This window comes from Tasmannia lanceolata, unplaced genomic scaffold (genome assembly GCF_043159265.1).
Source record: "Tasmannia lanceolata isolate RefF3 unplaced genomic scaffold, GAP_Taslan_0.1 ptg000012l, whole genome shotgun sequence".
Taxonomy (NCBI): domain Eukaryota; kingdom Viridiplantae; phylum Streptophyta; class Magnoliopsida; order Canellales; family Winteraceae; genus Tasmannia; species Tasmannia lanceolata.
The window spans coordinates 53427189-53571367 of NW_027518689.1; the positions used below are offsets into that span (position 1 = coordinate 53427189).

A 144179-nucleotide genomic window follows, 5' to 3' on the forward strand; every position below is an offset into this window, starting at 1 on the left:
TTGTTGTTTATACCCTACTGGGCTATTTGAGCTCACCCCTTTTTCCTTGTTTTATTGTTCCAACCCCCAGGTGAAGTATAGATGAAAGATGAGGAATGCTAGAGTTGAATCCAGAACTGTTCTAAAGGACAAATATGTTTTAAATATGTATCAACTATGTCTTGAATTAAGATGTAATAAGTTAGACCTAATTTCTGTAAACCCTCTAAACGTAGTTGTTGTATTTGAGATCTTGGGAATAATGAACGTTTTTTAGAAAGATGATGTAATATTCTTCTACGCACCGAGTTGGTATTTCTAAAAAAATCCGGGGCGTTACAGTGGGTGTTGACATCATATTTGTTTTGGAAAAAAATAATAAAGAGAAAAAGAAAGGAATAGTTGTAATTAGAAAGGGCTAATATGGTCAGGTTACTAAAATGGCCATAACTTTTTACCTACTTATCCAGAAACTTTGTAATTATACTTGTTTTGAACGGCTCAAAAAGATCTACAACTTTCTACTTTATGACTTTTCTTAATTCTGCCCCTAAATAGTTCAAAAATGAGCTCCAACGTTGGATAATCTTTTTTGGACTGGAATCTTTCATATATATGCTATTTCACTGTGTGAGAGCTTCTAGAAGAGTCTTGAAAGATCTACCTTATGCAAAATAGTATGCCTTGGCTTGCAAGGAATCACAATTAGAATTTAAATTAATTTGAAAACTAAGAGAAAATGAAGCTTAGTGTGTAAATAAGGAAACTAACTAAAAGAATGACTCTACACAATGGAAACAACCTATCATTTGCGAACCCTAATCATTTTCTATATAAACAATATCACCCAAACTCAAAATCTCTCTTGAAATTCGTACAACACTCCCCCATTTCAAAAAAAATCTGTCCTCACACTATTTGGGCCATAATTCATCACTTTCAAGTGGGCTCCATTAAAGCATACTTGGATATCTTCTTCTCCTCTTCAACATGCTTCAATTTGGGGTTATAATTCTTCGACCTTCGATTTTTCTAAGGTTTATTAAGGGCTGGTCAAAGTGTATATCTTGGAGTACCAGCCATAGAGACAAGGAAAAGCGATCAACGGTTAGTATTCGTCTCTCTTGAAAACTAGGAACTAGAAAAAACATGTTAGGTTAGGTTTTTAGGTTTTCTTTCATATATGATGCATATGGATGTATTTTTGGATGAAATTTTAACATGATCTAATATTAATCATATTCATTTTAAATTCAGATTTTTGCTGAAAAATTAATTTTCTATGATTTAAAAATCAATTTTCTTTCAAAGCTCTTTCGATATAGGTTTAAATCCGATTTTTAAAGCAAGTGGTTTGAATCAATAGTTTTTTTCAAATCAGATTCTTTCTGAGATTAAAACATAATTAAAAATTTCTGAAAATCTAAATTTCCAGCCAAGATTTGCTCATTTTGATGCCTACATCGTTCTTCGAGCAATTGCTGAGAAAAGAGTAATTTTTTGATGAAAATATCAAATCTATAGCAAAACATGTCGGAATTGGCTGAAATTTTAACTCCAGTAGTTTTTTACTATTTCCAGATCACTCAAAAATTTGCACAATTTTTTAAATATATTTTATAATTTTTAATTGATTTAAGGTCTGTTTTAATTCGAATAAATATTAAATTTCGAATAAATATTAAATGAGTTTGAAAAATCACGAAACTTTCCAGAATAATATCTTATAAATATTTAAGAGTTTTTGTAGAAGAAAATTTTGAAAAATTAATTTTCTTCATTGTTTTAAAATCACAACTTCGTTTTGCGCATAGAGTGGCTATGTTTCCAATAAAATTTGATTTTTTTGATTAAATTCTAATCTTATGAAGTTAAAATTTGGAAAAAAATAATAATAAGATCCATATTTGATCTTTTGTGAATTTTTCATGATTTTAGGATTAGAATTGATGTGTTTTTGGTTTTTCTTTCAGCATTTTCAGATTTTTTCTGATTTTTAATTGGTGGTAAATCATAATACAAATTGATGGAATTTTTACAGTAGGCTCATAATATTAATATATAATTTCTGTAAAATATTTGATCAAATTAGAATAGGATTTATATATGTTGCTTTGTAAATTTACCACGTGCTCAAATTTAGAAAAAACCTTATAAAAGATTTATTTTAATTCCCAAAATCCTGAAAATTTCCTGAATATCATATTTTATCATTATTGAATTTCTATAAAAATTTGCGTCAAATTGGAATAGAATTGGTATATGTTGCTTTGTAAAATCACAATCTGGTCTGAAATTGATAAATCTATTAAAAATCCAATTTAAATTCAAAAGTCACAAAAGTTTTGAACATCTTAATTTCTCAATATGCATCTAATCCTTAAGGAACTTAAACATAAACCTTAAAAGTCTACAACTTCCTTTGAAAACTTTCTTTTCTAGGTCTTTTAGGTGGGTGGGTTGTACTCATAATCGTTTAGCAATTGCGATCTATCTTGTACGGTTTAAGTATCTAAGTTATAATATGTTATTGGCTCTGAGGTCGTTGTCCACGAAAATCCTGAGAATATGCTAGGCAATAAGATATTATAACTTATATGCCAAATTGTATAAGTGTAGAAAGCACGATTTCCTTCCATGAGTGGAGCCTAAGCAAGAAACTTGTTAACCCTTAGAGCCTTAGATTTTTCTTAAATTTTACACATTAGGAACTCTTAAGAGAACCGAAAATCAGTAACTTAATAAATTGAGTTGGATTAATCAATGTTTAAGTCATTTTGGAACCGTTGGATTATGGTATCATTTCGTAGGAACCTTTAGAGCTCTCTTTAGGAATCCTTACATCACGATCTAGGTTTTAGGGTGTTCTAGAGTTAGGAGTCCAGCCTCATCAAGGCCGATTGTTATTGATAGCAATTGGGCCATAGATTTAGTTACATTAGTTAACCATTTTCCCATAGGACAAGCCTAGTTAACCTAGGATGTAGGTTCACCTGCATTAGTCTAAGGGGATGTCTTGCACTTAGATAGGACCATATAGCATCTTAGACGAAGTCCTAGGATAATATAAGTTACTCACTTGAATTAAATAATCTCTCATAAACTGTTGAAACAGTCCTTCTAGTTTAGATCGGTGTCCTAGATGTCTTAGGCATATAGCTTAGTTTAGGTCACCGAACTACGTCGACTCTGATCCTGTGGACCCCGATCCGAGAGAGGCGGGGGACGAGCCCACACGAGTCTCAGGATCATCCACGTGAATGGAGAGCTCTACCAAGGAACTCTCGAAAGAAGAATGCCTCTCACAGCATGAGTGGCGATATAAGGTGAGATACCTCTCGATTCGAGGACTAGTCCGGATTCGAGGCGTACCTTAAACAAAGAAGAGTCGACATCCAAGGAAGTGGGCCCTGGATCCCATACTATGCTCTGTTGCAATGGATAACCAGAGATATAGAAAAGAAGGTTCATGCGTGGTTACGAATTTGGAAGGTTCGAAGAGCACCTTATCCGCCCAAGTGCAAACACCTGGTCTCTTATGCCATTTACTTATTGATTTTGAAGAGTTTTGGACGAAAGTCATATGAAATGGGATCGAATATCTCCGAGAAGACGTCTATCTAATCATGCATGTCTCGGAGATGAATAATAAGCACACATAAAAGAAATGAAAGAAGTGTCGCCTAAGAATATCTAAGTTATGAGTGTCATACTGTAGACACCCCATTTTGACCGTACCCTAAACCTTCCAAGTTTGAGCAAAATCCTATCAAATGAATGAATTAGGGTCCCAAAATTCACCCTAAGCTAGCTTAGGATCCCATCTAGGTCCCTACAAAATTTCGTCGAATTCCGAGCGCGTTTGCCTAGCGAACGAGATGGGAGAGTGTCCGTAGTGTAAACCAGAAAGGGGGGTGAATTATCCTGGAAGGGTCACGGCCTGGAGCAGAACGGGACACGATTCGGTGGCGCGCTTATCAATTTTTGCGCAAAAGGTGCGCCCATCATTTTTTGTAGTGCCTATATTGAACCCAAAAATCACCTATAAATACCAACTTAAGCTTCATCTGTAAAAAAAAGAGAGGAGGGTTTTCATTGTAATCTTAGAGAAAGAGAGAGGAAAGGAGAGAGAAAGGGGATCTTGGATTTTTTTTACAAACCCTAGCCTTCTTCTCCGGCAAGATCTTGCCGGAGATCCGACCGCCGAAGTGCCACACATCACCACTACCTTCTTTGCTTTGGTTAATTCCCTCATCCTTTGATCCTTATTGGCTGGATTTGTGATTGTAAAACCATTTTCCTTGAACTTTAAACTCTAGATCCAGCTCAAACCTCCATGGATTCCGGTGACCTTGCTGGAATCCAACTGTTTTCAATCATTTCTCCGATTTAAACTTCAAGCTCCGATTACCCCAACCTCTCTTACATCTCTGCCATTATCCTCTTTAAGTCATCATCTTGCTGTCAATAGAGAGCTTTTATCAGGGAGGAGATAGATCTAGAGAGGAAAGAGAGATCTAAAAAGAGAATGGAGAGGTAGAATCAGAGAGAGAGCAGCAGGGAGCTAGGAGAGGGATTTGCAGAGTAGATCGGCTGAGATCTAATGGAGTTTTTGTTTATTCTTTGTCGGTATTTGATCGGAGGTTACTGTATTCTGAGAATTGAAGGAATGAATTAAGTATAGAAAAGCTTTTTGTGGATTGTCATAAGTTTTCCTGGCAAGAGATCATTGAGAATAGTTTTTCCACTGGGAATAGCCTGAGAAAGTGAAATAGCGATCTTCATTTTCCTTAACCTGTTTCTATTTTGGCATTAAGTCAAATAATCTTCAAACCTGCTTCGGTCGCATGCCATCCGTCCAGTGATGTGTAAGAGTTTGGTGAACCGTCATACTAAATCGATATCACTTGATCCTCCGACGATGTCCATTAGATTTGGTTGCGATTCCCTCGATTGTTTTGCCTAATCCAATGGTGGTCATTTTCTGTTGAAGGAGTATATGACGGTCTCTATTGAAAGCCTAGCCTTCTAGAACACCATTACTTTTCCAGGTAAGAGTTCCTTCTTAATTTCTTCTGGTTTTTCTTTTTACAATTTTTATAGAGTGGAATGCTATTGTGATTTCTAGTAGAATATTTGAGAGTAAAGGCCTGTTACTTTGATTTAATAGTCAAGGCTTGTTTTGAGTAGATCTGCAATTGACTCAACAGGTTGAGACCGTTCTAAAAATCACATAGGGTATTATTAAACACATGCATTTCAAAATACAGTCAGACATGTCGTTTGAGTGATCTAAGTTGTTCATTTTTTTGGCCATAGAGTAGGATTGAGTATACCTAGCTTATCCTTCATGAGATGATTTTGACCTTAACTTGGGATTTGAATCACATAGCCTGGTAATGAAACGCCAATAAATCTCATGGTTATGATCATGTTAAAAAAATGACCTTAGGTTGGGCAGTTAGGATCATCTCATAGGGAAGGTTTTTCATGGCTTGCATCAAGGCATCCCAAATAAGGTGAACGGTTTGGATCACCTTATAAGGTGGTTTTATATTGTTTAGATTATTAAATAGTGAAGACTTGATGTGCTTGAATAGTGTAGGTCTGCCCTGAAATGAACATGCAATTTTTATGGTGTTTAGGTCCTTGCTCTTAATTCTGTTAATCTAAATAATTATTTTTATTCCCATTTTTAGAACTGCTTTTATTCAATCTGCTTCTCTTATTTCAAGTTCTTGGTCTCATTGAAATTTAGATTCACTACATTCGAGAACCCAAATTGAGCTAGCTTTGCAGCCTTCACACTCCTCACATAGTTGATAATGGCAGCCCCCACAGCATTTTGTTAATGGCAGCCCTAACCTTTTTAATAATGGCAGCCCCACACTATTTTGCTAATGGTAGCCCATACCTCTTTGATAATGGCAACCCTTAAATGTTGTGATGGGAGTGTGGCTGCTGTCCTTACCCATACCCTTGCATTAGGCGAGTCCATTACTTTAGAGCACAAGTTAATGATATTATTTACTGTTGAACATGATTGTTGTTGGCTTTATTAACATGCTCAGTGTGTGACATATCCGCATAGTGCAATCTTTGTTTGTCCTTTGATTTTGTTTCTCTATTGATAAAAATTTAGGAGCATATGCTTTAGAAATTCTCATGTGCAGGTCCTAGTAAGAAAAGTGACCTCCTTATGTTATTCCATGCTCCAATTTATTAGTGAGACTCTGCCCGTTTAGAAAAATATATTGGGTTTGTTTCTCAAATGATCTTTTTCCCCTTATGACTTCTTTATGGTGCAATCGAGTAGGTTTTGAGCTCATCAAATGATTTCTATCAGCAACCTTAGGCTTGTTCTTTTAGAAATTTTCATTTTTGTCACCCATATGGCAATTTTCATCAAAGTTCTCAGGAGAGTAATTAGAGGTTTTGCACTGTTTACTAAGGATTCTCGTTTCAGCTCGTATCGTTCTCGTTGTGGGAGTCACTTCATTATTCAATGTCTATTTTATTTTTATTTTTATTTTTTACAGATAGAATTGACATAGCCATGGCGATGAAGGCGATAGCCCAAGCCCATCCTTAGGGGATTTGCTCAGTCCAAGTAGCACTCCCCTCTTCTATTCAAAAGACTTGCCCAAGTCTTTTAGATGTATATCCCTTAAGACATTAGGAGCCTTATCATTGCAAGGGCAATGAAAGAGTCATCTAGAGCCCCCATTTAGGGAGACAAGCTATGTCTCGTATAAATAAAGTCACACCCTTTTAGAGAGACATGCTTTGTTTCGTAGAAAAATTTACTCTCAAGGAGACAGGCTATGTCTCATGCAGAGAAAGTTGTATCTTTTAGAGACAAGCTTTGTCTCATTAGTGAGTCCATCCCTAGGAGACATGCCATGTCTCGTTAGCACCTAAAATAGGAGTTTGTCCTTAGCCAGAAAGTCTTTTCCATTAGCATAGGAATCTCTCCTTAGCTAGAGAGTCAGTCCTTCAGTTTCAGGAGTCAGTCCTATCATCATAAGGATTAGATTTCTGTCCAACCTCTTTTCAAGTCATGTGATTTTTATCCGCTCCTGCAAGGTATAGGATGCTGTCCAACCCTTGCAGAGTTGTTATTCTGTTCATTCCCCCGCAAAGCATAGGATGCTGTCCAACCTTTGCGATATATCAGGAGTTTGTCCTACCCTTATGATGATATGATTCTGTCCTCTTGTGTCAAAATTTCCAAAAACATCAAAAAAATCTGAAAAACCAAAAGTCTCAAAAGTCTCGAGTCTTAGAGAGTAGTTAGGAAAGTCTGTTCCGAACTACGTTGGCTTGATCCTCTTCCATGAGGTACGTAGTGCAGCTTGGGATCTTTATCCCAAGTCCAGCCAAACTTTTTTAAAAATAAACATTTCAAATCTTCCAAAAATACAAAAATTCTTCAAAATCTTTTCAAAAAGATCTTTCGCTAGAGTTAGGAATCTGTCCTAGATATTTGAGGTGTCCTAGAGTTAGGAGTCTGTCCTGATTGGTATTGATACGGTATGTCATGTTATGTGAGTGTCCCTAGAGTTAGGAGGCCTCGAGTCGATCGGTTAGACATTTAGTCGAACCGATGGCTAGACTAGGAATCATATAGTCAGCCCATGGTTTTCATTAGGTTGCACAGCCTAGTTACACATAGGATGTAGGACCCACCTGCATTAGCTTAAGGCTAATCAACTTGCATTAGTTAGGGCATATAGAGAGTCCTAAAAATTACAATTCACTTGAATTCAAGCAATCGTACAAAAAGCTTTAAAAATCAGTCGAGTCTAGTGGATTGAGTCTAGGATAGCGGTTCTAGATGGTTAGGCATTGTAGTTTAGGATAGCGGTTCTAGATGGTTAGGCATTGTAGTTTAGAATAGGTCATCGAACTACGTTAACTCCGATTCTTCCCGAGGCCGGGATACGTAGAGCAGCTGGGATGGACGACCATCTTGGTCCGAGTCAAGTCCTGCATTAGAGTTTTAGGATTCATCTTGTCCAGTCATGTATAGAGTTGATTTGTGTTTGTGTATTTTGCTGTGTTTTCTTACTTTCATGTACAGATCCTATACCTTTAGCTGTAGCATGCTTGTGTTTGCACACTAGAATTTAGACATCAATTAGGTATGACATTTATAACCTAGTTATTTTCAGGTGACACTTATTTCATTTCTTTTAGGTGTGCTTATTAAGCATCACCGAGACATGCATGATTAGATAGACGTCTTCTCGGAGATATTCGTTCCCATTTCATATGACTTTCGCCCAAAACTCTTCAAAATCAATAAGTAAATGGCATAAGAGACCAGGTGTTTGCACTTGGGTGGATGAGGTGCTCTTCAGACCTTCCAAATTCGTAACCAGGCACGAACCTTATTTTATATCTCTGGTTATCCGTTGCAACAGAGCATAGTATGGGATCCTGGGCCCCCTTCCTTGGATGACGACTCTTCTTTGTTTAAGGTACGCCTCGAATCTGGGCTAGTCCCCGAATCGAGAGGTATCTCACCCTTTGTATCACCACTTATGATGTGAGGGGCACTTCTTTCGAGAGTTCCTTGGTAGAGCTCTCCATTCACGTGGATGATCCAGAGACTCGTGTGGGGCCCGTCCCCCCGTCTCTCTCGGATCGGGGGTCCACACATACCTAATTGGTGTCTGAGTTCTGGTGTGCAAACATACGCATGCTACAGCTAAAGGTATATAATCTGTACATGAAAGTAAGAAAACACAGCAAAACACCCAACACAAATCAATTCTATACATAACTGGACAAGACAAATCCTAAAACTCTAATGCAATACTTGACTCGGACCAAGATGGCCGTCCATCCTAGCTGCTCTACTTATCCCGGCCTCGGGAAGAATCAGAGTCAACGTAGTTCAATGACCTATTCTAAACTACAATGCCTAACCATCTAGAACCGCTATCTTAGACTCGATCCACTAGACTCGACTGTTTTTTAAAGCTTTTTTGTACGATTGCTTAAATTCAAGTGAATTGTAATTTTTAGGACTCTCTATATGTCCTAACTAATACAAGTTTGTTAGCCTTAAGCTAATGCAGGTGGGCTCTATACCCTATGTGTATCTAGGCTGTGCATTCTAAGGAAAACCATGGGCTGATTATATGCTTTCTAGTCTAGCCATCGGTTCGACTAAATGTCTAACCGATCAACTCCAGGCCTCCTAACTGTAGGGACACTCACACGACATGACACACCATATCAATACAAATCAGGACAGACTCCTAACTCTAAAACACCCCGAATATCTAGGACAGACTCCTAACTCTAGGGGAAGATTTTTTTTAAAAAAAGGTTTTCAAGAAGTTTTGTATTTTTGGAAGATTTGAAATGCTTATTTTTAAAGGTTTGGCTGGACTTGGGATGTGGATCCCAGGCTGCACTACGTACCTCATGGAAGAGGATCAAGCCAACGTAGTTCGGAAAGAAATTCCTAACTACTCCTAATGACTCAAGATTTTTGAGATTTTTAGTTTTTCAGATGTTTTTTTATGTTTTTGACACAAGAGGACAGAATCCTATCATCATAAGGGTAGTACAGACTCCTGATATCCTGCAAAGGTTGGACATCATCCTATGCTTTGAGGGGAATTAGACAGAATCACGACTCTGCAAGGGTTGGACAGCATCCTATACCTTGCAAGATTGGATAAAATCACATGACTGGATGAGAGATTGGATAGAATCTTAAACCCCTACGATGATAGGACCGACTCTCTAGCTAAGGACAGACTCCTATCCTAATGGATTGACTCCTAAACTGGTAACTCTAGAGGGGGTGCTAATGAGACAAGGCATGTCTCCTAAAAGAAGAAGAGATGAAGAAGGATACTAGTGAGACCAGGCAAATCTCCTAGACACAGAGGTGGGCTCCAAGTATCCTTATCATTGCCCCTGCAATGATGAAAGGATTAGGGTAACTATTAGATCAAATTGATCCTCAACTAAATGAGGGTGTTTTATAGATGAGGCTAAGCAAGCTTCCTATGGATGACTCACTAATGAGACAAAGCCAGTCTCCAAAAGATGGATGACTTTTCTATCGAGACATAGCTTGTCTCCTAAAAGGGTGGGCTCTAGATAACTCTTTCATTGCCCTTGCAACGAGAGAGCTAATGGTTTCAAAGTACATGTCGACAAGCTTTCTAAATGAGAGGGAGATTATTACTAAGACTAGGTAAGTCTTCTAAAAGAAATAAAAGAATGCAATCAAGACTAGGTAAGTCCCCTAAGGATGGGCTTGGGCTAGCGCCTTCATCGCCCCTGTCACAATGAAGTAAACTTATTCTACAAAGCAATGAAGAAAAGAAATGACATGATAGAATTCTACAATTATAAAAGAGTGATTGGGGTCTAATATTATTTCGTATTAAAACGATGATCAATATGATTCTACAACTAATTTATATGAAATATGATGAAGATCAAAGGTTCGATGCTACAAATTGAACTTGTAACTCATTCCAACCACCATAAACTATCCAATCCAATTGCCAGCACTCAGTGATTTTTAACACCATTACCCTCTAGACACAAATACATAAAGGATGTAAAGTGAAATAACAAATAGATTCAGAACATCTATATAGATTAAATAATGCCAATGAACACTTAAAGAATTACATCGGTATTGGTTAGGCATAAAAATCTCAAAAAGCCTATTACCATCTAATTATAAGTGAAATAGATATGGCTAATTGCTTGTCATGGTAAACCACCTGACAAGAGTCTGATTAAGATAAAAATGTGACTTTTCATATTCTAACAGACACAACATTCAATTGGGCATTAAAAACAGAATTGATCAAATTCAGGTTAGATCAAAGTACTAATAAAAAAGGATATCCCCTATTAAACTCAAATATCAACACAAAATCGAGAGAAGGCAAAAGATAAAAAGGAAAGAAAACTTTTGATACCAAATAATGTTTTCCTTAAACATTATGGTTTAACCTTATCATGAACATGCTATTGAACTCATCAATTCTATTTATGTTCTCCTAAAGCATTCTTTTTCAACTTCAGTTAAATAAAGAGAATTTAGTTGTTATAAAATAGGGTTGGACTTGATTCAAATGCACACACAGATTATGCTAAGCTAGTTTAGTCACAACATAATGGGATCTGGAATAGATGGAACTTGACTTTATCCTATTAAAAATTATTTTGTCATTTTCTGAAGTCATGAAACATCACTGTTATTTCCAATTAGTTTTAAAGAGGACCTCACAACAGGATATACAAATTGATCATGCTTATGTCAAAACCTGATTGTGTTGAGTGTAAAATAATATTAACCTCCCAGATTTATATTTTAAATACTAATATGAGACGAACAATAAAAAGAAATTGCCACCTAGGCTATTTGATAAAGAAGAAATAATGAAGTAATTGGATTGAAACACTTAACAAGAAACATCTCAAGACAAATAAAAAGCCATAGTCAAGGAGTGTAGAAATGATAGCTGCAATCTGTAAAAGCAAAATGACAATGGATACAACTGCGGATTGGAGCATTACAAGCTTCCTAAACCGATGAAAATGAGACTTATCATAGAACCACTTGTTTAGTTAGCACCATCCTCACATAATAGATATGGCACTTACGAACTCTTAATTAATAAAATGCGTATATTTTCTAGCCCAAAACAAATAAAATAAACCAAAGGGATGTCATCATAAAATATGGTGGTATCACTATCTATCAATCTACTTCTAAATACCTAAGAAAATAATAAAGACATTACAATACTAGCATCAACCAACCTTGCTCTCTACTACAACCATACATCTCAATTGAATACCAAGGACATATTACAAAACTGAAAAAGACTTACCATGACCCTTAGTTTAAGAAACAGAAGAGGAATTAAGCTACACAGTAACTATTATTTAGTCACGCACAATTGAATTGACCCCCAAATATGTTTGACTAAATCAATAATTATACATGAACAGACAAATATTAAAAAAAAAACTTTCCATATTGACATGAATGATATTGGAGGGGAAAAACCGGGGAGTCATATTCCATCATGACACAAGGATTCTTTGATTAAAGATAATGCCTCTAGATTTACTCACAGATACAAGCATGCGAAACAAACTGTATAGAAATGAAAAGCTAACCTTTACAGATAATGAAATCCCAAGATACAAAGCACAAAAAGAACAAAAAATAAATAAATATATACATATATATATATATATATATATATATATATATATATATATATATATTTGAACTCGAACAAAGACAATGCATAGACATTTATAAAACCTCTATACTGTGTCATATAAATTAAATGAACATATACATATATGCTTCCTATTACCTCAAAAACTGAACATAACTGAACCAATGTAAGAATAATTCATAAATTTTCTTCCATTATCATAAAGCCCACAGCTGATCCAATAAGATATAGAATACTGAATTTTGTGAAATCTCTCAACAATGTAATATATGATCAAGATTGACATATAAGTATTTCATTACATTAAAAATCTTCTTCTCTCTTTTTTTATATCAAAATCTCTATGACAATTATCTCAATAACTCAAAGCACTCAAAAGGCCATAAACTAACTTTTGTAACCTTATTGAAATAATTTTTAATTTATGCTGCTAAATGATTTTTACACTATAAATTCCAATCTTGTTTGGGATAAAAAAAAAAATTAAAAACATAAACACATGCTACCACGGGAATGAACATATGACAGGCAAAATTCAGAATTATCAATTCAATGAAGAAAAGATAGAGAAAATTCATCTAGAATTATAACTTTAGCATAATCATGCCGCAAGATTGAAACACTTATCATAAATTCCAAGATCAATACTATAAACCTGAATAAATTTCAAGCTATTATTCCAAAAGAACAAAAATCCAATATAGTACATTACCTCTCTGTGATCCCAACCAAAATTGATGGCAAAGGCCTATGAATTTTCTTTTCTTTTCTCTCAGATTCGCATAGCTTCAAGAACGGACAATGGCAGCAATAGAGTTTTATGCTATTTCTACTTCTGATCCTTTCTTCCTCAACCTATTTTCCTCAATTTTTTTCTTTTCTGCTCTTCACTTCACCTTCTTTCAACATCAAATGGACAGATCTATAAACAGATGAGCTAAAATAGAATGGATCTAAAGCTTCATGACCAGGAACCATAGATCTAAGGTTTCAAGAGATGTAGAAGAAGTAAATCTTGAATTTTTAGGGTTAAAGACAGATCAAATGAAATAAGGTTGAGATCAGAGCTTTTATGGTGCAGATTTAGGTTTTTTACAAGGTTGTGAAAATAAGGAAAAATGAATATAAGTCTCAAGAAAAGAAGATTATAAAAGAAGAGAATGATGATCTAAGACCTGCCGGAGTATTGCCAGAGATTGATCGGAGAAGAGGAAGCTTGGATCGGAAAAAAAAATGGGTTCGGGTTTTTGTGAGACTCGAAAAAAACGTGAAGAAAGAAAAGAAAAGCTAGTGAGACGATGAAATAAGGTGCTTGAAGTGAGGATCTAGCCGAAGCTCCGGTGATCTTGCCGGAAGGACGATCGGAGAAGAAAAGAAATCAAGTTAGGGTATGGCTCAGATCTGCTTTCTCTCTCTAAAAGGAAAAACGAAAGATTTTTTTTTCAAATGAGATTAAATGGCTATTTATAAAGGAAAGTGTGTTGATATTGGCACTCCACTTTGATGAAGCGCGCGGAAATTTGATGAGCGCGCGAAATTACATGTCTTATTCGGAATCTGCTCGGTACCGTTCCAGGATAATTCACCCCCCTTCTAGGCATTTGCACTACGACCTTGCTTTGGTTCGTTCGTCAAGCAAATGCACTCGGATTTCGTCGAAATTTTGTAGGAACCTTGCTGGGACCCTAACCTACCTTGGGGCGAAATTTGGGGTCCTAAAGCATTAGTTTGATAGGGTTTTGCTCAAACTTGGAAGGTTTAGGGGTTCGGTTAAAATGGGGTGTCTACAAATCCCAGTGAGGCTTGGGTACGTAGGCAGCTTGGATGTTTGGATGACATTTCTCGCACGAGTTGGCCCCAGACACAATCAGTGAGGTTTTTAGGGTAGTTTTTTTTATTTCTTCTCTCATTTAAAAGCCTAAATTAAATTGATTAAATCACTTAAGATTTTTTCCCAAATTAGAATTTTAGGAGAACTTTCACATAGATTGAATCTCAATAAATTAAGAAAATCAAGATACACATTTAGGAATTATATTGAAATTAGATTTTAGGATGCATGTCACATAGTTCGGACATCAAAAGAGTTTAAATGAGCCATTTAAAAGAAATTCAAGAGAGTTAACTTTTGAAATTGAAGATCGGGGTAAGAATGGTGCATGTGGTGGTAATTTTTTATACCTTCCATTCTCGTAATCAGGTAACGAATCTAGACTTATGGGACCGCAAATCATTGCAGTGTCACTTATGAGTCCTAGGTCCCTTACCTAAGTGGCGACTCTGGTCATTCTCTTTTGCGTGAAATATGGATTGCTTTAGTGATCCCAAGTTCACAGAAAAGATGATTTATAATAATAATAAAAAGCACACGCCATTCGCGTGGTTACGAGAGACCAAGAGAGGGAGGCGGATCGCGCCCCTCTCGTGGGATCGGGTCCCACACTAGGGAAGAAAGAAAATCATCCAGATAGGGGATAGTGGAACATGCATTTGCTATAATCTTTGGCTCAATCAACTTAATTTTTTGGCATTTCTTTTCAAATGAAAATAATTTTCCAACCGGTGTATCGCACGGTTGGTCCCACTAGTATAAGACAAAATAAGTATATGCGGGGACCACTTTTTTCAGTGATCCAAATAGTCTAGGTGGCAACTCTATTCATTCCCCGAGGATCCCGTTTCCACCCGTTTCCACCCGTTTCCAAGTAGAATGCCCCCAAATTACATCAAATCACCTTAGCAAGCGAGGAATCATAGTTCACAAAACGTGATTCAGTAAAAAAAGGGGACGGCACAAATTTGAGTTTAATACGGTATTAGTTCAAAAAAACGTAGTAAAAAAAATGAAAACACAAGAAGATGAGTTCAAAATTTTGTCATTTACAAAATATGGAGGGGGTAAAATTGGAAAGTTGGCCAAAAAACCATGATTAGAACGTTTAAAATATTTGCCTAAAAAGGGAGTTTTATTCGTTGTAAAAGTTCTAAACGGAGTAATAAACAGCACACTAATAAATGAGTTTTTTCAAACAAAAAAAAATCGTTTAAAACCGAGTTTTGCTAACTAGCGAGGGATTCACACGGACATCGATCCACCGATCCGAGAACATAAGCAAGCACACCCCAAAAGAGAGCAGCCCAAAGAGAAGCAATCGCGAGGACGGGCGACCACACATCTGAGAGGTAAGCACAGAGAAAGCTCACTTCTGGCATGTCAAAGGGACTCCAGATCATCGCTACTGCTCAAGGAGGAGGCGGATCTTACAAATGGAGAGGATAAGAGGTACGAAAACCTTGTCAACAATCCACTTCTAGGCAGATATGGATAAAGATGAAGATGGAGGCCGAGGGCTCAATTCATAATCAAAGGACGGATGGGAATTGACCTAGCAAGAAGGGTAAGTATAATAGACACCTGCTCGACGGGCTCCCGTTGAGCGCAATTATCGGAACCGCCTTCGCCTCCCAACCCCAGATCATACTTTCCCCTTGCTTTCTTCCATGAACACATACATTAGATTGTGAACGGAAGCTACGTGCAAAACTGAAACGGAAACCAAACGGCCAATGGATTGTGACTGAAACTCGCATTTTCTAGAGAGAGAGAGAGAGAGAGAGTACATCAAAAGAAGCAGAAATAAAACATGAAAATTAGGGTGTTACATGGGCTGACAAGGGTCAACAAGGGATTTTGTTTCAACAAGGCTTTTTGTTTTTTTCAAAAAACAAGTACTTCTTTGGTAAGCCAAATGCACAATCAACGGCATTTGACGGGAAAAGGCGATATTCCTTCTATATTTATGCTTTTATAGTATCGAAATGGAGCATGACATTACTGAAATCCAGCTGAGCGTACGAATGATCCTGATTGCCCCAGGTCCCACCTTTTGCCTAGTTCTGACGACGGGGAGGAAGAGATCACCTCGACAAGTTTAAAGACCATCGAGAGTTAGAACTATAGGGAAACCCTTCAACACTCAAGTGAGACAGAGGCATCACAATTAGGGACAATGGAGAGGATGAATCTTCAAAGTGAGGCAAGTAATGATCAATCGGGTCAAAGGGTGCACGGGGAGGTCGATTACACCGAACACTTTTGATCAATTCAGCCCGGCCGGTGCCTCACAAGGAGGATGTAAATTCAAGAATCGACTCACCCAGGTTGGAGGCTTGGAGGGAGGATAAGTATTCAAAGTGAAGCGTGTAATACTCAACCGGGCAAAAGGGCACGCGGAGTCATTGATTACACCGAACACTTTTAATCTCTAAAATCAACTCACTCGGGAGAGGATGTATCTTCAAAGTTAGGCGTGTAACGCTCGACCAGGCCGAAGGCCACATGGGGAGGTTGATTACACCGAACACTTTTGATCACCTCACCTGGATGGAGGCTCGCAGAAAGGATGTAAATTTTCGAAATCAACTAAACTAGTTTGTAAGCCCAAGGGTTGAACCTTGGCAATTCTCTAAGTTTTCTTTTGATGATTCCAAACACAAGTTGATTATGTATGTAATTTAGTAGTACTAATGATCTTGTGTTTAGTTGATGATTTTATCTAATCATAAAAGTCGAGGAGCATGGATCAACGTCATGAAGCAAGTTGAAAATCAATGGTCCAAAGAGGAGAAAATCCATGAAGACGAAGAGGAGAATACTTGAAGAAGAAGATTGAATTTGAAGATCAAAAGTCAAGTCTCTTTGAATTAGATTGTATAAATCTAATCCCTCATGAAAACCACTTAGAGGCTCTCAAATGACACTAAAATAAGTTAAATATGTCTAGGAAAGAAAGTGGAGCAAAAGCCTATGTTTGAAAGAGAGATTAAACATTGGAAAAGTTCAAATTGACGCTTGGTATGTTGACTAATGGACAATATCTTATAGATAGTGACTCTAGGTAATTTTTAAAATATTTTTAATAGAAATTAGACTCCCTTATCATTCCAGAGAGCACAAGATCATCGAAATGTGATAAGAAACGAGGAAGATGAATTTTCGAATATAGCTGTGCAAAATTGGAAAATGCACAAGACAGACAACCGACCCCTCTCCGGACGACTATTATAGCCGACCGAGCAGTAGACAATTGTTCGACTAGTTCTTTCGGGGTTTTTTTTAATAAAATCCTTTAGCTGATCGAATAGTCAGTCGAGGGGTTGTCCGAGTGAGCCACTAAAGGCTATAACGGCTAGTTTTGCTCCCTTTGCTCTAGATAAAGGGGTCTACCTCCCTTAAACCTTTGAGAGACACTCCTAAACATCATTTGAACATATTATTGAGTGGTTAAACCCCTCTTGCCTCTAATTAGTGATCTTTAAAGGGATTATAATACATTTTCACTTGTATATTTTTTAAAGTTGTTTGTAGTGAGCTCATTGTGTAATTTGCCTCTGAAGAAGGTCTTGTTTTTCATCTTTGTTGTAAACGGTGGAGGGCATTCGGAAAACCCTTGATTGTATAATGGTGGAGGGCACTCATAAGACCCTTTTTGTTTTTAAATGCATTTTAAACGTGTTTAAAATGTTTGCCTAACGGAGTTTTATTCGTTGTATAAGTTTTAAACGGAGTATTAAATGGCACACCAATAAAATGCATTTAAAAAAAAACCCGTTTAAAGCGGAGTTTTACTAACTGAGCGAGGGATTCACACGGACACCGATCCACCGATCTGAGGACATAAGCAAGCACACCCCAAAAGAGAACGGCGCAAAGAGAAGCAATCACGGGGACGGGCATCCACACATCTGAGTGGCAAGCACATAGAAAGCTCACTTCTGGCATGTCAAAGGGACTCGAGATCATCGCCACTGCTCAAGGAGGAGGCATGTCTTACAAATGGAGACGATAAGAGGCACAGAAACCTTATCAACAATCCACCTCTAGGCGTATATGGATAAAGATGAAGATGGAGGCCTAGGGGTCAATTCATAATCAGAGGACAGAAGGGAATTGACCTGGCAAGAAGGGTAAGTACAATACAGCCCTCCTCGGCGGGCTCCCATAGAGCGTGATGATCGGAACTGCCATCACCTCACATCCCCAGATCTTACTTTCCCCTTGTTTTCTTCCATGGACAAATACGTCAGATTGTGGACGGAAGCTACGTGCAAAACTGAAACGGAAACCCAAGGGCCAATGGATTGGGGGACCGAAACCCATGTTTTCTAGAAATAGAGAGAGAGAGAGAGAGAGAGAGAGAGAGAGAGAGAGAGAGAGAGAGTACATCAAAATAAGCAGAAATAAAACATGAAAATGAAGGTTTTACATGGGCTGACAGGGGTCAACAAGGCATTTTGTTTCGATAAGGCTTTTTTTTTTTGGAAAAAAATACTTCTTTGCCAAACCAAACGCACAATCAACGACATTTGACGGAAAAAGGCCGATATTCCTTCTACATATCTGCTTTTATAGTATCTAAATGGAGCGTGATGCTGCTGAAAGCCGGCTGAGCGTACGAATGATTCTTATTGCGTTAGGTCCCGTCTTTTGCCTAGTTCCGACAACAGGGAGGGAGAGATCACCTCGACCCAACCTACACCCATAGAAAAAAGTTTAAGGACCATTGAGAGTTGGAACTATAGGGAAACCCTTCAACACGCAAGTCAGATGGAGGCACCACAATGAGGGCCCATGGAGAGGATGAATCTTCAAAGTGAGGCATGTAACACTCAATCGGGTCAAAGGGCGCACGGGGAGGTCTATTACACCAAACACTTTTGATCAAATCACCCCCGGCCAGAGGATCACAGGGAGGATGTAAATTCCAGAATCGACTCAGCCCGGTTGGAGGCTTGCAGGGAGGATAAGTCTTCAAAGTGAAGCTTGTAATACTCAACCGGGCGGAAGGACACGTGGGGAGGTTGATTACACTGAACAATTTTAATCTCTAAAATCAACTCACTCGAGTCAGAGGCCTGCAGAGAGGATGTATCTTCAAAGTTAGGCATGTAACGCTTGACCAGGCCGAAGGCCGCGTGGGGAGGTTGATTACGCCGAACACTTTTGATCAACTCCCCTGGATGGAGGTTCACAGGGAGGATGTAAATTTCCGAAATCAACTAAACTGGGTTGTAAGCCCAAGGGTTGAACCTTGGCAATTCTCTTAGTCTTTTTTTGATGATTCTAAACACAAGTTAATTATGTATGTAATTTAGTAGTAATAATGATCTTGTGTTTAGTTGAAGATTTTATCTAACCATCAAAGTCAAGGAGCATGGATCAAAGGACCAAAGAGGGGGAAAATCCATGAAGACGAAGAGGAGAAGACTTGAAAAAGATGATTGAATTTGAAGAACAAAAGTGAAGTCTCTTTGAATTAGATTGTATAAATTGTATCCCTCATGAAATCCACGTAGAGGCTCTCAAATGACACTAAAATAAGTTAAATATTTGTAGGAAAGAAAGTGGACCAAAAGCCTATGTTTGAAAGAGAGATTACACATTGGAAAAGTCCAAATTGACACATGCTATGTTGACTAATGGACAATACCTTATAGATAGTGACTGTAGGTTTTTTTAAAATAATTTTTAAAATATTTTTAATAGAAATTAGACTCCCTTATCATTCCAGAGAGCACAAGATCATCGAAATGTGATAAGAAACGAGGAAGATGAATTTTCGAATATAGTTGTGCAAACTTGAAAAAACCAAAAGACAGACAACCGACCCCTCTCCGGACGACTCTTATATCCGACCGAGCAATAGACAACTGTTCGAACAGTTCTTTTGGGGTTTTTTAATAAAACTCCTTAGTCAATCGAATAGTCGGCAGAGGGGTTGTCCGAGTGAGCCACTAAAGGCTATAACGGCTAGTTTTGCTCCCTTTGCTCTATATAAAGGGGTCTAGGTCTACCCCCCTTAAACCTTCGAGAGACACTCTTAAACATCATTTAAACATATTATTGAGTGATTAAACCCCTCTTGGCTCTAGTTGGTGATCTTTAAAGGGATTAGAATAGGTTTTCACTTGTATATTGTTTAGAGTTGTTTGTAGTGAGCTCCTTGTGTAATTTTCCTTTGAAGAAGGCTTTGTTTTCCGTCTTTCTTGTAAACGGTGGAGGGCACTCGAAAAACCCTTGATTGTATTATGGTGGAGGACACTTGAAAAACCCTTTTTTTAAGACGCGTTTTAAACGTGTTCAAAAAGTTTACCTTAAAAACGGAGTTTTATTCATTGTAAAAGTTTTAAAAGGAGTATGCAACGGCACACCAAAATGCATTATTAAAAAAAAAGCCGTTTAAAACAGAGTTTTACTAACTGAGCGAGGAATTCACACGGACACCGATCCACCGATCCGAGGATATAAGCAAGCACACCCCCAAAGAGAGCGGTGCAAAGAGAAGCAATCGCAGGGACAGGCATCCACACATTTGAGAGGCAAGCATAGAGAAAGCTCACTTCTGGCATTTCAAAGATACTCGAGATCATCGCCACTGCTCAAGGAGGCGTGTCTTACAAGTGGAGAGGATAAGAGGCACGAAAACCTTGTCAACAATCTGCTTCTAGGCAGATATGGATAAATATGAAGATGGAGGCCGAGGGGTCACTTCGTAATTAAAGGACGGATGGGAATTGACTTGTCAAGAAGGGTAAGTACAATACACACCTGCTCGACGGGTTCACGTAGAGTGCTATCATCGGAACCGCCATCGCCTCCCAACATGACGCAGAGAAATTGACGTCGCGTTGATAGTAGAGAGTGAGCTTTTAAGTGGCCAACAAATGATGCTCTAATGCCAAAAATGATGTGGTGCAATCGGTGGAAGGGCGATCGACGAAAGCAACTTTTAAATTTCTTGTCAAACTATTTTCAACTCACCTTCCAAATGAATAATAGCTATACAGTAACTGTTAAGCCATGTAACATATTAAGTATTCTGCTATTAAAATTGTAACGTGTTTGTTTTAAATTCCAATGAAGCTATAAGGTTTACAGATTAGAGAACTAGCTTCAATCAGGTCACGTGACTCAATCTTGTAATTCAAATTTCAATCAATCACGCTAGAATTGGATGTCTTCATAAGGAATTTATGTAGGATTTTAAGCAAACATATGGTGTTCATTTAAACAACAGCTAAAAACATCTTGTACTCACTGCCTTGTAATAAGCTGTTGATAAATGGTGGATAATTCAAATGATTCTTTTTGAATGCCTATAAGAATATCAAATTTTAAATGAAGTTTATAGGGTATCTCCAGCCATTTAGAACCATTCACACTCCTCAATGGGGAATTTGTCTCCTACTGGAATGAATAGTATATGATCTGATGCTTAGATATTAAAATTACTCAGATCTAGGTCAAGTTTCGGCTCAAAGCATATAAGATCCAAAAGTTATGAAATCCGATGTGAGTCCCGGTTTGGCAACCTAGAGGGGGGAATGAATAGGTTGTTTATAAAACTTTTGCCTTTTAAAAACTTTTACCAAAATCACCCTAGTTTTATTCCTTCTTAATTGAGTTCAATTAGTTGAGCTAAAGACAAATACCAATTTTCCAAGCTCAAAACACAAGTTGTTTAACAAACTTAACTAACAAGATTGATGGCTTAATTAGCAAAGTGAAGATATTAAGTTAATTGCTTATGCTAACTACTCACTCAAGTAAAGATGAGAAAATGCAAGCACGCATACAAGCGAGAGAGAGAGAGAGAGAGAGAGAGAGAGAGAGAGAGAGAGAGAGTGAGAGGAGTGAGAGATTTGTACCAACACAAGTGACAAAGATTTTTAAGTGGTTCGGTCTATTAACCAAGACCTACTCCACTCTTTTCAAGGTCGTACTTGAGGATATCCACTATTCGAAGTCCACACAATGCCCGGCTTCAAGGCTCCTTACAAGGAATCCGAGGATGGCTCCACGTCCTCCACACTCGCCTACAATCTCTCCAACACGACCAAGATTAAAGCCCTCACAATCTCCCAAGGGATTTAAGAATGGTGCCCTTTCCACCTTTATAATGTTGCTCTCAAATAAAGAAGAAGAATAACTTAGCCTCTAGATAGGCTTGATTACAAATGTGAAGCTCACCAAGAATCTCTAAAAAATAATGACAAGTAAAGCCTAATCCAACCTCTAATGGTTTTCTCAAAATCAAGGCACAAGAAGAGTTGGAGAGAGTTTTAACCCAAAATCATAAGCAAGTTGAAATCTAGGGTTTTTTAGACTTGGAATATGTTCATCATAAAGTTCTAGGTCCATACAATGTATATATATAGAGTTCCAACTCAATATGATCGTTTTGGGGGTATTTCGGTCATTTTCGGGTAAAAAAACTACTCATTTTTTAGTCCAGGTTGTTTCTTGGAGTTTTGAGAGAAATTCTCGGAATTCCGAGTAGGCTATTTTCAGCAGGATTTTCTATTTTGTAAAATTCATAAATAACTCGTTTCTTATCGGATTTTGATGCTCTTATACTTGATTTGAATGGAAACGATGAAATATTTATGTTAAAAATATATTAAAAAATCCGATGAAATATATTTACGGAAACGATGAAATATTTGAATGGAAAGGATGATGCCACTATTTGGTTCAAGCTCCTTTGCTAGTTGTTGATCCGCAAGCTTTGGCCTTCATTGATCTTCCTTTGTTTGTTCAATGGTTTGAGATGACTAATTTTGAGCTTCTCCTTGGTTGATCCTCCAAGGTATGATTAATCCAAGTATGCTTTAGCTCTTTTGCATTGTGTTTGGTCCATCTTCAAGCATAGGCCATCAATGGTGTGTGCTAGCATGTATTGATCTGTGAATTACCTGTCTATAGCACAACACTCAAGGCAAACTATCAGTCCATAAAAGACTAATCAATTTGAGTTTGTTAATCATCAAAACAAGGTGATTGAATGAACCCATGAGAACCCTTGGGCTTACAGGTTCTGAGAGGTTCTTGGATCGGGCTCATGAAATTGTATCCACTGCAGCCAGATCTGGAGTACTTTCAACAATCAACGGTTCAACACTTCTTTTAGGAATTGAAAGAAAATAAATGAAGTGCTCTTTTATTTGATTGCTTTGAGGAATTGGAAAGGCAAGGAAAATTTTCAGAAGCTTCAATTGAATATGAGCAACATTGATAAATTGGCACCGTATTCAACAACATTCATAGATAGGATTGAAATTCAGCAAGATTATTTCCAGTCGTGGGGACAAATGGAACTCACCGAATTTCTTCAAAGACAATTAATTCCTTTCTTGTAGAAATGATCAATCGAAAATTCTCAGACGAGAAGAGAAGGTGGCTTCAATTTCCTTTCCTCAAGCTGCAATTTCCTGAAATAAGAGACTCCTTCCTTCGCTGGAATTTGGAGCTCCAAACAGAAACCAGATAAAATTGGCTATTTTAAACATTTTTAGCTCAAGAATTCACTTGAGATAAGAGGACGAGAGCTTGACTTGCATTAGAGTGCAAATACTTCTCCATAACGGTCAAGTTCCATAGCATACATTCAGCTAGTCAGAGCTTTTCCATTCAAAATCTTCAGCCACATTTAGCTTAAGGTTTTTTCTTCCATCGAATGCATCTTAGAGTGATAGTAGATGGAAAACACAAAGGGACTGTTGATAATTGGCTTGCCAGTCATGATGCACCAACAGTCCTAGTTGGTTAGCTATCGAGCACAACTAGGGACAAACAGTAAGAAGACAAGTTCAGCAGGTTAATCTGTCCATTGTATGGTTTCTTGTTTGTGACTTTGGACATTATATTTGCTTTGGGACTACATGAGATCATATTCTGTGTTGTTGTTGGCTGCTGTAGTTCGTTTTGATCTGACTTTCCGTTGTAGCTACTAATATTTGATTGGTGATTGATTATTGGATCCATTCATTGCTTCCACTACATATCCACTTCATTTTCATATTGATTGCTGACTTTTCATGTTTGCATTTTGCTTAACATGTCTAAGATGAATTACAATCAGCTACTAGACCTATTGTTAGAGTATAGGAAGGGACAAGATCGATTATCGAAGTGTGCAAAGAAACAAGATGCATTGTTTGAAGAAGTATGTGGCCTTAGCCGAAAACGGGATCAAATTAAAGCTCAACAATACCAATCTCCTTCAATGGAGAAGAACACTTTTCAAGAAGAGGAGAGGGTTAGCAAGGGGTTGAAAGAGGAGCCAAAGGATCATCCTAAATTGAAAACAAGGCCAAGAGTGAATCAGCCTTCTTCTCCACCATCGCAGTCAACCAAGGTGAATTTCAAGCCTTCTCCTAGTGTTTTCTTTACTTTTCCTTGCTTTGCACATTGTGAGGACAACCAAGGCCACAAGTATATACAATACCTATGCATGAAAAGAAATCCAAAGTAGATGAAACTGTTGAGGAAGGCACACATGACAGTCCTACACTAGTAGAATGCCAAAAAGAGGCTGAAATTTTCATTGTTTTGGATTTGGTCGAGCATGTCATCAAACTTGATGACCCTAGTGACAATAAAGTGGATTCCACTCATGAACAAGGTACAACTGAGAAACAGGACATCAAGGGTTGTTCTAAGCCCAAGGAAATATTGCACATGCTAGAAGAGTTTGAAGAGACTCTTATTCTAGGGGAAGATGAAAGTTATGTAAATGAAGGGTTTGTCATATTAGTGCATGGGGAATACCAAGGAGTCAAAGACCAATATAGTTTGGAGGCGGATGAAAACAATGTTGGTCTTGATGACCTTGATGACTTGGAGATGGATCCTAGTCATGACAAAGGCGAAATAGTAGAACCATTTGTTTTGGGAAGCAAGAACTCTTGGGACATGAAGATGGAAATGAACCTAAAGAGGAAGTTGACACGTTTGATGACTGTGCATGTGAATTTAGTAACTATGACAGCATGGTGGAAGTTCTATCATTGGAGGATTACCATGAAGATGAGAGTGACATCGAAGAGTTAGGAATGTTTCCAAGGGATGGTAGAGTTGATGGACAAGAGGCCTCTACATGTGATATTTCCCAAATTAGTGAGCTTGAAGACTTTGAGGATGCTTATGCTTATGATTATGTAGATGAAATTGAAAGAGGATACTTTCAAGAAGAGGTGATCAACCATGAAATTTGGGTAAGGGAGGTCAAGGCAGCTGCAATTCCAAACCTCGTGGTGTTTCACAATAAAGAAGAGACACTTCATACTGAGTTCTATATAGGTGTACCCGAAAAAGTTGTTTCATGGGCTGGCTTATGAACATTTGCTTCTCTTGGGTGCGACATTCCTTTACCACTATTGCAAGAGAAGTTTTCAAAAGTAAAGTAGATTGAAGACGGATATCTACAACGGAAGAAGCGCCAAGAATCGGGAATGGCTCATCTTTATTTTTGATCCGGGTAGGGATACTTTCTTGGCGAAGCCGATGGGAACTTGAGGACGAGTTCTTCCAAGAAGGGGAGTTTGATGCAAGAGCACCCCTTAGAAAGCGATTGGCCTTACTTGGATCCTTAGGGTAGTAGTACTTTTCAGCTATTGATAGTTGCACAAGTGATTTTACTTAATCATTTTCCAAGCATTTGTGTCCTTACATGTCATTTACAGTTGGTAAATGTTTGTTTTTTTAGTCTTTCTTAAACTTAACTAGGGGCAGTTTCGGAAAAAATTAAATTTGTAATTGGCTATAAAAGCCAACTCACATCTCATTTTCATTCAAAGCTTGATATTGTAAACTTTTGAATTTGGGAAGAAGAAGATCGTGTCTTTGTTTGGAGCTCCAAATTCCAGCAAAGGAAAGAGTCTTTTATTTTAGAAAATTGCAGCTTGAGGAAAGGAAATTGAAGCCACCTTCTCTTCTCGTCTGAGAATTTCCGATTGATCCTTTCTGCAAGAAAGGAATTAACTGTCTTTCAAGAAATTCTGTGAGTTCCATTTGTCCCCACGACTGGAAATAATCTAGCTGAATTTCAATCTGATTTATGAATGTTGTTGAATTCGGTGCCAATTTTATCAATGTTGCTAGTATTCGATTGAAGCTTCTAAAAATTTTCCTTACCTTTCTAATTCCTCAATGCAATCAAATAAAAGAGCACTTCATTTATTTTCTTTCAATTCCTAAAAGAAGTGTTGAACTGTTGATTGTTGAAAGTACTCCAGTAGATATTATATGCTTCAATTTCATGAGCCCGATCCAAGAACCTCTCATAACATTTGGATCTTTTATGCTTTGAGCTGAGACTTGACCTAGACCTGAGTAATATTAATATATGAGCATCAGATTAGATACTCTTCATTCCAGTAGGAGACAAATTCCCCATTGAGGAGTGTGAATGGTTCTAAATGGCTGGAGTTACCAAAAACCTGTTCCTATAAACTTCGGTTAAAAGTTGATATTCTTGTAGGCATTCAAACAGAATCATTAGAATTATCCACCATTTATCAACAGCTTAATACAAGGCAGTGAGTATAAGATGTTTTTCAGCTGTTGTTTAAATGAACACCATCTGTTTGCTTAAAAGCCTACTTGAATTCCTTGTAAAGACATCCAATTCTTGCATGATGGATCGAAATTTGAATTACAAGATTAAGTCACGTGACCTGATTGCTTCATCAGAATTTAAGCCAAACACGTTACAATTTTAATAGCAGAATACTTCATAGGTTACACGGCTTAACAATTACTGTACAAATATTATTCATTTGGAAGGTGAGTTGGAAAGAGTTTGACAAGAAATTTAAAAGTCTCTTTGTAGACCGCACTTCCACTGATTGCACCACATAATTTTTGGTATTAAAGCATCATTTACTGGCCACTTAAAGCTCACTCTCTTTTATCAACGCGACATCAATTTGCTCTACGTCACAACACCAGATCTTACTTTCCACTTGCTTTCTTCCAAGGACACAACGTCAGATTGTGGAGGGAAGCTACGAGCAAAACTGAAACGGAAACCGAAGGGCCAATGGATTGAGGACTGAAACCCATGTTTTCTAGAAAGAGAGAGAAAGAGAGAGTACATCAAAATAAGTACAAATAAAACACAAAAATCAGGGCGTTACATGGGCTGACAGGGGTCAACAAGGGATTTTGTTTTGACAAGGGTTTTGCTTTTTTGAAAAAAATACTTCTTTGGTAAACCAAATGCACAATCAACGACATTTGACAGGAAAAGGCTGATATTCCTTCTACATTTCTACTTTTAAAGTATCCAAATGGAGTGTGATGCTGCTGAAATCATGCTGAGGGTACAAATGATCCTGATTGCGCTAGGTCCCGCCTTTTGCCTATTCCGACGATGGGGAGGGAGAGATCACCTCGACCCACAACCTACACCCATAGAAAAAAGTTTAAGGACCATTGAGAGTTAGAACTATAGGGAAACCCTTCAACTCTCAAGTCATACAGAGGCACCATAATGAGGGCCCATGGAGAGGATGAATCTTCAAAGTGAGGCGTGTAACGCTCAATCGGGTAAAAGGGCGCATGGGGAGGTTGATTACACCTAACACTTTTGATCAACTCACCCAGGCCAGAGGCTCATAGGGAGGATGTAAATTCCAGAATTGACTCACCCCGGATAGATGCTTGCAGGGAGGAAAAGTCTTCAAAGTGAAGCGTGTAATACTCAACGGGGCAGAAGCGCATGCGGGGAGGTTGATTACACCGAACACTTTTAATCTTTAAAATCGACTCACTCGAGCCGGATGCTGGCGGAGAGGATGTATCTTCAAAGTTAGGTGTGTAATGCTCGATCAGGCCGAAGGCCGTGTGAGGTTGATTACACCGAACACTTTTGATCAACTCACCCAGGTAGAGGCTCGCAGGGAGGATGCAAATTTTCGAAATCAACTAAACTGGGTTGTAAGCCCAAGTGTTGAACCTTGGCAATTCTCTAAGTCTTCTTTTGATGATTCCAAACACAAGTTGATTATGTTTGTAATTTAGTAGTACTAATGCTCGTGTTTAGTTGAAGATTTTGTCTAATCATCAATGTCAAGGAGCATTGATCAACGCCATGAAGCAAGTTGAAGATCAGTGGACCAAAGAGGAGAAAATCCATGAAGACAAAGAGGAGAAGACTTGAAGAAGATTGAGTTTGAAGAATAAAAGTCAAGTCTCTTTGAATTAGATTCTATGAATCTAATCCCTCATTGAAACCCACTTAGAGGCTCTCAAATGATACTAAGATTAGTTAAATATGTCTAGGAAAGAAAGTGGATCAAAAGCCTATGTGTCAAAGAGAGATTAAACATTGGAAAACTCCAAATTGATACTTGCTCTGTTGACTAATGGACAATATCTTATAGATAGTGACTGGCTAATTTTTAAAATATTTTTAATTGAAATTAGACTCCCTTATCATTCCAGAGAGCAAAAGATCATCGAAATCCGATAAGAAACGAGGAAGATGAATTTTTGAATATAGCTGTGCAAAATTGAAAAATGCATAAGACAGACAACTGATCCCTCGCCGGACGACTCTTATAGCTGACCGAGCAGTTGACAACTGTTCGACCAGTTCTTTTGATTTTTTAATAAAACCCCTTAGCCGATCGAATAGTCGACTGAGGCGTTGTCCAAATGAGCCACTAAAGGCTATAACTGCTAGTTTTGCTCCCTTTGCTCTATATAAAGGGGTCTACCCCCCTTAAACCTTCGGGAGACACTCCTAAACATCATTTGAACAGATTATTGAGTGATTAAACCCCTCTTGCCTCTAGTTGGTGATCTTTAAAGGGATTATAATAGGTTTTCACTTGTATATTTTTTAGAGTTGTTTGTAGTGATCTCATTGTGTAATTTGCCTTTGAAGAATGTTTTGTTTTTCATCTTTCTTGGAAACGGTGGACGGAACTCGAAAAACCCACCTCTAAGCTCCAAGTCTTTGTTAGATTGGTTATAAAATCTTGAGCAAAATCGCTACACGTTGTGGAAGAATAAACCGTGTATAACAAAAATTTTGCTCTAACCTAGGATTCCTAGGGTCTAATTGATTTTATGATGATTTAATAAACACAAATATAAATACCTTTATGTAGAAAGGAACTCGTCTGTTTGATCTACTTCTTAAAAATTCACCGGCGATCTAATCGACGCAAAACCTCAAGTTGAATCGATGGATTACTTTTGTTGCATATAGGATCTTACGTACAACTCTTTGTTTACTTTATAATCTGATATAAATCAGATTATAAAATGGGAATATGTATTTAGCTCAATGGAGCCTGGTTGGATGTTTGTCTTTGATCTAGAAAAAAGAAAACTAGTTGATAGAATTGAAGGAGAAGAAGAAGAGAAAGACTTTGGGGTGTCTCTACCAATTTTCAACACATGGAATTATGGAAGAGCTCATGACCATCAATATGAATTATATTTATAGAGTTCTCAATTTCCATATGCACAATCCAAAGTTTCTAGAGAAATCTAAAAAAACATGGAAACTAGCCACAATTGGAATCTCCAATTGGGCAAAGCAAGCAACCCCCAATATGGAAACCCTCATGGGACGTCCAAGGGAGCTTGGCTAACTGCCCAAGAAACCCTTGGTTGCCCCATGTGGTTCCAAGTTTCCAATTTTATTTATTTCTTCTTTTCTCTCTCTCTCTCTCTTTCTAATTTCATCACATGTGTTGCTTTAATTTGAGAATTAAAATCAAGCAATAATATTCTAAATATTATTTGAATTCTAAATTGATAATGGCATACCACATGGGGCGTGTGGCAATGGGTCCCACCCAAATTCGTCCCATGTGGGTCCACTTATCCAATTCAAATTCCCATTGTATTTCACATTTAATTCCCAATTAAACTAATGCAATCCTATCCTATCCAATAGGATTTAAGCTCCAATATATTTTATGATATTACCAAAATACCCTTATGGTTATTACTTAACCATTTTGGTATTCCTACTATGTCCCACAGTGCATATATACTATATACATTGTGTATATCCTTTCAATGCATCCAATGCCATGAAACTAGTTTGTGTAAGCAACCAAATAGGTCAATCGAGTAGTGAGTGAGATCGTAGCAGGGATTTAACGGAAGATCCTGAAGAACCCACAAGTGGGTCCCACTGCGATTATTGCTCTGTAGCTAATGCTACAATCGCATTGAGCCAGTGGCCTTCATCGAGAGGTAACCCTGAAGATAACCGTCAAATCATCATACCCCTAATCACATTAAATATGCAAGTCCTTTCTCCAAGTCCACATCTACCGAATTGAGTCCTACGGGGGGTGGACATCAACTACCCCCTGGACTCACTCACGGTATACCTTTCAGTCAAGCACTGTTGGCCCGCAAATGCATTTGCTAAAAATATTTCAAACTTATTTTGTGAAATCCTTTTGATAAACACTTTATCAAATCCACCTGTCTAGGTATTCTTTCTAAGCGTATTGCTCTGACCAAAACTGTAGATGTTATCTTAATAAATAGGTGGAGAATTCTATGTCGGGTATCGCTATTGACCTCAAAGGTTTGTCTAACACTCCAGTACTACCCTCTGGAAACTCCAATAGAATCACGGTTAGATAGATAAAAAATGAGAGACTCGCCAACAGACCAATATGACCCTTCAGGTCAAAAGACATGTAAAGGATCCTGTCTGGTAGAATAGCTCAACTGTCTCCTATTCACAAGCTATTCTTATGTGATCCTGTTTAGTACACAATCTCATTGTCGTACCCATTCTATCTTGCTTAGGGTCCACTACCCAAGTGATTGAGATAAGTCACTCCATATCTCATGCATGTTGGCAAGATAGATGCTAGTTGTATACAGGAGGAGGTGTCCAACCTCAACCCCAACTAGGAACTACTAAGGTTTGCAAAGAACTGGAATCTCATATCTCCTTGCTCCCTAGGATTTGTGAATCCATGAGCATGGGTGTCCTACTTTGCTACCTAAGGAAAAATACGTGTCAATGATAAATAACATATTACACATATTTAACTTTTAGTTACCTAATAATTGTCAAGAAAAAAACTTTTACTGATTAACATGTGAAATATACTGGGATTTAGGGCACCAACTCTAACAGTCTCCCACTTGCCTTCAAAGCTAGTTATGCATATATTTCAGACCCATCCCCTCAACATGCAGTAGACTCACATCTATTATGATGGCTATGGTTGTTATGTTCTATCTTTTTGGGATGTATGTATGTATGTATGTATGTTCTATCTTTCTGTTCTTGGATATCTCTTTGTGTTTTGGCTCATCTTGTAGGTATGAGAGTGTATGGCCAAGCACCTCATTATGTATTGATCTTATGTATGGCCTTTCTTCATATATAAAATGTGGTTTTCCTATGATATAATAAAATGTGATTTTGCACTTATATGGTCTTATCTTTCATAGATGGTCTATCTTGTGGTTCTCTATGCTTCTATCGCTTACATCTCCATTTTGTCTCACCTTTTTATGATAACAAAAGGGGGAGAATACTTAAGCTCCCAAGTCATGATTATATGCATATATCGAGGGAGAGCAAAGCTCAATTTCTTTCAATTCTCTCTCATTGTAATTAATGCTTAAATTGTCAATCAAATAATACTCTTAGGGGGAGCATTAGTTATTTTAATCATCCCATAAGGGGGAGCTCCTACCCCAAAGCAAATTGTGTTTGTCATCATAAAAAATGGGGAGATTGTTAGCTCAAGGGTTCAACAAGTACTCTTAGTTATGTGTTTTGATGATTAACTGAAATCCCACTAGGCAACCCAAGAGGGGGGTAAATTGGGTGTCTTTATAAAACTTTCCCTTTTGAAAACTCTTACTAAAATCACCCTAGTTTTATCCCCTTGAATGCTCTCCAAGATAGTACAAGTTGATATCCTAAATCCAAATTCAAAGATTTGCAAGTAACACAGCAAATTTGGTGGAAAGAATAAAAGCTTAAGCCAAATGGGTTTTGCAAGTGTTAATAAATGCTTAGAAAGGTTGGTGAATCATTCAAGAGAGTTAAATGAATCTCTTGAATGTGTATTTATAAGCCCAAAACAAGATATGGCCGTTTTGGGGTGGTGGTAACAAAAACACCCCAAAAAGCAACTAGCCGTTTGAATTACAACTGTCATTTTTTGCTGTCGCGACGTTGTCGGAGTTCCGAGAACCATTCTCAGAGCTCCGAGGAAATTCTCCGAGTTTTGAGAAAAACTCTTGGAGTTCCGAGAAAACGACCAGAGAATTGATTATCATCCTTGGACCGTTTCTCGGAGTTCCGAGAAAAATCTCAGAGTTCCGAGCTCGGAGCTCCGAGAAAAACTCTCGGAGTTCCGAGTAGCATTCTTTCAGCAATTTTTCCTGTCTTTTGTTGCTGATTAATTCTAGGCTTTTGGAACTCAATTTTAACAAGATAAATGGAATGTCATGAGGGTCCAAATCTGTTGGTCCACCTCACGAACATTCACTTAACCATTTAAGTTCTTAAGAGTTTTGGAAACTGTTTTGAAAACCTTGCATTGACTTAGAAATCTAAAGAGAAAAGGATGTACAGTGAAATCTAGGTAATGCTCAACTTCTCTTTAGCCTTGGTCATCAATTGATCTTCCATTTTGTGTATGCTTGCTTGAGAGATAATGTGAGCTTCACCTAGCTCCTTTTACTCTTGTGTGGTACATGTTCAAGCATGACCATGTTGGACCCCGATCCGAGGTACGTGAAGAAACGGGTCCCTAACACCCTCTGGATCGTCCACGTGTGAAGGAGAGCTCTACCAAGGAACTCTCGAAACGGTTGCCACCCTTATAGCATAGCACGAGTGGCGATATAAAATGAATGAAATACATCTCGATCTGGAGCCAAGGCTCGGAACCGAGATATACCTGAAAATAACTCAGAGTCGCCATCCATGGATACGCCATGGAACCAAAACAAATGCTCTGTCTGCAACGGATAACCAGAGATACAAAAGGTCCGTGCCTAATTACGAATGGAGAAGGTCCGAAGAGCACCCCCAATTCGTCCGAGTGCAAGCAGTTGGTCTCTTATGCCATTTATTTATTAATTCCAAAGAATTTTGGGTAAAATCATTTGAAATGGGAACAAAATATCCCCGAGTGAATGTCTACCTAATCATGCATGACTCGGGGATGAAATAATAAGTACACATAAAGTAAGATAAAAGATGTGTCACCTAATGACAACTAGGTTGTGAGTGACATGCCTAACTGGTGTCTAAGTTCTGATGTGCAAACACATGCATGCTACAACTAAAGGTATATGGTCAGTACAAGAAAGTAAGAAAAACACATCAAAACATACAAAAACAAAACAACAAATCCTAAGACTCTAAACGATTTGACCCGAGTCTTCGGATTGTCTGATGTTCATCCAAAGAAGCCTACGTATCCCCGCCTCCACAAGAATCAGAGTCACGTAGTTCTTCGCGCCTATTCTAAGCTATGATGCCTAAGACACCTAGACCTCTATCCTAGACTCGATCTAAAAGACCGGACCATTTATTAAAGTTTCTTGTACGATTATTTAAATTCCAGTGAATTGTGGATTTTAAAACACCCTATATGCCCTAACTAAATGCAGATTAGCCCTAAGCTAATGCAGGTGGTTCCTACGACCTATGTGTAACTAGGCTGTGTTTCCTAAAGAAAACAAATGGCGGACTAGCACATCCTATTCTAGTCATCAATCGGCGATGTAGATCACCGACTGACCGGACGGAGGCGTTCCTATAACTCTAGGATAGACCCGTAACTCTAAAACAAGCACACAACAAACAAATAATCAAATAACCTATCAAGAAGAAACTCTTAACTCTAAAACTCTTTATCTAGGAGAAACTCCTAACTCTAGAGGAAGATCTTTTGAAAACAAGGTTTTAAAGGTTTTTGAAAGATCTTCAAAGTTTATTTACAAGGTTAGGCTGGACTTGGGATATGGATCCCAAGCTGCACTACGTACCTCATGGAAGAGGATCAAGCCAACGTTGTTCGAATCGAACTCTCCTAATTGTTAAGTCTAAAACACTCAACACTTTAGGCTTCTTTAAGGTTTTTCAAATATTTTTGATGTTTTAAATTTCTAATGTTTTTGAGTTTTAAAATATTCAATGTTTTTGGATTTTAAAACTTTTCCAATGTTTTTTGAAGTTTAAAGAGTTTTCACCCTTTCGGTCAAAGACCTAAGGGAATATACAAAGCAAAACCCTAGGGCCAAACCTTAGGGCTAACAGGGGAAACCCCTAAACCAGGTAAACTAACGCCAAAGACGAGGGAATGATCTAAGATCACAAATAAGAAAAGCTCTAATGAGACTGTGCTAGTCTCTAACAAAGAAGAATGACGACAACACTAAGGAGAAACTCCTAACAGATAATACCAAGGAAGGAGTACAACTGAGACATAGGCTCTCTAATAATACTACCAAAAGAAACAAATGAGTCAAAGACTCTCTAATAAAGCCACCAAAAGGACAGACAAATTAAAGTCTCACTCCAAAAGAAGAGGGACCTTTAACATGAGGCTGAATAAGCCTCCTAAAAGAGTAACTCACTATCGAGACAAAGCCTGTCCCCTTAAGAAAGTACGACCTTCCAGCGAGACAGAGCTTGTCTCCTCAAAGATGTAACTAAATTCTAATGAGACAGTGTGTGTCTCCTATGGGTTAACTATCTATTAAGATCAAAGCAACCTCCCCGAGGGTAGGCCCTAAACAACGAGGCTCTCTCCCAGAGGAGAGCCGCTTAACGAGACAAAGCGTGTCTCCTAGAATGGAACTCGCTAATAAGACCACAATGGTCTCCTAAATGAGGAAGAGAAACAACCATCTAACGGCTTCTAAAAGACTAAAGAAGTCTACTAAATAGAGAGGGGAACCCTACATAGACTAAGCAAGTCCCTTGAGATAGGCTTGGGCTAACGCCTTCATCGCCTGCTAAACTGAAGTTAAGCAATATGGATTACAATCATGGTAACATATCTTTATATTGATATTCTTTTATTTTGACAAGTGATGTTGTAAATAAAATCACATTGGTATATCAAAATCTCTAATATCCCATGATCCAACTTAATAAACAAATACAGTTCCCAACAACCCGGCTTACATTTTTATGCATTTAAATTTTCAAATAACACTATCATATCATGATCAATTATAATTTCCTTAGAAAACACACTATGCCCGAAGGAATTGATTGCAGCAAGAAAAACGGATCATTGACCTTTTGAGCGAAAATTGGAATTTGAAAGTTCTAATTTCAATCAAAGAATTCCAGGCAACAATGAAGTCAGGTATAAAGCTGGACTCTAACGAAGGTTGCCCTCTACTTAAAGGAATAATTCCCGAGAACAAATGGACAACCTATCTGAAAGTCACAAGTGGATGCGATCACAAAGTGACTAAGGCCATGCACATACAATAAGGAAAATGACGGATGAAATAACCTTGGAAAACCTTTCTATATGGAATTGCTACAGGTCCCAAAACACATCTTTAATAATACCTTGAACCAAAAATGTGACAATATCTAAAGGTCCACAACCCCAAAATGCGCAATGAAAGAGTCAAGGATAAGCCCAACGGGTAACTGAGAATCCTCTTGGATAATGAAATGAAAGTTCAGAATATTTAAAAGAGACAGCACATGTTCTCTGCTGTCACAGGGCCCTTTAAACGCACATGATCCAAACAGACCTATCACAAGTTAGAACTTCAATGAAAATCAAAATTCAAGACCATGCTTCACAACTGCTGAGTGTATATACCTATAAAGCAACAACTAGGCTCTCAGCTTAACAAAATTTATAGCTATTGAGCGCATAAATCTGCAGGATAGAAGCCATATATTTTAGACTCAACAAAATCAGAATTAGAGATTACGCGCCATAACAGATATAGCCTGAGAGTTAATAGATGAACAAATAACAACAGAGTCTCAAATGCTCATGGTTATGCATTGTATAGGCAAAACAAGAGAAAATGTCTTAGTTCTGCTATGAATATGAAATGTGTAAGCCACGATCATGTGAAAATGACAAATCATAACCAAAATTTCCAATGAAGGAGCAAATGGTAGAAAAAAAGGAAAAAAGAAAAAAAGAAAGAAGGGGGCGTCCCTGTTTTAGTCCCACATAAAATTTCCCTCACACATGGACACACATGCTCACATATACTCTTTCACTTACACATTACATTCATAGTCATATATCTAGTGATTTTTATAAATATCTGAAGCCACTCAAAATCATGCTTACTGCGAGAAAGAAATCCTTCTCCCATAAACACACTCACAGCCACATCCATATATAAAGAAACATCAAAACTGATGTGAACACATCTGTCCACCTAACCCAAAGATACAGTAACATAACATTATCAAAATAATCAAACCGTAGGAGATATTACAGAAGCATTATGACCTTAATATCCTTATATAAGCATATCTAAACAATCAGATCATAGAATATATTATAGAAACTTGAACTTTGGAATACTCAAGCTTGGGAATCACAACCAGATTGAAGACCTCTGGCTTTATTTTTTATTTTTTTAAAACCCCATATTAGATCAATAAGAACGTACACCAAACAACTAAAATGGGTAGAACACGCAGATCTTGAATTCTAGCACAACACTCAGACTAAAAAAAAAATAGCGATGGGATGAAATCAGACTTCTCAAATTTCATTCAAATCAGAGCAAGCATAGAGAAATCCATTAAGCAAAAATAAATAAAATAAATAATAAATAAAATACAATCCATTAATAATTCCTAAAAGGAAAACCTAAATCTAAGCTTGAATCATCATTTCATCATAGTAACTTGAACACAACGTAATAAACAAAATAATACCTGAAAAATCAAATCAAAGTATCGAGATACCTTGAATCTGCTCTGATCCTTCTTTTCTTCCTCTATATTATGCTTAGATCCATGCTCTTCTCCCTCGGTACTGAGATTTATAGACACGGATCTGATGAAATCTGCCGAATCTGAAATAATTCCACCGGATCTGCGACAACTCCACCGAGCCCGGCTGATATGATTAAAGAAATGAAAATCCTCTTTCTTAACCACAACCGATTAAAAAATGAGATCCTAGCCGGATTCCAGCCAGATTCCAGTAGAAACCCACCTGAAAAGATGAATTCCAAGGGTTGCGGTTTCTATTTAGGGATTTTAAATGATAAAAATGAAGCTATGGTGTAGATTTGGGGGAAATTGCAGATCTAGCACTAAGGGAGATGGAGAATAGGATTGAAATCAACATAGATCTAAGATTTAATAGAGACAAAGTTTCAGATCTAGGATTTAAGGCAAGGATATGGAGCTAGGGTTTAAAGATTGGAGTAGAAGAAGAGGTGGTGTGATCGGTGATGAAAGAAGTAAGCACAGGTGGATGAGCTCTCAGAAATTGGTGGTCGGAGCTCCGGAAATCCGCCGGAGAAGATGAAGATTGGCGAGATTTACTTTCCCTCTCTAAATTTCTCTCTCTCTCTCTCTCTCTCTCTAATTTTCACGAGAAAATGAACAGTTTTTTCTTTTTTCTTTAATTTTTTTATATATATAAACAGAGGCCGGGATATTGGCACTACCGCAAATTGATGGGCGCGCGGAAATTGATGAGGCGCGCCCGCCAATTTTGTCTTATTCGACTTGGGTGCGCCCATCACAGGATATCTCACCCCCTTCTCACCTGGATACCCCCTCTGCAGATAACTCACCCCCCTTATACATTCATACCACACCTCTTTCCTGGCTCGCCCTATTTGCCATTTCTCGGCAGATTTTGCTGAAACTTTACAGGGGCCCTGGTGGGACCTTAAGCTACTTCAGGGTTCAATTTGGGACTCCCAACTCACCGATTTGATGAGGCTTTGCACAAGCGACGCGAACTTGGGTCTGGTCAAAATGGGGTGTCTACAGATGGCCCTCTTTGGTAGAGCGTGCTTGTCACACGAATGGCAAAGCTGAACAGACGACACATTTTGACTGTTCCGAAAGCAAAGCAAATTTTTTGAATTTTTGGTTCTAAGAACGGCATTCACAAGGGTAAGACTCTACTAGCAATAGGGAGATAGCCTCTCACTGACTCTTAACTCGGCTACTACGACATCTCAAAGAGATAGCCTCTATTTAACGCTCACGAACTCAACTATTTAAACTAGTTAGCAAAGATGAACAAACAGTAATAAAAACACAAACACACTTTTTTCTTTTTCTTTTTTTTTTATTTGGCTAGATCAAAGTACACACAACAATTGCTCAAAGAGCACAAACCAAACAAACAAATTAACCATTTCAATCACTCAAAGAGTTTTCATTTTTTTCAATTTTTTTAGAAACCTTTTGAAACTTGTCTAAAACAAGTACAAATTCAAAACACTCAAAGAGTTTTTTTTCTTTTTAGAAACCTGCAAAAATAGGCCCAAGACCGCTGTATTGAAACTTATCCAAAACAAGTTCAAAACCAAACACTCAAAGAGTTAAATTTTTTTTTATACATCATGTCGATCGGTCTAAAACTTACTCGACCACTTATTAGGGTACTTGAATATTTGAGCTAAACTCAAACTTCTAATACCGAGGCGAAAGTAAGTCTCAAGCCAGGCGATAGATATACAGATCATTGCTGAAAATACATCTGTTTAACTATCCGAGTAACTCTGACTCCTCTCTTTCAAGGTAGCGAATCACTCCGGATTACGTGGTTCTGTTAAACAGTTTCACATAAACCCATATTCGTATGTCCTGCTAAACAGTCCCATACAAACCTCTTCGCAGATACGCATAACTTCTAACTCGTTAGGAAGCTGCACATTGCGGAACGATGATTAGGCAAGTCACTACTTGACATTGCACTACTAATCATCAGGGTAATAAATACCCGGGCGAAGGAAAAAAAGACCAATCCGTGTAACACAGGATCAGAAATATTTTCCTTATTGCAACCCTCAAAATGATCGAAGAAAATTCCAAACCATGTAACACAGGTTTGATAATTTTTCCCCTTTTAAAACGAATGAAGAAAAGAACGAACCGTGTAACACAGGTTCAGCGAGTTCCTCCATAAAAAAACCTTTCAAAAAGACCAAACCGTGTAACACAGGTTCGGTAATTTCTATCTCTGTTAAAATATTTTGAAAAGACTAAACCGTGTAACACAGGTTTGATAATTTTCATCTCTGTTAAAAATCTTTCAAAAAGACCAAACCGTGTAACACAGGTTTGATAATTTCCATTATTAAAAACCTTTTTTCGAAACGAAGATTGAAAAAACAACCAGATAGTGCAACACTAAATCCGGCAATTTCTTACTCTATTAAAACCTTTCAAAATGAACGAAGAAAAAGATCAAACCATGTAACACAGGTTCGATGAATTCCCTCTCGTAAAATCTTTCAAAATGATTGAAGAAAAAGATCAAACTGTGTAACATAGGTTTGATGAATTCCCTTTATTAAAAACCTCTTTTGAAGCGAAAATCGAAAAACAACCAGATAGTGCAACACTAAATCCGGCAATTTCTTACCCTATTTAAACCTCCTCTTTTTTTTTAAAAACAAACGAAGGACTAGGCCGTGTAACACGAAGCCTAGTAATTCCTTACCTTATTAAAACTTTTAAAACAGCGAAAGAAAAGGCTAGACCGTGGAATACGGAATTTGTCCATTTCTATCTTTATTAAAATCTTTCAAAACAACAGGAAACTGAGAAACTCATAATGACTGAAAGAAGAGATCAACTCTTAATGATTTCATTAAAGAACCAGTCATCTTTTCGCAAAGAGAAATTGAAATGCATGATTTTGGTCGAAGACCAGACTCAAGTAACTTGAATGAATTTTAGAGTACCAACCCATTTTCAAAAGATGCAAAGCATTTGACTGAAGTTTAAAAATTGCTGGAGTAGATTCTAGATTCCGCTGGGATAAAGATTTTTCAAAGAAATTCAACTCCAAAGGAGAATAACTTGACCTAGAAGCTCAATACAAAGAGTGTTCAAACTTCTTTAGTCTCAATTTGATGAGAGTATCAATCTCAGATATCAATTATTACTTCACATCTTTTATGACATATGTCATAAAAGATGCCCCTAGTATGATTACTTCCATGTCAAAAGTCATTAGAGAGCAACACAAAAGGAATGGGTCAAAGGCTTTCATTAATGAAACATTTGGGTTTACAAAGCTTTTCACAGGTACAAGAAACTTGTTCTATTCAAAATTTTCTCATCTCTGCCATTTGCTGATACCGGAACTGAGCTAAAAGCTTGTCGACATCTAAACATTGCTCTGCTTTACATTATCCATTGGAACCACAAATTCTCTTCTTCTCTGAGCCTCCGAGTCTTTATCACGCCGGCTTTGGGAGGAATACTGACTAAACAAGACTCTGGAAATTGACTTTGACTCGACAACAGACCGACTTTGATAGATAATGACCAAAGACTTTGACGAGTTTTAAACCAGACTCTAAAAGAGACTGAATCTGCTTCTTAAACCGATAAACATTTTAAAATGGTTAAAGGTCCCCCACTCTTAGAGTCTTTTAAATACCATGTTTAAAGATGTTTCAACCTCTTTTCAAGATCTCCGTTATGGTTATTATTCCTTCAGATTGCTTAGTTTCAATTTACCTAACTCAAAGAGTAACGAAAGAAGCTCTGATGGCACTTACTTAGACATTAAAGAAGAGCCAAAGAGAAAAATAAAAGTTCAACTGGCTTTCAGAAAGCTCTGCCCTTCATGAAGTCCTGCCATGACCAAATCGCCCTTTTGGGTTTTCGTTTTAGCGGACCGCATGTCTTAATTTTTGCCTGAACTGTCTGCCCTTGCAGATTTTCCTTCAAGCAGGCTCAACACCTTGATTTTTGCCTAAACTGCCCTTTCGGGTTTTCAGCTTAGCGGGTCTAAGACTCCATCATTTTTTTTTCTGTTTCTCTACAAACCTGGGCCTAAATGCACCAGAAGGACTTTCAGGCAAGCTTAGGTTCAAAAAGGCTAAACTCTAATGTGTTTGGATGTAATTGGACCGAATCTGGACCCTCCAGATTACCTACGTATCCCTGAAGAAAATGAGAATCAGATCCGCGTAGTTCACCCATTCGGGTTATAAGGATTTTTATTTCAAAATATTACGAAAGATGTGACCGAACCCGAATTGATCAGGCTACCTACGTACCCTTAAGAGGGAGCAGGTCATAACGTAGTTCAAACCACTTTTTTTTTATCTATGTATAAAAAAAATGCCCCTAGTTTGGGATTATCAAAGAAAACAAGTTGTTTTATAGGCCCAAAGGGTTTGCAAAACGGTTTAAAACATTTAGGTTGTTGGCTCAAAGCTCAGGTCGATCAAAGACAGCCTCCTGGTGTACTTAAGCATAATATTTTTTTAACTGATCCAGGTTTGTAGGTTCATTTAATTTTTCTCCATTTTCATTGAGGAGTCTTACGGCTTTTCCAGGCAGGACTTCATCGACTATATAAGGACCAGACCAGTTTGGCCTGAATTTACCTCTCGGATCAAATACCGGTGCCCTGTAGGACTTCAAAACAAGATCTCCTGGTTTCAAATCTCGGACTCGAACTTTTTTGTTGAAAGCTCTCTCAATTCGCCTCTGATATCCTTGAATATGGTACAAGGCTCTCAACCTCTTCTCATCTATCATCTGCAGCTGATCATGCCTGGCTCTAGCCCAATCAGACTATGGTAAATCAGCTTCCATCATCACTCTCAAAGAGGGAATTCTTAGCTCTACTGGCAAAACTGCTTCCATTCCATACACTAAAGAGTATGGTGTTACACCTGTTGAAGATCTGATCGATGTCCGATAAGCCCATAAGGCATATGGAAGTTTATTCGACCAATCCTTATAAGTCTCAGTCATCTTGCTAATTATGACTTTAATATTCTTATTTGCCGCCTCTACATCCCCGTTTGTTTGAGGTCTGTAAGGAGATGACTTGTGATGTCTTATTTTGATCTCTTCACACAGGTGTAACACCTCTTTCTTGAAATGCGACCCATTATCTGAAATCAGCTCATGAGGCACTCCATATTTGCAAATAATGTTGGCATGGATGAACTTTGCAACCGTGTTTGAAGTTATTGAAGCATACGAAGCGGCTTCAATCCATTTCGTGAAATAGTCAATCACGACCAGAATGTATTCATGCCCGCTCGAGGACCTCGGATAAACCTTTCCAATTATATCAATTCCCCATATTGAAAACGGCCATGGAGAAGTCATAGAGTGCAACTCTGAAGGAGGGACATGAATAAGATTTGCATAGACTTGACACTTATGACATTTCTTCACAAAGGCGAAGTAGTCTGCTTCCATTGTGGGCCAATAGAATCCAAGTCTCAAAATCTTTCTAGACAACATCTTACCATTCATATGAGGTCCACAAACCCCCTCATGAGTCTGCTCAATAAGCTCTGCAGCTTTGTCTTCATCAACACAAAGGAGTTGTATGTCATCAAATGACCTTCTGTACAGCTCTTCACCGCAAATAATAAAGTTGGCAGCCAACTTCTGAAGAGTCTTCCTCTCTTTGCTTGAAGCTTCTGGAGGATGCCCTTTACCAGCAATAAGATTCTTGATATCTGTATACCATGGCTTCCCATCTAGACACCTGGCTGAAATCTTTATAGCGTTCACATGCGAAGGGGCCCACTGAAGTCTAACAACTAGCGGCTGAACCTCCATTGATACAAAAATGTCTAACATCGAGGCGAGAGTTGCCAAAGCATCAGCGAAATGATTTCTAGTCCTTGACAAGTGAGTGAATGTAATGTTCTTGAACTTTCTGACCAAAGATTCCAAATAAGTGTTATAAGGGATCAATTTATCTTCTCGAGTTTTCCATTGCCTATTAATCTGGCAAATGATCAAGATAGAATATCCAAACACATCAATGTCTTGAATCTGTAAAACTAAGGCTGCCTCTAACCCGGCGATGCAAGCTTCATACTCAGCCATATTGTTAGTGCACTCAAACTGCAACTTGATAGAGACAGGAATATACTCCTTCCGAGGGGATATAAGCACAGCTCCTACTCCTTGTCCTCAACTGTTTATAGCTCCATCAAAGTACATAAGCCACTTAGTACTTGAAGTTTCTTCTTCAATATCCATGATCTCTTCATCAGGAAATTCTGCCTTCAGAAAAGCATTCTCTTCAACAGGTGCATCAGCCAACTGTTCAGCAACGATACGCCCTTTAACTGATTTCTGAGTGACATAGGTGATGTCAAACTCAGACAATTATAAGAACCACCTTGCGGTTCTTCCTGTAAGGGTGGGTTTCTCAAACAAATATTTTAGCGGATCCATCCGTGAAAGCAAAAGGATCTTGCTTGAAAGCAAATAATGTCTAAGCCTCTGGGTAGCCCAAACTAATGCTAGACATGTCTTTTCCAAAACAATGTACTTTAACTCGTACTCTAGCATCTTCTTACTGATGTAGTAAATGGGCTTCTCCCTTTTAGACTCCGAATCTTGCTGAGCAAGCATGCAACCCATCGCTGTATCTGTGATAGACAAGTACAACAACAACGGCTGGCCTGGAATGACAGGTGATAGAACAGGAGGTAAAGATAAGCACTGCTTAACTTTTTCAAAGGCCTCCTGACATTCTTCATTCCACTTCTTCGAGGAATTCTTCTTCAGAAGCTTGAAAATAGGTTCACATGTCATCGTTAGATGTACTATGAACCGTCTCAGATACTGAACTTTGCCAAGGAAACCTCGGATCTGCCTTTCTGTCTTCGGCGGCTGCATTTCTTGAATCGCTTTGATCTTTTCGGGTCCACTTCAATCCCTCTTTCATTGACCATAAACCCTAAGAGCTTTCCTGATGTAACACCAAAGACGCACTTACTCGGATTTAGGCGAAGCTGATACTTCCTGTTCTTTCAAAGAATTTTCTTAATGCAATTGTATGTTCAGGTTGAGTCTTGCCTTTCACAATCATGTCATCGACATATACTTCGACCTCTTTATGGATCATATCATGTAAAAGAGTTGTAGCAGCCCTCTGATATGTAGCACCAGCATTTTTCAGACCAAATGACATCACCCTGTAGCAGTAAGTACCCCACTGAGTAATGAACGCTGTCTTCATCATGTCCTCTGGCGCCATCTTAATCTGATTGTAGCCTGAGAACCCATCCATAAAGAATAGAAGAGCATGACCAGTGGTATTATCTACCAAGAGATCAATGTTTGGAAGAGGAAAGCCATCCTTAGGACTTGCCTTGTTCAGGTCTCGAAAATCGACACACATTCGAACTTTCCCGTCCTTTTTGGGCACCGGTACAATGTTCGCAAGCGATTCTGGATATTCAACAACTTGAATAAATTTTACTTCTAACAGCTTCTTTACTTCTTCGGCTTAATACCAGGAATTAAGGGTAAGCGATGCTGAACAATTTCTTCACTTAATCCTGGCATGTCATCATATGACCAAGCAAACACTTCTTTGAACTCTTTAAGTAAAGTGATTAATTCCTCATGTTCTTCAGGAGATAAAATTTTGCCAATTCGAATCTCCTGAATCAAGGTTTCATCACCTATATTCACAGTTTCAATTTCCTCTTCGAGTGGTCTTGTTCGGCGACTCTCCTCCTGTTGAATCATGTGTTTGATTTCAGGGGGAGTGTCGTCGGCATCCTCATCATTATTGTTATTATTAGGATTATCAGATTCTGAAGCAGAAACATTAGAAACAAAAGTGGAGACAAGAATGTACTCAGAAGAAGAATGCTTTATTTCATTGAATGTTGAATCAAGTACATCAAATGATGAATTACCCACATCGGGCTTTACAATAGACTCTTGAAACACATTTACAAACTCAACGGATATATTGACATTTGTGTCAATTGACTCTGAACTATGCATTGAAAGAATATCTGACTCAGCATCTGACTCAATCCCGTTAGAAGAAGAAGAATCACCATCGACCTCAGGAGACTCGACCTTTATAGTACCTGCATCAAAAGAATTGTTAGAATAAACAGACTCCGAATCAGACTCAGAGACTGACGCATACTTACGGACAACTGACTCTTTCGAAGGGACACGACTGTATAGGAAAGTAACCTAAGGTATGACTTGAGAAGTCCAGTTAATCAATGGTTCCTTTGCCGGGGTGATTAAATGAGTAGGGTTCAGAATCAAGGCCCTCCGAGCAATCACGGCAATAGTCTGTGAATCTTGAAGAAACAGTGAACTCAGCATGCTTGGCTCTATATGTTCTGCCCAATTAGCTTCTGACTCAACTTCTGTCTGCACACCTGTCTTGTAAGCCCAAGGGTCTACTCTCCTATCTTGTTTTGATGATTCGAAACATAATTGATTGTGTTTTTGAATACTAATCAATTTGCTTTGAAGTGTTGTGTTTAAGATAGGATTGATCATTGAAGAAACCAACACACAACATGGTCATGCTTGAAGATGTACCCAACAAGAGTCAAAGGAGCTAAGTGGAGCTCACATCATCTCTCAAGCAAGCATACAAAGATGGAAGATCAACTTGAATACCAAAGCTAAAGAGAAATTGAAGGTTGCATAGGTATCATTGTACATCTCCTCTCTTTAGATTTTCAAGTCAAGGCAAAGTATTTTCAAAATGTTTTTCAAAGAACACTTAAAGAACTTTAAAGGTTTAGTGAATGATTATGGGGTGGACCAACATGTTGGGACCCTCATAAACATTCCATAATTATCATAGGAGTTGAGTTCCAAAAGCCAAAATATCAAATAAGCAAAAAATACAAAAACTGCTGATTTTTTAGGCTTCTCGGAACTCCGAGATTTTTCTCGGAGCTCCGAGCTCGGAACTCCGAGAGTTCTCTCGGAACTCCGAGAAATGGTCCAGTAGCTTCTGGCCATTTTTTCGGAACTCCGAGAAATGGTCCAGTAGAATATTTTGTTCTTCTGGCCGTTCTCTCGGAACTCCGAGAATATTTCTCGGAACTCCGAGAATGGTTCTCGGAACTCCGAGAACCTCGCGACAGGTGAGAATATAGCCGTTGGGATTTGAATAAATTTGTGATTTTTGTTATTGCCACCCCCAAACGGTCAAATTGTTTGGAGAGGCTATATATACAACATCTAGAGGATTCGTTTCCTCTCTCTTGATGATTTGAAAACCTCCTTGAGCATTAAAGAAAACTTGCAATCCATTTTTGCTTAAGATTTTGTTTTTCTTCCCACACTTGCCTTGCACTTGCAAATTTCTTGAGTTGGGATATTTAGAGCTTTCACTTGCAACTACCATCATTGAAGAGCAATCAAGGGTCTACAAAGAGCATCAAGCTTTCAAGAAGAAGCCAAGCTATTCAATCTTCATTTCTTGCAAAGGTGGCTAGGGCATCCTACCTTAATACCCTAGGGAGCACCGCTTAGAACTCGGTGGAGAAGGAGAGTCTTTTATAAAGGTGTAAGGGCATCCTTATTTAATATCCCTTGGAAGTGTAACCGCCTCAGAGCCGGGCATCGTGGAGGTCTCCAATAGTGGAAATCCTTAAGGACGATCTTAAGAAGAGTGGAGTAGGGCTTTGCCCAAATCACTATATATCGGTGTGTCATCTCTCATTTTTGTATTTTCAATTCTTGTTTTTGGTTTGGTATATCTTTTGTTTTCAATCTTACTTGCACTAACCAAAAACCTAATTTAAAGAAGAAAAATTCTAACTAGATTCACAAGTAATTTTCAAAAGGGATAATTTAGTGTTAAAATTCAATTCACCCCCCTCTTGTTTATTTCAATTGGTATCGAAGCCTCGTCTCTAATTTTTTAAAACCCTAACCGGTCTAGAGTAAAGATTCTAAAATGGCAAACCATCCTCAACACCATGAAGGTTACTCAAACACTAGGCCACCCTATTTTGATGGAACAAACTATGGTTTTTGGAAAACTAAAATGAAAATCTTTTTAACCAAAGATTATCAAATGTGGAGAGCAATTAATAATGAATACACATTACCCACAAGAAATCTAAATGATTGGACCGAAGCCGAACAACAAGCTTCAAATTATAATGCCAAAGCTATGAATTTCCTTATTTGTGCTCTATCTCCCGGAGAATTCAATAGAGTATCAAATTTGAATTCGGCTAAGGAAATTTGGGATACCTTAGAGGTCACCCATGAAGGAACCAATCAAGTCAAAGAATCTAAAATGAATCATCTGTTTCGGTAATATGAACTCTTTCAAATGACACCCGATGAAACAATTGCCGACATGTACACTAGATTCACCAATCTTGTAAATGGAGTAAGGGGTCTTGGAAAACAATTTTCTAATAGAGATTTAGTGACCAAAATTCTTAGGTCCCTACCTTTGTCATGGGAATCCAAAACCTCCGCAATCACGGAAGCCAAGGACATGAATACATTAAACCTAGATGAACTAATAGGGTCCTTGATCACCCATGAGATGATTTTCAAAACAAAGCACCCGAAATTGAAACTAAAATTGAAAAAGGAAAAGGAATTGCTTTTGCTTGTAATGTAGGTGAAAATGAAGATGCAAAGGAAGACATGGAAGATGAAGTTGCCCTCCTAACAAGAAGGATCAAATTTTTGCAAAGGAATATGGGAGTCATGAGAAATAGAAGGACCAATCCTCCATTCAAGAAAAAAGAAGAACTTGGTGATGGATCTTCTCAACCCCGATGCTACGGTTGCAAGAAGCTTGGACACATTCGCCCAGATTGTCCACTCAATAATGAGCCTTCTTCAACCAACCGCTTCAAGAGAAGAGAAGGCAAGAAACGAATGACCGCCACTTGGGATGAGGAAATTGAAAGCGAAGGCGAACAAAATGATGGCGAAGATTGCTTGATAGCAAGGAACGTGTGCTTCATGGCCTCAACAAACGACAATAACGAGGTAAACACTTTAAATGATGTCATTGTCTTAAAAGAAGTTCTAGATTCCTTACAAAATGCAAATGATGAACTGAAAATTCAATTTGATAAAATTACATCACTTGAAAATTCTCTTGCTAACATGACAAAAGAATTTGGTTGGTTAAAGAAAGATCATGAATTTTTAGATGATAAAAATAAAAAATACAAAGTAGAAATTCATGAGTTAAATGCTTCTATCAAAATCTTAAATGAAAACCGACAAGAACTTTCTAATGAAAACAACAAGCTACATCATGAAAATGGTAAACTATCTTTTGAATATGATGAACTAAAGAAACTTTTTGAAAAATTTGAAAATAGTTCATTGAAATTGGATAAGCTTGTTAATATACAAAGAATGTCAAGTGACAAAAGTGGACTTGGACATAAATGGAATACTACAATATCTAACTATAAAAACAAACTTGAAAAGGCTTCTTCTCGTAGTACCAAGAATTGTTTTTATTGTGGTCTAGAAGGTCATTACAAAGTTTCTTGCTTGCATGCTAAACAAGATAAAATCAAATTGAACTCTAAAGTGAAAATAAATGAACATAGCAAGATTAGGAAGATTTGGGTACCTAAGGGATCTCACTTGCCTATTCATATGTAGGTATGCCTTAAAAGCCATAACAAGAAGAACACATGGTACCTTGATAGTGGATGCTCTAGACACATGACAGGAGACCTTACTCAATTCGCATCCCTATCACTCAAGGATGGTGGAGACGTTACCTTTAGAGATGATAAGAAAGGAAAAGTCAAAGGTGAAGGCACCATATGTAACTCTACCTCTCCCATACATGATGTACTATTTTTTGATGGCTTGTCCCATAATCTTATTAGCATTAGTCAATTATGTGATAATGGGTTTGAAGTAGTCTTCAGTCCCGACAAATGCATTGTTAAAAATAAGATAGATGGAAAAGTAAAATTCATAGGTTCTAGAGACAATAACATTTATACAATTGGACTAAATGATCTTAGATTTCTAAAATGTGACTTGTCTTAATGCCATTAGTGAGGATTCTTGGCTATGGCATAGGAGGTTGAGTCATGCCGGAATGGAACTCATTTCGACCCTCTCTTCAAAAGAAATTGTTAGAGGATTGCCTAAGTTCAAATACACCAAAGATCACATTTGTAGAACTTGTCAATTAGGAAAACAATTGAAGAGCTCATTTGCACCTAAAAATATGATTTCAACTTCCTACCCCTTGGAGCTACTTCATATGGATCTTTTTGGACCAATGAAGACAAGTAGCCTAGGTGGAAAGAGGTACGTGTTTGTAGTTGTGGATGACTACTCACGATTTACATGGGTCATATTTCTAGCACACAAAGATGAAACTTATGAAAACTTCCTTACATTGTGCAATCAAATACAAAATGAAAAAGGTGTTGCTATCTCTTACATTAGAAGTGATCATGAAACGGAATTTGAAAATGTACATTTTGACACTTACTGTAATGAACATGGCATAAAACATAATTTTTCCGCACCTAGAACACCTCAACAAAATGGAGTTGTAGAAAGAAAGAATCGTACTCTCCAAGAAATGGCTAGAACTATGTTGCATGAAAATGATCTCCCTAGATATTTTTGGGTGGAAGCGGTTAGCACCGCTTGCTATATCATAAACAGGGTATATTTAAGGCCAATTTCTAAGAAAACACCTTATGAGCTTTGGAAAAATTTGAAACCAAATATAAGCTATTTTAGAGTGTTTGGATGTAAATGCTTCATTTTAAACATTAAAGATAATCTACACAAATTTGATAAGAAGTCGGATGATGGAATTTTCTTAGGGTATTCTTCACATAGCAAGGCATATAGAGTATTTAATAGAAGAACCCTAGTTGTACAAGAATCCATGCATGTGACATTTGATGAGAGAGAGCCAACACCTCAAGAAATGCCACATGATGAGGATGAACCCATTGAACATCTTTTTCCTAAATTAAGTGCTCCTCCTCATGCATCTACAAGTCATACACTACCTAGTGAGGAAGTAGAAAATGAAAATGATAACTCACCACCTAGGGATAGGAGAACATTGGTAGATCATCCTGAATCCCAAATTTTAGGTGATGCCACATCGCCAGTGAGAACTAGATCATACTATCGTAGTGTGAGTAACAATTTGGCGTTCTTATCCGAATTAGAACCTAAATCCATCAAAGAAGCTGAAAAGGATGAATATTGGTTGATGGCTATGTAAGAAGAGTTAAGTCAATTCGAAAGGAACAAGGTGTGGAGGCTAGTGCCTAGACCTAGTGATCATCCAGTCATTGGCACGAGATGGGTGTATAGAAATAAGTTGGATGAAAATGGAATTATCACTAGAAACAAAGCTAGGCTTGTAGCCCAAGGGTACAATCAGGAGGAGGGAATAGACTATGATGAGACATTTGCTCCTGTTGCCCGTATGGAGGCTATTAGGATACTCTTGGCATATGCATCTCATAAAGGATTTAAATTATATCAAATGGATGTCAAAAGTGCCTTCCTAAATGGCTATATCCAAGAGGAAGTGTATGTTGAGCAACCTCCAGGTTTTGAAGACTTCAAACATCCAAATCATGTCTTCAGGCTTGATAAAGCTTTGTATGGGTTAAAGCAAGCTCCTAGAGCTTGGTATGAGAGGCTTTGCACTTTCTTGGTTGAAAAAGGATTTGAGATGGGAAAGATGGATAAAATATTATTTATCAAAAGAGAAAATCAAGATATTCTCCTTGTCCAGATATATGTGGATGATACCATATGTGGCTCAACTAATCAAAAATTGTGTGATGAATTTGCAACTTTAATGAAAAATGAATTTGAAATGAGCATGATGGGTGAGTTAACCTATTTCTTAGGACTCCAAATTAAACAATACAAAAATGGAATATTTTTAAATCAAGAAAAATATACAAAAGAGTTATTAAAGAAGTATGGCATGGATAGCAGTAAGACATCAAGAATTCCCATGAGTACTACTGCTAAGCTAGAAAAGGATGAATTTGGCAAATCTGTGGATCAGAAGATGTATAGGGGTATGATAGGTAGCTTACTCTATTTGACAGCCAGCAGACCAGACATTATGTTTACTGTCTGTCTCTGTGCTCGATTTCAATCGGATCCAAAGGAGTCTCACCTATCAGCAGTCAAGAAGATCTTCAAGTACTTAAGAGGAACCCAAAGTCTAGGACTATGGTATGAAAGATCATCTTCATTTACTCTCATCGGATATTCAGATGCAGACTTCGCCGGATGTAGAGTAGATAGGAAAAGCACTAGTGGGACTTGCCAATTCTTGGGCAAATCACTTGTTTCATGGTTTAGCAAGAAGCAAAATTCAGTAGCTCTGTCCACAACAGAAGCAGAATATGTGGAAGCTGGAGCTTGTTGTGCTCAAGTCCTATGGATGAAAAGCACATTGAAGGACTATTGCATTAAAATGGAAAATATTATCATCCAATGTGACAACACTAGTGCTATAAGCTTAACAAAGAACCCCATACAACGCTCAAGAACAAAACACATTGAGATTAGGCACCACTTCATTAGAGATCACTCACAAAAAGGGGATATTTGCTTAAAGTATATCAACACTGAAGATCAATTAGCGGATATCTTTACAAAACCCCTTAGTGATGATAGAATTTGTTATATCCGAAGTGCCTTAAACATTTGGAGTGCGGATCAAGTCAAAGAAATTGCCAAATAAATACTTTGTGCCTTTCACCAGCTTATCTATATAGTATTTATATATATCATCTTTGTTTGGTAGTATCTACATGAATGAGATGTCAAATATTAATCTTAAAAATCACTCAATTGGTACTCTTAGCCTTCTTAGTTTTCTAAGTTGGAGAGGTACTTTCACTTTAATTAAAATACCTAACATTTTAACATATGTCAACATCTCGATCATGAACAGGTATATGTGCATTACTTGGTTATATATATTTTTATATATTTTTATACCATAAGCATTGATTTAGGGGGAGTACCTAACTCAATCTTTATCTACTCCTAAATTGCTTTATTTTTTACACCATTTTCTGTTGATGACAAAAGGGGGAGAAGTTTGAAATTGATTATCTATTCAATTGACTTTATGCACCATATGCTTTTAATTGTTATCATTTATCTGTGTGCATATATTGAGGGGGAGTTCCAGTATTCACTTGCCTACTATGTCACTCCACACACACCTCATAATCAATTTTGTTTGTCATCATAAAAAAGGGGGAGATTGTAAGCCCAAGGGTCTACTCTCCTATCTTATTTTGATGATTCTAAACATAATTGATTGTGTTTTTGAATACTAATCAATTTGCTTTGAAGTGTTGTGTTGAAGATAGGATTGATCATTGAAGAAACCAACACACAACATGGTCATGCTTGAAGATGTACCCAACAAGAGTCAAAGGAGCTAAGTGGAGCTCACATCATCTCTCAAGCAAGCATACAAAGATGGAAGATCAACTTGAAGACCAAAGCTAAAGAGAAATTGAAGGTTGCATAGGTATCATTGTACATCTCATCTCTTTAGATTTTCAAGTAAAGGCAAAGTATTTTCAAAATGTTTTTCAAAGAACACTTACAGAACTTTAAAAGTTTAGTGAATGATTATGTGGTGGACCAACATGTTGGGACCCTCATAAACATTCCATAATTATCATAGGAGTTGAGTTCCAAAAGCCAAAAAATCAAATAAGCAAAAAATACAAAAACTGCTAATTTTTTAGGCTTCTCGGAACTCCGAGAGTTCTCTCGGAACTCCGAGAAATGGTCCAGTAGCGTCTGGCCATTTTTTCAGAACTCCGAGAAATTTTCTCGGAACTCCGAGAAATGGTCAAGTAGAATATTTTGTTCTTCTGGCCGTTCTCTCGGAACTCCGAGAATTTCTCGGAGCTCCGAGAATGGTTCTCGGAACTCCGAGAACCTCGCGACAGGTGAGAATATAGCCGTTGGGATTTGAATAAATTTGTGATTTTTGTTATTGCCACCCCCAAACGGTCATATTCTTTGGACATGCTATATATACAACATCTAGAGGATTCATTTCCTCACTCTTGATGATTTGAAAACTTCCTTGAGCATTAAAGAAAACTTGCAATCCATTTTTGCTTAAGATTTTGTTTTTCTTCCCACACTTGCCTTGCACTTGCAAATTTCTTGAGTTGGGATATTTAGAGCTTTCACTTGCAACTACCATCATTGAAGAGCAATCAAGGGTCTACAAAGAGCATCAAGCTTTCAAGAAGAAGCCAAGCTATTCAATTTTCATTTCTTGCAAAGGTAGCTAGGGCATCCTACCTTAATACCCTAGGGAGCACCGCTTAGAATTTGGCGGAGGAGAGTCTTTTGTAAAGGTGTAAGGGCATCCTTATTTAATATCCCTTGGAAGTGTAACCGCCTCGGAGCCGGGCATCGTGGAGGTCTCCAATAGTGGAAATCCTTAAGGACGATCTTAAGAAGAGTGGAGTAGGGCTTTGCCCGAACCACTATATATCGGTGTGTCATCTCTCATTTTTGTATTTTCAATTCTTGTTTTTGGTTTGGTATATCTTTTGTTTTCAATCTTACTTGCACTAACCAAAAACCTAATTTAAAGAAGAAAAATTCTAACTAGGTTCACAAGTAATTTTCAAAAGGGATAATTTAGTGTTAAAATTCAATTCACCCCCCTCTTGTTTATTTCATGTCTGCTTATCTTCTAACTGCAGATCAAAGAAAATTTCAAAGCCCGGCAACCTCTGTCCTGTACTCTCATCCAGCCAAGTCTCGGCAAAGCCACAGAAAGGGAAATCTGCACCCTCTTTTCTGAACCGGCCGTTCATTGTCAAATTAAATGGCGCCATCGGTAATTCTAACCCCCTGCGGCGACATTCTGCCTATTTCATCATCAGCTGCTTCATCTCTTTAACCTCTTTCTTCGTGGGTTTGTACCCTAGCCCAAATAGACCATTGACGGTTTTAAACTCAGAGAACTCAGTCAAACCCTGATGATATTTACCCAGCCCTGCACCTAGTATATACCCCTGTCGGCGAATCATCTTGACAACATTTGAGTTTGTGCTGGTCAGGAAACAAATTTCCTCATTCATAGCTTCCTCAAAGGTGATGGAAGTCACCTCTAGTGAAAATCCAGTCAAACTAATATCCTCAGCCTTCTCCACAGTCAGGTCATGAGTAATCAGCCCTACTTCAAGGTCTGGGTCTCCCTTTACAGTTATCATTCTGTTTTTGCGAAGAAACTTCAACTTTTGATGAAGAGAGGATGGAACAACCCTGAACTTGTGCAACCAAGGGCGGCCAAGCAATAACAGAAATGAAGCTTTGATGTCCAAAACCTGTAACTCTATTTTGAAGTCTTCTCCTCCGATTTGTATTTCAGTTACTAGAGTTCCGATTACATCTCTGCGAGTACCATCGTACGCCAGAATACCCTGTTCAGATGGGATGAAGTCCGCAGGACCAAATCCAAGGGTTGTCGCAGTACTTAATGGGCAGACATTCAGAGCAGAGCCGTTGTCAACCAACACCTCTGGCACTCTCTTCTTGTTACAAACGACTGTGATCTTCAGAGATTTTGTGTGGTCTCGGCCCTCAGAAGGCAGATCATCATCAGTGAAAGACAAGGTCTTAGACACTTTTGTCATGGTGACCAAGCTCACCAGCTCATCAGGAGTAGTGTCTACAGAGACTTGGGCTGAGTTAAGTTCTCGAAGAACTAACTTCCTGTGCTTGGATGAGGCCATGAGTAAACCCCATACGGAAATATTGCCCTGAGTCTTTTTCAACTGCTTCAGCAAGTTCTCTTCTTCTTCATCTACACTGACCTTGTTCTGCTTCGGATTCTCTGCGTTTCTCGCGACCTCTACCGGATTTTCTACACTCAGCTCTGGAGGTTTGAACACACGCCCACCACGTGTCATATGACGCATCTCGTCACAATGGTCATCTAACAACAATAGTTCATCTTCTTCAAAGTCCTCAGCCTTTAAGACATACGGAGTTTTCTTTGCTCTTCCTGCATTATCAGTCTGAAATACACTAGACTGAGATGAAGATGATTCAGCCAATTCATCGTCGTCAAATGAGATTACATAAGGCTCCCTCATTTCTGCTGCTTCCAGCTCCCCTTCGTCAAACTTCATGACATAGGTTTTTTCTGTGGTAATGGCACAAATGAGGGTGGATGGGTCAAGCAGAGGTTCATCAGCAAAAATTGCATTGGTAGTAGGAGGAGGCATGGCATGATGGTTAGGAAGTGGGTTCTGAGTGACGTTTGGTCTCTCAACTGCTAGTTCGTCCTTGTCAATCATATTCTGGATTACATGTTTCAAGGCCAAACAATTTTCTGTCAAATGCTCAGGACCTCTGTGATATTCACAGTACTGATCCATCTTCCATAATGCGGGTAAGGGATTGGGTGGAGGTTTGATATCCGGGAGCCGGATCTTCGTATCTTTCATAAGCCTCTTGAATATCATTGTTATAGGATATGGAAGAGGATCAAATTTCCTGTCAAAGGTACCTCTCCTTGGCGCCATTGCAGCTTTTGCAGTAACCCTAGCCGCCGGCCTGGTGTAACTGACAGTATGAACTTCCTTGGGCTGGACCATAGGTCTTTTCCCTTCTCGGATTTCAGAAGAAACCTTGGCTCTCAAGCCTTTTCCTATGGCATCCTCAGTTTGAGTACCAGTCTTGATCAAGTGGTCAAAGCTCGGATAATGCTGAGGTGCCAAAAAATGGAAATACCGAGGAGACAAACTCTTCAGAACTAACTTTATCTGCTCTGATTCAGACATTCTCTGGCTTAGCTGAGCAGACTTGCGTCTCCAGCGCCTGATGAAGAAAGTAAAGGTTTCCTGAGGACCTTGCTTTAGCTGTTTTAGGTCTCTCTTCGTGACCTCAATGCCTTCCTCCATCGACAACTGTTATATCAGCTTCTCAGATATATCTTCCAAGGTTCTTACCTCTTCCAGCTTCAGCCTTAGGAACCACTTCTTCGCAATTCCCGTCAGAGAGATTGGGAACAACAGGGCCATCTGCTCACGGCTCAGACCGTACTACTGGGATAAAATGATAAACCACCTCATGTGATTGCGCGGACATCCGTTTCCGTCATATTTATCATAATTCGGAGCTTTAAAGTTTGGAGGCAAAGAAACTGTCGAAGATAGTATCAGTTCAGAGACATCGAACTTCTTAGGCCCCTGGACTTTCATCTATTCCATTTCGTGAGCCATCTTGCTAAATTTCTCAGACATTTCCTTTTCAAATTTTTCAAAATTTTCCCTTTCTCTATCAACCCTCGGAACGCAATACTCTGCGGCGTACTGCTCATCATCTAAATTAACCTCGAAAGGCTGGATAACAGGTCTATGCGTTTCCGGCGATGCAGCATGAGGAGGCTGAAGTATGGGGCCTCTAGATGCAGAAGCCTTATCACTCATCTGAGTTTTCATGTTTGCCATCTCTTCTTTCATTCCCGCCATGTCTCGGGTAAGGTTTTTCATCATTTCTTGCATACTGAGCAGAAGGTCAGTTGAATCAGCCATTTGGTTCACTTCAAATGAACTTGAAGACTCGGGTGAAGACGGTAAAGGTATTGCAGATGACACAGGAGAATCAAAATGACGAACAAGTCTGGACACTGAGGTAGGTCTAGACCAGGTGGGCTTAGCTTGGGAGTTCTTTTTCGGAGCGATGGTTGCCATCTTTCAGAATCCTGATTGGAAGTTAACAAACTAGATTAAATGATTGACAAATGAAATAAGATAGTTTGCACCAATAGAGAGAAAAGAGAACAAACATCCTTTGTATTGACTATATTGACAGGTTACAACGTCAGCGATTGGTTACATGAAAAATGATGAAACCCTGAATTGCCAACTGTCCATAACATGTATCAAGTAAAATTTCTTTCTTTAAATTTTCATCTATAATGAAATCAGATTTACAATCCTTGATTCTGATTATATTCAAGTAAAACAAATGAAAACAATAAAAGAAATGATAATCTCGAGCCGAAGATCTTCATGGTTCACCAATTCGAGCTCTTCGGTTTGCAGGCTCTCCAAATATTCCTCCCTTTCGAAACTTAGACATGCAAGCAGATCTCCTCTCCGCAATTTTGCCTCTCCAAGCAGCTACTATGGATGCAATGAGATCAGGAGTAAGGTCTTCACAACAAGGTGGTGTGATAACCTTAGGAGGACACAAGATTCCAATAATCTGAGAAGGGAAACACAAAGGTGGATAGAAAGATGATTTTTCTAAACCCATAAGATGGACAAATGAGTAAGGGCAAGTACTGGTGATAATTTGTGGAAATGATTGACTTACCCAACGAATTTGGTTTTCCCTTATGTTCTGCAACCGATAGTGCCATTCATTAAGCTGAGGTTGCTTAATCTTTGCCTTCCAGGAATGAAAACTCTTAAGGGTGTACTCAATGCGGTTTTGTGGCTGAAGGATAGTGAGTTTCTCACATAGCCATACATATAACAGCTTGGCACATCCGAAAAAGTTATCCTGTACCTTTTTACTAGCAATAAAGTCTAAGCCATAAAAGGTTTCAACTAGCATTGTAGGGACATGATTTCTCCCCTCATTTATCTGATCTATTATCGTCAACAAAGTGAAAGGGGCGGCACTAGAGTCTCTGCGAAGAACATGACGTGCAAAGACAGCGAATACTAAGGCATTACGTCGACACTCCTAAAAACGGGAGTCAGTAGGATCGACGTTTTTAGAAAAAAGTTCAATGAGGGCTTGAAATTGCACATTTTTCTCAGTTAAGCATGGCAAAATTTTCACGATCTTATTTTCAAAAAGTTTGCAAAACAGATCATGAGGGGAGTCTATACTTGAAGGTCAGATCCAAAGTCCCTCAGGAGGAAGCTCTAACAGGGCACACCAATCTTCAAATATAGGACAGAGTTGAAAAGACCCAAATCGGAAGACATGGAAAACAGGATCCCAACATCCAGTAGCTGCTTGAAGAAACTTCCAATTTATACCACAACTATTCAAATGGGTAAATGAACCGACGAAATGCTCAGCCACACTCCTTTCTTCACACCTCAGCGGAAAAGATTTAATAGTCTCAGCTATCCACTTGTCTAACAAATTGTTCGCCATGATCAGACCTGACACTAAGAGAGAACAAGATGATAAGGGAAGTGATGGGACACAAATATTGCGTCGTTCTCAGATATCGCCACGTATCGTCCATGCGCAAGGAGAACCTAGCCTTCATGAAGAAAGACGTTGGAAAATGATAAAGACCATGCAAACATGACACGTGTCACCGTCCAGGCCTCATCATCACAAATTATGGAAGGAAATGGCCGGCGAAGCCACGCGCGCCGGCAAGGCAGGGGACGACCCAATCCTGCAAAGGAAGGCTTTCTCTCCATAGTGATGAAAGGGGCCGCGCGCCTCCCTTTAAAAGGGAGGGAAAGGACGAAGAGAAAAGATCCACATTTTTGGAAAGGACTTCCCCCATTCTCAGCTTCACAAAAAGCAACCGGAAAAAGAGGCGAGGCAACAACAGAGGAGACTAGGAACGCAGTCCTACTCTTCCTGCTAGTCCCCTCCGACCTACTCATTCACACACCCAGAAAGGAGCCTGCGCGTTGGCCCTAGTAACCTTGATCAAAACCCCTTCCCCTTCTAGCTGTCCTTTATATTGATTGGTCGAAGGATCTGACTTGGGTGTCGAAGTGGTCGTCCGGGACCCACCCCGGACCCCCTGACCCCCTTTGTTTGGGATTGCAGACCCCGCGTAGGCCCTCTACCGACCGCGCGATCACCGGCCCGGATTCAGACGCCCTCATATTGGCGCCATCCGTGGGACTCATCGAGTACTGAACGCCTTATGGCGATGAGAAACCACACTCAACAGCAAGAAACATGGGTAATAAGCAGGAGTCAGGCTCAGCGCGCACAAACCAACAGCTCAAGCTCCCGAGAGCTCAACTCACCACTCTCGGGCCGACACGATCCCTCCTCTAGCACACCGCAGATGGTCCCCACCATGAAGATGTTCAACGAACTCCGCTGAGAACTACTCCAACACTTGCCTCCTCCGGCCCCGGAGAGGCCCCTGACAACGCAGGACCAGACATAAGCTTATGATGAAGGCAACGAGGAACAGCCAGGGGAGCGTCATCCCCGGCGAAAGCGAGCACCGACTCGCCGGACGCCGTCCCCATCAACGAATAGCCCTTTGCCCCCCGCAGCTAGGGGACGCCAGCGAGACAGCGGGAAGCAGGCTACGCTAAGCCGCACTCCCCCTGTCTAAGCTGCCCGTCTCCAGGAACCGCCCCTGGCTCGGGCGGAAGAAGTAGCAACCTCAGCGCAATCGCCCAGCGTGGATCCAATAGCCAACCTGCAGAGGCAGATTCGAGAGGTAAAACTAGAAATGAAGAAGCCCTACACTCATGGCATCCTCGACGAATGGGAAAGAGAAACGGCGTCCCCATTCACCTTGGAAGTCTCAAAGACCCCTGCAGAAGCAGGCATAGACCTCTCCTGTTTCGGTCTGTACGACGGAAGCACTGACCCCCTCAAGTTCCTCCAAACCTTCAAAAGGGTAATGACGCTCCGAGGCGCGTCGGACGGATTCATGTGCAGAGCTTTCGCCTCCCTATTAAGAAAGACCGCTAACGACTGGTACATGAGATTGGAGCCCGACTCGATCGCATCCTTCCACGAATTTGGGAGGAAGTTCAGCACAAGATTCGCCAACAACCGCCTTCGCCATGATCCAGCAGACGCCCTCTTAGCCCTCCGGCAGGGAAGAAACGAGACGCTAAGAGACCTCATGTTAAAATTCAACGCCGAATTGGCCCAACTTTCTAACATGGACGTCCAAATAGCGGTCGCTACACTAAAGCATGCCACCACCGATCCGAATCTCAAGCTGCATCTCACCCTCAAGCCGCCACGGGACCTACAGGAACTTGAATCTAAGGCTGACAAGTTCGTACGGGCAGAAGAAGCCTGCGCCCGAGAGCGGAACCAGCCCGGCCCCGATGAAAGAAAAAACAACGACGGCCGAAGGATCCTGAGGCCGAGGGCCGAGGAGAAACAGGAGAGCCGGAACCCCATCCCCGTCTTCGAAAGACTGGGAAGCGCCCCGCTAAAGGTTCCCCTCTCCCATGTCCTACTGGCCATCAGAGATCAGGGTCTCCTGACCCCCCCAAGCGAATGGCCACGGACCCAAAGAAGCGGTCCGCCAAAAAGTTCTGCGAATTCCACGGGGATCACGGCCACGAAACTGACCATTGCTTCCACCTCCGCCTCCAGCTGGAAAAGCTGGCGGAAGAGGGACACCTGAATCAATATCTCAGGAGCCTTGGCGAAAGTTCGCGGGAGGTCCAGCATCCACCCGACGAGTCCAGAGGCAGGCGCTGGTCTCCAGATAGGCGCCAGTCCAGCGGCCGCCACCGATCCCCGAGCAGGCATTGCTCCCGAAGCAGACGTTGATCCCGCAGCAGGCAAAGCGCCCACCGCCACCAGCGCCCCCGGAAAGACGAGCCCCCCGAACAGCTGCAGGCCCGCGAACAGCCGCCTACCATCATAGGAAAAATCAATATCATCACGGGAGGACCGGCAGCGGGAGGGCCGACAACAGCTGGTCGGCGGGCATACGCAGAGCAGGTATTCTACATGGATATGCCCTCCAAAAAGGCCCGAACGGATCCGCCCCGACAAGACCAGATCATTACTTTTTCCAACGAAGACCTCGACGGGCTATAGGTCCCGCACGACGACGCACTGGTCGTCAGGCTAGTCGTCGCCAACTTCGACATAGGAAAGATCCTGGTCGACACGGGAAGCTCCGTCAACGTATTGCACCTCAGAACTTTTGAAGAGATGAAACTGGGCAAAGAGAGGTTGGGACCCGCGGAGTATTCCATCTACGGGTTCTCCGGTGCGTCCGTACGGGTCGACGGCAAGATCGACTTACCCGTGACCTTTGGGACGTACCCCTCAAAAAAACCATCCTGACCACCTTCATGGTCGTAGACATACCGTTCACTTACAACGCCATCATTGGGCGCTCCGCTCTAAGAGATTTGGGGGCAGTGGTCTCCACCCCCTACCTCAAGATGAAATTCCCCACTCCAACCGGAGTAGGGGAGGTCCGGGGACAGCAGATGATAGCACGCCAGTGCTACGCAGCGAGCCTAAGAGGAACCAACGCTCCGGCCGAAAACTTCACAATCGGTAGTGAAGACCCCCGACAGTGGGGCCCGCACAATCAGAGGAGAACCCGCCGAGGAGCTAGACTCCATCCCCATAGCCCAAGATCAGCCGGAGAGACAAGTCCGGATCAGTTCCCTACTGAAAGGCCCCCTGCGAGACCAGATGATCACCTTCCTCAGAGCAAACAAAGACATGTTCGCATGGTCCGCCAAGGACATGCCCGGGATGCCCTAGGAGTTGGCCGTTCACAAGTTAAACATGAACCCAGCCCTTAAACCCGTCCGACAGAAGAAGAGGAACTTCGCGGTAGAACGACAAACTCACATAAAGGCCGAAGTGGAGAAGTTGCTACAAGCCAGGTTCATCAGAGAAATCAGGTACCCTGAGTGGCTGTCTAACGTCGTCATGGTCAAAAAAGCTAGTGGAGGCTGGCGGGCCTGTTTAGACTTCACAGACCTAAACCGGGCCTGCCCAAAGGACCCCTACCCCCTCCCGCGCATAGACCAACTCATCGACACCACATCCGGACACAAACTCCTCACCTTCTTGGATGCATTCTTGGCTTACAATCAGGTGAAAATGCACGAGCCAGACATCCCAAAACAGCGTTCATTACCGATCAGGGCGTCTACTGTTACACCGTTATGCCCTTCGGGTTAAAAAATGGGGGCGCCACGTACCAGCGGCTCGTAAATAAGCTATTCTGGGCGCAAATCGGAAGGAACGTAGAAGTGTATGTAGACGACATGCTGGTGAAAAGTCTGGAAGCCTCCAAGCACATCTCCGACCTTCAGGAAACTTTCAACACTCTGCGGCGAGCCCGGATGAAGCTGAACCCCGCCAAATGCGCCTTCGGAGTAACTTCCGGAAAGTTCTTAGGGTTCATGGTTAGCCAGAGAGGGATTGAGGCCAACCCTGAAAAGATCCAGGCCATCCTAGACATGGAGCCCCCGACAACAGCGGTAGAAGTACAAAGGCTCGCGGGTCGAATCACGGCCCTCGGCCGATTCATGCCAAAGTTGGCGGAGAAATGCCAACCCTTCTTCAAACAACTGAAAAATATACAAGAATTCGAATGGACCCCGGCCTGCCAAGAAGCATTCGACGCCCTGAAGCAATACCTTCAGACACCACCCGTACTCGCCAAACCTGAGCCGGGGGAGGAACTATTTCTGTACCTGGCCATCAGCCCCACGGTGGTGAGTGCGGTATTGGCCAAGCAAAGCGACAAGAGGGAACATCCGGTGTACTATGTGAGCAAGATTCTCCATGGTGCAGAGGTCCGGTACCTAAACATAGAGAAATTCGCCCTCGCAGTCGTCTGCGCCGCCCGGAAGCTCCACCCCTACTTCCAGGCCCACCCCATTGTGCTGCTAACCGACCAACCCCTGAGGAAAATTCTCCAAAAACTAGAGACCTCGGGCAGGATGGTAAGTTGGGCCGTCGAGTTGGGAGAATTCGACATACAGGTCCGACCGAGGCCAGCTATTAAATCCCAAGCCCTTGCTGACTTTATAGTGGAGTCTACGGCCCCGGCAGCAGAACCAGCAACAATGGAAAATAACGAGCGCCCAACCGAACAGGCGGCTCGCGAAGACATATAACGAGCGCCCAACCGAACAGGCGGTTCGTGAAGACATGGCGCCAGGTTCAGCAGAACAGAGCGACGAGACTCACTGGACCCTGCACGTTGACGGCTCAGCAGGCAGAACAGGGCACGGGGCGGGAGTGGTCCTCCGTGGCCCAGAAGGATTCATAATGGAATATGCCCTCAGGCTAGATTTCAAAGCCTCCAACAACGAGGCTGAATACGAAGCCTTGCTAGCAGGACTAAGCCTAGCCGCAGAGGTCGGTGCAGAAAAGTTAAAAGTCCACAGCGACTCCCAGCTCGTCGTCAACCAAGTGAACAGAATATACGAAGCCAAGGGCTTCAGAATGAAGAGATACCTCCAGAAGGTAAAAGAAAACCTGCAGGGAATGGGAGAGGTAGAGATCCTCCAGGTACCGCGAGACATGAACAATCGAGCGGATGCATTGTCGAAAATGGCCGCCGAAGAGACCCATGACTTCGGCACCGTACTCACAGAAATACTGCCCCACCCCAGCATCGACGAGGTGCAAGTTTTGGAAATTCCACTCGGACCAAACTGGATGGACCCCATCATGCGATACCTGAAAGACGGGATACTGCCCGCAGCTAAGTTGGAAGCCCGGCGCCTACCACAAGAGTCGCCCACTACGTGGTCCACGGGCCCAGGCTCTACAAACGGTCATACACATGGCCGTATCTCTGATGCCTGGTACCCTCCGAATCAGAGAACGCACTACGAGAAGTACATGAAGGAATCTGCGGAGATCATGGACGCGGCAGGACTCTGGCTCAGAAAATCGTGAGGCATGGCTACTTCTAGCCTACGATCCTCAGGGACGCCAAGGAGTTCGTCAAAAAATGCAGCCCTTGCTAAAGGTACGCGACCACCCCCTGTCAACCGGCCACACCATACACCGCAATGGCAGGACCCTGCCTTTCGCCATGTGGGGCATGGATCTACTCGGGCCTTTCCCAAAAGCCTCCGGGGGGCGTACAATGTTTATGTCGTCATCGACTACTTCACCAAGGGGTCGAGGTTAAAGCCATGGCAAAGACCAATTCAAAAGCGACGGAGAACTTCTTTTATCACGACGTGATCTGCCGTTTCAGCATCCCAAAGACACTTGTAACAGACAACGGTCCCCAGTTCGCCAGTGCTGAATTCGGCAGATTCTGCGATAGCCTAAACATCGAGCATCGTTTCGCCTCCATAGCACACCCACAGGCCAATGGGCAGGTAGAGGTAACTAACAGGATCTTGCTTCAAAGCCTTAAGAAGCGATTGAGAGAAGCTGGAAAAAACTGGGTAGAGGCGCTCCCTAGCGTCCTCTGGGCCTATCGAACGACGCCGCAGACCGCGACTGGGGAATCCCCTTTCAGCTTAACCTTCGGGGCCGAAGCAGTCATTCCGCTAGAAATCGGCCTCTCTAGCTTCCGCACGGAGAATTATGACAAAAAGGGAAACTCTGAACTCCTACGGAACACTCTCGACCTCGTGCTTGAAAAAAGAGAGCAAGCCCTCCTCCGAACCGCCTCCTACCAGCAGAGGGTGGCACGGTACTACAACGCCCGAGTAAAAAAGCGCTTGGTAAAGCCCGGAGACCTGGTGCTACGGTGGGCAGAGGTATCCGACCCCCGCAACGTCGGGAAACTCGCACCTAAATGGGAAGGACCATACAGGGTCATTCGAGCACTCCGCCCAGGGGCCTACCAGCTAGAACGCCTCGACGGGACCCCAGTCCCTCGCAGTTGGAGCATGGACAACCTCTGAGAGTTTTACAAGTAAAAAGATAGGGTAAGTCCCGTGTTTTCTTTTAAAAGTATGACGAGTGTTTTGTTTGTTTCTTTTTTGTGTTTCTAGAAGCAAAGATGTATTTTTCTCCCTAACAAATCAATGGAATAGCATTTCTACCTGAGCCATATGCATCTCCACTTTCCGGCCCATGATAAATGAGGGACCCGAAAGAAGACAGGGAGTGAGACAGAGGTATCACCGGGATCGCCACCCCCCAAAGGTACCCTAAAACGCTCCCCATGAAAGGCAGGGAGTGAGACAGAGGTAGCATTGGGACCGATCCCCCCGAGAATACCCTAAAACGCTCCCCATGAGAAAAAGACCTCCCCTTTAGGGGGAGGCGGGACCCATTAATCCCAAACTGATCACTCGAGGGGAAGATAGTCCTTCTATAAAAAAGACGCCCTACGGGGTACACTGGGAGTACCCTCGCCAACAAAGATCGCAACTTAAAAAAAGAGGGAGGCCCGAAGAGCAATACCGAAAGCTCGAAGAGCTCGCGGCACATCATATATGAAAGGAAAGAAAGATAGTTCAAATGTTATTACAGACCAAATACGTCAATAAGACCAAAAAAGAGAGAGGAAACTTCCCGAGGCATCCGAACATTACTGGGTCCCCTCAGAAGTCTCAGCAACTACAGGATCTGCCAAGGCAGCCACCTCCTCCTCGGCCGACCCCGGTACTTCCACCGGTACCGACGAAAGACCCTCCGGAGTGCCTCCCTCAGCCTCATGCATCAGCTTGTCAAGGGGGAAGGAAGGATCGACCTCGCGGACACGCCGCCGGCATTCAACGAATGCATCTATCTCAACGTCCACGTTAAACGTAGCCGCGGCCTTGAGAAACTCCTCGGAGTTGCGCCATTCCTCTCGCCCCTTCCTTGGCATGTGTTCGTCGAGCCACCGCCAATTTGTGTCCGCCGCACGGCTTCTCCCTTCTATGGTTTTCCGGAGATCTTCCCGAAGTCGAGCGACAGTATCATCAAAGGCCACTTTCTCCGCCCGGGCTTTGTCCAAGTCCTCGCTCAGTTGCCGGACTCGCTCCTCAAAAGCACCTATCTCAGCCTCATCCTCGAGCAGGCACTGCCCCATCCTCCTGGCATAGCTTTTGGACTACAAAAGCAAGCCATCAGAAAATTTTCAACGTACAATCTCAAAAAAAACAAAGAGAGAAAAGTACAATCAGAAAAACCGGCCACCCGGTACTTACGCAAGATGTTGATTGGAAATACTGAGCCCCCTGGGCCCTACGATCAAAGCCCTCCAACTCAGCCTCGTCGCCAGGAAGAGCAGTGGTCACCCTTAGCTCCACCCCAACCCGGGGATTCGCGAGAACGCTATCCTCAATGCCAATCTTCCAGTCAGGTGTAAACAGCTCTCCTCGCACCTGGAAGCACTGCGACGGAAGCTCCACCTGCTCCAGAAGAAGCTTGGTCATCACCGCCCCCTCCATCCGGCTTGGCGCGTCCTCCAAAAAGGCAGGAGGATGCGCCGCACGACCAGCTTCCCCCTGTCGAACGCCACAAGGGACAGCCCTCTTGGCGGAAGGCTCCGACTGCGGAGGAGAAGACCTAGCCGCCCCCTTTTCTCCGACCGCACGACCAGAGGGGCTGGAAGGCACAGATGCCGGAAGCCTCGTCTGCGACCGACCCAGCCTGGCCGCGACCATAAAATCAGAAGGGATCTTCTTGCGGCTCGCCAGACCCTTCGTCGCCGCCGCAACCCCCTTCCCCTTACCAGCGTCACCGGAAGAAGACATACCTCCTGCCAAAAACAGGAGAACAACAACCGCTCAGAACAAAGGAAAACAACAACAAAAAAAAAAGAAAAAAAAAACTGCTGAAGGCACATGATGACAAAAAAGGGGGGGCTCACCACGATAGCTGGCGGAACTCTCCCCCGTTCTCTCGCCCATACAGCGGGCCCTCCCCTCCACAGCTCTCAGCAAACCGAGCCTCTTCAGGCCCCTCTCCCATCTGAACTCAGAAACGTCAATAGCCTTCCCAGAGGCGAGCTTCCCCAAGTCAAACTTGCTGTAATAAGACTCGTCGGGGAGGGACTTCCTTCGCCACTCAACGGAGTGTCTCCAAGAGCGAGGAAAGTCCCAGCCAACGTCCGGTGGAGGAGTGATGAACACATACTCCTCCTTCCACTTTTTGATGGAAGAAGGCAAGTTCACCGCAATTTTCACCTGAGGACGCTGGGTCAGATATAACCAGCTGTCCTCCCCCTTCACCAACGGGCTAAGGGTAACGCAGGCCCGGAACAGCAGAAGGGTAGGCTGAACTTTGTGAAGACCGGCCTTGGCTACAAAGGCCAGGAGAGTGCGCCAACTATTAGGCGCCAGTTGGGAAGGGGCCACCCGGTAAAACTCAAGGGCCTCTACTATAATGCCCAAGAGCGGGAACCTAACCCCCGCCCGAAAAGCCTCCACGTAGAAAGCTACCTCCTCCCCCGTGGTACCTTCACACATCCCCTCTACAAAGGATGGAACCCTAATCCCGTAACCATCGGGAATGTGAAACTCCCTCCTGACCTTCTCCGCCGCCCCTTCTCCCAAGGTGTTCCTGAAACACGTCACCCGACCGGGACGAATAGCGGCACCAGACCGGATGTCCCTAATCTCCGCCTCACGAGCAGAAGAAACTCGAGCAGGAGACTCCAGAGGATCGGCCTCCACCGATGACCCAGAAGCCCCGGAGCTATCTTTCAACTCCGTAGGCTGCTGTACGTCTCGAGAGTCGCCGCCCCCTCCCTCCACAAACAACCGCCTCCTTTTTCTTGGAAGAACCCTTTCTACTACTTCTACCGACTCAGAAGAGGGACTCTGAGGAACAGTCGCGACAGACATCGTAAACTATCAAATGTCGGATGAAATAAAAGACACAGGACTCACCGGAAAAAGGTTGGTGAAGAGCAATACGTAGAAAAACTGCCGCGGAAGAAAACCCGTTTCACCCGAGGAAGACGAAGAAATAAGATAAAGAATGAAATCCCCAAAAAGGCTTTAAAAATGGCTAGGGTTTCGACACGTGTCGATTGATCTCCCTTCCTTTCTAATCCGATGGGACGCGCACATGTGGCGCCGATTGGGAAACTCAAGGGAACCGCCAAAAGTCGAAGCGCCATACTGAAAAGACATCGCTACCCCCACCGCTAAGTGACCTCCCCAGCAAGCCATCCCTAAATCCTCCTCACGTACGGTGGCAAAATGCTCGGAACGCCTCACAAGGGCCCGGCATACAAATCCACAAGATGGAAAAGGCCACGTACGATGGCAAAATGCTCGGAACCCCTCACAAGGGCCTGGCATACAAATCCACAAGATGGAAAAGGCCACGTACGATGGAAAAAAGGCTCGGAACCCTTCACAAGGGCCCGGCATACAAATCCACAAGATGAAAAAGGCCACGTACGATGGCAAAGGGTCGGGACCCTCGACAAGGGTTCGAGACCCTCGGCAAGGGCCCGGCATACGAATCCACAAGATGGAAAATACAGCATACGGAAATACCACCAAACAAAAAAAAATATCAAGCACAGCGGAAAAGGCTCGGGTTGCGCGGGAAGGCAAACATGCAAAAGGAAAGCAAACACAAGATACAAGTCATAAAGAAAAAAAAACCGAAAAAGAGCCATTCATAAACTACTTCCTTCTGGCCCACGGGCCTACAAAAGGGGGGGGGAGTAAAAACAAAGCGCAGGGCACACATGCCCCAAAATCCCTGACAGGAAAAGGGAAAGGCACGCAGAAAGATAGGAAAATCCAGAGACTAATCAGAGGAAGACTCCTCTCCCGAAGGGTTCCCCTCCTCTTCCCAGGAGCTCTCCAGTAGGGGGTCCACCTCGTATTCAAACAGCTGCTAGTTGAGAAAGTGAACCTTTTTCTGTAAAGCCTCGTTCTCCCGCTTGAAGTCCTCGATCTCCTTGCCCATCTTCAAAATATGGCCACGCAATGCCGTTCCCTGGTGATAGGCTCCGGAGAAAAAAGACCACTCCCTGGCGACACGGGATCGAGACGATTTGTCTTCCCTAGGCAAGGAGGAAAGGCGAAGCAGGGGGAAGCCGGAGGAAGAACCCGGGTTCCTCCTAGCCTTCTTTCGACGCGCAGCAAGATCCTCCTCCGGATCGGAAGACAAGTCGGGGTCACTCGACGAATCCTGGAAAATACGGGCCTTGCCCCTAACTCGCGAAGGAAAACCAGATATGTTGTTGAAGAAGGCACGAAAGGACACCTACGACAAAGCGCCAGGGTAATTCCCCTTTTAAAACTCAAGAAAGGAATCCTGGTGCCTCGAAACAAGGCAACCCAAACAACGACGCTACCGCTTCCCGGGGACGGCCGCCGGATAAAACGGCACGCCTCCTCGTACCCCGAAGTCCTCATAAATGCCCTCATCATGACGTCGCTCGAGACGTTACTCCCTTGGCCCATTCAATGGACCAAAGGAGTAAGGGGGAGTTATGATGGGACACAAATATTGCGTCGTTCTCAGATATCGCCACGTATCGTCCATGCGCAAGGAGAACCTAGCCATCATGAAGAAAGACGTTGGAAAATGATAAAGACCATGCAAACATGACACGTGTCACCGTCCAGGCCTCATCATCACAAATTATGGAAGGAAATGGCCGGCGAAGCCACACGTGCCGGCAAGGCAGGGGACAACCCAATCCTGCAAAGGAAGGCTTTCTCTCCATAATGATGAAAGGGGCCGCGCGCCTCCCTTTAAAAGGGAGGGAAAGGAAGAAGAGAAAAGATCCACATTTTTGGAAAGGACTTCCCCCATTCTCAGCTTCACAAAAAGCAACCGGAAAAAGAGGCGAGGCAACAACAGAGGAGACTAGGAACGCAGTCCTACTCTGCCTGCTAGTCCCCTCCGACCTACTCATTCACACACCCAGAAAGGAGCCTACGCGTTGGCCCTGGTAACCCTGATCAAAACCCCTTCCCCTTCTAGCTGTCCTTTATATTGATTGGTCGAAGGATCTGACTTGGGTGTCGAAGTGGTCGTCCGGGACCCACCCCAGACCCCCTGACCCCCTTTGTTTGTGATTGCAGACCCCGAGGAGGCCCTCTACCGACCGCGCGATCACCGACATGGATTCAGGCGCCATCAGGAAGGAAGATAACTTTAAGTAAATAATAAGAATAAACTTGACAATCAAATATACGGGAAGGATACAATCTAGGACATTGAATTTCTCATCAGAGATGAGAGATAATCAAGAGATCAGGCAATAGACCACGGCCATAAAATGACAAAAGTAGGTCGCAAACCGGATCTAAATCTGGCGATGAATATCATCAACTGTGCGATCAAGATGATCAAAATGATAGACCATGGTCATAGGGACAGCAAATGAGCTATCAGCCAGATCTCAAGACAAAACAGGTAAGGATCTAATCCTATTAAGCGATGTATACATAAGATGAATTTATGATACAACAAAAAGGTGAATACATAATCACAGGGTAACAAATAAATTGTGACCACGAGAAAGATAAGTACAGGCCACTATCCTAGTGAAACTAAAAGTATACAAATACAACTGATCAAATCAGAAGCTCTCACTAAAAGTGGGTCCTAAATTAATCGAAGCTATACATGGGGATCAAGATAAGGTAAACTGACCCCAAAAGATAGCAATCATACTCAACATGTTTTGGATAAAATCCAGCAGCATAACGGCTATACGAGGAAGTCAAGGTCCAAACTAAGTAAACTGACTTTAAAGAATAGCAGTTATGCTCAAAATGTGTTGCGAAAAATTCGGCAGCATAACGGCTAAACAAGAAAGTCAAGGTAAGGTAAACTCATGGTTCTCCTAACTCTAAGAAATAGCGGTCATGCTCAAAAATATTTTGGATAAAATCTGGTAGCATAACAGCTATACAAGGGATCCCCCATAGTTCAATCAAAGGTATACGAATAATGGTTACCAGAGAAAGGTGATCAACTGAAGGACTGACTAAAGTTGAGAACATACAACAACGGGTCAAATCCTATAATTAACAGATCAAGGACTAAACATGGCCAAGGTAATGGCAATCAAAAGCCACTGACTAGATCTAGATCTGAATAACGAACGAATACAACTGATTGAAAAGAATAAGGAACTCTTAGCTAAGAGGAGAACCCTAATATATATAATCAGTATATATAGGTATATATATATATATATATATACACACAAATCTTAACCAGGGGCACCAGCCCTAATCTAATCTAGCTGAGTCAAGAAAATCTCGACTCAAGACAGACTGATGAGTGTGTTAGGACCATGTTGTAGCCATATAAAATGAGCTACGCTAGTCTACAAATGGGACAAAGCTCCTAACTCTAAGCTTTACATGTGTAAGCAACACACGTTCGTCCTTATATGAATGCAATATACTTATATAAACACGGGTACTTCCTAGTTGGATTTCACTAAGTCAGTAGGTATATACACAATATATATAAAACAAAGTACGGCTCCGGACTCAATCTATCGGGTACTATGCGTAAGAACCATACTTAATGTGTATAACACAAGTATGCCCTATGTTATACATAGTATGCCTCATTGCTCATCGGCTGCTGTAGACAAAAGTACGCCCAATGTCTACGGCTGCAGCACCGGCGCATAGCTTGAAAATAGATCCAGCAGTTCCGTCAGGGTAATGACCTCCCAGTCTGGTACGTACTGTATCTATCTTCGTAGAGCCAAGAATAATGAAAAACAATTAAAAAAAAGTAAAGAATAAACAATAAGATAACATATGATGTGCAGTGTGTGAATCCCTTGTTTTAATTGTGCACCTATCTGGTGCCCCTCGATTCTAACGATAGAATTCCCATTTAAAATGATTTTAGCTCAAATTTCTCCAAAGTTAGTAAAAATGGCATTTTTATAGAGTTAGGCAATGCTTCAAGAACTCCCCAGTAGAGTCGCCAGCATGTGGACCCCGATCCGAGATACGTGAAGAAACGAGTCCCTAACACCCTATGGATCGTCCACGTGTGAAGGAGAGCTCTACCAAGGAACTCTCGAAACGGTTGCCACCCTCATAGCATAGCACGAGTGTCGATATAAAATGAATGAGATACATTTTGATCTGGAGCCAAGGCTCGGAACCGAGATATACCTGAAAATAACTCAGAGTCGCCATCCATGGATACGCCATGGAACCAAAACAAATGCTCTGTCTGCAATGGATAACCAGAGATACAAAAGGTCCGTGCCTGATTACGAATGGAGAAGGTCTGAAGAGCACCCCGAATTCGTCCGAGTGCAAACACTTGGTCTCTTATGCCATTTATTTATTAATTCCAAAGAATTTTGGGTAAAGTCATGTGAAATGGGAACAAAATATCCCCGAGTGAACGTCTACCTAATCATGCATGACTCGGGGATGAAATAATAAGCACACATAAAGTAAGATAAAAGATGTGTCACCTAATGACAACTAGGCTGTGAGTGACATGCCTAACTGGTGTCTAAGTTCTGATGTGCAAACACATGCATGCTACAACTAAAGGTATAGGGTCAGTATAAGAAAGTAAGAAAAACATACAAAAACAAAACAACAAATCCTAAGACTCTAAACGATTTGACCCGAGTCTTCGGATGGTCTGATGTTCATCCAAAGAAGCCTACGTATCCCCACCTCCACAAGAATCAGAGTCACGTAGTTCTTCGCGCCTATTCTAAGCTATGATGCCTAAGACACCTAGACCTTTATCCTAGACTCGATCTAAAAGACCGGACCAGTTATTAAAGTTTCTTGTACGATTATTTAATTCCAGTGAATTATGGATTTTAAGACACCCTATATGCCCTAACTAAATGCAGATTAGCCCTAAGCTAATGCAGGTGGTTCCTACGACCTATGTGTAAATAGGCTGTGTTTCCTAAGAAAAACAAAGGGCGGACTAGCGCATCCTATTCTAGTCATCAATCGGCGATGTGGATCACCGACTGACCGGACGGAGGCGTTCCTATAAATCTAGGACAGACCCCTAACTCTAAAACAAGCACATAACAAACAAACAATCAAATAACCTATCCAGAAGAAACTCCTAACTCTAAAACTCTCTATCTAGGAGAAACTCCTAACTCTAGAAGAAGATCTTTTGAAAACAAGGTTTTAAAGGTTTTTGAAAGATCTTCAAAGTTTATTTACAAGGTTAGGCTGGACTTGGGATATGGATCCCAAGCTGCACTACGTACCTCATGGAAGAGGATCAAGCCAACGTAGTTCGAATCGAACTCTCCTAATTGCTAATTCTAAAACACTCAACACTTTAGGCTTCTTTAAGGTTTTTCAAATATTTTTGATGTTTTAAATTTATAATGTTTTTAAGTTTTAAAATATTCAATGTTTTTGGATTTTAAAACTTTTCCAATGTTTTTTGAAGTTTAAAGAGTTTTCACCCTTTCGGTCAAAGACCTAAGGGAATATACAAAGCAAAACTCTAGGGCCAAACCTTAGGGCTAACAGGGAAAACCCCTAAACCAGGTAAACTAACGCCAAAGACGAGGGAATGATCAAAGATCACAAATAAGAAAAGCTCTAATGAGACTATGCTAGTCTCTAACAAAGAAGAACGACGACAACACTAAGGAGAAACTCTTAACAGATAATACCAAGGAAGGAGTACAACTGAGACATAGGCTGTCTAATAATACTACCGAAAGAAACAAATGAGTCAAAGACTCTCTAATAAAGCCACCAAAAGGACAAACAAATTAAAGACTCGCTCCAAAAGAAGAGGGACATTTAACATGAGGCTGAATAAGCCTCCTAAAAGAGTAACTCACTATCGAGACAAAGCCTGTCCCCTTAAGAAAGTACGACCTTCCAGCGAGACAGAGCTTGTCTCCTCAAAGATGTAACTAAATTTTAATGAGACAGTGTGTGTCTCCTATGGGTTAACTATCTATTAAGATCAAAGCAACCTCCCCGAGGGTAGGCCTTAAACAACGAGGCTCTCTCCCAGAGGAGAGCCGCTTAACGAGACAAAGCGTGTCTCCTAGAATGGAACTCGATAATAAGACCACAATGGTCTCCTAAATGAGGAAGAGAAACAACCATCTAACGCCTTCTAAAAGACTAAAGAAGTCTACTAAATAGAGAGGGGAACCCTACTTGGACTAAGCAAGTCCCCTGAGATAGGCTTGGGCTAACGCCTTCATCGCCTGCTAAACTGAAGTTAAGCAATATGGATTACAATCATGGTAACATATCTTTATATTGATGTCTTTTATTTTGACAAGTGATGTTGTAAATAAAATCACATTGGTATATCAAAATCTCTAATACCCCATGATCCAACTTAATAAACAAATACAGTTCCCAACAACCCGGCTTACATTTTTATGCATTTAAATTTTCAAATAACACTATCATATCATGATCAATTATAATTTCCTTAGAAAACACACTATGCCCAAAGGAATTGATTGCAGCAAGAAAAACGGATCATTGACCTTTTGAGCGAAAATTGGAATTTGAAAGTTCTAATTTCAATCAAAGACTCCATTGTTGCCTGGAATTTGAAAGTTCTAATTTCAATCAAAGAATTCCAGACAACAATGGAGTCAGGTATAAAGCTGGACTCTAACGAAGGTTGCCCTCTACTTAAAGGAATAATTCCCGAGAACAAATGGACAACCTATCTGAAAGTCACAAGTGGATGCGATCACAAAGTGACTAAGGCCATGCACATACAATTAGGAAAATAACAGATGAAATAACCTTGGAAAACCTTTCTATATGGAATTGCTACAGGTCCCAAAATACATCTTTACTAATACCTTGAACAAAAAATGTGACAATATCTAAAGGTCCACTACCCCAAAATGCGCAATGAAAGAGTCAAGGATAAGCCCAACGGGTAACTGAGAATCCTCTTGGATAATGAAATGAAAGTTCAGAATATTTAAAAGAGACAGCACATGTTCTCTGCTGTCACAGGGCCCTTTAAACGCACATGATCCAAACAGACCTATCACAAGTTAGAACTTCAATGAAAATCAAAATTCAAGACCATGCTTCACAACTGCTGAGTGTATATACCTATAAAGCAACAACTAGGCTCTCAGCTTAACAAAATTTATAGCTATTGAGCGCATAAATCTGCAGGATAGAAACCATATATTTTAGACTCAACAAAATCAGAATTAGAGATTACGCGCCATAACAGATATAGCCTGAGAGTTAATAGATGAACAAATAACAACAGAGTCTCAAATGCTCATGGTTATGCATTGTATAGGCAAAACAAGAGAAAATGTCTTAGTTCTGCTATGAATATGAAATGGGTAAGTCACGATCATTTGAAAATGACAAATCATAACCAAAATTTCCAATGAAGGAACAAATGGCAGAAAAAAAGAAAAAAAGAAAGGGGGCGTCCCTGTTTTAGTCCCACAGAAATTTTTCCTCACACATGGACACACATGCTCACATATACTCTTTCACTTACACATTACATTCACAGTCATATATCTAGTGATTTTTATAAATATCTGAAGCCACTCAAAATCATGCTTACTGCGAGAAAGAAATCCTTCTCCCATAAACACACATCATAAACACTCACAGCCACATCCATATATAAAGAAACATCAAAACTGATGTGAACACATCTGTCCACCTAACCCAAAGATACAGTAACAGAACATTATCAAAATAATCAAACCGTAGGAGATATTACAGAAGCATTATGACCTTAATATCCTTATATAAGCATATCTAAACAATCAGATCATAGAATATATTACAGAAACTTGAACTTTGGAATACTCAAGCTTGGGAATCACAACCAGATTGAAGACCTCTGGCTTTATTCTTTTTTTAAAAACCCCATATTAGATCAATAAGAACGTACACCAAACAACTAAAATGGGTAGAACACGCAGATCTTGAATTCTAGCACAACACTCAGACTAAAAAAAAATTAGCGATGGGATGAAATTAGAATTCTCAAATTTCATTCAAATCAAAGCAAGCATAGAGAAATCCATTAAGCAAAAATAAATAAAATACAATCCATTAATAATTCCTAAAAGGAAAACCTAAATCTAAGCTTGAATCATCATTTCATCATAGTAACTTGAACACAACGTAATAAACAAAATCATACCTGAAAAATCAAATCAAAGTATCGAGATACCTTGAATCTGCTCTGATCCTTCTTTTCTTCCTCTATATTATGCTTAGATCCATGCTCTTCTCCCTCGGTACTGAGATTTATAGACACAGATCTGATGAAATCTGCCGGATCTGAAATAATTCCACCGGATCTGCGACAACTCCACCGAGCCCGGCTGATATGATTAAAGAAATGAAAATCCTCTTTCTTAACCACAACCGATTAAAAAATGAGATGCTAGCCGGATTCTAACCAGATTCCAGTAGAAACCCACCGGAAAAGATGAATTCCAAGGGTTGCGGTTTCTATTTAGGGATTTTAAATGATAAAAATGAAGCTATGGTGTAGATCTGGGGGAAATTGCAGATCTAGCACTAAGGGAGATGGAGAATAGGATTGAAATCAACATAGATCTAAGATTTAATAGAGACAAAGTTTCAGATCTAGGATTTAAGGCAAGGATATGGAGCTAGGGTTTAGAGATTGGAGTAGAAGAAGAGGTGGTGTGATCGGTGATGAAAGAAGGAAGCACAGGTGGATGAGCTCTCAAAAATTGGTGGTCGGAGCTCCGGAAATCCGTCGGAGAAGATGAAGATTGGCGAGATTTACTTTCCCTCTCTAAATTTCTCTCTCTCTCTCTCTCTCTCTAATTTTCACGAGAAAATGAACAGTTTTTTCTTTTTTCTTTAATTTTTTTTATATATATAAACAGAGGCCGGGATATTGGCACTACCGCAAATTGATGGGTGCGCGGAAATTTATGAGGCGCGCCCGCCAATTTTGTCTTATTCGACTTGGGTGCGCTCATCGTAGGATATCTCACCCCCCTTCTCACCTGGATACCCCCCTCTGCAGATAACTCACCCCCCTTATACATTCATACCACACCTCTTTCCTGGCTCGCCCTATTTGCCATTTCTCGGCAGATTTTGTTGAAACTTTACAGGGGCCCTGGTGGGACCTTAAGCTACTTCAGGGTTCAATTTGGGACTCCCAACTCACCGATTTGACGAGGCTTTGCACAAGCGACGCAAACTTGGGTGTGGTCAAAATGGGGTGTCTACACCATGTGGTGTGTTGGTTCCTTCAATGATTAACTTGTCTTATCACAACACTTCATGGTAAATTGATTAGTATCCAAAAACATAATTAATTTAGTTTGAGAATCATCAAAACAAGATAGGAGGATGGACCCTTGGGCTTACACCCTTGCACTCACAGAAGTTATCACGGTAAAGGAAATCACAGAAGCTTGTGAAACACCGGTTATCTGGCAACACAACAATGCACCCCAAGGGCTTACCTTCATAAAAAAATCTCCAACGGAATTTTCTCCATTGCCTGCCAATCCTTCTACCGTCATGAGGGTACTTCTCCAGGAAAAGAAGTTGTTCTTGCTTGCACTCCGTCTGCCTCTTAACCCTCTGCCAAGGAGTTGGAATAGCAGAGAGTACTGTGAATACCATCAAGGCAAGGGACACCAAATTCATAAATGTCCCGCCTTGAAACATGCTATCCAAGACCTTCTCGAGAAGAACCACTTCATCATCCCATCAGGGGCGAATGTTGCCCTCTAAGGGTCGTAGCTCCAAGCGGGAAAGCAGAGGCATTCACACTTTTTCCTCAGGGTATGATTACTGATGCTGGCAAGGCACAATTCTGAAACTGGTTGGATACTTTTATCCCACTCCTTACTCCTCCGGATACAGACTTCTTGTATTCTGAGTCAGACTCCTTGTCTGATTCTGACTCATCTTTTGAAAAAAATATCAAATGTGAAAGAGCCCGACAAGGGCGCGTCAGTTAGTTCTTCTTCTGATGTATCTCGTTTTGCAGATCAATAAAAGAACTTTCTTTGTACTCGCTTTTATCTCTCGATTATTATGAAGTAAATGCTTTAAAATATAATGAACAACCCTCCTCAAACGAGGATGCAGATGAAACAATCCTCAAGGTTAAGTAATTAACCAAGCAAGAGGAGGAGCGTCGAGCAAAACCTTTAAAAGATGAGTTTGAAATTATTAACATAAGCACTGAATCCCTCCTTCAGGGGATTAAGATTGGCAAACCTTATCCCCTGAACAACGTGCAGAATTAACCAAATTGTTAAAAGAATTCAAAGAAGACTTCGTCTAGTCTTACGAAGATATGCAAGGATTAAGTAAAGAAATTATCCAGCACCATATCCCTCTCTTACTAGAAGCCAAGACAAAGAAGCAAAAGCTCAGAAGAATGAAACCAAAATGGTTTCTCGAAGATCAAAGATCAAGAAGCTAAAAGCAAGATTTCTAAAAAGTGTTCAGGTATCCTGAGTGTTTAGCAGACATTGTTCCAGTACCCAAGAAAAATGAAAATGTTCGATGTTATATCAACTTCAGGAATCTCAACAAAGCCTGTCCAAAGGACGACTATCAAAACAGTGGAACACTGAATATCAAGAATCCTTCGAAAGATCAAGGGTTGTTTGTCATCTCCCCTAATGTTGTCACCAGCTGTCGCCTCACAACTATTCGTCAAAATTCAGCATCATGGACACTACTCTAAAAGTTTGTCAAAGACAAAGTTGTCGCAAAAACAATTACCTGATACACCTACTGAAGATACAGAATTGAGCCGTGAACTTCCAGAGAGGGGAATATGGTGCTTAGATAATACCGAACTCATGTCTTCAATCATAGGGAAAAAGTTTAGACTAAACTGGTCTGACCCCTTCATCGTTGATAAAATCCTGTCCGGAAAAGCCGTTAGAATTCTTGACCAAAATGGAGATAGAAATTTCAACTTACTAACCTCAATCAAATCAAAAGATATCAAAAGCCTCCATGTATTTATCAGAGCCTAAAATGACTCAGCTACAAAAATTTGAAACCACTTTGAAGTTGCCTTCAAACTACGAACTACACGAATCTGATCCCAACCCCTTTGGGGTACGTAGGCAGCCTGGCAAAAACTCGGGTTTGTCACCGTTTTTGGCAAAGCCAACATAAATCATCCCCCTTTGATCATTTTTCCCACAGAAAAGCCTTGAACTACAAAAACTCGGGTTTGTCACCGTTTTTGGCAAAGCCAACATAAATCATCCCCCTTTGATCATTTTGTCCATAGAAAAGCCTCAAACTACGCGGACCTGATCCCAATCCTTCTTTGGGGTACGTAGGCAGCCTGATCATTTCAGGCTCGGTCACAGTTGGTGAAACCAACAAACATTTTTCATGATCCCCACAAGTCTTCCCAATGTCCAGAACAAGAAGATCTGAAGATCCGCTAAGTCGAAAACCTGAAAAGGCGGCTTAGGCAAAAATTAGGATCATCTCACCTGTAGAAACAAAACGAAAACATGTTTCTAGCAAAAATAAAGGTGCAAACGGTCTGTTAAGTTGAAAATTCGCAAATGACAACTTAATTGTTGGCAAAGCATACCTTCGAAAAGAACAGATGAAGAGTTCTTTGGTCCAAAACAAGATGAGTTAATACTTCAAACAATCTAAAGGGTCTTTGGACCATGATTGAAAACCAGAGGCAGGGAACACTGCCTATGCGTAAGAACATTCAAACTCATCTATCTAGGGTTCGACTTACCTAAATAAATCAATAGTATTTGTTTCAGTAATCGAGTCTCCCTCCTTTCCTCCCTACATGGGAATCCAGAAAAGAGAAGTTCCTTTACCTCAGCTGAGTCAGTTGCCCAGCAAAGGTAATCATACGTTGAAGGAAAACACAGGGATTTCTCCTATCTCAGAAGGTCAAGCCCAGTACTCCAAGTACAGGTCTCAGAAGGTCAAGATCTAGTTTGGTACTCTGTGTACAAAAAAAGAATGTTTAGAAAGATATAACCTCGTGATCACGAGTGCTCAGAAAGAACCTTTTTTTCATTACATCAAAATTGCTATCCTTATTTCTTACCTTGTATTAGTTTTCTCTTGTCTATGGGAATAAATACACTAGAGACATTTTGTATTATTAGTCATAGAAATATGACTAATAACACAAAATGCATGATCAAATCGTTAGTAAAATCATGCCAGGGGCATTTTGCAGAAAATCAAGATTATCCTTTGCTAATAATATAAAATGCTCAAAAATCCAAGTTGTTTAAAGAACTATACTAGGGGCATTTTTGTACAAATACCCATCTAGAACAGGTGTCTATTTATACAAAAATACTCTTTATTTCAATAGAAACAACACAAACAAATTGCAGATAAAAGTAAACAAGTCAAAGCTGATCCATATATCAAATGTATGTCTGATCAATCCAAAAGATAAAATACATCTCATCTCCAACTGGGGGAATAAAAAATCATTGTTCATCAGTAGGGTCTGTCAAACCATGCTCTTGAAGATCCTGGACTACATTTGAGGCGAACGACAGGTTTACTCTCAGCTTGGAAACCAAAGACTTCCTTGACTCTCGAAATCCCTCAGCTGGCCTCTCTCCATGGTGGTGCTCTAGCAAGTTCATTATCAAATCAAGGACTCCTGGAACTCCCGCCATTTTCAGCTCCTTTCATTGATGTTTCATCTGTGAATTCCAAGAATCTTTCAGCGATAGATCAATCAACTCTTTGGGCACTCTGAGTCTTCCAAGCACATTTATTCAGTATCCTCCCAGCAGAGTTGAGTTGTTTTTGCTCCCGAATAACCAAGAATTCGTATATCTTTCCCCGTAGGGTCTGTATAAAGCATGCTAAAGGCAACCAAATGCCTCCCAAAAATCTTTTCCATCGGGATCCCATGACCCTTGGAGACAATCCAATATATCTTGCATCATCCGTGGCAGAGTCCACTCACTCGAAAGGAGTCTCATATCATGTCAAAATCTAATCCAGGGCACGAAATCGTCCAAATTTCTCCCCAGCTAAGTGTATCAGTATTCACTCCCCATTGGAAATATTCTAAAGCAATGGTCTGTCATCCGAAACCTCTCTGACAGAGCCCGGTTTACACTCCAATGTCACTCAGAGACTCATGAGAGTCCTCGTCATCGTGACACTTATCCAAAAGATTGGGAAACCCTGGTTTATCTCTCGCAAGATCAAATACCAAAGCCCTTCTCACCAGTAGAGTCAAGATAAACAAACGTTTGTTAAGGGCTCCCTGAATGAGAACCCTTGCTCGGGCGATCCATCTGTGAACGGATTCATCAAATCATGGTCAAAGATGACCGATTCTGACTCTGATTGATGGGTGTTTACATCCCCTTCAGATTCAATTCTCTAAGCAGTCGGTATAACATCGGTTCCCTCAACATAGTTAGGATCACCATCATCAGAATCAATCCCGATTGACTCTCAGCCAATTTACGGCATCCTAGGAACCTTACTAGCTTCGATAGCTTGAACGGTCTTCCTCACCAGGATTGACACAACATATTGTCCTAGGTCCTATTATCACCAAACCTCACATCCCCAGAGAGTCGTTCGAACCTAGTCTTTTAAAAGAATGTATGTTCCCAGATTCTCCAACATGATATACCCAGCGGCATTTGCAATCAAATCCTCAGCGGACTTTGTACCAAAACCCCCAGCAGCATTTGCAACCAAATCCTCAGCGGACTTTGTACCCAAACCCCCAACGGCATTTGCAACCAAATCCCAAGCGGACTTTGTACCCAAACCCCCAAGATGCGTTTGCAACCAAATCTCGAGCGGACTTTGTACCCAAATCCCCAGCGGCGTTTGTAACCAAATCCCCAGCGGACTTTGTACCCAAATCCCTAGCGGAGTTTGGAACCAAATCCCCAGCGGAGTTTGTACCCGCGTCCATAACAGAGTTTGTCACCAAACCAGGCATTCAAAACAAGCAAAAGCCCCATGAGGCATCATCCCCAGGGAGTCATTCGTCCAGTCCTTAACAACAGGCATACGTTCTAAGAGTCTCTAGCTAAAATCCCCAATGGAGTTTACAACCAAATCCTTGACGGAATTTGTACCCAACCCTTGATCGACACAAGCTCACTTGCTCACTTGGTCGATTCCATTGGCCTTAGCTCACTCGCTCACCTGGTCGATGGTGAGGCCTTAGTTCGTTCGCTCGCTAGACCAATCCCTGATTGACACAAGCTCACTCGCTCGCCTGGTCGATTCCATTGGCCCTGGCTCACTCGCTCGTCTGGTCGATGGTGTGGCATTGGCTCGTTTGCTCGCTAGACCAATCCCTGATTGACACAAGCTCACCCCCTCGCCTGGTCGATTCCATTGGCCCTGGCTCACTCGCTTGCCTGCTCAATGGTGTGGCCTTGGCTCGTTCACTCGCCAGACCAATCCCTGATCGACACAAGCTCATTCGCTTGCCTGGTTGATTCCATTGGCCATGACTCACTCGCTCGCTTGCTCGATGGTGTGGCCTTAGTTTGTTCAATCGCCAGACCAATCCCTGATCGACACAAGCTCACTTGCTCCCTTGGTTGATTCCGTTGGCGCTGTCTCACTTGTTCGCCTAATTGATGGTGTGACCCTGGCTCATTCGTTCGTAAGACTAATCCCTGATCGACACAAGCTCACTCGCTCGCTTGGTCACTTCCATTAGCCCTGGCTCACTTGCTCTCCAGGCCAACTCTTAACTTTTCAGTTCATCCGTAACCAAGTCAATGCTCTAATAACCCTTTCAAACCAAAGTAAATCCATTTCCACATGGTATCTAAATCTGAGCGAACCAGTTACGACGCGTTAGTCCTCCACAGTAAGTCCGTTTCACCGTGTTAACCCTCCAAATCAAGATAAATCAAATCCATGCAGTGATCCTGCAATTTCAAATCATAGCCCGAGCAAGTGTATTTGTACGCGGTATCTCGTCAAACTCATGTATACTGTCGAGGCACAGTATCATACCAAAAATCATGCATACCATCCGTCATATCATTTGCCAGGTGCCAAGTTGGCATTCCTGTCATCAGTGTCCGCACTGGATGTCAAAATGACATCCCCAGAGGTACCTCCCCAAATCAGGTGTCCATAACCTGACCCAGAGGTCCCTCCGCAAGTCAGGTGTCCTAAATCTGACTTCCGATGACCCTCCCGGCTGTTAGTAACGATGTCCATCTCAGGGCTCGTTCTAACAGTCATCTTTTCAAAACCCCATCGGCGAGAGGTTTCCACTCAATGACCTGACAACAAGACTCCTCAGTGAAGGTTGTACACCTGAGGATCAGATGTGAATCTTGCAAGCTTATTATTAGTCTCCGTTCACAAATTTTACTGTCTCCTTACTTTGTCACTCAGGTGACTTGCACTCTCTACCAAAGAGGGGCATCTGTAAACACCCAATTTTGTTAAGGAAGTATTAGTGATAGGTGACGCGAGGAAGAACCTTATGACGAATTCCAGAGCACCAGTTGTGTTTCTCTCAATCTCTCTTTAGGCTACCAAACGATTTTCTAAAGCCGTTTTCAACCACCGAAAGCTTGTAATAACATGGCACCCACTTTTTTCGACGAACCCAAAGTCTGTTCACATGGCACCCGCCATTTACAGCATCCATCGGTAAACCCGTCTGCACACGACATTCTAAATCGGTAGGTCAATTTTGGGTCCAATCTCTGGTCCATTGGAAAGCCCTGGAGAAAAGGAATCCAACGGACCTGACCTCGTACGAATCAGAATCCAATCGGAAGAGATGTGGACGACCGAAGACAAAAATACTACAGGACGAAAAAGCCGTTCCCGAATTACCGGAAAGCCAGTTTTGACGCAGCAAATTTTTTTTTCATCAAACCAGAAGCCTATCTACTCAGCACCCGCTATTTACGGCACAAACTAATAAGTCCGTCTACACACAAGATTCCCAATCGGTAGGTTAACTTTGGGTCTGAAAATCTCTTTTGGCATCCAAATGACACCCGACTTCCCGAAAGCACCCAATTTCTGGTTCATTGGAAAACCCTAAAGACAAGGAATCCAACGGACTTTACCACGTGCGAATCGGAGTCCAATCGGAAGAGATATGGACGACCGAAGTACCGTTAAAACACGAAAACACTACGGGACGAACCAAGAGAGGACGAAATAGGGGGGTGTGGAGTGACATCACCCACCTTTTTGGGGGTGATGTCACCCCCCAAATAACCGAAATACCCCCCCCCCCCCCTCTCCACTATAAATAGAGGAGAGGGGGTAAGGGATTTATTCATTCCTTCTCCTCCCTCTCTCTCACTCTCCCTCTCTGGTGTATACTCTCCCTTTTTCAAGCCTTAAACCCTTGCAGAAAATCAGAAAAAACCCTAGTTATCTTGCTTTAGTAGAGAGAAAGTAGAGAAACACTAGGTAGCTCTTTTCGGACGTCGGCATTCCGCCAAATTTACAAAGGTTCAGAGCGTCTTTTCCTTTTTGCGTCGTTGTTCTGCTGAATTTCGCAGAACTACGAGCTACTTTTCAATAGTAGCGCCGATGTTCTGCTGAAATCTCAACAAACTCTGAGGCGATTTGATAACACAACGCCATTATGCCGCCGATTTCTCCGCAGTCTCGGAGGTTTTTCTCAAACAGGCGCGGTTACGCTGCCCAATTTTCACTCGTAGATGTAATTTATTTATTTTTCAGTTATGTGTTTACAAAGAGGGGTTGTAAAGTAAGTTGCAAAATCAGGCTCTGCTGCAAGCAACTTACGATACAAACCTAAAACAAGGGTAATCCATTCACTTTTTCTGTCGTACAATAAGTTGCGAAATCAGGCTCTGCTGTAAGCAACTTACGATACAAACCTAAAACAAGGATAATCCATTCACTTTTTCTGTTGTAAAGTGAGTTGCAACATTAGGCTCTGCCGCAAGCAACTTACCATACAAATATAAAACAAGGGTAATCCAGTTACTTTTTTTTGTAGTAAAGTAAGTTGAGAAATCAGGCTCTGCCGCAAGCAACTTACGATACAAACCTAAAAAAAATTTAATCCCTTTACTTTAAAGTTGTGTATTTACGAAACTTATAGGGTGGGCTTCATCATTCGTGGTGTCAAGCCCCTCTTTATGCCTTTTACTAACTATAACACTTTACAGCTTTCTGCACAATTAAGGTACGAGGTTGAGATGTCACAAAAGTCGTTCCGATACGGCCGATACCTTGTGGCGTAAATCCCTCCGACTTGCTCTTTACTTTATGCAATTTACAGCTTTCTGCACAGTAAAGTACGAGGTGGTTACATCATAGGATCTCGGGCGCATAAATTGCCCCCTGAACTTACGATATAAACCCCTTTGCTTTACTTTTCCTTTTTGTACAGTCATTTTCTATTTGATTTAAGTTAACCTGATCGTGAGTAGTTGCGAGTTCCTTTCGGAACCATAAACAACTTACAATACCGATCAGGTTAATTGTCGCTTATTTTCGTTTTCTTTTGTAAATTCACTCCATTTATATTCGGAATTAAGCATAATCTAATAAGGGAAATAAAATAAAATCCTTTTATTTTAAATCCTTCCAAAATGCCAATCTAAGTTAAGAGACCGGATTAAGCCGGACGAGAGGGGTGCTTAATACCTTCCCCAATTGTAACCACAACCCTTACCTGGATATCTGTAAGGACCGTGCCTTAAGCAAACAGAGTAAAATATAAGGTTCTAGGCCCAGAACAAAGGAACCCCTGATTACTATTCTTCTAACGAAATTCGAGTCGTTACTCATTTCCTTGGAAGAATAGACACATGTCCTAGGCCCTAACCTAGGTGGCGACTCTGAGCTTCTCTAACATACGAAGTTAGGACTACAATCCCGAGTTCTCAAGTAGCGCAGATCAAATAACACCCCCTCTATTTAAAACCCGATTGTGCTGATCCCTTGCCGTCCTGCGCAACAAGGGAAAAAACCGGTTCCCACAGTACGGAGAACCTTGTGAAATCTTTACTGATCATAAGCCTCTGAAGTATATTTTTACTCAGAAAGAATTGAATATGAGACAGAGGCGTTGATTAGAACTATTGAAGTACTACGACTTAACCATAACCTATCACCCTGGAAAAGGCTAACGTGGTAGCTAATGCTCTAAGTCGGAAGTCCTCTGTGAATTTCGCAACCTTGATTACTTCTCAGAAGCGTATTTTGGAAGACCTTCAAAGAGTGGGAATAGAAATCTGTGGTCCCAACTTTGGAGTACTGATGGCAGTACTCCAAGTTCGACCCACATTGCAAGAAAGAATCAGAATAGCTCAGGAATCCGACCTAGAACTTTGTAAAATCAGAAATAAGTTAGAAGAAGGTTCTGAATCTGAATTTTGAATTCACAATGAAGGTATCTTGATGTTTGATAACAACATTTTTGTTCCGAATGATTTTGCTTTGAAAAATGAAATTTTGAAGGAAGCAAATAGTTCATGTTATTCTGTACACCCTGGAGGTACGAAAATGTATAAGGATTTGAAAGGAAATTTATGGTAGACTAATATGAAGAGGGAAATAGCTCATCATGTATCTCAGTGCCTAACATGTCAGGTGATTAAGGCAAAACATTAGAGACCACCCGGAACGTTGCAACCACTTCTCATCCCAGAATGGAAGTGGAAGGAGATTATGATGGACTTTGTGTCGGCTCTACCTCGTACTCCCTCAGGCAATGACTCCGCGTGGGTAATTGTGGATAGATTAACAAAGACAACTCATTTCATACCTATTAGAACAGGCTTGGCACCTGAAAGGTTGCCCCAATTGTATGTTGATCAGATAGTTAAGTATCATAGTGTGCCTAAAGTCATTGTATCTGATAGGGACACCCGCTCTGTATCTCAGTTTTGGAATAGTTTGCATTCAGCAATGGGATCTTCCCTTAAATTCAGTACTGCTTTTCATCCTCAGACAGATGGACAATTTGAAAGAACTATTCAGATTTTAGAAGATATGCTCAGGGCTTGTGTTATGGATTGGAAAGGATCTTGGGATGATCATCTTCCCTTGATTGAATTTTGTAAACCCAAGGGTGCAACCTGATGAACACATTATGTGTGAATGGTAGTGGTAGGATGCATGCATATTTTATGTTTTAAGCGGTGCTACTAAGGTATTTTTGTTGTTTTTGTTGTTTCACGATTTTTATTGGAATTATGAAAGAAATTGAGCTTAACATATGAAAATAGTGAAGAAATGACCAATTGCCATGAGAATCCAAAGTTCCAAGATGTCTTAGTTGGCCGAATTGGCATGATGCTTTAGTAGGATCAAATTGATAATGCCACACCCCCTTATTTTGCTTTGAAAGATGAAATTTCAAGGATGGATGATGAAAAACAAGTGAAGAGAAAGGATCTTAATTCCAATGGTTGAGATTGAAATGATCAAGAGAGGAGATGAGAATTATTAGTTGTTTATGTGCATTACAAAGGGTAGATTTGCCATTTGCGAAAGTATATGGCATGGTTGCAATTCATTCGAAAGATAGGGACAGTTTGGTCCTTTTATGCACATATTTCTCAACTTGGAAACTTTCCATTATTTTTCTACCATTTATAAAGTTGCTTGACAAAATAATTAGAAGGTTTTAGACAAACCTTTGGGAAGGAAAAAAAAAAGGAAAGCAACCTATGTGTTTTTTTAGAAGAGATATAGAAAGCCCATTCATGCCTTAATCTTGTCTTTTCATTTGTTTCCTAAGATTAGCTTTTTAATTTCCACCTTACATCTTTTTCAATCACTTAATTTAGCAACCCTTCTCAACTAAAATCTATATATCAATCTCTCTTGAACTCTCTCCCATCTTCTTGAATTTTTAGTCTCGTCTCGTCTCGTCGCGTCTTCAGCAGTTTTTTTAATTTTTTTTTAAAACTTCAACGGACCATAACTTCTTCGTTTTAGCTCCGATTCGCGCGTGGTCGGATCCGTTGGACTCGTATCGACGAGAGGAATCCGATAAAGGCTTGAAGGAGGATAATGATTCAACTATTGAAGGAGAAAAAGAATAAGTTTTTCTTATTTTGCTCTTTATTTTAAATTATAATTTGATATATTTTTGCTTTCAATTTCAATTAAAGAAGAGTTCTATTTGTTTTCTTTTTCCTTCTCAAGTTCTTATTGGCAATTCTCTTCTTTCTACTTTTTATTTTTGTTTCTTTGACTTTCTTCATGAGTAACTAAATCCTATATACTTAGGGTTTAGATGAAACCATGGGGAGGGAGAAAGGTTTTTCATTAAATTTAATGGTATGAAATTAATGGTTTATAATTGTTGCATACCAATCATTCATGCCATTGGCTTTCCCCTTTCGTATGAGTGATTGTTATGAACATTATAAATATTTATATAGCCTTTAAAATTGGAGTGTGTCTTTGATAAATTACTCATGAGCAATGACATCCATTGATCTTATTTCCCATAGACTAATTATCAAATATACAATTCAATACACAAAAATTATTTGAATTAATTAATCTAATCCAAGCCCATGGTGGATTCTAACCCTAAGTACTCTTTTATATTGAATTAAGGTTTTTACACTATTCCAAATTACTTTTGCAAATTTTCAATTAACTTAGGCCCTTAGAATTTTGGTTATCTAATTAAATTAGATAAGTAGTTAAAAAAGATAATTAGAATTTTGGTACACTTTACCTATATTAAGATTTTAAATCAAAAAGATCTTAGTTAAATTTGATTCTTAGATTGATTAGAATATACGCTTATATAGAGTATCGCTCCGAGGTCAAATCCACGGAAATCCTGAGTCCATTCCAGGCAACATTATATCATAGCTAGTATTCTAATCGGTACAAGAATAGGATTGACAACTAGATTTGTCTTCCCTGAGTTCGACCCGTATTTACACGATCCGTGCACTTGCGGTTATTTAATATCTCAATCAAGTTTTTGGCGCCGTTGCCGTGGAAGAGAGTTGCATTAGAATCTTAATTATTCGAAGTGTTAGATTAGTAGTTATTTTTAGTTTAGTTATATTTTTTGTTTCTTGCCTATCCATCTCTCTTACTTGGTTTTCTTGTGTTTATGACCGTAGGTTGGGTGCGGAACTCGGCCAATCGACTAGAAAGAGCAAATCGGTTAGAGACGGCGGAAGACATCGAACCAAATCCAAATCAAGTAGTCATGGCGGAAGAACAAGAGCCGCCAAAGAGTTTACGCTATCGCTTCTATCAGGCCCGAACCGCGCAACCTTCTTGCATTAGATTGCTGATTGCACAGGGCAATAATTTTGAGCTAAAATCGCAATATATCTCTTTGCTTCCTCATTTTCATGGCATCCCTTCGGAGGATGCTTCTTTATTTTTGCGTGAGTTTGAAGATGTATGTGGTTTGATTAAGTTGCAACAACTTACGGTTTGATTAAGTTGCAACAACTTACCGATGATGCGGTAAAGTTGCGGTTTATTATGTTTTCACTCAAGGATGGAGCCAAAATGTGGCTCTATGGCTTACCAACGAACTCCATCACCACTTGGGAGGAGTTCGCCGTCGCTTTCCTAAAAAAGTTTTTTCCATTACATAAAACTAATAAGCTTAGGAACGATATCTTACAATTCAAACAAAAGCCATTAGAGTCATTTTCTAAGTTTATGGAGAGGTTCAAAGACCTACTCCGAGAGTGTCCTCACCATGGAATTGATTTGTGGCACTTATGCCAAATTGTTTATGAGGGCACAAATTACCAAACAAAGCAACTTCTTGAATCCATGTGTCCTAACGGTTTTACATCTTTCACGGATGAGGCCGCAGCATGGAACTTCTTACTTGATTTGGCGAAAAAAATGAGAGAGTGGGAATCCACTCAAGACGGTGAGAGAGCCACTTCAAGTAAGGGATTTCTAATAGAGGATGCCGTGGCAAAAGAGGCCCATCTTGATAGCCTTATCAAAAGACTAGAAGCGATAGTTGTCAAATGACCTTCACAAGTTAATCAAATTGCACATAGTGTTCCTATGTGTAGTTGGTGTCAAGCCACGGACGATGTCATGGAAGAGTGCCCAACTCTTCCTAAATTTGGTAATTCTAATGAGAATGTAAGTGCTTTGTACTCTAATAATCCTTATTCTAGCACATATAATCCGGGATGGAGAAATCATCCCAACTTTTCATGGAGTCAAAGTGGGCCATCTAACTTCCAAGGCCAAGGCCAATTCGGCCAACCTAGGCCCACCTTCCCTCCAATTTTTGTTCGGCCATCCCCTTCCCCTCCTACTTTTCAAAACCCCATGATTTAATGTTTCAAATCAGCAACCGCCGGGTTTTCAAAAACAAGGAGAGTCGGAACACATAGCTTCCTTAAAAAAATATATAGAACTTCTCACTAGCACTTTCATGACAAGCCAACACAACATGGAGAAGTAAATCTCCTAACTTGCCATGGCGTTGCATGAGAGGGAAAAGGAGAAGATGCCAAGTCAACCCGTTCCTAATCCAAGGAACGTGAATATGAATGTGAATCAACAGGTACCGCCAAATCAGTTGAATGCCATTCAACCAATTTTGCCGCCGCAAGAGCCCTCCAACGAATGTAATGCCGTATATGCTTTAAGGAGTGGTAGAGATTACCACAAGGAGGAGGTCAGATCTGAACCTTCTATAGATATACAAGATACATCCAAAGAGGTAAGAAAAGACTCCCCTCCAACAGGCTCGATTGCGGAATCCAAACAGGTAAGTGAAGAGCAGGTTGTTTCTCCACCTGAAAATGAGTATGTGCCTAAAGCTCCTTTTCCAAGGAGACTTGCTAATAATAAGAAGGTGGATGCCATGGATAAAATTTTAAATGTGTTTAAACAAGTGCAAATTAACATTCCTTTATTAGATGTGATTTCTCAAGTTCCTACTTATGCCAAAGTGTTGAAAGATTTGTGCACACAAAAGCCCACAACTAATGTGCCCAAGAAAGCTTTCTTGGCCGCAAATATAAGTTCCATCTTGTCTCAACAAATGGTGGCTAAGTATAAGGATCCAGGATGTCCTACTATTTCTTGCACTATTGGTAACACAAATATTGAACATGCTCTTTTGGATTTGGGTGCAAGTGTAAATCTCTTGCCTTTTTCTGTATTTAAGCAACTAGGATTAGGAGACCTTAAACCAACCACCATCACTCTTCAATTGGCGGATAGATCAATTAAAACATCCAAAGGAATGGTTGAGGATGTGTTAGTTAAAGTAGGTGATTTTTTATTTCCCGTAGATTTTGTTGTGTTAGATACCGAGCCTGTTGCTAATATGAAGGAACAAATTCCTATCATCCTTGGTAGACCGTTCCTTGCCACTAGCAACGCTCTAATTAATTGTAGAAATGGATTAATGAAATTATCTTTTGGAAACACATCGGTTGATTTTAATGTCTTTAGATTGGGTAAGCAACCAAATTTTCATGAAGAAATCAATATGTTCCTGATGATATTGTTTCTAACTTTGCAATTGATTTTGATGCAAGATTCCAAGAATGCTTGGATGCAATAGGAGATGATGGAGGAGATGACTTCTTTTCTAAAGCTTTTGCCATTCAAAATGTGGAGCCCGTTGGACCACTCGCAACATCTCTCCCAAAGACATCAATCGAAGAAGCATCACAGTTGGAGTTGAAGCCCTTGCCTTCTCATTTACGTTATGCATTTTTGGGTGATAATTGTACTTTGCCTGTAATAATTGCTACGGACCTAACCTCCCCTCAAGAGGAGGAACTCATTAAATTGCTAAAAGATAACAAGGAAGCCATATGTTGGACAATGGCCGACATCAAAGGAATTAGCCTCACATCCATCTCGTTGAGGGTACCAAACCTTCAAGGGAACATCAAAGAAGGGCTAATCCTGTGATGAAGGAAGCCATCCAAAAAGTGATTTTAAAATGGTTAGATAATGGGATCATTTATCCCATCTCGGATAGCCAATGGGTGAGTCCTATCCAAGTAGTGCCTAAGAAGTCGGGAGTCACGGTTATACAATCCGCCACCAATGAGCTTATTCCAACTCGCATTCAAACGGGGTGGCGGGTTTGTATTGACTACCGAAAGCTTAATGCCGCTACTTGGAATGATCACTTTCCTTTGCCTTTTATTGATCAAATGTTAGAAAGGTTAGCAGGTCATGAGTATTATTGCTTTCTTGATGGATATTCCGGTTACAACCAAATTCCCATAGCTCCTGAAGATCAAGAGAAAACGACATTCACATGCCCCTTTGGAACGTTTGCTTATAGACGTATGCCTTTTGGGTTATGCAATGCACCGGCAACTTTCCAAAGATGTATGATGAGTATCTTTTCTGACATGGTGGAGACCTTCTTAGAGGTTTTTATGGATGATTTTTCTATTCATGGCTCCACCTATGCCGAATGTTTACATTACTTAAAATTGGTCTTAGAAAGGAGTAGAGAAAAGAACCTTGTCCTCAATTGGGAAAAGTGTCATTTTATGGTAAAAGAGGGCATCGTTCTAGGACATGTGATTTCAAAAGAAGGTATTAAGGTTGATAAAGCTAAGGTGGATCTCATTGTCCATCTTCCACCGCCTAAAAGCATGAAGGATATTCGATCATTTTTGGGCCATGCGGGTTTTTACCGGCGTTTTATAAAAGATTTTTCTAAAAATGCTAGGCCTCTAACCAACTTGTTAGCAAAAGATCAAAAATTTTAGTTTTCCAAAGAATGCTTCGATTCTTTTTAGTGTTTGAAAAATGAGCTAATTACGGCTCCCATCATTCAAGCACCTAATTGGACCGAACCGTTTGAAATTATGTGTGATGCTTCCGACTTTGCAATAGGAGCCGTGTTGGGTCAAAGATTCAATAAATTACCGCATGTAATCTATTATGCAAGTAGAACTCTCAATGATGCACAACTCAACTACACCACTACTGAGAAAGAATTTCTAGCGGTTGTGTTTGCATTAGAGAAGTTTCGGTCCTACTTGATTGGATCGCATGTGATAATTTATACCGACTATTCGGCAATCAAGTATCTTGTTGGAAAGAAGGATGCTAAAGCTCGCCTCATTAGGTGGGTTTTACTTCTTCAAGAGTTTGATTTGGAGATTAGAGATAAAAAGGGTACGAAAAACTTGGTTGCCGATCACCTGTCTAGACTTCCTAATGCAAAGAATGACGAATGTCCAATTAATGAAAACTTCCCTGATGAGCAATTGTTTGCTACTTTTAGTGAGCCATGGTATGCAGATATTGTGAATTACTTGGTTACAGGTGCTACACCGGATCATTGGTCCAACCAAGACAAATACCGGTTTCACTCACAGGTAAAGTATTTCTTTTGGGATGACCCCTATTTGTTCAAAACTTGTTCGGATCAAATTATCCGACGATGTGTGCCCGATCATGAACACCAATCGATTCTATCTTTTTGCCATGATCAAGCCTGTGGTGGCCACTTTAGTGTAAAGAAAACCGCGCACAAAGTTTTACAATGTGGTTTCTATTGGCCAAGTATTTTTAGGGATGCTTTTGATTTTTGTAAGGCATGTAGATCTTGTCAATCGTTAGGAAGAGTTACAAAGCGAAATATGATGCCCCTCAACCCGATCTTAGTGGTAGAAATTTTCGATGTGTGGGGTATTGATTTTATGGGACCATTTTCCAACTCTTTTGGAAACTTGTATATTTTGTTAGGTGTAGATTATGTGTCAAAATGGATTGAAGCCATTGCTTGCAAATCCAATGACCACAAGGTGGTGGTGAAGTTTCTTGAAGAAAATATTTTTTTGCGCTTCGGTACACCTCGTGCCATCATTAGTGATAGGGGTAAGCACTTTTGTAATAGACAGTTTGAAGCTCTTATGAAGAAATATGGTATTACTCATAAGTTGGCCACCCCTTATCATCCTCAAACGAGTGGCCAAGTGGAGGTTTCAAATAGGCAAATTAAGCAAAATTTGGAAAAGACAGTGAATCCAAACCGCAAAGATTGGTCCATTAGATTAGTGGATGCCTTGTGGGCTCATAGGACGACATTCAAGACTGATCTTGGTCAGTCTCCTTACCGCCTTGTGTATGGCAAAGCTTGTCACCTCCCGGTTGAATTGGAACATAAAGCTTTTTGGGCTATTAAGAAACTAAACTTTGATTTGTCTTCTGCAGGTGTTCAAAGGCGATTACAACTTTCTGAATTGGAGGAGTTGCGCAATGAAGCGTACGAGAATGCAAAGATTTATAAAGAGAAGACAAAAGCTTTTCATGACAAACATATTTTGAGAAAATCATTTCAAGCGGGCGAAAAAGTACTTCTTTACAATTCACGATTGCATATCTTTCCAGGTAAGTTAAGATCCCGTTGGGATGGACCATATGTGGTTAATAAAGTTTTCTCCCATGGTGCGGTCGAGGTTCTAAATCCAAGCAATTGTGAGATTTTTAAAGTTAATGGTCAAAGATTAAAGCCATTTATTGAGTTGTCAAAGCCGGATATGGAAGAGGTCATGGATCTCCATGAACCTTCTTATTCGAGTCCTGCCTAAACAGATACGGTACGTACCCTCTTTTCTATTTTTAGTCCTCATATTTTTGTTTCTATTTTTGCATGCATTGAGGACAATGCATAATTCAAGTATGAGGGGGTAGCTTTTAGAAACTTTCATTTTCTAGTCTTTTCTATAAGTTGAAGTTAGAAATTTTCTTGTCGTTTTGTTTTAGGTAATTTTTCAAATTAGAAAGAACTTTGTATTCTTAAAAAAAAAGTTGTTTTCCTATTTTAAGAAAGAAAGTTAGTGAATATTTTAATTTTGGAATTTGAAAAATTAGAAAGAATACTTTCCTTAGTTTTATTTTCTTTTGGAATCTTTCTTTTAAAAGGATTTAAATAAGAAATAGAAATAGAAACTTGCTTTTTATATGGTATGGATAAAAAGGAAAGAAAGGTTGAAACAAAAGAAAGAAAGAATTATTTTTAGAAAGTTTGTTTCTTGATTATAGTTTTGATTTGTAGCCTTTTTGACTTGAGCTATTAAGTCTTAAGGGTTTTTATGCCTAGTTCCTTAAAGCCAAACTGGCTTGAGAGCAACTGACTAAAAACTCCATTCATGGGTCAATTAGAAAGCTTAATAAATTAAAGCATGCACATAATCAAAGGTAAAACTTCAACTCATATGCATCAATGTCTATGATATATGCAAATCAAAGATTAGTCGGACACTGCTTAGTAGCCTGGGTGTCTGGTGTATGCCCTGCATGTCATTCACGCCAAAAACAGTAGATGATTACAAAAAGTGAGTTCTATTCTTAGAAAGTATGGGAAAAGTGAAAAGTATGGTGGGCCATATAAATTTGCAAATTTTCTACGAAGTTTCCGAATCAAATTTCTTTTATGGTATGATTACACTAGAAGTAAATTTAAGGGAGAAGAGTAGGACAAATTCAAAAGAGGATTCCTTACTTAAAATATTTTTCTAATTTTTCCAACTTAGGATAGGATGTAAGGTTCAAGTATGGGGGTATTCTTGTTCTTCTATTTTGAGTAATTTATCAAAGAAAAAGGATTAGAAATTTTTGGCTTTATTCTATAGTGAAATTTGGAAAGAAAAGTTTATTTTTAGAATTTTGTGTGTACATTCACTGCAAACACTCACGAGACAAAACTCGTCCACCAGGGTAACCTAAGGGTTTAAAGGCTTGTTGCACATGCTAAGTGCAATCGTGATTCCTACGAAAATGAGTTAGGATTTTGTTTTTATTGTTTCGATTTTGTTATTTTTTCTTGTTTGCTTGAGGACAAGCAAAGCTCAAGTATGGGGGAATTTGATGAACACATTTATGTGTGAATGGTAGTGGTAGGATGCATTCATATTTTATGTTTTAAGCGGTGCTACTAAGGTATTTTTGTTGTTTTTGTTATTTCAGGATTTTTATTGGAATTATGAAGGAAATTGAGCTTAACATATGAAAATAGTGAAGAAATGACCAATTGCCATGAGAATCCAAAGTTCCAATATGTCTTAGTTGGCCGAATTGGCATGATGCTTTAGTAGGATCAAATTGATAATGCCACACCCCCTTATTTTGCTTTGAAAGATGAAATTTCAAGGATGGATGATGAAAAACAAGTGAAGAGAAATGATCTTAATTCCAATGGTTGAGATTGAAATGATCAAGAGATGATAAGGGAATTATTAGTTGTTTATGTGCATTACAAAGGAAGGGTAGATTTGCCATTTGTGAAAGTATATGGCATGGTTGCAATTCATTCGAAAGATAGGGACAATTTGGTCCTTTCATGCACATATTCCTCAACTTGAAAACTTTTCATTATTTTTCTACCATTTATAAAGTTGCTTGACAAAATAATTAGAAGGTTTTAGACAAACCTTTGGAAAGAAAAAAAATAGGAAAGCAACCTATGTGTTTTTTTAGAAGAGATATAGAAAGCCCATTCAAGCCTTAATCTTGTCATTTTATTTGTTTCCTAAGATTAGCTTTTTAATCTCCACCTTACATCTTTTTCAATCACTTAATTTAGCAACCATTCTCATCCAAAATCTATATATCAATTTCTCTTGAACTCTCTCCCATCTTCTTGAATTTTTAGTCTCGTCTCGTCTCGTCGCGTCTTCAGCAGTTTTTTTTATTTTTTTTAAAAACTTCAACGGACCATAACTTCTTCGTTTTAGCTCCGATTCGCGCGTGGTCGGATCCGTTGGACTCGTATCGACGAGAGGAATCCGATAAAGGCTTGAAGGAGGACAATGGTTCAACCATTGAAGGAGAAAAAGAATAAGTTTTTCTTATTTTGCTCTTTATTTTAAATTACAATTTGATGTATTTTTACTTTCAATTTCAATTAAAGAAGAGTTCTATTTGTTTTTTTTTCCTTCTCAAATTCTTAATGACAATTCTCTTCTTTCTACTTTTTATTTTTAGTTCTTTGACTTTCTTCATGAGTAACTAAATCCTATATATTTAGGGTTTAGATGAAACCATGGGGAAGGAGAAAGGTTTTTCATTAAATTTAATGGTATGGAATTAATGGTTTATAATTGTTGCATACCAATCATTCATGCCATTGGCTTTCCCCTTTCGTATGAGCGATTGTTATGAACATTATAAATATTTATATAGCCTTTAAAATTGGAGTATGTCTTTGATAAATTACTCATGGGCAATGACATCCATTGATCTTATTTCCCATAGACTAATTATCAAATATACAATTCAATACACAAAAATTATTTGAATTAATTAATCTAATCCAAGCCCATGGTGGATTCTAACCCTAAGTACTCTTTTATATTGAATTAAGGTTTTTACAATATTCCAAATTACTTTTGCAATTTTTCAATTAACTTAGGCCCTTAGAATTTTGGTTATCTAATTAAATTAGATAAGTAGTTAAAAAGATCATTAGAATTTTGGTACACTTTGCCTAAATTAAGATTTTAAATAAAAAAGATCTTAGTTAAATTTGATTCTTAGATGGATTAGAAAATACGCTTATATATAGTGTTGGCTCCGAGGTCAAATCCACGGAAATCCTGAGTCCATTCCAGGCAACATTATATCATAGCTAGCATTCTAATCGGTACAAGAATAGGATTGACAACTAGATTTCTCTTCCCCGAGTTCGACCCGTATTTACACGATCCGTGCACTTGCGGTTATTTAATATCTCAATCACAACCCATTCATATTTTGATGATCAACAACCCAAATTGATGGTAGATTACTAATGGTTGCTCTAGTGTTGTGATCAAGACAGAAATCATTGAAGTCATCACTAGAAGCAAAGAGAAGAAGGGCTCAACTTAGAGCAAGGCAAGCCTTGGTGATCATCCTACAAGCATTGAAGACTCAAAGAAACCACATGCACAAAAGCAAGATAGAAGACTATTCCAAGTGAAAATCTCATGCAAGTGCCTAGAAGACAAAGACTCAAGAACACACAAGAAGACTCAAGGTTTATGTAGTGTGAAATAGAGTCCTCTTAACATGGAGTCATTTGCATGGATTTATGTTTTCAAAATCCTTTAAAACATATTTTGACAAACTTATAAAAGTATTTGAAAACATAGGACAAAAGCCCAAAGACCTTAGCCCATTGTCCCATAATTTTAAATTGTAAAACTAAATTTCAAAGTAGGGCCGGTCGACCGGGGTCCCACGGTCGACCTAGGCGACCTAGGCCATACCAGTCAACCGCAGATATGCTCCTGGATTTATTGGAGCAATCTAAAAAGGTCTTTCCGGTCGACCGCCACTATCTCGGTCGACCGCGGATAGGTTTTGAATATAAATAAATAAAACAAACAGGAAGCCCTCGGCGGGCGACTGCGGACACCCTGATCGACCGCGGCGGTTCGAAATTCAAAATTAAAAATGAGCGCCCGATAAGGGCAGGCGACCGCTGTAGCTCGGTCGACCGCCCCGGTCTGGCAAAAGAGCTGTTTGGGCTTGCGCAGTTTACTTTTTCTTGGTCAAATATTTACAGTATTGCCCCCAAATGGTCATAAAAGCACTTGGGCTATTTAAACATCATTCAAGACCTTCCAAAGAACCTTTTGAACAATCATTTTCCAATCCCTAGAGCTTGTACTCTCAAAATCAAAAGGATTCTTCTTCAACCTCTTGAAAGCATTTAACCTTACATTTACTCCTAGTCAAGAGGACTCCATAGGACTTTGATTTGCAATCATTTGGAGTTGTTGTGAGCTTGAGAGATTTGTAGTTGCCTATTTAGAGGCTTGTGAGCTTGATCTTTCCTTTTCTTTCTTGTATTTACAAAGAGGAGTTGATTCCTTTGAGGCGGTGCGCGAAGAAGGTTGATTCCTTGGAGGCGGTGTTTGCAAAGACGGTTTGTTCCCTTGGAGGCAGATTTTGTTGTAAAGGCCCAGAGATTCAGTTTGCGGAATCTCAATATAGTGAAGGAAAATCCCAAGGAAAAGACCAAGTACTTGGGTAGTGGAATAGGTCCGTTTGTGACCGAACCACTATAAAAATCTCCGTGTGGTCTCTTTACTCTTCTCCTCCTCTCCTTGGTGTTTGGTAATTTCTTTCCGTAACTTGAAATTTTATCTTGAACAAGGGTTAGCATAATCTAGGTTTAAATCTCACACTCCTTGTAGTTATTTAGAAGAGATTTTTAAATAACCCAATTCACTGCCCTCTTAGGTTGCCCTTTGGGATTTTAAATTTTCTTACAATAACAGTTATCAGGCCAGTATTCAGATGGCACATTTTGAGGCCCTCTATGGGAGGAGATGTAGATCACCTATAGGTTGGGATGATGTAGGTGAAAGAAGACTCTTAGGCCCGGATTTGGTTTAGCAAGCTGTGGACAAACTCCAATTGATTAGAGAGTATCTTCGTACGGCACAAAGCCGACAGAAGAGCTATGCAGATGTTAGACGAAGAGAATTAGAATTTCATATCGGAGATAAGGTGCTTTTGAAAGTATCACCCACGAAGGGAGTGATGCGGTTTGGGGTTAGAGGAAAACATAGCCCAAGATTTGCGGACCTTACGAAATATTAGAAAAGATTGGAAAAGTGGCCTATCGACTGGCCTTACCTCCATCATTGTCTGGAGTGCACAATGTGTTTCATGTGTCTATGTTACGAAAGTACATAGAGGATCTGAACCATGTGATTGAATTAGAACCTCTGAATCTGAGAGAAGATCTGTTATTTGAAGAACATCCTATCCGTATTGTGGATCGTAAGGACCAGGTTCTTAGGCGAAGGACTATTCTGTATGTGAAAGTTCAGTGGCAGAATCGCTCAGAACGTGAAGCCACCTGGGAGTTGGAAGAGAAAATGAAATCAAAATATCTGTTTCTATTTGAGAACTCAGGTACGTGAATAGTAAATTTCGAGGACAAATTTTTTGTAAGGTGGGTAGGATGTAAATACCCAAAAATACCCCCTTTAAAATTTTTGCCCCCCTTGAATACAAGGGGCGTTTTTGTCCATTTGTATTTGATTAAGATTAGGGCTTCCTAATAAAGCCTATAAATACATCACTTTGTGGCTTAAACAAATCCTAAACATTTTGTTCAGCCCTAGAGACAGAAATCAGAGAAAGAGAAGAAGAAGACCAAGGAGATTGCTATTTCAAAGTCGAAGCCGCGAACCAAAGTAAGATTTATGAACTATGAAAGATTTGAATAATTAGAAACCCTAAAACAAGGGTTTGATAAGAGAAATAAACAAGAATTGTGATTAGTATGTGTTAGAAATAAGAAATCTTTGGATTGATCTTGAGTTCTTGGACCTAATATTATTCTATGGTTCCAATGAACTCAAAGTCGATTGGTAAGAATCTGAATTCAGAAATTTGAGTTTTGGAGATTCTAATAAGAATCTTTAGAGAGTTTTCTTAAATCGTATGTTTGAATTCAGAGCGTGAAGTTGGGTTTAATGGATTCCTCTCGTCGATACGAGTCTATCGGATCCGACCCCGCGCAATTTGGAATCCGAATAAAAAAGATATGATGAGTCAAAGTTTGTGAAAATCGGGTAAAACCAGTTTTACCGGGGGCAGTCGACTGGCTCGTCCAAAAACTGTGTTTTACACCAAAACAGTAGTTGAAGTGCAGTCGACTGGTCGGATCAGTCGACTGGAACCCCAGTAGTTGATGGGCAGTCGACCGGTGCCCCAAAACTGCTTTTTGAGATCAAAATAGTAGTGAAGGACCAATTGACTGGAATGCCTTTGATGTTCAAAAATTTGTCTAAATATGAGAATAAGTTTTGAATTCTGGATTTTGATTCTTTGGCTTTTAGGTTACCTTTTTGGGCCCTTATATGTTATATATGTTCTGTTCAGATTAGGGTATTGAATCGTAATCAGAAGTTAAGGGAATCAAACATCTTCGAGGTACGTAATAACGTACGACTTTAGGTATAATAAACCCCTTTCCCTTTTCAATCAGTATTGACTTTGGAAACTTGTATCGACACCTTTGAACTTCTGAATTAGCTTTGAGTCTAGTATGCCATCTATTTCATCTACTGTTACTCTGAAATAACTGTTATGAACTCTGAACTTTCGAAATAACTACTCTGAACTCTGAACCTCTGAAACTATCAATTTGAACTTTGAATTATTGGAACCATTAGAATAATTAGAACTATTTGAATATGAACCTCTGAACCTACTTTAGGACACCTTCTAAACACTTCAGTGGAGGCTTGGGTTATTTTTAGACCCTGCCATATGGGGGTAAAACAATTGGCAACTCTGGACCCACCGTGGGGGTAGTACACTGGAACTTCTCGCCCGTCAGTGGGAAAAAATGTTGGCCCTGTCGACTTGTATCTAAACTACGAGGAATTAGTTCCATCACCGTGGACTGTCGGTGTATAAGCAATAACATGTCTTCTGAACCATGCTGATGACTCCGAAGTGTATTTGAATTATGAAAACCTTTGACTTTGATCTGAACTTAGGCATTGAATTGCTTTATTGCACCTTGAATTCAGAACCTTATATGACATGCACTACATCTACTTTGTGCCTACTGTTCAGTTGAGACTTTAGTATTCAGTTCTGACGTTGTTATTTGACCCTATTGAGCCTTGTTATGATTAGACTGTACTTAGAGTAGTGATTTATTATGTACTGAGCTTTTCAGTTGACTGTGGTTATATAATATTTTTCAGGTCTTGACCCTCGTGAGGCTAATGAGGAACAAGACGCTTAGTTTTGAGATTGGACTTTGACTCAGAGATTTGTTTAGTTGTTTTCAGTTTATTAGGAAGTGAGTACTTTGAATAAGATGTAAAGACTTTAATATTTTATTTTGCTTTGTCTTTGGGGAGAGATGAGATTTGATTTGACTTTGATGGGTCCGCATTAATTGAACTTTGGTATTTTAGTTATGGAATGATAGGTTGTTTCTGTTACTTGCTTTGTAGCCTTCTACATTTGTGAGACTTGTGCTGCAGGTATACGCCGCTATCATGTCCTACGCTCAGGGTGGGGGTTTGGAGCGTGACACTTAGCTTCCCAATCCCCAGACCTCCGTGTCTTTTGGATTTGGTCAACTTTTCCCAATTGATTAGATGCTTCAACTTCTTTGACTAACCATCTCCGTCCCATAAGAAGTTCCGTTGTAGTCTTTCAATTGTCAATGCGGCCTTCACTGGGATTTTGGAGAGAGACATGAACTAAACCGGCATGTTTGAGAGTGCCGCTTTTATTAGTGTTATTCTTCCCCCAAGAGAAATGTACTTTTTCTTCCACCTTACTAACTTCCTTTCTATTCTTTCCACCACCGGATCCCATTGAGCAGCCGATGGTATTCCAAAACCTAATTAAAGGTAAACCCAAGTAGGACACAGGGAAGGTCCCAGCGCTGCAACCAATTATCCTTGCCAGCATTTGAACCTCTCGCTGATCCATGTTCATTCCCAAGAGCATACTTTTGCTGAAATTAATTTTAAGGCCAAATGTAACCTCAAACCAATTAAATATCTTCATGATGTTAGGGATGGCTTGAGAGTTTTCTTGCAAGAACACTAGCGTGTCGTCCGCAAATTGCAGGTGTGTTATTTCTTCACCAGAAGGCCCAACTTGCAGCCCACGAATCAAACCCGATCTATTTGCCATCATCATCATCTGACTGAGGGCCTCCACCACCACTATGAATAGGTGAGGAGCTAAAGGGTCCCCCTGACGAATACCCCTCGATGCCTTGAAGAGGACCTCCACTGAACCATTAATGATAACCTAGAAGGAGTTAAATGATATGAGCGACCCGGTCCACATCCTCCATTTTGGGCCAAAGCCCAGCCTTTCTTGTATAAAATCAAGAACATCCCAATCTACATGGTCATAGGCTTTCTCAATGTCTATCTTAATTAGACCCGAGTATCCGCTTCTCTTCACCGTGTCTATAAGTTCATTGGCAATGAGGACCCCATCCAAAATTTGCCAAGATTTGCCCGACGGATTTCACGGCAACCATATCATTCCCTCTAAATCGTGAGAATTAAAAAATAAATCCTTGAAAATAATTTTATACAATCAATGCTTTTCCGGCAATCCAAACATGGCCTAAATGACTTCATTTTCAAGAAATTTCTCTACCAAAGTAAGTTGTAGGTAAGATTTTATTCTAATGGACCATTCACTCCACAACTCCCCGGATTAATGGTCCTAAATTATAATCATCATACCATGCTTGTGAGAAATGGAGCACCCTATGCTATGAGCGTAACTCACTGTAACATTATACATACTGCACTGCCCTGATCTCTGCGTTCTGTTTGATCTCTATCGAAAAGTCCAAACTAACCGACCCCAGTTTTGTCGAGAACCGAACAATAGAAGGTGCATACAAAAGGGTGCCAAGATCAGAACAAAAAAGATGGAAATGAGATGTTTTTCTATTCGTATTAACTATTAAAGAGGTTTGTTTTGATTGCGTGCTTCAAGGCAGGAAGTGTGTGACGGGTGACGACAGGTACTTTGGAATTTAATATCTTTTTTTGTTGATAATGTGTCCCAATTGCAGTCGGCCACAGACCCTTCCCTAACCTCATCTCTTATGTCCTCACATCCAAAAAGAAATACTTTTCTAAAAGAGATAGAGGCCCTATTTTAGTAGTATTTGGACTACATGAATGTGTAGTCCCCTCTCTCTGGTACGATATAGTGGGACAAAAATCTACAAACCTAACCATTGGATCAGTAGCTTGCAAATGGAGGATTGGAACAAAAATGACCTAATTCACGTTCAATTGAAAAAACTCCAATGATTAGATTGTGGAGGACTACAAATTGAAGTGATATCAAAAGTGAAGACCACCTCCCATTTGGCATTTGTTATGGAATCCTATCTTACTCTCCACTAGCCTTATATCCAAAATATATATATATATATAAAAGAAAAAAAAGGAAAAACCAATATAAGAGGAGAATCACCCAATCCACTATCCTTGTTTCCAAGGACAAGAGAAGGACAGTTGAGTTAAGGTAGAGTAGTAGAGATAGATGGCTTCTGAAGATGGTTCTGGTATTTCATCACCCAAGAACAGAAACCGTGGAACTATATCGGTGTCGGTCACCGTGTCATTGCCGAAAGGAGAGGGAGGCGAATCGCCTAAAGGTGAGGGAGGCGCGGCCTGGTGCCTCTGCTCGCCGACAACACACCAGGGGTCGTTCAGGTGTCGGTTTCATCGATCACAATCTTCAGCTTGGATGAGGCGATCAAACTCCATGCCTAAATCTACCACGACCACGACCACCACCACTACTCTCTCTCCTAAATCAGTCGACATGATGTAGTGCATGCTCAGGTATTCTGTTTTATGTCCTCTATGTAACTGCGCGGTATACATAACTGTTACATGGATGACTAATAGAGTCTCTTGTTTGAAGAGGGGGAATAATTGAGAAGAAAATGTATATTTTATCCTCCTAATTTTTTTTATTTTTTTTATGGGTAAACTGAGGTTTGGTGGAGATGCCTACCGGATTATTGAATAAAACGGTAAAAGATTTACATGAAGTTCATAAAACAATCCCTATCATGAAGAAAGGATAGGCAAGACAAGAAAAAGACATGGGCATCACAAGGGAGCGAATGCCAAAAAAACCAATATGAGAAGCTAACCACTTTATCCTCCTAATTGAAATCTTCCTACGAGCGTTCATACAATAGATGCTATTTTAATCTCTTATTATTATTTTAATCTCCTTTGATTGATCTGAACCGTTCATATGATAGGCATTGCTTTAGATCCCCTACCGCCCAAAAATCAAGTAACTATAAAATCTTAATATTTAATAATGGGTTTTTACACTGTGTCGTTGAACGTGGATCGTTGCCTATATGTTGTTATTGACATGTTAAATCTCAAATAAGACACATTTTTGGATGTTCGTATCGGATGATTGGCATAGGGGTCCGCACAAAATTGGCCTACTAAATGGACGGTTCAGATCAGTTAAATGCTAGATCTAATATGCTGTAGTGGGCATACGTCATCATATTACAATCAGGTCCCACTCTATTGAAGCATTCCTCTTTACTAAGTCAGACCGACATGATCAAATTAATATTGCAATATATGTGCATCTTAATATCTTGGAAAACTCATCATACAAGTCTAATTGTTGATCTGGATCGCCCACCTAGTAGGCCCCTCTAAAGATCTCATGGCTCAAGAATGTTTTGATTGGATATATCTATACTTCGCATCACAGGATTTCTTACCTGTTCTCTTTTCTTCTTATTATCCATCTGGAAGCTCTTAAGAAAATCATGGGATTGTTTGGTTAACCTAGGACGAAAGCACTGCCAAACACAGTCCAGATTGATCAAGGTGGGGCCTACAACTCTAACCTATTGTCCTTGGTCCTACTCTCATCGGATGATTTTAAGCCTTTGATCTAGTATGATGGAAAATCATCCTTTAATCTTGCAATGAGATTACTGTTCAGGATAGGAATTGGACCCACTTGACGCCTTCTGTGGAGCCATCATACAATGACCCCAAATGCCAATAAAATGTGCCACGCGTGCAATGAGTCATGCTGCTTTCGGTCGTCAAGACCGGATTATCTTTGCCAATCATCTTTTAGTTAAGATTGGTATTGAGTTTAAACAAGATTATTTTCAAATAATCATTATAAAAGTCTTAGAAATGATATAGGTAAAAGCACTCTGATTTAATTTCCCATTTGCAAGGTTAAGCTAAAAGGAGAGTAATATCCACACGATCAAATTTCTATAATGGGACTTGTTTTACAATGTTTTAACCGTCAAAAGCAAAAAAATCTCAAAAGCTAATTAGAGAAGGATAAAATAAGGTTAGTCGCCCCATTATTAGAACATGGTCATACACATATCAGTCCCCAACTAAAATAAAGAACGATTAGGGAGAAAGAATCACAATCAATGGTTAAAATGAATTATATGGTCATGTGTGTGCAATTTAGACGGTTGATCTTGTGGAACATCATTCGACGATCCACATGGTCTTGGTTTTCGTTTCATGCCGGAGTTACATCCCAAGCATAAGATTAAGAACTGCAAATATCAAATGTTTATATTTTTGTTGGCAACACTCTAAAATAGGACCTGTGATGGCTGCAGGTCAAACCAACTGATCCAATCAGACAAATGTGGCACAAGTGGACTCAAATACCCACCGTTTTCATTTATAATTAAAAGGACCTTGTCTTTTTAGTAATTTTCATTCAAATATCCCTGTTTCTGCCAAAAGTAAGACACACAAAAATCACCTACACAATCATTGATAAAAGACAACTTTTTTTACTACAAGTAAATTCAATATATTTAAATTCAAGAAAGTTCATCTCGTAGACTATTATGAGGCGGCCCAAAAGGTCTTCGGGGCATCCCATGGGGCGACCCACAAGGTCTTGGTCCCATCTGGAAGGCACATCCCACGAATAAGATAAAATGAAAATAAATTCAGAAGTTTAGCTTTTCTTGGTATAACCCTAAACAAGGGTTGGCAGATCAAGGGCCTAAGATCATTCAATCAAGGTGTTCTCAAAGCATTTGGGTCTAAGAAGAAGTGTAAACAAGACTTTCATTTTAACATTAAGAGCTAATTTTGGTTGCATTGAAAACAATCTACTTCCCTTTGCTCTTTGATGGGGTATGAAAAGTAACCCCCAATTGATTGCCGACACGTGGCCCACAAAAGGGAGGACCCACTAACAGGTTAACACCACTCCCAGGGGTAACCAAGTAATCTGCCAGGGGCAGGTAAAATTTGGTCCACTCATGGGCTGACACCTGTCTGGGGCAGGTAATCCAACTACCCAAGGCCTTCACTACAAATAGCCTTCACAAATGCCAAGAAGGGGACCGAATCCCTAAAAAAAGCCATCATATCTAGCTTTGGTTTTCCCAATTTTTTGCCCATTACTGACTTGAGTGTCGAAGGGCCCGTCCGGAGCAACGACTCAGGGTTGGTCTTCTGATCTCGTGTACTTCTGTGCAGGACATATTTCTCAATCAATTCAGCAGTTTGGACCCGCCAGATCAGCTCCTTCATCACTGTCTCATCTATTACCAATTTTGGGCTCAACAGATTGGTGCCATTCTTGGGACCCCGAACTAAAAGTTGTTCAGAGTCTCATCACAAATGGCAGGGCGGAGAACTGCTCGAACACCCCCTGTGCGGGTGACCAGACCTGAAACACACCGCAAAACTTGAAGTGAGAGAGTCACTTCACAGATTGTGGCTCCTTCGGAGCTGAGCCCAGCTCATTCGGAGCATCTGAATCCTGCTCCTACACCTGAACAGATCCAAACTCTTTTTCAACAAATGACTACCCTTGTTGACCAGTACAAACAAGCACCTCAGCAACACCTCCCAGAGGTTTCTCGGCCTGCACAAGAGAGGTTGGACCCTCCTAGAGAAGAACCAGTACCTCCCCATCGTGATCAGATCCATCACTCCCTTTCAAGGCGAGTCCATCACTCTCAGATGAGGCACGCTCAGACAGAGCCTCACCACAAACGCCGGTCACAGTCTCGATCAGTGCAGAGACACCGAGCTAAGGAGGACCGTGCGCATATAGAGAAATCTCGGCATCGTCGAAGGAGCTTAGAAAGCCATTCCAGCTTAGCCGCAAGTCCAACTGTAAAGGAAAGAAACAGGCCGGCGGGCCGAATAGAAAGAAGGGTTGATCCGATGCTACGAAGATTCGAGGAGATGGACCACCAAATTGAAGAGCTAGCAAAAGATCAAGGTCGGCCTATCTCGAAGACGTTCTCAAGCAAACCACCTTTTACTGACAAAGTATTGCATGCACCTGCGCCCAGAGGGTTCAAAATGCCGTCAGTCCCGCAATGTGATGGGACCACCGATCCCGTCGACCATCTAGAGACGTTCAGAACTATGATGCTCCTCCACGGCGCTTCGGACGGGTTTCTTTGCAGGGCCTTCCCCACTACACTGACGGGGGCCGCGAGAGACCGGTATTCGTGGCTTAAGCCGAACTCTGTCGATAACTTCGAAGATTTTGGAGATGACCTGGTCCGGCAGTTCATGAGCAGCTGACGGCCGAGAAAAACAACGGCATTATTAATGGTCTTGAGACAAGGAGATCACAAAAAAAGCCCTGAAAGCGTTCGGAAGCTGGTTCAATAGAGAAGCTCTGCAGGTACTAAACCTTGATCCTTCCACTGCAACAAATGCGCTCCTCATCGGCGCCAAGTCTAACGACTTCCGGCGATCAGTAGCCCGCCGAAATTCGCATTCCCTGGTAGACCTCATGGCCGGAGCCGAAGAATACATATCTGTGGAGGAGACTCTAGCTGCCCTGGACTTGAGTAGGAAAAGGACGTCAGAAGAAAAAAACCCTACCAAACAATGTAGGGACGATAAGCCTCTGAGAAGGGAAAGAAGTCCTCAGAGGAAAGAAGAAAATTACACACCCCTTAACACGTCCAAAACTCGTATCTTGGCCGCAATCCGGGAAGAAGACTTCGTTAGATGGCCGTCCAAGATGATTTCGAAACAGAACAAGAGGGACAAGTCCAAGTACTGCCGATTCCACAGGGATCACGGCCACGACACCGATGAGTGTAGGCATCTGGAAGAAGAAACCGAGTTACTGATTAATAGAGGATATCCCAAAAAATATGTGAAAATGATGGCGACAGAAGGGAACGGAGGGAGAGAAGCCCCCGAAACAGTAGCCCTCGTCGGCCTCAACTTTCACCCGTGAGGCATGACTCTCCTGCCCCAATGAGCCCTCATCCCGAAATAAACTGACTTCAGCTCAATGGAATCATCAACACGATCACAGGGGGACAGGCAGCAGGAGGAACTTCGTCAGCAGCTCGCAAAGCGTATGCCCGGCGGATCAATGTTGTCCACACTTGCAACAAGAAAATGAAAATAGAAAATGAGATCTCATTCTCAGACGCGGACCTCGATAACCTAATACTCCCTCACGTCGAATCTTTGTTCATAACCATGCTCGTTGCTAACTAAGAGTTAAAAAAAATCTTGGTCGACAACGGAAGTTCAACCGACATCCTCTATTATCACGCTTTTAAACAGATGATGATAGGAAATGACCGTTTGAGGCCGGCCAACTCAGACCTGTTCGGATTCTCGGGAGAAGTCGTCAAAGTCGAGGGACAGATCGAGCTCCCAGTCCTTGTAGGAGAACCACCCCGTCAAGCTTTTGCGATGATCAACTTCCTGGTAGTGAGGGCCACCTCCGCCTATAACGCTATCTTAGGAAGACCTGGACAGAACCTCATCCGCGCTATTGCATCTACATACCATAAAAAAATGAAGTTTATAACACCAAATGGCGTGGGAGAAGTCAAGGGAGATCAACCACAATCTAGGGAGTGCTATGTCATGGAACCCAAAGGCAAAATCGCATCGGAAACACTCCCAATCGAGCTACTTAACCTAAGGGATGAAGCTCAAATCATCGTAAACGAACCAGTTGGAGACCCGATTTCTATTCCTCTGTGCACGAATCATGATGAAAAGACAGTTCAAATCAGCTCCTCCTTGGACGAAGACACTCGGAGGGAGCTCATCCAGTTTTTGAGGGATAATACGGATGACTTCGCATGGGCCCCCTCAGACATGCCTGGGATAGATCCCAAGGTCAGTACGCACAAACTCAGTGTCGATCCCACCTGCAAGCCGGTAAAATAGAAGAGAAGACATTTCATCCCAGAGAGGCAACGAGCGATCAGAGAAGAAGTGGAGAGGCTCTTGAGGGCTGACTTCATTTAGGAGATCCAATACCCCGACCGGCTGGCAAATGTAGTGATGGTGAAGAAGTCAACGGAAAATGGAGAACCTGTATAGACTTCACCAACCTAAACAAGTCCTGCCCAAAGGACAGCTACCCACTGCCAAAAATCGATCAATTGATAGCTGCTACCTCGGGTAATGAGCTACTGAGCTTTATGGACACCTTCTCGGGGTACAACCAAATCCGGATGTATGAATCAGATATTTTGAAAACATCATTCATAACAGATCAGGGAACCTACTGCTAACGCGTAATGCCTTTCAGCTTGAAAAATGCGAGGGCAACATACCAGAGGCTCGTGAACAAGCTATTCAGAAAGCAAATTGGACAGAACATGAAAATTTATGTGGACGACATGTTAGTTAAGAGCCAGAATGCGCCGGATCATGTGTCCGACCTGAAGGAAACATTCCAGGTCCTAAGGGAGCATAACAGGAAACTCAACCCAACAAAATGCTCGTCGTGTTGCTGCTAGGAAATTCTTGGGGTTCATGGTGAGCCAAAGAGGAATAGAAGCAAACACATAGAAAATCATGCCATTAGTGGAACTGAATCCACCCACCACCATTAGGGAAGTGCAACGACTCACCGGGATGGTAGCCGCACTGGGGCGCTTCATCTCGAAATCCGCGGAAAGGTGTCTACCCTTCTTCAATGCAATCAAAGGGATCACAATGGCCCCCTGGATACCAGAATGTCAGGCAGCGTTTGAGGAGCTGAAGCAGTACCTAGCCTCCCCACCATTGCTAACCAAGCAGGAGCCAGGGGAAGAACTGGTACTATACCTGTCGGTGAGCCCGATGGCATTGGCAGCAGTACTAATTCGAGAAGAGCACAACCAATAGAAACCGATCTACTACGTCAGCAAGGTCCTGCACTAGGCCGAGATGAGGTATCAGCGGGTAGAAAAGTTGGTATATGCTCTCATTATGGTGGCCAGAAAGCTGAGGCCGTATTTTCAAACACATACAATAAAGGTCATGACGGATCAACCACTCAGATAGATCCTCCACAGGCCGGACACTTCAGGGCGGCTTGTCAAGTGGGCAGTGGAGCTCAGCGAGTCTGACATCCGGTAACTCCCAAGGCAGGCAATAAAGGCTCAAGTGTTGGCGGACTTCGTGGCCGAATGTTCCATACCCACGCAAGGCGCCGCACTCGAAACTGAAGCAATTCAACCTCCAGGCGTAGAGTAACTACCTACGCCTGGGGGGCAGATCCAAGCAGAGACAGCTAAGCCTCCGGGTGAAATAACTACGACTTCACCGGAAGGATTGAGTCAAGAAACCCCGGGATGGGGAGCTCCAAACCTCACCCAGAGAGTGTGATCTGTTGGATGAAAAACCGCTCTAGGAATTATATGTGGACGGATATTCTAACAAGCTAGGCAGTGGAGGTGGCCTGATTCTTACCGGGCCCAAAAACTTCGTCATGGACTATGCGGTAAGGTTTGGATTTCGCGCATCCAACAATGAGGCGGAATACGAAGCTCTCATAGCCGAAATGAATCTAGCAGCCTAGACACGTGTCCAAAGGCTGAAGGCATACTGCGATTCCCAATTGGTCGTCAACCAAATTCAAGGAACGTACGAGGCCCGTGATGAGCTAATGATCAAATACCTAGCAAAGGTCCGCCGCCTGGCCAGCAAATTCAGAAGCTTTGAGGTCATTAGAATCCTAAAAACGGAAAATACAAAGCAGACGTACTTTGTAATTAGCAGCCTCTAGTTACACCGCTTTCGGGAATATCTGTATGGAATTTCTAAAGAAGTCCAGCATTGAGAACGAGATCATCGAAATAATACAGGTTGACAGCGAGTCATGTTGGATGGATAAAATCATCGACTAGTCGCATAACAGGAAACTCCCTGAAGAGAAGAAAGAAACACAGAAAGTAGTACAGAGAGCAACGAGGTTTTCCTTCGATGGTGAGAACCTATACAAAAGGTCGTACACCCTCACCTACTTATAATGCCCCCGGCCGGGCGACGCATCGTACACACTGCAAGAGACACACGAGAGAATCTGTGGGGAACACCTGGGGGGACAAGGCCCTGGCTATCAAGGTGCTTTTGAGAGGCCTATATTGGCCGACCCTAAGGCAAGGTGGTTTTGAGAGGCCTATCTGTGGGGAAATTCTCTCCTACTATCCACTAACCGCCCGTACCCATGTTCCGATTACGAGTCGGCTCTCTTTCGCAGTATGGGGGATGGACATCTTGGGACCTTTCCCACCAGCCTCTAGAGGATGTGAATTCATCGTAGTCTCTATAGACTACTTCACCAAGTGGGTAGAGGTCGAACCTCTAGCCAAGATAACAGAGCAGAACATACAGACCTTCTTCGGGAAGTCAGTGATCTGCAGATTTGGGATACCCCGCATTCTGATAACGGACAATGGCAAGCAGTTTGACAACCATAACTTCTGAAAATTTTGTTCAGATCTGAAAATCAAACAGAGATTTACATCTGTGACACATCCTCAGATGAATGGACAAACTGAAGTCACGACAGAATCCTTCTCCAAGGGATCAAGAAAAGGTTAGATGAGAAAGTGGGACGGTGGACAGATGAACTCTACCACGTCCTATGGGCATATTGCACTACCCCACGCACTGCAACAGGGGAGTCCCCCTTTAATCTAACTTTTAGGACTGAGGCCGTAATCCCCATTGACGTCGGCGTCCCGTCTCCTAGAGTCACCAATTTCAACGAACAGTTCAACGAGGAGGGACTCTGTGCGAACTTAGATCTGCTAGAAAAAATCCGAGAAGAATCCTGCATCAGAGTAGTGGCCTATAAGCAAAAAGTGTCCAACTACCACGATGCGAAAATACGCGCAAGAGAATATCGCGTGGGTGATCTAGTCCTGAGGAAGGCGACGATATCTCAACCAAGAAGGATAGGCAAACTTTCCCCGACCTGGGAAGGGCCTTACCGGGTGAAAGAAATCATACGGCCAGGAAGCTACAAATTGGAGACACTTGACGAGCATCAGCTCCCCCACGCTTGGAACTCAAAAACCCTGAGAAGATACTACCAATAGCCTGTCACCTTCAAAGTGTAATGAGAAAGGACACCATTGTCATTCCACTAAAACTTTCATAGTTAATAGAAAAAGTTACATCTTTTACAGACTACAAGTTTTTCAACTCGGATTACGAGCTACCTGGTTCACTCCGGTTCAGCCCAATGAGACCGGAAGTACACTTATGGTCGGGAACGAACCGGGGTAGAAAACCAACGCTTCGAATAAAAATCCAAGTTTTTCAACTCGGGTCACGGGCTACCTGGTTCACTCCGGTTCAACCTAATGAGACCGGAAGTACACTTCTGGTCGGGAACGAACCGGCGTAGAAGACCAACACTTCGAATAAAAATCCTAGTTTTTCAACTCGGGTTAAGGGCTACCTGGTTCACTCCGGTTCAGCCCAATGAGACGAGAAATACACTTTTGGTCGGAACGAACCGGGGTAGAAAACCAACGCTTCGAATAAAAATCCAAGTTTTTCAAATCGGGTTAAGGGCTACCTGGTTCACTCCGGTTCAGCCCAAAGAGACCGGAAGTACACTTCTGGTCGGGAACGAACCAAGGTGGAAAACTAACGCTTCGAATAAAAATCCAAGATTTTCAGCTCGGATCAAAGCCAAACCAATTGGTTTAAGTGACCTAAAGAACCAGGGAATTAAGTGCGTCAAAGTCGAAACCGATACATACACTAGCAACAACAAGGAACTCCAACACTTGGAAAATATATTCATTAACTCTGTTCATAAAAGCCCAGAAAGGCAGATGTACAAAAAATGAGCCCCTAAGGGCAAAACTAAAAAGAAGATACAAGACCGCCCACAAAAAAGGGGAAAGGAGAAGATCTGAACTCTTCGCGGCTGCCATCCAACTGACGATTGGTTGACCTTGAAGCATCTGCAACAGGAAGGGCACTCTGCTCACCCACTTCCTCCGTCTCTGGCTCAGGCAAGGAAATGTCGTCCAAACCGAAGCTTGGATGAGCCGTCTTGACCCGCTCAAGGCAGTATGCAAAACCCAATCTATAGGAGTTCGTGGAAAGGGTAATGAGCTAGTCTTTTGTTTTCTGCACGGCCTCCTTCTGACTCTTTTGGGATCGCTCTCTCTGTTTATTGAGGGCGTCGAGGGCCCTCTCCCCTTGAACGGCCAGCTCTGCGGTCAGCCGGGCAATCTCCCCGTCCTTGTCTTGAAGGGATTTGTTCATCCTTTCTTCCTCCCTCTCGAGCTTTCCGACATCAGCCTGAGACTTGGTGATTGCCTCGGAAAACCCCCGGCTCTTCTTGCATAAATCATTATAGTAGCGTCCGATCTGAAAGCGAGGACAGTTAGAAAACAAGAGCAACATGCCCGAAAATGAAACGCCGGAAGTTATTCGGAGATCTAAAAGAGCACACCTGATAAATCGAGGTGAACATGGCCTCCTCGGCTGTGCCCGAGGGCTCGTTCAAGACCATGAGTTTATCCGCTGGTGAGAGGCCCTTAGTGACAATATCTCGAGCTACCCGGCTATCCCCCAGGCCGGAGTCCTTCTTCTGAACGGCCCAATTAGGGCGGAAAACATTGTCCCCTGGTCATAAAGGGGAGGGAGCAACAACTTTAATTGCATCCTGGTTGGACCCTCCAGCTCGGCCACCAGGCTTCCCCCCGACAAGCTTCAAAGTGACCTTCCCCGCCTTCTCAGGCCGGACTTCCTTCCCTTTGTCCTGAGCGGCTGGAGGGGTGGATGTTTCTGGGCCTTCCTCTTCTGGCTCACGCCAAGAACTTTCTGCCTCACCTTTTCAACCGCTGATTGCTTCTGCATCTCCAAGAAAAGAAACAACAACAAGTGTGAGAGATCGGATCTTACAAGTTAAAAGTAGCAAAAGCACGGCTAACCTGTAAAACGTACGCACTCGGGTCGCAGTGCTAATGCCGAGCTCGACGAGGATCTCCTCCCTGGAAAATTTAGAGTAGTGGATCAGACCCTCACGCCGGATCTACTCACAAATTCGGGCAAACGTTACCTCATCCTCTCCCCTCAAGGAGGGTTTTTTACATAACACCATCGTGTTAGGAGAGGACCACTTAAGAGGGACAGACCATGCCTTAGCAGGATCCGTAAGCTTGATGTAAAGAAACTTATTTTTCCACCCATGAATGGAGATTGGGATTCCTGTGATCATCTTCACTTCTGGCCTCTGGCTAATGTAGATCAAACCTCCATCCCGTTGCTTCTTCATATGCACGCACATACAGAACAATGGTATGGACAGGTTCTGCTGTAGACGACCTCGCACCAGGTACATGAAGCCGACCAGCGCTCTCCAGGAGTTCGGCGCAACCTGAGCTGGGGCCAGACCATAGTACCGCAAAACCTCTCCGAAGAAGGAATTTATTGGGAATCTAAGTCCGGCCTTCAAGGCCTCGTCATAAACCCACACATCAGAGCTATTGTTACTAGCCCGATCTCCCTCTATCACCGCCCTCAACCTAAACCTTTTAGGGATACAATACCTATCTTGGACATCTCCCAACCTTGAGGCGTCGAGGACATTCTCCTTGTGAACAGCCGCTATATTTTACTGTGGGTTCACATTCATCTGGGCCTCAGCTATGACTTCTGCTACCCATCCTGGAATGAAAGAACTAGACACCTCCAAGTCGTAGCTCTCCTCGGCCGATCAGGACTTTCTGCCTGAACAGGAGATACGATCAAATCTAAGAATTCATTTTCTCCAGTATCCGCATACTCCTCGTCGAAGTCAACAAATATGTTTTTTCCCCGGCCTGCCATGTAAGGGCCTTGAAGCCTATGCAGATCGGACCTTGTCCTTTCTGACGAGCTAGAATTTGAGTCGTTCAAGGAGGAATACCCTCCCGAAGACGATCTAGAACATGACTCCAACCTAGAGCCACCGATACCAGACATCTAAAAGAAAAAAACAAAATACCAAGGGAAGACGTACTGAAAGAAAATTACCGGACTAAAATGGTCGGCCCCAAACTCAACGGCCCCAAACTCCACTGCAACAAAAACCAAGCCGGACAAGCAAAGCAAAAAAAAGCAGAAGGCGGAGCGCGAATCTGAATGAGGAAAAATGAGGCCTCAGAGACCTCTTAGAGCTGAACCTGCCAGAAGGCAGTTCGAGTCTGCCAATCACGGCTTGCCACATGGCAAGCATTAATGAGGTGCATTAATGAGGGGCACAAACCACGAAACGGGGCAATTCTTCCAAGTATGGCTACCGTATGTGACTACCGTATATTGCTACTTTAAGCGGCTACCATATGTGGCTACCGTGCCGTATCGATACCGCATATACGGGGCGAAGAATACGACGGAAAATTGCAAGTCTGGAAGTTCGTCCTCAACTCTAGCTGTTCAGGATATTACTTGTTTCACAAAACAACAAAATCCTGGTCGTCTCTAGCCGTTCAGGATATGACGTGTTTCACAAAATGTCAAAATCATGGTCGTCTCAAGCCGTTCAAGATATGACGCGTTTCACAAAACCAAAAAATCCTGGTCGTCTCAAGCCATGCAGGATATGATGCATTTCACAAAACGACAAAATCCTGGTCGTCCCAAGCCGTGCAGGATATGACGCGTTTCACAAAACAACAAAATCCTTCTCGTCTCTAGCCGTGCAAGATATGACACATTTCACAAAACGACAAAATCCTGGTCGTCTCTAGCCGTTCAAGATATTCCACTACAGTATTCTGCTCATCCAAAGCTGTTCAGAATGTAGGGGCGGACAGGATATTCCATTATGATATTCTGCTCATCCAAAGCCATTCAGAATGTATGGCCGGACAGAAATTTCACTATGATATTCTACTCGTCCAAAGCCGTTCAGAATGTACAGTCGGACAGGATATTCCACTGCGATATTCTACTCGTCCAAAGCAGTTCAGAATGTACGGCCGGACAGTATATTCCACTACGATATTCTGGTCGTCCAAAGCCGTTCATAATGTATGGCTGAACAGGATATTCCACTACGATATTCTGCTCGTCCAAAGCCGTTCAGAATGTATGGCCGGACAAGATATTCCACTGCGATATTCTGCTCGTCATAAGCCGTTCAGAATGTATGGCCGGACAGGATATTCTATTGCGATATTCTGCTCGTCCAAAGCCGTTTAGAATGTACGGCCAGACATGATATTCCACTATGATACTCTGCTCGTCCAAAGCCGTTCAGAATGTATGGCCGGACAGAAATTTCACTCGATACGTCTGCTCATCCAAAGCCGTTCAGAATGTATGGCTGAACAGAAATTTCACTCGATATGTCTGCTCGTCCAAAGCCGTTTAGAATGTATGGACGGACAGAAATTTCACTTGATACTTCTCTCGTCCAAAGCCGTTCAGAACGTGCTGCCGGACAGGAATTCAAGTTGGAAATGTTGATTGTCCAAAACCGTTCAGAACACTTCCGCCCGACCAGAGACTTTCACTTGGAAGCCCTGTCCTTCCATCCAAACCAAATATGATCTACGGTTCCGCGCGATCCACCTCCCAAGCACTCTCTCATGCTTCCCAAGCCATCAACACGACTTGAGGAACCGGGGGGCAAATGATTGGGTATGAAAAGTAACCCCCAAATGATTGCCGACACGTGGCCCACAAAAGGGAGGACCCACTAACAAGTTAACACCACTCCCAGGGGTAACAAGGTAATCTGCCAGGGCAGGTAAAATTTGGTTCACTCATGGGCTGAAACCTGTCTGGAGGCAAGTAATCCAACTACCCAAGGCCTTCACTATAAATAGCCTTCACAAATGCCAAGAAGGGGACCGAATCCCTAAAAAAAGCCATCATCTCTAGCTTTGGTTTTTCCAATTTTGTGCCCATTACTGACTTGAGTATCGAAGGGGCCGTCTGGAGCTACGAATCCGGGCTGGTCTTCTGACCTCGTGTAATTCTGTGCAGGACATAATTCTCAATCAGTTCAGCAGTTTGGACCCGCCAGATCAGCTCCTTCGTCACTACCTCATATGTTACCAATTTTGGGCTCAACACTCTTCAATCAGACACTACCAATGAAGGGTGAGAAGCTCCACCAATAATCAAAAGTCGTAAGGGAAGATCATGAAAATATTGAAATGTACAACAATACTGAAATAAACCGACCCTACCACCAAAACAATGTTCATTCCAATTTTTAGAGTCATAACCCTAAACTGTAGTAACCGATGCGGAAATGAGTGTTCAGAACTTACAAGAAAGAAGCCTCATCCATACCAATAAAACAATGAATTCGATAAGTAGGCTTCAAACTTACATCTCAATAATGAAAAATGAATGTGTAAAGCACCCGTTTTGACTACTATGAGTGCAGTCGATCCAATGAATTCCATGTATGGCTTTTTTTACTAAAACATTAGCGTAATCTTGATTAAAAAAGAGTGAAAACTAGTAAACTTCTTGAAACTTCGATTTAACCGGAGATTCGAATGACAAAAAGATTAACGGTGGGGAAGGATTCAGGGAAGAGACCTACATCCAATATGAGACTCCTAACAGCCAAGATAAAAAAATGGGAAATATTAAGATGAAGGGTCAAGTGAGATTCCGATTAGATGCTTAAAGTACTTCACGAAAGGCCTTCATATTCTTAGGACTCGTTTGTTTTGGATTTTGAGAACAGATTGTGAGTTGAAAAACTGATGAGTAGACTCAAATTTATGTTTAATTTTGAGTCCAATAATCAGTTTTGAATCGGTTCTCAAAATTCAAAACAAACCCGGCCTTAACACTAGCAAAGTTTCTTTTTATATTTTTGCAACTAACCTGAGGAAAAATGAGGAAAGCAACGACTAAGATGTCTTTTTTCCCAAAAAAAATCGAAGCCTTGAAATAAGACAGTACAATATGCGCAATAAAATTTAGTACTCCAGGGGCCAACAAGAACTTTTGTGTGAGAGGTATTAACCTTCTAGATGAAGCCACAACAATTAACCCATAAGATATCATCAGGGTTTGCTGAGAGCTGAAAGGTAAAGTTTGCCGAGAGCCCAACCCTAATGCTCTGTTTGGTTGCTTGTAGATGGGTGGGAGATTAGGAGAAAAAGAAGTCAAAGAGAAAAAGACAAGCATGGAAGATTGGGAGAAGATTAGGAGGGAGATTTGTGAGTGGTGTTTGGTTGCATGAGAAACATAGTGGAAAACGTAGGGTGCCATTATCAAAATGTAGGGTAGAAGAGAGAGAAAAGGAAGAGAGAGAAAGAGAGAAAAAGAATAAGACAAGAGAGATTCTCCTAATTCCCCACAAAAATTTCTCCATTTTGATGAAAAAGGGAGAAAATTATGGGGGGGGGCATCTCCGCCACGTAGGCGCCACCTAGGATAAAATGCAATAATGATGTCTAGAAGTTGTCTACTGGTTAAATGTCTAATTGACAACCAAACATGTTTTGGGGAGATCTTTGGAAGATCTCAAGCATTTGAAACTCCCACAATTCCCCCAAAATAAGCAACCAAATAGAGCATAAAGCATTTGATAGGGAGCTCACTATTAAACGAGGAACTTGAAACATGATCATTCTGAATTTAGGATTGTTTAACAATTGATGGTTGGGCCCACCCATTAGTTAGGGGTCAACTTGCTGGAATCATGTTGGAGGTTCATGCTAGGCCGATGTACTGCAAATAAGAGCCTCACGTGGAACACGATTCCAGCAAGTTGGACCCCTAACTAATGGGTGGGCCCAACCATTAATTGTTAAGACAATCCAAATTTCACAATGATTAGACACTCATATTCGTCCAATCCATGCCTGCATAAATGGAGGCAAGATGTTTCAACTCAATAACTCAACTCAACTAAGCCTTTGTCCAAAACTAGTTGGGGTCGGCTAATGAATCTTTTAGAAAATTTTCATGAAGAAGGTGAAAGAGTCTACCCGGCTGTGGGAGCAGGTTTTTTCCCGTGCTGTGTAGGACTACAGGGGATCACCACATCGCGTACTCAAGGGAGTGTTTATTTGATTTGCACTGCTTACGAACTCGGTATCATGGTCCTAACTTCGCAAGATAGAGAAACTCAGAGTCGCCACCTAGATTAGGGCCTAGGACCCATGTCTATTCTTCCAAGGAAATAAGTAACGACTCGAATTTCATTGGAAGAATAGTAATCAGGGGTTCTTTTGCTTTGGGCCTAGAACCTTATATTTTGCTCTGTTTGCTTAAGGCATGGTCCTTACAGATATCTAGGTAAGGGTTATGGTGACAATCAGGGAAGGTGTTAGGCACCCCTCTTGCCCGGACGAATCCAGTCTCTTAACTTAAATTGGATTTTTCAAAGAATTTGAACTAGGATAATTTATCTTTTTATCCTTTATTTAGATTAAACTTAATTCCAGGATGTAAATAAAGATGAATTTACAAAAAGACTGAAAATAAGCGGCTGTGGCTTAGTCTTGTTTGAGACCATATGTCACAAGTCCCAAAACGATCTTGCAACTAATCCCAAGTAGGTGGCCAAATCTAACGGAAAAATACAGTGCAAAAGTAAAAGAAAGGCAGATGGGTTTATATCATAATTTCAGGGGGCAATTTGATCACTCGAGATCTTATGATGTCACCATCTCGTACCTTACTTTGTAAAGGAAATGACAGAAAGTAAAAGAAAGGTAGAGGGATTTATATCATAAGTTCAAGGGGCAATTCGAGCACCCGAGATCTTATGATGTCACCACCTCGTACCTTATTTTGTAAAGGAAATGACAGAAAGTAAAAGAAAGGTAAAGGGATTTATATCATGAGTTCATAGGGAAATTTGAGCACCCGAGATCTTATGATGTCAGCACCTTGTACCTTACTTTGTAAATGAAACTGCAAAAAACTGGTAAATTGATGTAATTTTACCAGGAGAATTGGGCAGTGTAACTGCGCTGTTTGGAAGGGAGGAGCTTTGAAGTTGCAGAGAAATCGGCGGTGTAACAATGCTATGTGGCTGAAACATCTCCGAAGTTGTCGAAATTTCGACAGAACAACGGCGTAGAAAGAAAAAGAAGTCGTTCCTAACTTTCAAAATTTCAGCAGAATGCCGACGCCCAGTGTGAGCTACCTAGTATTTCTCTACTTTCTCGCTTCTAGAAACAAAACTAACAAGGGTTTTTTTCTGAAATTCGGGAGGGGTTCGGTGCTAGAAATACACCGAAGGGCGTTGTAGACACCCCATTTTGACCAGGCCCTAAAGTTCCTAAAATAGAGTCGAGGTCTCGAAGTTGAAGAAATTTCTGAAGAGTGGGCCCAAAATGAGAAGAAGGATTGAGTGTTTTTTTAGCATCTTATTGTGCGCATTCGTGGGTACAAAATCCTCAGGAGATTGTTAGTGTTCTCAGGGATACCCCTGTAAAATTTCATGGCAATCAGACGAAAAATGTAAAATAAGACAAGTAGAGATAGTGCGAGTATCAAAGTGTGGGTGTGCCAATATCACTTTCCTTTAGCAATGAAAGGCAAGAGATTTGTGTTTGGTAAAAAGGGGATTTGCAATCTCTAGAAGGGTAATTTTGTAATTCGGGTATTCCTTTTGTTGCAAGCAACCCTTAATAGCCCTTGGATTAAATCAGGAGGCTAGGATGGTGTATAGAAAAGAGAATCTTTTTTTCTTTATTTTACCCTGCCTTTTGCTTGGACCCCCCTGTAGGTTGAAAGTTGTCACAAAATACACTAGGTGGTGGCTGTCCATGGAGGATGGGGGGGGGAGAAATTTATCATTTTCCTTTATATATGGATCGAATTAGGGTTTAGAGGGGAGATCATTTAACAGAGAAAACAAAGAGAGAAAAGGAGGGAGAGAGGCCGATCGTCTTCTCCGACCATCCCTTTTGCTGTCGGCAAGCATCCCCGACTCCACCCTCAGACATCTCCCCTATCCTCTTCTTCTATCTCCATCATCCACCACCACCCTTTTCTTCAACCTTTAAACCCATCTCTGCAACTTCCGACCTCCGGCCTCATCTCTGGCCAACCTCTCCACCATCAGACCTTGTTTTTGCAAACCCCATTAAACCCATATCAATGCACCATCCTTTCCTTTGATTTCCACCTCCTCATTTTTTTCATCTCCACCATTTCCACTACCAAACCCTCTGCAATTTTTGCCCCAACCACCACCTCTGCAATCTTCTTCGCTGCCAAACCCGGTCGGAATCCGGCTATCTCTATCTCTATCTAACCCATTTTTCCTACACCATCTCAAACCCTCTCCTCCACCTCAGCCATCATCTACACCCCAACCTCCATCATCATTTTTCTCTTCCTCCACCTGCCACCACCACTTTCTTCGACCATCTCCGTTGATACCACCTTCATCTCCTCCCTTTTTAACCACCCTAGCCTTTGCTTGTTTCTTTTTGTTTTTGTTTTGTTTTTGTTTTGTTTTTGGGTTTTATAACCCAACGCAAAGAGAAAATCAGATCCAAACCCATTTCATTCTTACCTTCAAGAATCACATCTGATCTTCATTTTCTTCCCCATATTGCTTGGACTTTGAAGGAAGAAGAAGAAATCGAAGTGTTTAATCCTCCATCGCCATCTTGCTTAAGTACAACCTCAATTTCAGTGACCTCTACAACTTCTAGTGGATTCAAGCCTCCAATAATTTCTCTCCAGTTCAGGTAAATCCCTACTATGTTGCATATGGGTGAGCAATTTATATTCCTCATTTTTGTTAAAGAATTTGCTCAATCCCTGGTGCTTATGTGATTTTTTCTGCTCTTTACAATTGAATGATCTATATACGTTTCTACTTATGTTGAAGATCTGTCTATTTCTTGATGCTTAGAGGGTTTTCATGATCTTGTGAACCAATACTCTATGCTGTTCCACTTTAGTCGAAGCATTGGTCCAATTTTTTTATGCTCGAGTGAGTTACCCTGTTCTCATGATCTTGGATTCCTAGTTTCATTTCATAACATCAATTATGCTGTCAATTTCTCATGAGCATTCCACTGATTAGAAAATGGAATTCCTAACCTTGCTTTAAGACCTAGTGTTTGTGTTGATGATATCAAGTTGAATATGCCTCAGTGTATGCATAGTTTATTTGATTCATTTGTGAGTTAACATATGTAAGTGATATGAAATAGACTCTGTTCCAATGTGGATATACCATGACTGGTTACCTGTTGCTTGAAGCATGAGAAGTAATATCGGGTGGGATACGTTTTGATCGTATATATAGCTTAACTGGTTTACTTCTTGATGATGTACACAGAATCATTAGATGCAAAATACTGTCGTGATCATGGCATGGCTGACACGTGTAAGCAAAGGGGTAATTATGGTTTTGTGTGTGAGATCGTAGATTAAGGTAGCGATGCAAATTTGAGTTTTGTGTGTGAGTTACAAATGGTTTTCTAAGAAATTTGCAAATGGTTTTGTGTACTGGTTGCAAATAATTTTTCTAAAGCACTGTTGAGATTTTCTATGGAATGTGCATGATTTTATCATTCAAGAAAGCAAGCTTAATTTTGTCGCTTCGTTTCTTTTTAGTCATAACTCCTCTATAGCATGCAGGGATCCAAATTCCCTTGAGATTGTTCAGCCCTTTCTTTAGGACCGGTTTTGGCTTGGATTTTTCCAAGCTTTCTGTTTGAATCACTAATCAATTCAAGATAGTGATTGTTTCTTTGATCTAATCGTAAGGCTTAAATGCACTTTTGGGGTAATTTTCTAATGAGTTGTTGGGCATATGTTCGTCATAATGGTGTTATGACCAAATAGAAAATGAGCTTGGTTTCATATCTTCTCTGATATAATGTTCTTTGGAAGTTCCTAGTGAATCATTGATTTGCTCTTTGGGGTATGGTTTACCTAAAGTTGGGATTAGCAGACTGACATCTTTGCCTGGATTGTATATTTCTTATCCCTGATTTCTATTAGAGACGAGGCTCTTTATTGGAGTTGAGGCTCTCCTTATTTTTCTGAGTATACTTGTGTTGAACTTTAGTATTGGAGAGCATTTGGGTAGACTTGGTATAGAGGTCAAAGTAGAGATGTGTAGGTGTCATTGAATTGTATATCTTTCTATTAACTTTAATTCCCTGATTTTTCTATTTTTTAGAAAACCTAAAAGGGCATATCTCTCTTGTTTTTATGTTAATGAAAATTATTAACAAGTTGTCTTGGTCAATGACGATCATCTTTATCCTCATATTGGAAGTTGGCTTCGAGATTACTCATGCTTCAACTGGTTCATGGTCAAAAATAATATTGGCTACGAATAAGTAGTATAACCTCTTTGATTTTAGCCTCAGTAAGTCCTTACAATGAATCTTCATTCTCTATGGCAGGATCACATGGATAAGTTGTTGTTTGAGTGGTAATGATGTTAATGCTAAATCATTTATAGTCGAAATGGGTAGAAATGAATGCACAAATTCATCTTGGTTAGTCAGATAACATGCCCTGTTTGACCAAGAGAAGTGTTACCAGCATAATTAAATTTGAATGTGTATGAAGACTCTATTGCAATTATTTCTTTGACTACCTTATCAATGTTTCTTCAAGAAGAGTGGTAAATCTGATTACTTTTTCAATATTAAAGAGAAAATGGGTTAAAGAATCATTCGAGTGGTTGGGCTATCTTCAGTGTTTTATAAGGTCATAATTTGTTATCACCATTTCCTTTACAAATGAGAAGTAAAAAACTCATTTAACCAAACTGTGTTAACATCAGGTCTCTGCGTGACAGTTAGCTGGCCAATCTCATTTCTCCTAGTGGATAGTGTGAGTAACTTTTAGGAAAGAAATTCGAAGTAGTGGTAAAGGGCAAGGAATGAGTAGTGCCCTTATAAAAGGGTAATCGCCAGGCCATGATGAGGCTACTCGGAGCCCACCCTTTTTTTCCTTTTCTCCTTCGTCCCCCTCTAGAGTTCTACTTTGATATTCGGATCTTCGCTTCTTTGGGATGTTTGGTGTTTGGAGTTTTCTTCGATTCTTTGGAATGTTGATCAGCTCTCAGGAAGGTTGGCCTATCAATGTTAGAAAATCTTCCCTCGAGTTTTGAGCTATGACAAAATGCTTCTTGAGCTAAACCCTTCCCTTCCTGCCTTAGGGTTTTCGCAGGTTAAGGGATTTCTTCCTTTCTTGGGGTCTGCCATAGAGTTTAGGAGTCTGTCCTACCCTCATAGAGTTTAGGAGTATGTCCTACCCTCATAGAGTTTAGGAGTCTGTCCAACCTTTATAGAGTTTAGGAGTTTGTCCAACCTCTTCTTCAAAAAAAAAAGAGTCTGTCCAACCTTCATAGACCTATAGGATTCTGTCCTACCCTTTTAAAGTTTAGGAGTCTGTCCTACCCCTATAGAATTTAGGAGTCTGTCCTACCATTATAGAGTTTCGGAGTCCGTCCTACCTTTGTAGAGTTTAGGAGTCTGTCCTACCCTTTTAAAGTTTAAGAGTCGGTCCTACTCGTATAAAGTTTAGGAGTCTGTCCTATCCTTTATAGAGTACAGGAGTCCGTCCAGTCTTTATAGAGATTAGGATCCCGTCCTTCCATCTTTCGGAGTCAGTCTTTGCATGTTCCTAGGCTTCGTAGTTTAGAAAATGTTCCAAACTACGGATGACTTGATCCCTAGCTGAGGGGTACGTAGGCAGCTCAGGCTTGCAGCTAGCATCCTGAGTTCAGTCACAACTTTAAAAGCTTCCATAAGCTTCAAAACCTCCCAAACCTTCCCCAAATACAAAAATTCTTCAAAATAACCTTGCAAACCATTTTCAAAAGATCTTCCCATAGAGTTAGGAGTCTGTCCTAGGCGTTTGGGGTGTCTTAGAGTTACGAGTCTGTCCTGATTATGTTGATACTGTGTCTTGTCGTGTGAGTGTCCTTAGAGTTAGGAGGCCTCGACTCGTGGTCGGTTGGACACTTAGTCGATCCGATGGCTAGACTAGAACGTACTTAGATAGCCCATGGTTTTCCTTAGGACGCACAGCCTAATCACACATAGCGTGTAGGGCCCACCTGCATTAGTTAGGGCATATAGGGAGTCCTAAAAAATTACCATTCACTTGAACTTAAGAAATCACGCAAGAAGCTTTAAAAACTAGTCGAGTCTAGGATAGCGGTCCTAGATGGTTAGTCATTGTAGTTTAGAATAGGCCGTCGAACTACATTGACTCTGATTCTTCCCGAGGCCGGGATACGTAGAGCAGCCGGGATGGACGACCATCCTGGTCAGAGTCAAGTATCGTATTAGAGTCTAGGGTTTGTCGTGTGGAGTCGTGTGTGGAGTCGTGTTGTGTTCTGTGTTTTGCCGTGTTTTCTTACTTTCATGTATAGACCCTATACCTTTAGCTTTAGCATGCATGTGTTTGCCCATCAGAACTTAGACAACAATTAGGCATGACACTCATAACCTAGCTATTTTTAGGTGGCATGCCTTTCATTTCTTTTTGTGTGTGTTTATTATTCATCTCCGAGACATGCATGATTAGCTAGATGTTATCTAGGGGATATTCGTTCCCATTTCACATGATTTTCGCCCAAAACTCTTCAAGGTTAATAATAAATGGCATAAGAGACCAGGTGCTTACACTTGGGTGAATTGGGGGCGCCTAACCCCTTCCCCATTCGTCATCATGCATGGACCTTTTGTATCTCTGGTTATCTGTTGCGACAGAGCATAGCATGGGATCCAGGGCCTACTTCCATGGATGACGACTCTTTCTTTGTTTAAGGTACGCCTCGAATCCGGGCTAGTCCCCGAATCGAGAGGTATCTCACTTTACATCGCCACTCATGCTGTGAGGGGAACTCTTTCGAGAGTTCCTCGGTGGATATCTCCTTCACGTGGATGATCTAGAGACTTTCTGGGGGCTCGTCCCTCGCCTCTCTCGAATCAGGGTCCACAGGGGTGTATACACCAAAAGAGGGGAGGGGAAAAACCAAAAAAAACAAAAGAGGAGAGAGAGGGTGAGGGAAGTTATGTGAAACCCTTACCCCCTTCATATTTATAAGGTTTGGGGGGGGATATTTGTTTGGCAATGTCGGCCAAATTTCGCCCTGGGCGAATTTGGTCGTTTTTGCCTCTTCTGTTGTTCACTTTTAAAATGGCCATAACGTTTTCGTTTGAACTCCGATTTACACACGGTCAGGTGCGTTGGATTCTTCGCTCCGGGTACTTTCTAATGAACCTAGTATCGCTTGCTTCCGAAAAATAAAGTGTCCTATGGTTTGCCGTAAAAAGGCGGGTGCTATGTAAAATAGGCTTTGTTGTTGCCGAAAAAGGCGGGTGCTGCGTAAAAATAGGCTTTCCGGTTGCATTTGAGAGATAACACAGTTTTTGAAAATCATTTCCTTTAGTAAATACCCTAAAGAGATTGAGATAAACGAACTGGTGCTTTGTGACTCGTCATAAGGTTCTTCCTCGCGACACCTATAATTAGTACCGCCTTGACAAAATTTGGTGTCTACAGATGCCCCTCTTTGGTAGAGGGTGCAAGGCACCTTAATGCCAAAGTAAGGAGACAACAAAATTTTATCACTGGAGACTAATGATAGGCTTGCAAGACTCACATCGGATCCTAAGGTGTGCAGCCCTCACCGAGGAATCTTGCTGTCAGGTCATTGAGTGGAAACCTCTGGCAGACGGTTTTTGGGGTTTTAAAAATACGACCGTTAGAACGAGTCTTCGGTGGACGTCTTTACTAACAGCCGGGAGGGTCATCAGAAGTAAGGTTTAGGACACCTGATTGGGGGAGGGACCTCTGGGTCATCAGAAGTCAGGTTATGGACACCTGATATGGGGAGGGACCTCAGGGGATGTCGTTTTGACATCCAGTGTTGACACTGATAACAAACATGCCGAAATGGCACCTGGTGATTTGATACGAAGGATTGTGCTCAAGATTTGATTTGATAGAGCAAATGCATGATCGTTATTTGCTCTTTGGATTTGGATAGGTTGATTTGATTGACTGTAGTACCACATGCAAACCGATTTACTCGGGTTTCGAGGGTTACTTCATAAAAACTGACTTACCCTCAAGAGCTAACGCGCCGGAACAGGTTTTGCTCTGATTGGATACCGTGTGGTAACGGGGTTGGAGGGTTACCGCATAAAAACGAACTTACCCTTAAGAGCTAACGCACCGCAGCGGGTTTGCTCTGATTGGATACCGTGTGGTAACGTGTTTGGAGGGTTACCGTGTAAAAAGGGACTTACCTTCAAGAGCTAACGCGCCCCAGTGGGTTTGCTCTGATTGGATACCGTGTGGTAACGGGTTTGGAGGCTTATCATGTAAAAACAGACTTACCCTCAAGAGCTAACCCGCCGCAGCGGGTTTGCTCTGATTTGATATCGTGTGGTAACAGGTTTGGAGGGTTAAAACGTAAAAATGGACTTACCCTCAAGAGCGAACGCGCCATAGCGGGTTTGCTCTGATTTGATTGAAGGAAGGTTATCCCCTTCCGGCAAGATCGCTATGCGTAGCGGAACAAAAATCGCATAGAATTTAAAATGTTTCTTTTGAACTGGCTTTTGTCCAAGATCCTAGAGTCTAGATTAGTTAATTAAGTTAATCAAATATAAATAAATACCTCTTTGAAGAAGAAATCAAGGAATCACGCTGCTTGATCTACTCCTTGAACAGTTGCGATCGTTCTAAACGCCGCAGACCCCGCAAGTTGAACCGATGGATTCTTTTTCTTTGCTTAGACTATTGTGGATGTGAATAACTCTTCTTCACCTATTTAAGGTCTGATCTAATCAGTACCTTTGTTGTAGAGAATAGAGAAAATGATTTGAAGCTTTTCTCTTTGAAACTATTTCAATTGGATGAGAGATAGAGAGAGAGAGGTAGAGAGAGATGGAAAACTATTTTTCAAAGGGGGGAAGCAAGTAGGGGTGCTTATTCGGTTTAAACCGAACCGAACCGACCGAATAGTTGGAACCGAACCAATTTCGGTTACAGTAATTCTAGAACCGAAACCGAACCGATTATGAGTGCAACCGAACCGAACCGAAACCGAAAACCGAAATCGATTTTTTGGTTAAAACCGAAAAACCGAATTCACTGAAAATCATCAGATTTTGGTTTTCGGTTTTGGTTTCGGTTCTGTTTTACTTGTAATCTGTTTCGATTTTTAGGTTTCAGAAAAACCGAATTCACTAGATTTTGGTCTTTCCAGGCTTCCAGCATAAAACAAAAAAAGTCTGAATGGTACTTGGGCCTACTATTCAACAAAATCATAGTATTTCTCAAGATCAACTGAATCTTCACTATTTTCAAAACAAGGGTTTTATTGTGAATTACACTATACCTGAGATAGAGAGATGAAACTATGCAAGACCCAAAGATTGAGAGAGAAAAACTCAGATTGAGAGGAAAAAACCCAAAACTAAAAACCTGAAATCGCTGGCCGTGGGAGCGGAGTTAGAGAACTTGGTGTGGCGGAGATGGGGTCACCGGTGAGGCGGAGATGGGGTCGTCGGAGTCGGAGAGGCATCGGAACGAACCCAAAAGTGAAAACCCTAGACAAGAGAAGCAGAGGCTAGAGAGTAGAGAGAAGAGAAAAATAAAAACCCTAGGTTACGGAAGGGTTTGTAAACTTTGTAAAATAGCAATGTGTTTTTTACTTGGTACAGCCCCTTGTTTAAGTAGTATTGTCTCTCTCTAGTGTAGGGCTGCCTAAGTAAAGGATATATCATTTTCCTTTAAAAATTAAAAGATGTAAGGGATTTTCTTAATTTTGGTTTACAAAATCGATACCAAAAACCGAATTTTTAAAGCCTTAAATACCATTTTGGTTTTTCGGTTAAACCAATTTTTTTCGTTGGGAACCGAAACCGAAACCGAAACCGAAAAACCGATATATGCCAATTTCAAAACCGAAACCGAACCGTTACACCCAGAAACCGAACCGAATTAACCGAACCAATTCGGTTCGTTCGGTTAATTCGGTTTCAACCGATTAATGCACAGCCCTAGAAGCAAGGGAGAACGAATTTTTGAGTATTCCACACTTGAAATTTCGTTCTCCCCTCTCTCTTTTATATAAAGTAGAGTTTCGGTTTGATAAATCCTTGTTTCTCTCTCCCAATTCCAATCCAATTGAGAAACGGACTTGAATTGAGACTCCTCAAGTGAATGGGACTCTCCCAAACCTCCAAGGCTATGTTGGGACACTGAATATACATGGGAGAATGTGTATGGAGGCCTCCCTCCAGCCCTTGTGGCCTTATCTCATAAGAGTTGGTGTTGGAAACAAATTGCTTGCTTTGTAGATCCTACAATTTAGCAATTCTTATCCAACAAGGAGTTTGCGTTCAACTCAAAGTCCTTGAGCAACTGAGACTCTTTTCCTCAGCTCTCCAACTGATTTAGGAGTGTTGGGGGCCCCACAAACCTTATCCAAATGTGTAGTCCTATCCTAATTCCTAATTTCGTTCTAATTCCACAACTTTTGCAAAACCGGTTTGGGAATAACTATCCTCATTTGGATTACACATTATTATGATAATTATTAATCAAATTAATAATACATAATAATGTATAATAATTAACTAATTAATTAATAATTTAATCGATTAATAACTCACATCTAATGGGAGTTATTTCGGCTCCAATTTGTCTTCAAAAAATTCTCTTACTGTCTTTTGTTACTTTCCTAACAAAGAGATGTATATATATATATATATATATATATATGTATATATATATATATATACATATATTTAATTAATATCCACATTAATCTAACGAATCATATCCATTTGTGCAATTACATAAAATGCGGAACCCTGATCCATTTGGATGTTATAGGGTCATTCGAGTTGTGAGTGAGATCGTTGAAGGAATCTGACGGTCAATCCTGCAGAACCCTATGGTGGGCCCCACTGCGATCTCGCTCTGTAGTTAAACTACACTCGCATTAGGTCAGTGGCCTCCATCGAGACGTAACCCTGAAGTTGACCGTTAGATCATCTTACTCCTAATCACATCATGTATGTGCAAGTCCTTTCTTCGTAACCACATCTACTGAGTTGAGTCATACGGGAGGTGGACACCATTTACCCCCTTAGCCCACTCTTGGTATACCATTTTGGTCAAGCGGTGTTCAGCCTCCAAATGCATTTGTAAAATCCTTTGAAAACAATTCAATATTTCATAAAACTTTCCGATAAATATTTTATCAAATCAGCCTGGCCAGGCTATTTAATAGGCCTACCGCTTTTACAAAATTGTAGTTGTCAATCCCTAAATTTTTGGGTGAAGAATCTCTTGTTGAGTATCACCATTGGTCTCGAGGGTTTGCTCTAGGATATAGCTCTATCCGAATGTGACTCCAAAAATAGAATCACTATAAGATAGATTAAGACCCTAGAATGGACTGGCAGACCAATAAGATCTCTCAAGTCTAAGGACTTGTGAAGGGTCATGTCTGGAAGAACAACTTTATACTTTCTTGTCCACAAGTTGTTCTTTATTTGATCAGGTTCGGTTACACGATCCAATCGTCGTACGAACTCTTCTTTCTTAGGGTCCACTACCCAGATGACTGAGATAAGTCACCTCACGTCATGTGCATGTAGGCAAGACTGGTGCTGGTTGTATACAGAAAGTGATGTCCAGTCTCTTTCCCAACTAGAAACTATTAAGGCTTGCATGGAACCGAGATGTCATATCTCCTTGCTCCCTTGGATTTGTGAATCCTTTGAGCATGGGATTTCTACTATGCTACCTAAGGACGAACATGTGTCAATAAAATAAGCACATCACATACATTCATAAATGTAAATACCCATTCAGGTCATGAAATAATTCTTTATTGATTAGAAAATGTCATTCTACTGGCTTTCCAGGGCATATACTCTAACAATCTCCCACTTGCCCTCAAAGCCAGTCATGAATATATCTTAGACCCATTCCCTCCAGATGCTTGTCAATTACATTTTGACTAAGGGACTTGGTCAAAGGATCTGCCACATTGTCCACTGAAGCTACTTTAGCTATTGTCACATCCCCTCTGTCGATAATCTCTCATATCACTTGATATTTGCGAAGGATGTGCTTTGACTACTGATGAGACCTTGGTTCCTGAAATACAGGTGTGAAAATCCAAGAGGGGGGTGAATTGGTCAATTAGAAATTTTAGGCTTAATTAAGGGAGATTAAAAATTAATCCATTTAATTAAGCACTAAATAGTCTAACCCTTGTTCAAATAGGTATATGAATAAAATCTAGGGTCAAGACTTTCCAATCCTGCACATTTAGCTGACCTTGTTCAAATAGATATTATAATCCAATTTAGGGTTTAGACATTTAACTTAAGTGCATTTACTAACCCTTGTTCAATTAAAGCATAAACATAAGTAAGGTTAGAGATTACCAATCACCACACATGTGAGAGAGAGAGAGAGAGAAGAGAAAGCACACACAAGGCACAAGATTTATAGTAGTTCGGTCACAACTTGACCTACTCCACTCTTCCAAGTTTACCTCCTTGGGATCTCCACTAAAATGATGAACCCGTACACCCGACTCCTTCATCTACAAATGGAACAAATCCTTGCTTTTCCATTATCAAGGGCCAAAGCGAAGCCTCTTGCACGAAGCCTTCTTCACCTTTCTTGGGCCGAAGAGGAGACCCTCGTCTTCACCTTTCTTTACGGGCCGAAGAGAAGACCCTCTTATGAAGAACAAATAAAAATAAAAACTCTCTTGCCTCTTAATAGGCGGATTACAACATTGATAGCTCACATTCACTCCTAGAATATACAAATGTAAAGCCCTATGGAGTGCCTCTTGATAACATGTAGAAATGGAAGATCAAAGAGGTTTTTAGCTTTTGAAATAAAAGGTTGAAGCTTAAAGAGAAATGGGATTTGATCTTTCTCAAATGTTCAAAAGCTTGTATAAGGTTTTAATCATGTATGTATAGTGTATTTGAAAATATGACCGTTTGGGGTAAAACTGTACATATTTGGCTTCAAAAAGTCAAGCAGAAAACGCCCCAATGGCTAGTTTGCTCGACTGCGGCGGTCGACCGCCCCTATCGGGCGCCCTATTCTATTTTCAAATTTCTTACAGTCGCGGTCGACCGGCCACATGGCGGTCGCCCGGCGAGGACTTACTGTTTGCTCAAAAAATTTGACTGAAAAACCTATCCCGGTTGACCGACCCACGGCGGTCGTCCGCCCAAACCATGATGGATTGTTCTGTTTGAAAACAGACACATATCCGCGGTCGCCCGGCTTGACCTGGTCGACCGGCCCGATAAAATTCGAGATGGCTTGGATTTCCAGGTTCCATCCTGAGGTCGGCCGGCATAGCCCGGTTGACCGGCCCTGAGTGAAATTCCATTTTAACTTTAAAATTCAAGGGCTTTTGGGCTATGGTCTTTGGGCTTAAGTCCTAGGTTTTTAAACACATTTTAAGGTGTGTGTATGGTTTTCAAAGATGTAAAATGTAAATATGAAAACCATTTGAAAACCTATTGAAAGTGCATTTTACATAAAATCAAGAGGACTCTAAATACATTATAAAAATAAGAACCTTGAGTCTTCTTGGAATGTCTTGGCTCCTTTGCACTTTCTTGGACTTATTCAGCTTGGGTGAACATCTTGACCTTGTCTTGGCTCTTGTGACATCTTCCAATCTTCACTGCATGTTGTAAGGTGCATGAGGTGTCACCAATGGCATGTTCAGCTCCAAGCTCCTTCTTGACACTTGCTTAGGGAACTTGTGGGATCTTCTTGTTGAGCTACTTTACTTGAGCATCTTCAAATGAGGATGACTCCAATGTAGGTGCAAGCTCTTGGTTCCTTTGATCCTTAATCCACAAGTCATGTGTTGTGAAGAGTTGTGTAATGGCGAGTATGACATCAAATTCCTGTATACAACACAACATCTCAAAGCAACACTTCAGTCCATAAATGCTAATCAATATGGTTTGCTAGCATCAAAACAAGAAGGTAAGGTGAATGATTAACCCATGGAAATCCGTAGGCTTACATTGTCCCCATTTTTTATGTTGGCAAACAAATTGATTAGGGAGGCAGGAGGTATTAAACAAAGATATGAATAAGCATTTAATCATTATAAACAATTAAGCAATGTTCCCTCTCACTATATGCACAAGTATAATAAAATGAATGTAAAGCATATGGTGCATATACAATTGGACTACTTAATCAATTTCCAAAATTCTCCCCCTTTTGGCAACAGCAAAAAGGTAGGGATATGTAAGTGTGAGTGCAAGTGGGGTGTCAAGATGAAGAATAACTCATAAGAGTTATTCCAAGTGTATATGATGTGACAATGAAACTCATATGATGCTTACCAAAATATACAACAAGAAAAATGCATGATAAGCAGTTTTTTATTTATTTGAAAGGATATACATATTAAGCACAAATATGGGGGCTATAGATCATGTAAACACATCATAATGATCTATATAAATATGAGTATATAACCATAAGGCTCTCCCCCTATTTATTTGTCATTGGCCCTAGGTGAAACTTATGTGAACGGGCATGACAAGACAAAATGGTTGAAAATGTGTGATTTAAACACTTGACCTTTATTTGCAACTTACAAGTAGATGAGTCTCTACCTGAGCAAGAATATGCTCAGATTGATGACATAACTATTTAGGTTCACAAGTTGCTTCAAATGGGGGTTTTCATGTCATAGGGCAGACAAGTCTCTTCCTGAGCATGAACATGCTCAGAACTATAAAATAACTTTTGAGTTCCAGTTGCTTGCCCTTAGAGGATTGTATATTTGAAAGTGAAAGCCCCCCTGACTATGTGCATCTAATTTAAATGTAATAGTTCAAGGCACATAGAACCCATGATTTAATTAATCACCTTTAACCATTCGGATTGCTCCATTCATAAACCAATCACACTTTGAATATGAATGGATGATTATTAGACATAGAATATGAGTTTAAGGCAGATGGTCTAATAAACACACGGATACGAGAATGAAATCAATGAGGTACATATCCATGGCAACCAAAAGATATGTACACATAGATGAGAATCATAAGGCCCAATTGATCAAAATGGAAGATTAATACCACATTTCTTTTATCACTTCAAGAAATGATAAAAGTGGTATTTCGAAATCTCTCAAAAGAAGTAAAACTGAACTTATTTTCTTCTATCCGGCACTCTTCTATTGATGAATGTTTAGAAGATCTTAGATCAATGCTTGACCCTTTCTTCCATGTAAGGGAGCATCTTTTGACAAATCGTTCCGGATGAGAGATTGGGTACTTGTTTTAAGTCTTCTCCTTCATCAAAGGGTCATCCTTGAGAGGATGATCATGAAGTGCACATGCCAACCTTTAGACAGATTCTTCAATTTTCTTAGTCTCTGTTCATCCTTCACTGTGGAAGAATGTAGAGATGGACAGAGGAAAATTGAGTACATCTACCATCTTATTACATCTGGCACGACGGAAGGAGACAAGTACCATAGACAAGCTACGAAGGACATATGATCTGAGTGGGGTCCTCCAAAGCTAAAATCTTGGAAGAGATGATGGGACATGACAAACTCAAAAGTATTTAAATCATCCCTCTTCCAAGAAATTGTCATTGGCCTTTGATAATTCTTATAATGCAAGGCCTAACAATATACAATGGCTTAAATATGAATGTAAAAAAGCACAACCATTGGATCTTTTCATGATAACATATTTTCATTTAAAAATACATGATAAGAGATTACTTCATAGACAATGAGATGATCATCTCAAGCACTGTCTAATGAAGAGGGGTTCTAGAGATTTTCAGACTCTAGAACAAGATACTTATCATTGGCATATATAGAAACATAAAAGTCCATCCAAGATAAGTATACAACCTAAAAGGATATGCCACTCAAGCTTAGGCTAAGGGATCTTGTCAAAAGATGAGAGATGATCTCAAATTTAAAGAATATGACAAGACCCAACTACGACACGCATGGAACAATATGGCTCCACATGAGTGTACTTATCATATGTGATGCACATCACACATCATATGATAAGGTGGAGGGACAGACATTGAGCACGTATAGCTCTCCCTTTGTAAGTGACTCATACAATGTATGAATCCAAAGGGCTATCGAACCACATAGACACCAAGGGATTTAAAGGTGAATGATTTTCAAACCATCCTTGGGCCACTAATGCATGATTTGCTATAGGTAGTCATATGAAACCAAGAGAGGTGACAACCTAGCAAACCATGCTCCCCCTAAATATGTGCAAATAATATATATGTATAGATAACACACAAGGCACATATGGCTTATTATGGTTAAGATGCTGGCTAAAAGCCAAAGTAATTAGATGTTTTAATTAAAGATGAGTGTACACTATTCATCTTACAGGGTAAGATGACTAAGAGTACCAATTGAGTGATTTTTAAATTTAAGTTTACCATCTTTATCATGTACCCAGTAGCATACAACTGGAAAACTATAGAATATATATATAATATCAATTAAGCACAATTCTATAGGACTTAGACATTATAAGAGGGATCAATAGAATCCCATGTCTAAGAGAGACATCCATGGCTCATTCAATGAGAGCATTCATGGATAGTCTACCATGTTTGGACACACGAATCATGGTCCAAACATCTATTCCTATATCCACAAACCACCATATAAAAATAGGGCATTTAAGCACAAAGTGCGAAAGGCCCATTAAAAACCAAGATGTGTGGGAAACAAGTGTTCCCATCACAATGTGTTACATGATAACCTTAACAATGAGAAACTGATCAATAATGGTACTAGATTTCTATGACATTTCAATGTTACTCAATTGAGTTTCATACATTGAATCTAGACACATTTCCAATTCTCTACACAAACAAAAATATTCATGCATGACTGTAGAGAATAATCCAAGGACTTCTAGAGAATGTCAAGTGATGAACACCTTGGACATGCATTCCAAAAAGAACTACTATGACTAGATACTTTTATCTTAGTCATGAGAGGATATTCATTTTAGGCATTTTTAAAATTCATCAATTTAACCCATCAAGATTTCTTATGCATTTAATGATAATCATTAAGCACATAAGAGTGTGTTAGAAGGATAACTAGGTGCATAGTAATAAACATACTTACTCACCTAGGGCAAGAGATGTCTAAGAAAGGATTTGAGTGGATTTCCTTAGACATGACTTTTAACACTCAATTTTGCTAGAAATGATATTCTTCATAAGTTGAATATACAAAGATCTAGCAAATGCCAAAATTGTCCTACAAAGAGTTATAGAATGATAGGAATGAACTTGAGGATCAATTTGAACTCAAGGGTAAAAATGATGGCTAATTTTCATGGAAGCACATATATAGTTTTCACATTGAATTTTCTATTGTGGATTTGCTATGTGGATGCTAAGTGCACACGTGATATAATTTGCACTTAGATAGTCTTATCAAGTAAAGATATTCATTAAAGCACAACACTATAATCTAGGATTAAATATATCATTGAATTGCACTTAGATTATAGAAATAAAAAGATGTGGTCATTTAGGCACAAGAAACTAGATACAAAATGTATTCAATGAATTTAAAGTATCTAGCATGAATGTGAATGATATAAATAATTTAGCACAAGCCTTAAACTAACTCATTCACTAATTAGTTTAAAAGGGATTCTCTTGGAACCCAAATCCATTTGGTTCCATCCAAGTTTTTTTGTGGGAGTGTACATTTTCTTATCCAAACAAACTTGTTAGATTTCACAATTCCAAGCTTACACTCAGAATTGTGATGCTCAACTCTACCACAATAATTATGATTTGTAGATGAGAAGCAATTAGAATCATAAGACTCTGAAGTATGTTTATCTTTTTCTTCATGAAGTCTTTGATTCTTAATGGAGAGTTCTTCATTTATTTGTTCTTCATTTTCACAAACATGTTTATATTTTTCAACAAGTTTAATATTTGTGATTTCAAGGCTTTTAATTTCTTTTTCAAAGGCATTGCATCTTTGAAATAAGTCAACATTTTTATTTATCAAAAATATGCTCAATTGACTTAATTTTTTATTTCTTTTCAAACATTCATTTATTTCCAATTTTAAATTTTCAATTTGAATTTCCAAATCAGAAATTAAATATTTGAGAGATTCATTTGCAAAAGATTTTTCTGAAATCTCTTTTTGTCTAGAAATTGTATCAATTGAAAAGAGACAAACATTTTTCTCAAAAATATTTTCTAATGAAGTCTAAATATCTTTTGCATTATCCAATTTGAAATATTGTTAAAAATGTTTGGAGTTAATCCACAACACAATAAAATCATAGCCTTTGACTTCAAGAAAAATAATTTTATATCTCCTTCAGTGCATTTCCTTGAAAAAGAAATTTCCTCTTTTAATGACATCTAAAATGTCATTATCTATTGATTTGAGATAGGCTTGCATTTGGGCTTCCCAAGCTCTATAATTCATTCCATCAAAGAATGGAGGAATTAGGGTGGATCGGCCTTTCTCAAAATCCATATGGATTGTCACAGATCTTTTCTCTTGTAGATTTTTAAGATTTAAAAATCTCTTTAAGAGCCTAGGCTTTGATACCAAATGAAATACAGGTGTGACAATCCAAGAGGGGGGTGAATTGGTCAATTAGAAATTTTAGGCTTAATTAAGGGAGATTAAAAATTAATCCATTTAATTAAGCACTAAATAGTCTAACCCTTGTCCAAATAGGTATATCAATAAAATCTAGGGTTTAGACTTTATAATCATGTACATTTAGCTAACCCTTGTTCAAATAGATATTATAATGCAATTTAGGGTTTAGACATTTAACTTAAGTGCATTCACTAAGCCTTGTTCAATTAAAGCATAAACATAAGTAAGGTTAGAGAATACCAATCACCACATGTGCGAGAGAGAGAGAGAGAGAGAGAGAGAAGAGCAAGCATCCACAAGGCACAAGATTTATAGTGGTTCGGTCACAACTTGACCTACTCCACTCTTCCAAGTGATGAAGTTGTACATCCGACTCCTTCATCTCTAAAGAGAACAAACCCCTGCTTTTCTATTCTCAAGGGCCAAAGCGAAGCCCCTAGCACGAAGCCTTCTTCACCTTTCTTGGGCCGAAGAGGAGACCCTCATCTTCACCTTTCTTTACAGGCCGAAGAGAAGACCCTTTCATGAATAACAAATAAAAATAAAAACTCTCTTGTCTCTTAATAGGCGAATTACAACATTGATAGCTCACATTCACTCCAAGAATATACAAATGTAAAGTCCTATGGAGTGCCTCTTGATAACATGTGGAAATGGAAGATCAAAGAGGTTTTTAGCTTTCGAAATAAAAGGTTGAAGTTTAAAGAGAAATGGGATTTGATATTTCTCAAATGTTCAAAAGCTTGTAGAGATAGGTTTTAATCATGTATATATAGTGTATTTGAAAATATGACCGTTTGGGATAAAACTGTAAATAATTGGCTTGAAAAAGTCAAGCAAAAAATGCCCCCAACGGCTAGTTTGCTCGATCGAGGCGGTTGACCGGGCTACGGCGGTCGCCCGCTCCTATTGGGCGCCCTATTCTATTTTCAAATTTCTTACCGTCGCGGTCGACCGACCACATGGCGGTTGCCCGGTGAGGGCTTACTGTTTGCTCAAAAAATTTGACTCAAAAACCTATCCCGTTCGACCAACCCACGGCGGTCGTCCGCCCAAACCATGATGGATTGTTCTATTTGAAAACAGACACATATCCGTGGTCGCTTGGCTTGACCCAGTCGATCAGCCTAATAAAATTTGAGATGGCCTGGATTCCAGGTTCCATCCCGCTGTCGCCCGTCATAGCCCGGTCGACCGGCCCTGAGTGAAATTCCATTTTAACTTTAAAATCCAGGGGCTTTTTGGCTATGGTCTTTGGGCTTAAGTCCTAGGTTTTCAAACACATTTTATGGTGTGTGTATGGTTTTCAAAGATGTAAAAGTTAAGTATGAAAACCATTTGAAAACCTTTTGAAAGTGCATTTTACATTAAATCAAGAGGACTCCAAATACATTCTAAAATTAAGAACCTTGAGTCTTCTTGGAATGTCTTGGCTCCATTGCACTTTCCTCGACTTCTTTGGCTTGGGTGAACATCTTGACCTTGTCTTGGCTCTTGTGACATCCTTCAATCTTCACTGCAGGTTGTGAGGTGCATGAGGTGTCACCAATGGCATGTTCAGCTCTAAGCTCCTTCTTGACATTTGCTTAGGAAACTTGTGGGATGAGCTACTTTACTTGAGCATCTTCAAATGAGGATGACTCCAATGTAGGTGCAAGCTCTTGATTCTTTTGATCCTTGATCCACAAGTCATTTGTTGTGAAGAGTTGTATAATGGCGAGAATGACATGAAATTCCTGTATCTAACACAACATCTCAAAGCAACACATCAATCCATAAATGCTAATCAATTTGGTTTGCTAGCATCAAAACAAGAAGGTAAGGTGAATGATTAACCCATGGAAACCCTTGGGCTTACAGTTCCTTTGCTTGAGTGATCGCCCCATTGTATCACAATACAGCGTAATAGGTCTCTCAACAAAGGGCACGACTCCAAGTTCATCTATAAATTTCCGCAGCCATATCGCCTCCTTCGCCGCATCACTCGCAGCGATGTATTCCGCCTCAGTTGTGGAGTCCGCCGTGGTGTCTTACTTGTAACTCCTCCATGAAACTGCTCCATTAGTTAAGGCGAAGACAAAACCTGATGAGGATTTCATGTCCTCAACATCTGACTGAAAATCTGCATCAGTATATCCAGAAACGACTAATTCGTCTCCTCCAAATACTAAATAGTAATGTTTAGTTCTTCTGAGGTACTTAAAATATGCTTAACTGCTGTTCATTGCTCTGGACCTGGGTTTGATTGATATTTACTAACCACAATTACAGAGAAATAAATATCTGGCCTTGTACACAACATGGCATACATCAAGCTTCCCACTACCGAAGCGTAGGGAATCCTGTTCATTTCTTCCTTCTCTTCAGATCTCTTAGGAGACATCTTCTTAGAGAGCTTGATTCCATGCCTAAAAGGTATTAAGCCTTTCTTGGAATTTGCCATATGATGCTTGGCCAATATCTTATCTATGTAAGCTTCATGTGATAGTCCAAGTGTCCTAGTCCTACGGTCTCTAAACAATTTAAGGCCAAGGATATAAGACGCTTCACCCAAATCCTTCATAGCAAAGGTACTAGATAGCCATACTTTTGTATTAGACAACATTCCAGCATCATTCCCAATGAGTAGAATGTCATCTACATACAAAACAAGAAATGTCAGAGCACTCCACTGACCTTTTTATAAACACAAGCTTCATCTACGTTTTCTTTATAGACAAACTCTTTGACTGCTTGATCAAAATGAAGATTCCAACTGCGGGATGCTTGCTTTAATCTATAAATGGATCTTTGCAACTTTCACACTTTCTGACTTCCTTCTCCGGTAGCTTCAAAACCTTCTGGCTGGATCATATAGATATCCTCTTGAATGTTTCCATTAAAGAAAGCGGTTTTGACATCCATCTGCTATATCTCGTAGTCATAGTGTGCTAAGATAGCTAATAGAATCCTAGTAGACTTTAGCATGGCTACTGGTGAGAAGGTTTCCTCATAGTTAATTCTAGCTTTTTGACTATATCCCTTCGCCACTAACCGTGCTTTTTAGGTCTCTACCTTACCGTCAAGGCCTTTCTTTCTCTTGAAGATCCATTTGCATCAAATGGGCTTAATGCCCTCTGGTGGATCAACTAAAGTCCAGACCCCGTTAGTGTACATTGAGTCCATTTCGGATTTCATAGCTTCCATCCATTTTCCCGCATTGATGTCTAACATCGCTTCTTTGTAGTTAAGGGGATCATTATCATTTTTATTTGAAATCATATCATATTTTTCACCCAAGTAGACTAATCTATCAGGTTGTGTGATCACCCTTCTACTACGTCGGAGTGTTTGTATAGGTATACTGGGCTCTTGCTCAGTGTCTTCTCTTTCCATTGGAGTTTCAGGTTGCTCTTCCAAGGCAATCATGTCCCTCTTGACAGTATCTTTGAAGAACTCTTCTTCCATAAATATCACATTCCTGCTTACAAAACAGTTTTACACGCTTTGGTTATACAATATGTAACCCTTTATTTCCTTAGGATATCCAATGAAAATACACATTTCGGTTCTTGCCTCTAACTTATCAGTACTTATCTTTTTAACATGTACTGAACACCCCCATATCCTCAAATGATTTAATGAGAGTTTTCTGCCTGTCCATATCTCATATGGAGTAGATGGTATTGATTTAGTTGGGACACGATTTAAGACATACAACGCCATTTCTAGGGCATATCCCCATAGAAACAGAGGTGCTTCTGCAAAACACATCATAGACCGGACCATGTCTAACAAAGTCCTATTTCTACGTTTTGAAACACTATTTAATTCTGGTGTTGCAGGTAGGGTCCATTGAGAGATGATTCCATTTTCCTTTAAGTAATCCCTAAACCCATCCGAGAGATACTCTCCACCTCTATCAGAGCGAAGTCTTTATTCTTTTATTTAACTGATTCTCTACTTCATTCTTGAACTCTTTGAACTTTTCAAAGGTCTCAGACTTACGTTGCATAAAGTACAAATATCCGTACGTTGAATGGTCATCCGTAAAAGTCATGAAGTATATCAGCCCTCCTCTTGCCGGATGAGAAATGGGACCACATACATCACTATGTATAATCACCAACAAATCTTGGGATCTTCCACTCTTTCCCTTGAAGAGAATTTTGGTCATTTTACCTTGAAGACATAGTTCACAAGTTGGAAAAGGTTCCACTTGGACATAATCCAATAGACCTTCTTTTACCAATCTTGTAATCCTATCTAGGTTAATATGGCCTAATCGAAGATGCCATAGATATGTGGGATTGGTAGTATTCCTTGCCCTTTTGAGGTTTGAAATATTCTGAATAGGAATATCCTCAATGTCACTTACATTTTCTAAAGCATTTACTATAAATAATCCGTCAACTAATGTACCTTTTGTGATTAAGGAATTACCATTTTTGATAAAAACACTACTTTTATTAAAACTTACAGAATAAACATCAATTAATAATTTAGAAACTGCAATCAAATTCCTTCTAATGGAAGGTACATAAAGACAATTATTTAAACATAAATATCCTCCTGAAAATGCTAGTAGTAGACCACCCATAACTTGGACTGCAACCATTGCATCCGTTCCAACCTGTAGGTAGAGTTCGCCCTTAGTCAACCTTCTGCTTTTCCTGAACCCCTGTAAAAAATTGCATACGTGTGAGGTTGCACCAGTATTCACACACCAGTAAGTAGGACCAATCAAATTAGTTTCTGCAACAAATATTTGCAACATACCTTCAGAAGTCTTGTTGCTCTTTTTGGTTGCTAAGTTATCCCTACAATTACGCTTCCAGTGACCAACTTTTCCACAGTGGAAGCATGCATCATTGGATTTAGTTGACTTATTCTTCAAAGTTTTCTTGTTCTTGACTTTGGAAATTATTTTTATGGAACCTTGGCCTTTACCCTTTCTTTTTCCCTTGCCTTTCGGTTTGGGAGTTGAGACTACATTAGCTTCAACTAAGAAAGAAGATTTTTTATTCTTTTTCTGAAGATCCTCAGTAGATTGAAGATGATTTAACAATTCTGTCAACGTCATTGACAGTTTTATCATATGGTAATTCATGACAAAGTCATTGAATGATGGTGGTAGGGATGCTAACACCATGTCGACTTGCGACTCAGCATCTAACATGGCCCCCAAAACTTCGAGCTCATTTAGATAGCCTACCATCTTCAACATATGATCTCTAACTGGGGTTCCTTTCACCATTTTTTGTGGAAACCAGGCCCTTAATCGTTATTTATTTGGTACTGTGATTTTGTTGTCCAAACTTCTCTCTAAGATTGTACATAATATCCATAGATGAAGCCATTCCAACATGCTGTTGTTGCAACACGTTCAACATCGACCTAAGGATATATCACTTAGCCATTTGGTCATCTTCATGCCATTTTGTGGCTCTGTCCCTGACATCCTGGGGAGCATTGGGACCAGGCAACTCAGGTGCCTCAGTAGTCAAGACCTAATGAACTTTTGCTGCTATGAGCACTAGGGTTAAGTTCCTCTTCCAGTCCACATAATTTGGACCAGTAAGTTTGTTGTCCTCAAGAATCCTAGCTAATGCATTAAAGGATGCCATATTTATTGCAAAGGAAAGAGGCATAAAATTAATAAGACTAACCATTTTAGATTTATCATGACATGTAACCATTAGATCTGGGTTTTTGATTTTAGTAATGGTACTGCCCATTGTTTGTCACATTTATGTGCTCCTCAAACACATAAATCAAGAGAAATAACATGATTTCTCCAATGGGCATCAGATGCTTATTAACAACAACTTTGTTAAGTACAAGTGGATTCATCTAATCCATCATATTATTAATATGATATCCGATTTGATTTTGGCCTCCAAGCATTGCAGTGTATTTATCTTTTGGGCATCAACACTCTTTGCTTGGTTAAGTTAACATCCATTGCCTCAGAACTATTTTACAAAACATACTAGCTTCTGCTTTGGCATATGACTAATGTATTTTGCAAATATCCCTTATCCTTATAGGAATCTATTAGTTACTCTAGATAGAAAATCAAGATCGGCTTTTGCTTTGGCATATGATCGTCTTGTTCTCTAAACTAGCCAACCAATAGATGGCTATGGAAG

At 40.6% G+C, this 144179-nt stretch overlaps 1 long non-coding RNA gene across 2 annotated transcripts; it reads left to right on the forward strand.

Moving 5' to 3' along the window:
• Nucleotides 1-4063: 4063 nt before the first annotated feature.
• On the forward strand, nucleotides 4064-101540 carry LOC143887457 (uncharacterized). 2 transcript variants are annotated; one of them, XR_013254188.1, is made up of 4 exons: nucleotides 4064-4628; nucleotides 4797-4847; nucleotides 4973-5030; nucleotides 101298-101540. It is a non-coding gene; the product is annotated as an uncharacterized LOC143887457 (long non-coding RNA). The 2 variants fall into 2 exon arrangements; XR_013254189.1 differs by lacking the exon at nucleotides 101298-101540 and adding an exon at nucleotides 88722-89115.
• Nucleotides 101541-144179: the final 42639 nt, after the last annotated feature.